This window comes from Phaseolus vulgaris, chromosome 6, assembly GCF_051622355.1.
Source record: "Phaseolus vulgaris cultivar YP4 chromosome 6, ASM5162235v1, whole genome shotgun sequence".
In the NCBI taxonomy this organism is placed as follows: domain Eukaryota; kingdom Viridiplantae; phylum Streptophyta; class Magnoliopsida; order Fabales; family Fabaceae; genus Phaseolus; species Phaseolus vulgaris.
This window is the reverse complement of record NC_143503.1, coordinates 18,749,298-18,893,476: the sequence shown is the minus strand read 5'-3', so window position 1 is coordinate 18,893,476 and position 144,179 is coordinate 18,749,298. Positions and strand designations below refer to the sequence as shown.

The following is a 144,179-nucleotide window of genomic DNA, read 5'->3' as shown; positions in this document are numbered from 1 at the left end:
TGTTTAAGAAAGATTTTAGTAAACTTTTAAGCTTAGAATGAAAAATACTTCAAGAAAACCTTGATTAAGAATTCAGTTTTTCAAAACATAAAGCAAAAGCACAATACTGGAAAAACAATCGGTTGTTTTACCGAAACAATCGGTTGTTTATACCAGTTATTAATTGACAAAACTGAATTTAAAGAGATAGGGATAGAGAAATTGTACACAGTTGTTTATACTGGTTTACTCCAAATCCAGAGCTACATCCAGTCTTCTCAGAACCCTGAGGATACTCCACTAAGCAATCACCACTTGATCACTTACACCACAACCAAGAGAATGACCTTGAACACCTCAAGAAACACACTCTCCTTGGCCAACACTAAGATTGTTGATCTTGAACACCTCAAGAACACACAACCAATCTCAGCAAACACAGAAACGAATTGTTCAACAGAGTACAAGGATTACACTTGTTACAGAACATAATCTGAAATCAATACAAGCAGAATCCTATTCCAGCACTTTGATCAATCACAAAACACTTACCAATCTCAACACTTTGAAAAACTCTCTTAGAAAAACTTTGTCAAAGATTCTTTTTTCTTAAATCTGTTTTTCTGAATATATTCAAAGATGTAGTTTGTTATCAAATCTTAACAAACTCTTAAATTGCATTAAAAGATTGGTCAAAGCATTTAATGACTGGAGCGTAAGCAGTTAAAACATTTAAAGCTCAGTCAAAGAAAACAGTTTTTCTGTTATGGTCCCAAAACAAACAATCAGTTGTTTCCTCGAATCAATCAGTTGTTTTGGTACTTAACAGTTCAATCATTCAAAACAGTTTTCAATCTTTTTCTCAAAACACCTAAGTATAAACAATCGGTTGTTTCGACAAAACAATCGGTTGTTTTTATCTCAGTTTGAAAACATTTTACTTTCACAAAGATTGAGAATGCTAATGCTTTAGATTTAATCACAGGGTGGATTACAACATATAAACTACCCCAGAACAAAGCTTAAACCAGCACAACAACATCAAGCATAGTAGAGGCTTCAACATCCTTCAAAGGATTTGGATTCTTCAAAACATGAACACCACTTGGTTCATCAATCTCCCCCTATTTGATGAAGACAAATCCCTGGTGCTTGTGTTTGATCTGATTAAATCTGAAGCAGTTCTTGCAGAAAAAGCATTTATACAATCCAAAGCTTCTTACAGCAACAAGTCAGTTTATTACTTCTTTTGAAGCATGAAACATAATAAACAATCGGTTGTTTACACGAAACAATCGGTTGTTTCTATCAGCAGCAGCAGAAAACACTTTTATATAAGAGATTTTAACATTTTATGCAGTATCAGACAAAGATATACAAGAACCAATAAATTCTCCCCCTATTTGTCTTCACAAATAGACTTTAGCATGTACCAAAAACAGATTTAAGAGAGATTATTAAGATCAAGAATACCTAACTCATTTCTTAAGAAGAAAAACCTCTCTTTTGGTAAAGGCTTTGTGAAAATGTCAGCTAACTGCAGTTTTGTCTCCACAAACTTCACTTCACAGTTCCCATTTTGTACATGATCCCTGATGAAATGATGTCTTATCTCAATATGTTTGGTCCTTGAGTGCTGAATCTGATTTTTGGTGAGATTGATAGCACTTGTGTTATCACACATCAAGGGAACCTTGCTGATTTGTAAACCAAAATCTGCAAGTTGTTGCTTGAGCCATAGAATCTGTGCACAACAGCTATCAACAACTATATATTCAGCCTCAGCAGTAGAGAGAGCAACACATGCTTGCTTCTTGCTATGCCATGAGATTAGACTTGATCCAAGAAGATGACAAGTGCCACTTGTGCTCTTTCTATCTAGCTTACAACATGCAAAGTTAGAATCTGAATAACAAATTAAATGTATTGGAGAGTGAGAAGGATACCATAATCCTACAGATGATGCTCCTTTGAGATATTTCAGAATTCTTTTAGCAGCTTTGAAGTGTGACTCTTTAGGATTTACTTGATATCTTGCACATAGACACACCGCAAACATGATGTCCGACCTACTAGCTGTTAGATATAGCAAAGATCCAATCAAACCTCTGTATTTTATTTGATCTACATTCTTTCCAGCAGCATCAACATCCATGTAACAGCTTGATGGCATTGGAGTGCTTGCTTCTTTGCAATTTTCCATTTCAAATTTCTTGAGAATCTCCTTGCAATACTTTGATTGACTTAAGAAGATCCCATCCTTCGTTTGCTTAACCTGCAATCCAAGAAAGAAAGATAGTTCTCCCATCATAGACATTTCAAACTCACCTTTCATTGCAGCCACAAATTCTTCACACAATCTATCTTGTGTAGCACCAAAGATGATATCATCAACATAGATTTGCACAAGAATTATTTCTGCATTTGACTTCTTGATGAAGAGAGTCTTATCTACCATTCCTCTTTCATAACCATGAGATAGCAGAAAGTTGCTAAGTCTTTCATACCATTGCCTTGGAGCTTGTTTCAGTCCATACAAAGCTTTCTTCAACTTGAAGACATGGTTGGGATACTTGTGATCTTCAAAGCCCGGTGGTTGATCTACATAGACTTCCTCATTGATGTAGCCATTCAAGAATTCCTGACATCCATTTGGAAGAGTTTAAAACCACTCATACATGCAAAGGCCAGCAACAGCCTCACAACATCCAATCTAGCAACAGGAGCAAAGGTTTCACCATAGTCTATGCCCTCTTCTTGATTGTAGCCTTTGGCAACTAGCCTTGCTTTGTTCCTTGTGATCACACCATCCTCATCTAGCTTGTTCCTGAAAACCCATTTCGAACCAATAATATTCATTTCATTAGTTTTAGGAACAAGAAATCATACCTCATTCCTTTCAAACTGATTTAGCTCTTCATGCATAGCTTCAACCCACTTTTCATCCTTGAGAGCTTCCTCAATTGACTTTGGTTCAATTTGAGAGACAAAAGCTGTGTGCCTGTAGAAGTTTGAGATGGAGCTACGTGTGGAGACACCTTCCTTTATCTGCCCTATGATGTTATCCACTGACAGATCTCTAGGAATCCTCCACTCTTTGGGCAGCTCACTCTGTTGCAGAATTTCAATCGGTTGTTTCTGCGAATCAACTGGTTGTTTTTCTGCACAGATTTCCAGCTTCTCCAAACTGATGCTCTGTTCATCTTCCTCAGCACTGGTCTTTGGGATCTGACTGATTCTGCGATCTACCTCATCAAAGACAACGTGAACAGATTCTTCTACAGTCATCAACCTCTTGTTGTAGACTCTATATGCATGACTTGTAAGTGAATAACCAATGAATATACCAAGGTCCGCTTTCTCATCAAACTTTCCCAAGCTTTCCTTTCCATTGTTGAGAACGAAACAGCTGCAGCCAAAGACTTTGAGGTGACTGATGTTGGGCTTCCTTCCATTGAAAAGTTCATATGGAGTTTTCTTCAAAATGGGCCTTATAAGCACCTTATTCATCACATAACAAGAGGTGCTCACTGCATCTGCCCAAAAATACTTAGGAAGTGATGATTCACTAAGCATAGTTGTTGCAAGCTCTTCAAGAGACCTATTCTTCCTCTCTACAACTCCATTTTGCTGTGGTGTTCTTGGAGCTGAGAAATTATGCAGAATTCCCAACTTCTCACAGAATTTGCCAAACTTCTCATTCTGAAATTCTCCTCCATGATCACTCCTTATAGAACCTATGTTGCTGCTCTTTGTGTTTTGTAGTCTTCTTGCTAGCTTTTTGAATGCAGCAAAGACATCACTCTTTGATTCCAAGAACAAAGTCCAAGTGTACCTATAGAAATCATCAACAATAACAAGAGCATAATAATTTCCACCAAGACTCATAGTTCTAGAGGGTCCAAAGAGATCCATGTGAAGAAGTTCAAGGGGTCTCAAAGAAGAGACAACATTTTTTATTTTAAAAGAACTTTTCACTTGTTTCCCTATTTGGCATGCTTCACAAATGTGATCCCTCTCAAACTTGAGTTTTGGCAGCCCAATCACAAGATCCTTTGATATTAGCTTGTTCAAATGATTCATGTGAATATGAGCAATTCTTCTATGCCAAAGCCAAGATTCATCTTGCTTGGATAGAAGACATCCAATTGAGCATGGTGAAGAGATATCTAGAAGATACACATAATTAACTCTCTTACCTACCAACATTACCTCTTTGGTGTTGGGTAGACAAATTTCACATGTGTTTGACTTGAACATCACTTGATATCCCTTGTCACAAAGTTGACTAATGCTCAGCAGATTATGCTTTAGGCCTGAGCACATCATGGATTACCAAGATGTTCTCATCTCCTATGGATCCTCTCCCAAGAATTCTTCCTTTGTTGTTGTCTCCACAGGTGACATGACCCTCTTTCTTAAAGGATATTCTCAGGAACTTTGATTTGTCCCCTGTCATATGTGATGGGAACCAAGTAGAGGATGCTCAAGCCCATGAAGCCCAAGCCCAACAAGGGGCCCAAGCTCAACAAGGGGTCCAAGCCCAACAAGGGGCCCAAGCCCAACGAATCACTAGGAGCATGGCAAGAGCTTTGGGACAAGAGTATAATAAGATGACTCTTCTTATTTCTTTTATAGAATAGGGGTGCGGATGTAATAAATAGGTGTAAGTAGTAAGGGAGGCTAGAGGGGAGTGTAGATAGGAGTCAGGAGGTGCCAAACTAGGAAGGAAAGTCACACTTCCTTCATGCACTAGTTGGCGCCGAATTTGAGTCTCATTTGAGGCACATTTGGCTTTGCATTTCAGCACCTTATAGGCTATAAATAAAGGTGCTGCCCTTGTACAAATCAGATTTGGAATTTAAAGTAGAGAGACTATACTCAAATTTAGAGAGAAATTGTGAGTCTTGAGTCTTCTTCTTCCTTTGCCTTATCTTGTGAGCAATGGTGAGCTTCAAGTGGCGGCACTCCTTCACTTATCTTAGAACAAGGCTCCAAGTGGCATGAATTGCTTCTCCAAGTCTCAAAATCCAGCAAGCTCCTTTCTATAAGTGTTCTTCTTTCATATCTTCAATTTTCATTCGGTAGTTTCTTAGTTTCTAGTGTTTCCTTTCATGTGTACTGATTACAATTTGTGTTTCTAGCTTTGTTTCCATTTTTCTGTTCGGTGCAGTAGCTTTCCTTTTCATTTCTGTTCGGTTGTTTAATTCTGTTCTTCATTCTTTGTTGTTGATTCCATTTGACAATATATGAACTTCCATATGAGCTTTGGTTTGGTGCAAAGTCTTGGTGAGTTATTGAATTAGAACATTGATCCAATTCTAAGTAAAGTGCCATTTCATGACCAACTCAAGTTGCTCCTAAGAATGTCAAAGAATCATGTATTCTTGTTGTTGCATTCACATCAATATGCTTGGAGCATCCACTGTCCAAGTACCACAATTGCTTGCTCTCCTCAAAGATTTCCTACAAAAGAGATTTTCAAGTACAAAGATTTGGTCCCCTTATGAATGTGAGTCCATCTGGTTTATACTTATCAAATAAGGCTTTATTTCCCTTAGGAATCCACTTCATAAGCCCCTTAAGAACATCATGTTTTCTGATTTTACAGAACCTCACAGAATGACCTCTTTTCATGCAATAGAAGCATGTAACAATCGGTTGTTTCGATGGTCCAATCGATTGTTTTTCTGGCATTTTCGAAAATGATTTTGAAAATCTATCTTGTTTGTTTTGTGGATTAAAACCCAATCCAGATTTTCCAAAAACGCAATTTTGAGATGCTAGCACACTCTCAAAGTTGGATTGCCCTTTAGAAAGCTTATCCATTGTTTTAACAAGATAGTGGACCTTCTTTTCAAGATTTTCCCAATTTTCACAAACTAGAGTATCACACTTGCAAGAGGAGTTTTTGTAAATGATTTCAAGATTTTCAAAATCCATTTTTGAATGTTCTAAATCCTCTTCCAGTGTCTTTACTCTGTTTTCTAGCCAGCTGTTCTTTTCTTTTAACCGATTGTTCAAGAGAGCCAATCGGTTGGCTTCTTCATGCGTTTCTTGAAAGGCTTGAAGCAATTGACCATAATTTTCAGAGTTTGAAGAGTTTGATGAACTTACACTACTTGAGTCATCCTCCTTTCTGGCCATGAAGCAAAGATTGAGGCTTTTCTTATTTTGCCTTCTCTTCCTTCTTGCTTGACTTTTTGTCATTTCTTCCTTTGGTTCATGAGCAGCCTTGAGTGTCTCCCACATTTCCTTAGCAGTTTTGCACTTTGATATCCTGAAAAAGTCATTAGTATCTAGTGCAGAAGCTATAATGTTTTGAGCAGACGGATCAAGCTGGGTCATCTTACATTCATCATTTGTCCATTTGGACAAAGGTTTTGCAATGAAAGAATTATCCTTTTTGAACTTTGGAATGTAAGGACCATTCTCAATTGAATCCCAAATTCTTTTATCAATAGATTCAATACAGATTTTCATTCTTGCTTCCCAAAACTTATAATTCAATCCACAGAATAAAGGTGGTTTGTAGATTGAAGCACCTTCCTCAAAAGATAGTTTTCCAGCCATAGAAAAGATTTTTGATCAACTTGAATAACTTTCAAGAACCAAGCTCTTAATGCCAATTGTTAGAATATATGGCCTTAAACGAGAGGGGGGTGAATTGTTTAAGAAAGATTTTAGTAAACTTTTAAGCTTAGAATGAAAAATACTTCAAGAAAACCTTGATTAAGAAGTCAGTTTTTCAAAACATAAAGCAAAAGCACAATACTGGAAAAACAATCGGTTGTTTTACCGAAACAATCAGTTGTTTATACCAGTTATTAATTGACAAAACTGAATTTAAAGAGATAGGGATAGAGAAATTGTACACAGTTGTTTATACTGGTTCACTCCAAATCCAGAGCTACATCCAATCTTCTCAGAACCCTGAGGATACTCCACTAAGCAATCACCACTTGATCACTTACACCACAACCACGAGAATGACCTTGAACACCTCAAGAAACACACTCTCCTTGGCCAACGCTAAGATTGCTGATCTTGAACACCTCAAGAACACACAACCAATCTCAGCAAACAAAGAAACGAATTGTTCAACAGAGTACAAGGATTACACTTGTTACAGAAGATAATCTGAAATCAATACAAGCAGAATCCTATTCCAACACTTTGATTAACCACAAACTCTTAGCAATCTCAGCACTTTGAAAAACTCTTTTGAAAAACTTTGTCAAAGATTCTTAATTGTCAAATCTGTTTTTCTGAATTTATTCAAAGATGTAGTTTTTTATCAAATCTTAACAAACTCTTAAATTGCATTAAAAGATTGGTCAAAGCATTTAATGACTGGAGCGTAAGCAGTTAAAACATTTAAAGCTCAGTCAACAAGAAAACAGTTTTTCTGTTATGGTCCCAAAACAAACAATCGGTTGTTTCCTCGAATCAATCGGTTGTTTTGGTACTTAACAGTTCAATCATTCAAAATAGTTTTCAATCTTTTTCTCAAAACACCTAAGTATAAACAATCGGTTGTTTCGACAAAACAATCGATTGTTTTTATCTTAGTTTGAAAACATTTTACTTTCACAAAGATTGAGAATGCTAATGCTTTAGATTTAATCACAAGGTGGATTACAACATATAAACTACCCCAAAACAAAGCTTAAACCAGCACAACAACATCAAGCATAGCAGAGGCTTCAACATCCTTCAAAGGATTTGGATTCTTCAAAACATGAACACCACTTGGTTCATCAGTACTCTCACTCAATTAGATGTAAATAATGCTTTTTTGCATGGAGGCTGAAGAAGTCTACATGAAACCTTACTTTTGGCCTTGCCTTTCCTAACTCTAATAGTGTTTGCAAACTTCAAAGGTCCCTTTATGGACTTCGTCAAGCTAGAAGACAATGGTATGCAAACCTATCATTCTTTCTAATTTCCAATAAATATATTATTTCTACTACTAATCATTTTTAATTTTTAAAACATATTGATTCTAATATAACTACTCTTCTTTTATATGTGGATGATATTGTGTTGAATGGTTATGACCAAGATGAGATTCTTCATATCACTAACATGTTGGACCAACACTTCAAGATAAAGAACTTAGGAGACCTTACTTACTTTTTGGGCCTTGAGGTAGCCCGTAACAACTCTGACATACACCTTAGTCAAAGAAAATACACCATTGATATTCTTTATGAAACGAGCATGCATGATTGTGCTCCTATGCCCACTCTTATGGCACACTCATCTTGGCTCTCCACTACTGAAGGAATTCCTTTTAATGATGAAGAAGCCTATGCTTATCACAGACTTATAGGGTGCTTGATCTATCTCACCAACACAAGACCTCACATTGCTTTCATTGTTCACAATCTTAGCTAATTCTTCTTTACACCCACAAACAACCACCAACAAGTTGCTCTTCACATTTTGAGATATCTTAAAGGTAAACCCATATCTGGTATTTTTTTATATAGTAATAGTCCAATTCATTTAAAAACTTATAGTGACTCCGATTGGGCTACATGTCCTGATTCAAGGAAATCTATAACTGATTTTTCTAATTTTGGGAGAATCTCTCTCATCTCATGGAAATCCAAAAAGCAACAAACCATCTCCAAAAGCTCCTCTGAGTAAGAATATAGAGCTTTTGCTACCACTACCTGTGAACTTCAGTGGTTAACCTTTCTCCTTCAAGATCAGCGCATTCATTTCATGACACATGCAACCTTATACTGTGACAATCAATATTCCATACAGATTGCCTCCAACCAAGTTTTTCACGAAAGAACTAAGCACATCGAAATTGATTGTCATATTGTCAGAGAAAAGCTTAATATCGGTCTTCTCAAATTACTTCTGATTTCCTCTGCTATGCAAATTGCTGACATCTTCACCAAACCACTCAATCCTTCAATTTTCAAAGAACTCAAATCCAAGCTGGGAATGAAGACTATATATTCCCATCTTGAGGGACAATGTTAATGTTACTTATTTTTTGCATTGGGTTTTCTTTCCTTTTGTACCACCTTTTTACTTTTGCTTTGGGCATGATCTTGTGAGGCTCATTTCCTTGTATCGCTTTTTACTATGCTTTCGTTTGTTTTTGAAACTTAACTTTTTTGTAATTCTTTTCGATGCAAATAAGACTTTTTCCCTTTCTCTCTCTCGTTTGTGCTTTTCTGAAGGTTTTCTCTTGTAGCTTCATCTTCTTCTTTTTATTGAAGGAATTGCCTACACTTTATCATATTGCTGTATCAATTTCGTTTCTCTTTTTGGAAGCAACAATTGTATTATGTTGTGCAAGTTTTACAAAATAAAACAAGAAATTTTTAGATAACATCAAGGAACTAAGAACTAGCAAACAAGCAAGTTCATAAGAGTAAAAAGACATCCAAAATTAAAGAAAAATAGAAGAAAGAGCATACGAAGGTGTGTGTTTTTGAGAAGTGTAGAAACGTCTATCTATAGGAGGATGAACATGCTTAAACTTCATGGTAAGCGAAACCACATCTCATAGTGTCAAGGTTGTTGTGGAGAAGAAAGATAAAACCGATTTGCAGTCCAAGATTTGCGGAGAAGATCCAAAGTTTGATGGGGATCCAACTTCAAGTGAGTTTGTGAGTTGTGGAGGAGATCCAACTAAAAAAGGAGCATGTCCACATCAGAAGAGTCCTCCTGCAAGTTAGGCATTTGGATATGGAGTTGGTTGTTAGAATGTGTTCGTGTCTAAGGAGCAAGGTTATCAAACTCTGGGTTAACTCGTAAATCCTAATGAGTTTAAGGATCTACTGAAGGGTCACAAGTTGACTTGGGAGTGAACTCGTTTTTGGGTAAACTCGAAACAAACTTGGTTAAACTCAATGCAAACTTGCGAGTTCGAGGCCAAGTCACCGAGTTGTGAAAAAAAGCTCAAAATGGTGTGTTTCACTAAGATTAGGTTAGAATTTAGGGTTTCTTTACCTGGTTCCATACTTCACGTTCACGGTCCAATCTTCCTCACTGCTGTTGTCGTGCTGCTCGCCGCGCATCCTCGTCACATCGCGCCACCTCGTAGTGCCGCACCGCAGGTATGTGTTGCTGTTGTGGGTTTCATGGGGCTTAGGTTGTAAGGTTGGGAAATTAGGACAAATTGGGTTTAGGGTTAGGGATTTTAAAATTGGGTTGGGGCTTTTTAGCCGATTGGGTTTAGGATTATTTTAGGTTGGGTTTATGAATTTTTGGACAGACTAGGGATTTTTGGGCATATTAGGATTTTTGGCAGATTAAGGATTTTTGGACAGATTGAGATTTTTTTTAGATTGGGGATTTTTGGACAGATTGTTTTTTTTTTAAGATTTGGCAGATTGATTGATTTTTGTCATATTGTAAGATGTCTGGAAGTGGTTCAAATTCAACATTTCCACTACCACCTAAAAGTAAGAATTCCATGGGAAATAGAACATATATTGGATAGAAGCATGAAACTGATGCTTCAAGGAGTGAAAAAAAATGAAATGTAATTACTGCTCAAAGACATTTAATAGAGACATTTTCAGATTCAAACATCATTTTGTCGGAACTAGATATGACTTTGAACCTTGTGTATTAGTACCAGAAGAAATTAAAGTTTTAATGTTGAAAGTTGTCTCAGAAGCTAAAGATGCCTCACTAAAGAAAAGAAAGTTAAATAGCCTTGGACAATTTGATGGTGAGGAAGAGAGTGAAAGTAACACTAGCAAGATGTTTAAAAGTAAATCTACATCTATCGATGGTGTTCAAGCTACTCTGAATCAATTATACAAGAGAGGTGATAAAGAAAAAGTTGATACTCAAATTGCTGAATTTTTCTACGCAAGTGCCATCCTGTTCAATGTTATTAGAAATTCAGCTTTTGCAAAAATGTGTGACACGATTGATAGATATGGTGTTAGCTATAAACCCCCATCATATCATGATATCAGAGAGAAGCTTCTAAAACAAGCAATGGACAAAACTGATATATAACTTCAAGAGTATAAGGATCAATGGAAAAGAATAGGTTGTACCATTATGTTTGATGGATGGATAGACAAGAAAAGACGTTCAAATTATAATTTTTTGGTGAACAGTCCTAAAGGAATTGTGTTTCTCTATTCATTAGATACCTCAGACATCTCAAAAACTGCAAAAAAATGTATTTAAAATGTTGGATGATGCGGTAGAATTTGTAGGTGAGGAAAACATAGTGCGGATAGTTACTGATAATGCTGTAAATTTCAATGCAGTTGGAGGACTGTTGATGCAAAAAGGGGAGCATTTATATTGGATTCCATGTGTTTCCCATTGTATTCATTTAATCATTGAAGATTTTGAAAAGCAATTAAAGGTCCATGAAACTACTATCAAGAAGGAAAGAAGGATCACTACCTACATTTATGGTAGAACAATGCTAATTAGCATTTTGAAAAAGTTTACAAAGAGAAAAGACTTGATAAGGCCTGTAATGACTAGATTTACCGCAACTTACTGGACTCTACCTTGTTTGTATGAAATGAAAACATCATTGATGACCATGTTTAACTCTAAAGAATGGAAACAAGCAAGTTTGGAACTTCACAAGAAAGGAGAAAAGTTCAAAATGTGGTATTAGAGAGTCGATTTTGGAAGAATGTAACTATATGCTTAAAAGTTGTTGCCCCTCTTATGGCGGTCCTTCGATTGGTAGATTTGGATGCAAAACTTGCAATGGGATTTATACATGAGGAGATGGATTGTTCCAAAGAAAAGATTAAAAGCAACTTTAATAATATCAAGAAAAGGTAACATTGTTGAACAAGGTGCTTTGATGTCTCCAAATCCATATGGAATGCATGAAGATCCTTGTTGTTGGTTGTGTGTGTGTCTAGATGTATTTGAATTTGTTAATCCACTCTATGTAATGATCCAAGGTTGTTTGATTTCAATCCTTTTTAAAAATATGTGTTTTCTAAAGAAAGTGAAAATTCAACCTGTTGAAATGTCGATTCAACCGGTTGTTTTACACTTAGTGTATTTGAAAAAGCTTGACTTTGTTTGACTTTGCTGTCAAACTAATTCAATTGGTTGATTTGTGTTTTCAATCGATTGATTTTCTGAAAACCTTAACAAAACTTTGTTAAATGGCTTTAATTTGTTTTAAATGATTAAAAATGATTTTGGTTATGGAATTAAATTCCTTTACCAACAATTTGGAATTTAAATAAAGTGTTTTATGCTCTGGTTGTTAATCATCAAAGAGAAATTATTCAAATCAGTTTTCCAAGAATTCAAAGTGCTTTGGATCATTCTTAAGAGTGAAATAGGATTGTGTTGTATTCACTGTGCTTTAATCTTTGATTGTATCCAGGTGTACTCTATTCGTTTCTCTCTTGACTACTATAATTGGTGTTGTGCAGTTTCAAAGATTGTTCTGAAAACTGTGTTGTATTTTCCAGAAGGTGGTGTGTATTCTTGAAGGGTTCAAGATCACCACTTTGGTGTGTTATGTGTAATCAAAGTTTTGATTACTTAGTGAATTCTTAGTGGTTGCTGAAGACTGGATGTAGCTCTTGGTAAAGATTCAACCAGTATAAACATTCTGTGTTAATATCTCTATCCTTACACTATTTAAATTTTCTTTTGCTTTGGTTTTCAACACTGCTGATATAAACAACCGATTGTTTCGCAAAAACAACCGGTTGATTTTCTGCAATCAAGTTAAAAACAATTTTCTAATTGGCTAAACTGATTTCTAATTGATTGGTTCTTCATTGTCTTTCAATCTACCTTTAATATTTGCGAAAATATTTCATAAACAATTCACCCCCTCCCTTGTTTAAGGCCTATAATTCTAACAAATATTTCTAACTTTCTTCCATTTTAAAGTTAAATACTTATTTATTTGTGTAATTATTTCCAATATAACATAATTGCTACATAGTTATGAATCTGTTTCAAAAATCATTGATCAGAGGTGGAATAATCATCTTCATAGACCTTTGCATGCAGATGCCTATTACCTAATCCCCCAATTACACTATGAACCAAACTTTAAAAATGATGATGTTGAGGTGAAGGAGGAGTTGTACATATGCATGAGAAGATTGGTTAATGACGTTGTATAAAGGACAAAAATTAATTTTCAACTTACTGATTTTCACTATGGTAGAGGAACATTTTATATGGAAGATGCAAAGGCGTGTAGGAAAGTTATTTTCCCTGGAGAATGGTGGGAGATGTTTGTGGATAGAACTCTAAAACTAAAGAGGTTTGTTGTTTGAGTTTTGATTTTAAATTGTAGTTCTTTAGGATGTGAGCGTAATTGGAACTCATTTGAAATGACAATTCAAGTTCTTGAATTTATTTAAGGTTTTTCTTGATTTGATTTATATATTGATTTTTTTTTCATATTTAATTATAAGTTCATACAAAAAGAAGAAATTGTTTGCACTAGAAAAAAATGAATGACTTGGTTTATGTAATGTATAACTCGAAGTTGAGAAATAAACAAATTTGAAAATTTGTTGCTCTTCCATTTGATGACATTGAGTTTGATAATGAATGAATAACTGAAGAAGGAGATAATCTTGTGGAGGTTGAGTAAACTCAAGTTGAAGATGATGGTGTGAATGTTGACTTAGTTGAAGGAACAAATTTAAATGATTCAATTCTAGATGCAACTGATTTTGATAATATAGTTTTTGATGATGATGTTAGTGGCGATGAAGATGGTGATGAAGATAATGATGGAGATGATCATGAAGATCTTGGAGATGATTTCTTTAGAGGATTAGATGAATGAGACTTTTAAACTTGATAACATTTGTGTTGTTTTAGTTATTTTGTTGGTGTATGAGTTTGTTTATTTCAATATTACGGAATTGGTATCATGAATTATTATTTTTATATGAAATAGACTCTTACGATTCTACGAGTTGGGTTTACGAGTCGAGTTTACATCCCTCCCACAACGAGTCTGAGCAGACTCTAGAGTTTGATAATCTTGCCAAAGAGTGTTCCAGTAAGATCGACATTTGAATTTGGAATTAATCATTAGATGTGTGAGAAGTGCTCCAACAAGATTAACATCTATGTATGAAATTGGCCAAAAAAATATGCAAAGTTTTTCTCGGTGTTTTGAACTATGTTTAACACTCTTTATTGATTTTACAACATTTATTTTTTAAGGATATAAGGCAGATGCTAATTTTATGTATATTTAATTTATTTAAATTTTACTATGAATGATAAATCTATAAAATATAATAAAAATATTATTATAACATTATATTATATTGTTAAGATTTTGTTTATATGAAAATCAATCTTACATAAAAACGAGCCAACAAAGTGAGTCCCACTTCAATGTTTTTTCAGGTCAAATGTGAGACGGAGTAAAACTGGTCGGGTTAGCCCATTTCTACCGCTAGATAAAACTCCACCGAGAAAACTGGCCTCTACGTAGCACCAAACTACACAAAGCAACTCCCATTCCTTCTTCTCAATTTTTTAGAACTGCGATTCTTCAGTGCCCCCATTGCCGTTTCAACCAACCTGCTTTGAAGTCAGCTTAAGGGTTTGCATTGAAGGTTGCAACGTTCAAAAGCATACATTTGTGGAACATTGAAATCTGAGTAAGTAAATGGTGCCTCGTGTTCTCATTACAACACTATTTGCGTCCTTCACACACTACAGAAGCACCCAATTCCCACTGGGTTCCCTGCTGCAATACAAACACAATGCTTTTCTTTTTATGTTCAACACGTTCACTTCTAGTGGGAACAGCCTCAAAGGTGACACCTTTACCGTGTCTTACCTCGTTAACTCATGTGGGTTGTCACTTGAATTGGCCAGGGAACTCGCCAAGAGGGTGAATCTGAAAACCCCAGATGGTCCAAATGCTGTTCTTGATACTCTCAAGGACTATGGATTCTCCAAAACTCAGGTTGCAAAACTCGTCGAGAAAAATCCCAGGTTGCTTGCTGCAAAGCTAGAGACGACCCTCTTGCCCAAACTCAAGTTCTTTCACTCTATTGGGGCTTCCAACACTGTCATCCATAAGATCGCGCTTGAAAACCCCTTAATCTTGCTCAGGAGTCTGGAAAACTGCATTGTGCCACGGTACCAGATTATAAGGCGTATAGTTCGTGATGATGGGGAAGTTGTTAGAGTTTTGAGAAATGCCCCACTTGGTTTCACATATTGTGACCTATGGAATGACTTGGTTCCCAACATCGAAATTCTGAGGCAGTCTGGTGTGCCTCAGGGTTCCATCTCTCTGCTGATGGTCAACTTCCCCTCTGCAGCAATGGGGAAGCATTCCAGATTTGTGGAAGTTTTCGAGAGAATTAAGAAAATTGGGTTTGATCATAAGAAAACAAATTTTGTCATGGCTATCCAAGTGCTTTTAACGATGCGCGAAGGAGCATGGGAATCGAAATTTAAGATTTATGAGAGGTGGGGCTGGAACTGGGAAATGGCTCTTCAAGCGTTTGTGAAGTTTCCCAATTTTATGAAGTTATCAGAGGAAACAGTTACGAAAAAAATGACTTTCCTAGTGAAGGATATGGGTTTGCCATCATTAGATATTGCTGCATATCCTCCTATTCTAGCCTACAACTTGGAGAACAGGATTATCCCTAGACTCACAGTAATTAAAATCTTGGAATCAAAAGGTTTACTTAAGAGTAGTTTGAGTTTTGGTTCCTATATGGGCATGACCGAGGAAATATTTTTGAAGAAATTTGTCATTGGTTTCCAGGAAGATTTGCCTTTATTGCCAGATGTCTACAAAGGATTGATTCATCATGATGATGTATTGTAGTCTTTGAAGGTTTTATGCTGGCTATTTTTCTAACTTTTAACTTCTGTATTTCAATGCTAAAGGGCACTTGAAAGCTTTTGCTTTTTATGTCGATATTGTGAGTTTTGTTTTACTTAAATATAGTTTTGGTCAGATTTACTTACTCTTTGATATTCAATTGAATTATCTTGATTGTGCATCTATTTTTCAATTTCAGGCATATATCAAATTACATTTAGTTGTTGTGCTACTTTTACAATTCTTTAATGAATGAATTCTGTTTAGTTGAGTTACAAACCCAAGCTTATGACTCCCTTCAACTTGAAATTTGTCACTATATCTTGTTAGTGCATAGTGCATACCGTTGTATGAAGTCATGTATACATATAGTTTTGAACTTTTCTCAACTTCTGTTTATCTTTGCTAGTCAGGCTTATTAGTTATTACAAATTACAAATTACAAATGATGTTTGTAGTCAAAGTATTGTTTCTTTAATGATAAGAACAATGTGCTCATGGGTTCAGTAGCATCGAATATTGCTAGGAAAGATCAGGTTTCGTGCTTTCTCTCGTTGAACATTTGCCTTAAAGCCAAAAGTTATAGCAGATTTAAGGGTACAACATTGTTTCCTTAGTACTGTGTTTGGATAAAGAACTTTAAGAGAGTAACTCATTTTTATAGAAAATTTGAAATGTTTTGTCACAAAATATGTTGTTTGGGTCAGAAATTGAAATTTGGGTCCTAAAAAATAAGAATTTAAAAGTTTTCATATTCTTTCCTCAACTCGATTTTGGTCCTGATGTTGTCGACTTGACTAAGACTAAGGTATTATTGGCTAGGTCAAGGTCTCACTATCATAATCTCAGCAAATGTTTTTGTAAACATTGGTGAAAGTTTCTTTCAGACTTGACTAAGATCGAATTTATTTCTCAGACTAATGACATATGCAAGGGGAATACTACTTGAGATTTTGAGCTCAATTTGGCTAATTTCATGTTTTGATGTCATGATTTATGATTTCTATACAATATGTTGATTATGGCATGTTTTATGATTTATATATGAAGAAATGTTGGTTACGTAATGTTATAACTAGTTGAGTATGATAGGCATGATGTTGTTGTGGGACTAGGGTACTCATGAAGACCATTTTGCTTCATTATTTTAAATTATGAAGACCATTTTGCCTCATTATTTGCCTCATGAAGACCATTTCAGATTAAACAAGTCATAAAGAAAAACTAAGAGTATCATAGTCAAAAACTTCTATATTTACAATTATGTTTACCATTCTTAATTGAGCATGTTACAGAATCACCGATCTTGGAGTGAAGAGGTATTTTTGGGAATGAAAATGCATTACCCAAAGAAGGAATCTTTCTCTCAGAAAAACACAAAATGACTTGTTGAAAGAAGTTCACATTGGAGAATTGTAATCTTGTTTAAACTCCTTTTACAGTAAATGAAAAGTTGTCCGAGAATGATGGTAATGGGAAAACTGATGTAACTCTATGAAAGTTGGTTGGCTGTTTTTTTTTACTTGACTGCAACTATACCAAAGTTAGTCTAATCATCAAGTTTGGCACACTTTGGTATTGATAAAAGAGAGTTGAGACATATATAAAGTACTATAAATTTGAGTATTTGGTACTGTAGTGATTAGAATGGTTCTATTAATTTTAAAGAACACCACCGGGTATTCTTTTAACTTGACAGTGGAGTGTGACATGGATACAAGACCAAGATTTAGTAACTGATCTTTCGTACTTTGAAATTTTGAATTCGTTTCCGACCATACAGACGGTACTAGTTGAACCGAGAAGAACATGTCACTTCAATATCACTAGCATACCAAAAAGTTAGTTCGACTTTGAGGACAAAACGTAGTTTCGTGTTATGTATTTCATCATCTGAACTTTGAATCATTTGTTTGAATAAAGCATGCCCCTTAATGCTTGTTCGAGATAACTTAAAACATACATTTGAGTGAATGAGGGAATAAAGGTCGCAAAATAAACTTGAATGAATAAAAGTTGATCTAGCATATCAATTAACTGGATCAAATGATTGAAACACTTTCTTCCGTTCAGGTTATTTTACAAGGAGTTCATACAAATTACGCAAGTTTTAGAAGAACAACAATACTCAGTATGAAAGCTTACTATAATCTGTTTAATGACACCCTTCATTTCAACAAAATTCGATTGTTCAACAATGAAACCTCCCTCAAACTGCTCATAATTGGCCTTTATCTAGTATCTACCTAAAGTAACGAAAGTTAGATACAATTTTTTAAGTACTACCAATCATTTGCGTATTGAAAATTAGTATAAATTATGAGTGAAACTTTAATTATGGTAGAAGATCATATTGCTAAAAACGCCCAAGACACTAAATGTAAGTTTGGTGGAAATCAAAATATTAAAAAAACAAAGTGTTCTAACAGGCCAATAATATAAGCATACATATGCTGGTGTGTCATTTAGTGTAGTTAATCCATTTCCTGGTTGATCAATAATAATCTGGGTAGGTTGCAAATTGAATCACAGGACTTAGTTTCCTCTATATGTACAACAGTTTAAAATGTGATAAGAACAGAGATAGTAAAGATATGTACTCAATTCATGGCTACTTCAAAAGAAAGAGATATAATCACTTCACATAATGCTTCTTCGAGTTTATACATAATGATTAACTTAAAGCAAAATGGCAACTACAGCGAAGCCAAATATCAGTTTTCATCATCTCAACTCTCAGGCAGACAAAAATGGCTGCAAATTAGCAGTATGGAAGAGAGATTGGCTCAGATGACATCTGTACATGTACAACACGAACTAGTACACTCACCCTGACTTCATCCTCCTAGAATTTTTGTATATCATATATCTTTGAATACCCCATCTTGAATAAGAAAATGCTTCATTGTCCAGATGAGCTATCTCCAACTTGATTCTGCTCTCAGATTTGATTATCTTCTTGGATTTGCGGCAAAAAAAATCTCAAGACAAGCTTTGAACATATATGGTATTTGATTGGTTACAGAAATCGAAACAAGGCCGATTGTAGAAGCTGGTTAAGTCAAGTTTGGTTGTCAATCCTACCCTTGAGTTGTTTCTGGTGCATGACCTTCAGAACCCTTCATATTTTCAGCATCAGATGGTCCAGAAATATCCTTCAGGGACTCAATTTCCATGCTGGCAGTGCGGCTCTTTCTATTTCTTCGATCCTGGAAGTGATATATAATAGATGTTTAGCTTAAATTAACAAATCCAATAGAAGTGACTGGTGAAGAGTTCATGTAATATCCAGGAAATCATAAATTCAAACATGCACATACAAAAACTAGAGAGGATACATGACATTCAACATTTAGTAAACAGTAACCAATCATGAGGGTTTGCATACGTAAAGATGAATTCTGAGAATGAATTTGGGAACATGTTATTCATTATTAGTCATTCAAAAATATTAAGTTCAACAATAATTCCACACAAAGAGACACACTAGAATGACAAAAAGGCTATTGGAAAGTCGTGTATTCCCATTGACGTGCCAATCATTCTAGTTGATGTGTAATTCATTATTAGTCAATCAAGAGTTTCAAGTTCAACAGTAAATCTACACAACCAGAAGCTTAGCACACTACTATAACTAAAAGGCTATAGAGAAAGCATGAACTTCCAATGATGTCTGAGTCATTTTAATAGATGTGTCAGGTAGCAAAGAGCAATACAAACATCCTAAAGTTCCAAATTGTGATAAAAGATTCAGACAGTAGCAAAAGTTAAATATGAGGATAGGACAATGAAGGGAACCTCTCGGAATGGATATTCATCAGCTTCAAGCATTCTCACAACCTGACTCATTTTAGGCCTCTTTTCTGCTTCAGGATCAACACACCTAAGTGCAACCAGAAGAGAACGCTTTAAAGCCCGTGTTGATGGTTTCACTTCAAGCCTTGAATCCACAACTTCATCAGCCCTTCTAGTCCCCACCATCATCTTGAGCCATTCAACAAGATTCACCTGTAATGAGGATAATAAAAAATATTATCTGCTATACAAAAAGCAAAACAAAGATCACTTCTCATGCAAAACAAAGTTAGAAGAAGTAAATTAGGCACCGCTTAAGTAATTCATACCTCATTAGCAGGACGTGAGTAGTCCACAGGATCCCTTCCAGTAACTACTTCTAGCAGGAGAACACCAAAACTGTAAATGTCACTCCTCTCATTTAACAAACCTGTATTCGCATATTCTGGTGCCACGTAACTGAAATTGGAAACAGGAGTAAGTTTCCATCCATGCAATCATTCAAAAATATCTGTAAAGTAGATAACAAAACATTTACATACCCAAACGTTCCCATTACTCTAGTAGTAATGTGACTTTCTCCTGAGTCCAGAAGTTTGGCCAAACCAAAGTCAGAAACCTTTGCATTGAACTCAGTATCAATCAATATGTTGCTAGACTTGATATCCCGGTGAACAACTTTCGGTTCTATAGCTTCGTGTAAATAAGCCAGCCTGCCACCAGTAATAGGAAATAGGGAGCTTAATCAGTGGAACTGGGCATAATGTTGAAACTGCCATAACAGTAACTTAGGTATCCAATGGAGCAAGCACCAACATAAAACTATGGAAAACATTATAATCTCGGCAACAGGTCCCTTGTGCCCTAAGTTTAGGGATTTAACAATGGACCAGTGCAGCAGATTAGCAGAGAACATATAGTTGTGCTGTCCCCAGAATCCTAATCGGGCAAATAAATTGCAAAAGACTTGACTATATATCCTATAAAGTAGCAATATCAACATTCGCTGAGTGTTTAAATGACAATGATGACATTCTTTTGATGATACACAATAAAAACTGAGTGTTTAAATTTGATACACTAACAGTGTAACAAGTTTAACATGGTCAACCATTTAGAAATCATCCTAAATATGAATTTTAAAATAGTTATTACAAAATAATTTCACTGCAATTTCACACAAGTCAACAGAAATAATTCATATCGTCCTCTGTTTGAAGTTTTCAAATAGAACTTACGCTTTGGCTGTGCCCGTTATAACTTTCATCCGAGCTTCCCAGGTAAGTGTCCCTTGTTGGCTCATAGCCCCATGTAGCCATTGTTCCAAATTACCATTGTTCACATATTCATACACCAATAACCTGCAAATCAGATGGAAACCACACTCATTAAAAAAGACAAAGAACTACAAGGCAAAGAAAAGAGCTTCAATTCAAATTTTCAATAAAAAAGTAAGACTAAGGCCATCACAAAATGAAAGTTAGTAATGTGATCGAGTATAGAAGGGAATATGTGCATTAGTGATATTGATACATTAAGACCACCAAGTTTACCTGTGAACACCTTCTATGCAATAACCAAGTAAGCGCACAAGATTTTTATGTCTAACATGGCCAATAGCCTCCACTTCCACACTGAACTCTTTCTCTGCTTGTCCCCTGTGAATTCAACACATTATGCAATTATGGAGCAAGTTCAAAGATCATTGTTTAATCAAGAAATAGTGGCAACAAGATGATAGTCGTAGGATAAACCATCAAGTGTTCTTACAAGTTGTTAAGAATTTTCTTAACCGCCACCTCAGATCCATTGATCAATCTTCCCCTGTAAACAACCCCATATCCACCCTCACCAATCACATTCTCTGGAGAGAAGCGATTGGTTGCAAGTTCCAGATCTCTAAGCGTAAACCAGTGACCCCACCCAAGATGAGAAATTTCTGGCAAGCCAACTAGAGGAGAAGCAGTTACTACTCCTCCAAATGCCAATGCAGACTGCTTTTTAACAGTCCCGGAGCTTCCTTCTTCCCCTGACATTGAACTAAATCCTCTCTCATGATGATAAACTGAGCTGCACTGACTGATATTATCAGCATCGCCAGATTTGCTCTTGCGCAAATGAACTAACAACTTGTCAGAATTGTTCTCACTTGCTTTGTCATGAACAGGAATAGCTACACTTTCTGCTTGATCATAAGAAGTCTGCACCCCAACCTTGTCAACTCTGATGTCTTTTGAGACATGCGGTATTTGTGACAAAGAGAACTTGTCCAGAGATCTCCTAGACTTTCTCCGGAACATCACCCATACAGATAATGCACAAAGAATCAGAACTATAAAAGCACCAACACCAATCCCAATCAAAACCCATAATTTCAATCCCAAAAACGAAGTCTTCTTCGATAATTCCACATGCAAAGAATTGTTTTCTGACATAGTTGGATCCCACAAGTCGTCAATCAAATATGTCCACCAAACTTTTCAGAGTAGAATCAAGACATTCCCACCTGAATGCAAGAACATGGTTAAGTATTCCCTTCACACAAACTTTCAACACACATCCGAACCTTCTAATTTACAGCAAAGTTTCAAGTTCATGCAATGAATCCACATAAACAAACAACCAAAATCAGCAACTCATCTAATCAATAATTCCAGCTTTATCAAAATCCAACATAATCTGGCAGCAGCATTTAAACCAATTTGCGGGAATTCAGGTATTCTGAACCAAAAATTATTGCAACACTTAAAACAAACCAGAAACCCATTTGCGATCACATCACTCCAATCAGAAAAGCGACATTAAACTCACAATTTAAAAGGAAAGTAAGAACCCCTCAAGTATCTCAAGCAATTCTAATCACAATAAAATTCCAACAAGACTAGAAAGTAAACTTGTGAAGAATCACTTATAATCCAGGCAAACAAAAGGCAAACCCAAATGCCAATTCCCCAAAACAAAACAAAAACCAAAAAAGTGGCTCTAAAAGACACAAAGCACTCACCTTTGTGTTGATCTATATCATCCTCCTTGACCCTCTATCTCCAGCACCCACAGGAGCAACAAAGGGCCTTCTCTCTGAACCCCAACAGACCCAATGAGCATAGATAGGTGCGGGAATGGCAGAACAATACCAGAAAAAAAGAGCAACAAGCCCTACAATACAAAACCCAGATGGTGCAAAAAGATGCAGTTTCTGATATGCAGTTAGCTATAGTGGATTGTGACCTCAAGTGGGTCACAACTAAACTCAAGGCAAGACCAAGATAACAAGAAATAAATAAACAAAAATTGATTGGAATGCCAGACAAAAGTACTATTTTTATGAAGAAAAAAAATGAAAGGAGAGAGAGAAAGGGTGAAAATGGCTAGATTTTGAAGTAGGAAAAAGCAATGGTGGGGAAAACGGTTGGTGGGTACTGTGCTTAAGGATGGGCGGGACCTAACTAGCTGGAAAGGAAACCTGGTTTGTAATGGAGGAAACCAGAGAGACAGAGAGAGAAACAGTAAAGGTAAAGCAAAAATGCAATAAACAGGTGAAGCATTTATAGCTGGAACCAAAAAGTGTATTCAATAAGCTAACAAAAAGTAGAGTGAAGAAGAAAGAAAAAGAGGAGAGAGAAATAAGAAGTGGGTTGATGAGAGAGAGAGTCAACCTCAATCCAACAGGGTTGAACTCCAAACCAAATCTAGCTTCTTCTGAGGTATACTTACCAAACTGTCCTATTTGTATCAACAGATTTTTTTTTTTATTTTTTTTTAATAAAATGCTTACATTCCAAACCTTAAAAGCCTTTTAATTTTTTGGTGATAGAAACTTTAGACTTTCATTTTCAGATTTCTCATTTTTTATAACACCCCTTCAATACTTTTTATTTTCCATCACACACACACACACATATATATATATATATATATATATATATTTACTTTTTTTAACATATACTATTTTTTTAACACATGTGGAAGAATAAATGAATTCTTTCATAGCATATTGGTGTCTAAAGTAAGATTTAAAGACTACTTTTATACTCTTATATTTTATCTTATTATCTAAAGAAATGAATAAACTTATAGCTTACACTTTATTTATTTGATGAATCTCCTGGGGTTATTTTGAATGATACTGATAAATGTTTACTTCGAAATATGAGAGATTGAGAAGACTAGAAGAATAAATAATATTCAGTTAAAAACTATAAAGAATAAATGATCTAATAAAGAAATATGAATGGTAGAAACTGAATAAATGATAAATATTTTAGTACCTTAAAAGCATTGCATGATGCCATATCTGTTCCTGCAGAATAATGGTGATGCAATTGACTGTGGAATTTGGATTTTGGACACATAATGGTGAAGGGATCACAGAAAATTTTGACATGTTTTGAAGTGTAGCTGGCATTAGCATTTGTATTCTGAACTTTTGTTTTGGTTCTTGCAGATCGCAAATTCTAGTAGTGGGAACATTTTTTAGATTGTTCCCTTCTAATCAATGTCATGCCTCTGCAACTTTGCAGGCTTGGCCATTACCTAGGTTGATGATGATTCATTTGCACATGCAATTATAATTTTTTAAAAATTATGTTTTTGTTTTCAAATTTTAGAATATATTCTTATTTTTTAAATTTAATTTATTAAGAAACCAAGAATAGTTTATAAAACAATTATTTTAAATTTAAATTAGTAAATAGTTTTTTTTTTAATTTAGAAGAGTAGAGTTAGATTCATCCCAAATTCTATAAGCTAAAACTATATAGTTAAAAAAAAACAAACATTTGACTCATTAAGGATGTATAAAACAAATTTGAATAAGTGTACTTGTAATAATGAAATGATAAATCAATGGGAATAGAAAAATAAAGTTTATTTAAAGAAAAAGACAAGGTGAATTGAGGTCATTGATAGTGTATATAATTAAGTTGGTACCCACAGATTTAATTGTTCTGATGGAAATTTTATTGTTAAAACTTGTGGTTTAGTTTCAATTATTGGAATTTAGTAGTGCTATGTAATAATAATATATTAGTTGAAGTATAATTTGTTACCAATTAAAAAATTATCACTAAAAATTATTAAAACCAAGGACAGAATATGCTTTTCATTAATTAAGATAATGTATCAGTCATTTATGTCATATAAATATTTGAAAATATCATGACCCTTAATTGTAATTGAGTCCATCTATGTACTTTTATTAATTAGTTAATAAATGGAAATTAAGGTATGCATTATCTTGGGTATGTTTGTTTATCAAACTATGATCCAAAATCCAGCTTTAAAAGAAAATTTTCAATACATATTTGTAAGTTTAATAAAAAAGATATTCTAACAATTTACAATTTTAATTAACTTAAAGCAAATATTCCATACTATTTTTTATTTTAAAATTCTATTATAATAAGTAATATTTACTTTTTAACATAGATAGCATTTATTAATATCTTTTGTCCCTTGTACATCAACCGCACGTCAAAGAAACAAAAATATGAGTTTTTATTGAAAAATATTAATTACTTTTTTAATGTGATTTAAAGTACAATGTATATTTAAAACATTTTTTTAACTTTTGCATTAAATATACAGGATATAAAATAAATATTTGTCTCTTTCACATATAGAATTTATGATTATTACAGTTAAAGTTAATTATATTCATATTTTAATTGTTATTCTGACTTTTTTTTATATCAATGTTGATATTATTTTAATTCGCTTTTTTTTTCTCAGCCTAAAATTTGAAAGAGAAAAATGTTTATATAATTAATTTATATGATTTCATACACAAAAGAATATATCTACACAAACACCTCCGCAAAGATTAATTTATTTTACTTAACTTATTATGTTGACAAGATTAAATTAAGCATTCTCATTAAGTAATAAAATTATAAAATCGCATATAACTTAAAAAACTACTTAATACTTTATGAATGATTTTATTTAGAATTAAATATATTTTTTTCATATAAATGTAAAATTAATTTTTGTTTTTAGTCAAATTATAGATATTCTAATTACGTAAAATAAATAAAAAACTATTAAAATAAATTTTTTTATTAATTTTATGTAAAAATATATTTTTAGGTATAAAATTTAACAATAACTTATTTTAATATTTGTTTATTACAATTATTTAAAAGATTTAAATTTTGTGTAAAATATGTGTATGAAAAATATATTTAACTCTTTATTTAATATAGTATATTTTTAAAATATAATTAAATGATAATTAAAAAATAATGTGTAGGTGAGTACTTAATTTATCTATGCATTTTCTAAATAATTATATATATAATAATTGAATTTAGTAAATTTCGTAAATTAATAAAATGTACCGTTTGAATTATTATTAAAAAAAATAGAAAGGGATTAGGGTGCTATTTTTTTATTATAAAACAGTACACAGTGGCAGAATGTTTGACTGTGAAGTCAGAGTTTTAAATTCCAATGGTTGAGAGGGGCAATTTTGTAAATATGGTTTGACTAAACCTAATCTTTTTCATACTCAAATAATTGCAATTTTTGATTAAACAATTGAACCTTTTCTGAGTATAATCATGGCTTTGGAGGCAGAAAAAGCCACCAATAGAGGAAGAAACACAAACTTTCATTTTAAGCATAACTTTTTATTAAAGTATGACCAAGACAAAACCATTGCAACTTTTCTTTTTCTTTCCAAAATTAATTAGCAACTCTTTTTAGATTAATATCTTAATAATCTTTATGCTCACATCACACTAATCAAAACTTTTTTAAACCCTAATTTTGTCCCCAAACGACCCAAACTATTGAATTGTGTTTAGTTTTTTCTATGCATGTTTAGGCAAGTTTATCTTATCAAAATGTATAAGAATAAAAATAAAAATAGAGGTGTTACAAATTAAAATTAGTTGGCCAATGTTCTAATTATACTACTTAAAAACTTTAAGAAGTGTTTATTATTAAAAAAATTATTTCTCCATGTTCCATGAAAAAAATTGTCCTTTGATTTCTTAATTATAGTCTTATAGTTAACATTTTCCAAATCAGTTCATATATAAAATTATTTTTTATAAATATTAAAATTACTTAATTTTTTTTAAAAAAAAATTAATCTATGTATAAACTAATTTTAGTTTACAAATTATTATTTACATTTTTTAAAAGTACTTAAAAAAAGTTATCTAATATTGTTGTGAGAGCAAGAAATGTGATATCTTATTTATACAAAAAAATTATGAAATTAATAGTAAATATTGTAAGTAAGATTGGCATCTTATCTAAAATTAAAAGACTAGATAAAACTCATTGTAGAGAATTTTTTTTGAATAACATTTACTTAAAAATATACTCATGACAAATTAAATTGATAGTTTTATGAAATTGAATAATTGGTTCTGAAATTTAATGGATATTTTATGTTGTCACTTTAAGGTGATAAGAGCCTTTTACCTCGTTACCATTTCACAAAGTCTAAATAAAAGTAAAACACTTAAATCAGTATAATGTGAAAGGTTAGGTGTAACTATTTTCCCTATTATAAAACAAAAATGGTGAAATTTGGTGAGTGGCATTGATTTTCTTTTAGATTTTTAATTAGGGTTTTGAAAAGAGGTCAAGTCTTATCAGTCAACTTGTTGAACTTGCTAACAAGTTAGTCTAAGCTTCAAAATTTTAATCCTAATTAAATTATGGTTTAATGCAACTCATTCAAAACTTTCTTGGCCACACTATTTTACAAAAGGATGATTTATTTTATTATTTTAACATAAATGTACTTATTAAATCAGGTTGAATGTTAAGTTTGGGTTAAAAAATATTACTTAAAGATTTAGATATCAATTTTTTTATGATTTTTTTAATATTTATTTATCCCTTTAATCTATATCTTTCCTTTTTTTAATCATTTTTAATAATACTTAAAATACATTACTAATAGTTGAAAAAATACCATTATATTACCGTATAAATTAATTATTATACTATTAAAATATAAGTTATACGTTATAAATATTTATTTATTTTAAAATTTAATTATAATATATCTTATATATTTAAAATATTCATTTATACAAACTTTAATAAACTACACTAGTTGAATATAAATAACTATAACACATATATCCACTACTATATAATTAATATACAGATCATTGAAAGTTTAGGTGACCCCTCACCAAACTACAGGGAAAATAAAATATCATTATAGAGCTTCTAACTATTAGCTACAATTTCATTTTGTATAAATTTCGATTATAACTATTTACACACATACACTAAGGTGATTTATATTTTCTAAATCATTATACAATATAATATTATATTATATTATTATTATTATTATTATTATTATTATTATATATATATATATATATTATAAACCATAAATAAATGTATCAATCACATTATCGAAAAAACTTGGTAACTCATTTTACAATAAGTATGCCGAATCAGAAGTAATAATTTGTTTCTAAAGACGGATATCAACTCAAGGAATAATTATTTAAAATCCTAATAGTAACATTCACTAAGTATAAGAATATGTATAATAATTTGATTTTAGTTAATATTGACAATGCATGAAAATTAAATAAAAACAAAGTAAAGAGTTGTTGATTCAATTGAGAAAATTTGGATTGGGGTTTATCCTTCTAATTCTTTTGTATTTTGAACAACATAGTAATATTTTATCCTTTGATTGATATTAATGTCCATATAAAAGTCATTTATATCGATTTCTCGCATATAAAATTATTAAGAGAGTATCCTGAATATCGATTTCTCACATATTTATAAAAACTCCTTAGCATTACGATTAGATGTTGATATCAATTAACATTTTAAATCTATTCACAACATTTAAATATGTTAAGCATTATTATTTGGGTCAAAAACTTAGAAGTACTTTACAGTCAAATATAAGGATATTGATCATGGTAAACAAACATTACAAATAAAATGACAATACCAATCATCAATCAAGAACAAAATATATTTAAATATCACTTCAATACATAAGAGTTTGAACAAATTACTCCCAATCCCAAAGGGTAGAGTTAGCCACTCATGTTGGCCATTACAAGCATGGAAAGCTAAGAAAAGAAGATTCAAGATGTTTTTTCTTAACGATTGCCTCCTCAATGGTTTCTAACACCTTTTATTCTCCCAATTGAATCTTTAGGGTTGTGCCTAACGTCTCATATTTAACCTAGCTGAGTTTGGGCTAAGTGACTTTTCACTTGGGCGTGATGGGGCTCACTTGAGCGAGTTGGACGAAAACAGACCCAATGTCACTGGAGTGATCTCACCTAGGTGAGATTGAACTCGTCTGGGTAAGATCCTCTAGGAGCTTCTGGCTTGAGCGAGCTTGGGTGACTGCTGGAGCGTTCTAGCTTTCCCTTTTTATCTTTGTCTAATCTCATTTTGCCCTTTCATCTCATTCTTCCTTAGAATCCTGAAATTAACACAAATTTGGGAATAAATCGTTCTCATTCAAATTATAATCACAAATATGTAAAAGGGTTTAAATTCATAAATTAGAGATTATATTATAATTATTTTATCAATTAACATCCATAAGTGACTGTATTTTAATATGAAATATTACTAAAATATGACACTTATCAATATCACCCTTATTCCTTGGATGTAGGAAATACTCACCGTCTTCATATGCAAAAGATATTCGTTAAAGGTGCTAGACAAAGTCCATATTAGATGATATGTTAGAAAAAGAGCTAAATATACTTTCTACACCAAACTTCTTACATAAAAAGAATTTCAACTCCGACCCACCTATCTATTGTGTATGGTGTGTACTTTTACCATTAATTGGTGCAAAAGGTTAAGCTACATAAGGAGATGAGTATTTTCAATGAACAAGGACATTGTTAAAGAAGGAACACATTCAAAGATGCATGAAATGTAATCAAGCTAAGATGTAGAAAGGATACACATAGAAGTTGAAACTACTCAACTACTATAAATAACCTCTCAACGATTATGTTCTTCCAGTGCCTATATAAAACCCTTAATAAAAAAAGACCAGAGAACATATTGTGTCAAATTGTTGATAAAATGAAAAGCACCCCCTTAAAGCTGTCAAGAAGCAGAAGAGAGAGATCCCCACACTTAGAGCAAAGAATTTGCAATATTCTTGGATCCAAAATAACTTCATGGAGAATATTGTGAGTGTTAATCCAACTACCAAGGAGGGTAAACTTATTCATTATATACGTTGAAAGGTGTAACCCCTTCTTAGAGAGCAAATAAAATGATCTAACTGGGAGTGAGGGCTTAAAACCTTGCACTCGTCGAAAGACACTATCTTCTCTAGTAGTCAGACCCAATAATTTGTTTATCATTAAAAAAAATCACCCATTTTACCTTATCCAGGAATGGTTGTTTAAAAAACAATACTTCTCAAGTCAAGAGTAGCTTGGTAAAATACTCAAGAAAGTAGCTAGGAGTGACTAGCTGTCCAAAGTATACTCGGTTAAGCCAATAATGACTTGGTAAATAATACTTAGCCAAGTCATGAGTGACTAGGGAAATAATACTCGTTAAGCCATGATTGACTTGTGTCAATAATACTCAAATGGGTTAACTAAGAATGACTACGATCCTAAAGAATAATCATTTAAGTCAAGAGTGACTTGTGTCAAGAATATTTAAGGGGTTAGTTAAGAGTAACTACGAGTCCAAATAATACTTAATTAAGCAAATAGTGACTTTTGTCAAGAATACTCAAAGAAATAGTCAAGAGTGATCACAAGCCCAAATAATACTCGAAATGTATTTCAAGACATTAATCTGTTTAATGAGACTCAATCTGTTGATTGAGAACTGAATATAGTCTGTTGCGATAGACGAACCAATATAAAATATCCTATGTATTTTCTCTTCTCCTTAATCTAATTAACATTGCTTGTTATTATTGCTTATAATAACTTAAGAAGGAGAACAATATTGAAAATAAGTCTTTGAAATGAGTGAAGACATTAAGTAATGAAGTTGCATCTATTATGCTCCATCAGATGCAATGAGTTTTAAAAGTCCTTATGAAAACAATTGTTAAGACTATGCACTTACTAAATTTGTCAAGTGTGTAAATATACATATGTCTTAGTTCATTAGACACAATAATATCTTTTGGCTAACCATTTAAGAAAATCAAAACTATCATATGAGAATTCATAGATAGACAATAATTGTGAAAAGATTTCAAATTAGTTTTGAAAATATAATTCAACACCCACTTATTATGTTTTTTTGTTTTCACAATCTTCTTATTCAATTATTTAAAAGAAAATTTTCAGACTATTAATAGAAAAGGAGTATTTAAAAACACTAATTCACTTTTTCTCTTTCTCTTAGTAGTGTACAACCCGTTTTTGTTTACATAGTGACATCTATCATACAAACAAATTTCACAAAAATAACTTATAACGTGTTAATTACAACTTTAACTGGAACACCCATTTCTTATTATCATGATTTCCAGAGTCACTCACAATTTCCACAATAATTTCTCAACAATCATTAACAATTATATAAAAGCTATATTCATCCACGTATAATATACCAACATTACCATAGATTGAGTACTCCTAGTATTATTTATCCAAATAAAAAAAAATACCGGTTTAATTTGATCTCACATTGCTACATTCTTAAGATTGTATTATGCTAAAATAAAAACACATTAATTATCCTTAATTTTAAAGAAAGAATTCAAAGACAATATAATTTAGAGGAATAAAGTATTTAACAAAAAAAAGAGTAAACATGAATGACTTATTTATAGAATTTTTATTCTTTACTTTTATTAAAATGATAGATCTTTAGACTTAATGATAAAAAAAAACTTTAATGCATGCTCAAACTAAAGTACAAGAAGTCTATATTTTAAACCACATCAAAGTCATTTACTTTAGTGCATGATCTCGACTCAATCTATTTGATTAATTACAAATATTTCTAAAGTATTCATATACATTTTTGGAAATAAAAAAATAAATGATGTTTTTTACTAAAAGTGTTAATTTTATCACACTAGATTATCTAATGAAAAAGACACATATTTTTTATTCTAACAAAAACTCTTATTCTAATTCAGTAAGAAGATGACCTTTTTCGTGAAAATGATTTTGTGCAAACATAATAACATATTTTTTTTATAATAATATTTTTCGAAAAAAAGGAAATCAACAAAAAACAAAATATTTTTCAAATTTTAAATTTAATATTTTTAATCAGATACTACCCTAAGGTACGTCAAGTATAAATATTATTTTACTATCTAAAACGTATCTTTGAAGATCAACAAATGAAGATCCAATATATACTTATTTTCTCAAACTTACATTTTTTGTTAAAGGAAAGAAACATATCTAGTGAAAAAAGAAAAAAAATGATACAAAATGTTTATTTGAAAAGAAATAAAAAATATTATTTTATTTATTAATATTCTAATGTAATGAACAATTGATCTGCAATTAATTATAGACGTCTATAATCACTTATAATCTATAATAAAACTTTAGATAATTATGATTCAAACATATTACGTATAATTAATTTTCTTAGAAAAAGTCTTCCAATAAAATCACCAAATGTTCTTCCAATTTTTTTTTCTTCCTTCTCCTCCTCTTCCAAAGGAACAGTAAGATCTAGTAACAAGAAATTTATTTTAATCCATAAATATCTAATATTAAAATTCAAAAAAAAAAAGAAAATGTGCTCTAGAAAGTTCTAGAAACCAACAAAGCCCTTCCATAACAAGCAATTTGTCAATATTGTCAAATATATATGATTCAACAATTGTTAACGTCATATCCAATACCTTAATCACTTGATTCACAATTTAGTTGCTTTATGAAAAAAAACAATAATTTTTTTATCTTTAAATATTTTTCTAAATTTAACTACACACTCTAATTGGTTTGTGATTATGTTTGTTCTTGCAATTTTTTTAATGTGAGGTATTCATTTTGTGTTTAGATCTTTGTTCTGTGGGTTATTGGTTTTTCTCATTTCACCTTTGTTTTTTAAATATTAAAAATTTTCTTTTGATATTTTTGTACCTCCAAAAAATGTGTAAGTTAAACCGTAAAAAAGATTGTACCTTCGTATAACTAATGAAACTGATTTTAAATTAAGAATTGTTTTTTTGCTTAATTGCCATATCAATATTATCATTTAACATAGAGATTATATAAAAATGAACACATATACAGTATAACTTGCTCTTGACTAAAAAACAAGAAGGTTTATATTAAAAAAATACTCTTTTTTATGTTAATTAAAATTCTTTCAAGATAACCCTAATACTTACATGTTGCTTATTTGTTTCTAATGCTAATGTTCTTTGTCAATACTTTATTAAATAAAAATTAAATTTAGATAAAAATAATAATTCGTTATTATATTGACTAAAATAAATATTATTTTATAAAATAAAAAATTATTAATATTTAAAATATTTTTTATTATTAATAAAATTTATAAAATAATCTCTAAATTAATATATAATATTAATTATTAAGATTTTAATTACTAATTACTTTAGCTTCTAAATTATAGTTAGTAATTAATTAATGTTAAATATAATTTAAAAATTATATCATAATTTTTAATAATAATATAAATTACTTTAAATATTAATTTTTTTTAATTTGTAAAATAATATCTAATTTAGTAAATATAATATTTTTTTAAAAAATTAGTTATTATTTAAAAAAAATTTAGTGTAATATTTTTTAAGTACCTTTTACCATCATTTGTGTTACTAACTATGCAAACAAAATTTTATACCACAAACACATGCACATATACTTAAAAGTTCAAACCTAACCAACAATACCAAAGTTCTGAAAATTAATTCGAAACATCTTTAGAAACTTATATAAGAGTGCAGTTCACATGCATCATGTGCAGATCACGTGAGTGTGCACCTTTTCCCCCACTTGGCTTCTCATTCATTAATTTATGGGCAATACACAAACATTTTGCAACTTTTGATTCCTTACCAATACATAAGACCATCCATAACATCTTTTCCAGTTACTTTTATTGGCAATTAAAAATGTTTTGTGCATTAGATAGTGTATTAATGTCTCCTTGCTTCCCACAATGTCTGAAATGACTGTGAAAACAATGCATAAAAAATAAAGTTAGAATTATATAAAATGATGTAAAATAGGTATGAAACTACTCATATTCCCTTTTGAGTTCTCAATGAAATTCCACATGCTATGCCACCTTGAAGTTGCAAAAATCTATTACTACACTTACATCAATATCACCATTGCATCATTTTCATTGTCTATCTCTAATATGGATAACTTCTTCACAACATGCACATGGACCTCACATTCTTTCATATCTATTAACTATGTAGTATCTATTCTTTGTCTTTCGTGTCTCTTCTTTTTTCTATATATCTATTTTATTAAGTAAGAAGAGTAAACCCTAACTATGCTATCAAACATCAAGTATTTGGCCTTTATATTGCTATTTTTAAATATAAAAATAGCATGTATAAATTTTAAAATATAAAAGGTTAAATGGATAAAGAGTTGATTTTGACAAAACTTATGAATTTTTTTTACTCATAGAATATTATGGTGGTAATTTCTTAGTAGCTTTTAAGTTTAATGTGAATCAAAATAATGATTGGAAAACACACGAAAAGGTAAAATTTATCCCTTGATTTTTTTTTTTTTTGCAAAAAAATAGTAATTTCTTTTATATAAAATTAGAAGGAACACATTAAAAAATAAAAAATGGTGACAACAGTTTTTACTCTATATATTTTTCTTGAAAATGAGAATTTAAATTTCTTATTTAGAGGTAAATGTTTAATACATATATTTTTGTTCCCCCTTTTAATGTTTTTTTAAGTAATTTCTAAATATTTTAATTTAGAAAGAAAACTAAAGTAAAACAAAAGTTAGTGATAAAATATTCAATATTTTATAACATTATAAAAGATTTTTAACCCTAGTATTGTTCATGTAAATTATTCACATGTAGTAAGATTATGATTCAGATGTAACAGCTCAACAACAATTGTCCATATCCCTCAGCTCTCTTTGGGAGAATAACTAGTCTGTATTTTATTTCTTGTGAATGTAGAGAGAAATATTTTAAGTGTTTTATAATATTAAATTAAGAAACTATTTTTTGCATTTTCAGATATTAAATATATTTATTTTTTATTATAAATTTAATTAGTAAAACAATTGGTAAAAGACAACACATAATTCAAGATAGAATATCACAGTGCTACAACTTTATTTGCTGATAAAGAAAAAAGTGCTACAACTTGAAAATTTCTGCAACTGTGCATTTGGTTGGCTTTTCTATACTATATTTTCTATTAACTTTTGTTTTGCTTGGGTAAGGTATTAGACTAGGGTAGATTTTCTTGAGAAAAAGATATTTCAATATTGTAGAAAAAGTACTGAGACATTTCTGGTTATTCATTATTTACTTGAAATTACACTTATCAAACCAATATAATTATTTGAGTTTATATCTTTCTCTCCATATAATATATCCTATTACAATCTTAATTATTTTTACAAAACTATTTTTCTTAAGTCATATATATATATATACACACATATATATATTCATTAAACTTTTCCATTCAAGTTCTTTCTGAATATTTCACTATCATTTAACTTTTCATATTTCTTAAAAATTTCATGCATTTTACAATTACATTATTAATAAAATAATGTTTATTTTAAAAGCATTTGTGAAAAAACAACGTGATTTTCTAATTACATGCTAGTATTTAGTTAGACATTTAACAGACTGTAAAATATTTAAAAAATGAAAAAACATGATAATATAAATAATATTTTGCGACATTCTTCATTTCAACCAACACTGTTGTTGTAAACCTTTATTATTTATTGCAGTTGGCACCTAGCGTGCATTAGGTTACTTGGAATCCAACTCAAGGGTGGTATATAAGATTAATACAGTATGTCTCCTTTATTCATATTATGGCATAAAATTAATGAACTTTATTTTATGTACATAGAGAGAGGTATTATGCTTAAAAAGGAAATTCATTTTCAAAATATTCATACAATATATTATAATTATATTACAACTCCAAAATTATGTTATTATCAATATATCGTGCTTATTAGGTCATTTGATATTCATGAGTAATTTAAACATTTTACCAAAATTTTATACAAATAGTCTTCTTGATATTCATTCAAGTGTTTGCGATAAATTATACACTACTAATAAGAGATATGAAAATCATAAAAAATCTTGTCAAAGGTTAAACTTTATTGTACCACCAAGTTTAATACTACAAAGTTTATTTACTCACTGATGTAGTAACGAGCACTTTCACACTAGGAAGGGACACAATTGATTTTAATCAATTTTAGTGCTAGAAGAACTAACTAATGCCTTGTTATTATTCATACAAACCTTATTAATGGGATCTTCAATCACAAATGTTGGATTACTATCAGTTATTTGTTTTCAATTGGCTTAAGTCTTATTCTCTTTGATGTTTCTAAAATGATGTTCCTCCTCAGAAGTTTCATTAAAGGATATGCTAAATTTTGTTCTAAATTAACATAATTAATGAAAATTGTTTCACCATTTAGCAATTGCTTTAACAATCTGTCTCAACATTTTTTGTGTTTATTTTTTTCATTATTATTTTTCATTGTAAGTTTTTGTTTTTAGTTGTATTGTTGATTGACTATCATAATGCACTGACCTTAACGAGATTGATTTCATTTTCAATGGAATTTTTTCATGAAATTTCTCTACCACTTAATAATTTCAAAAACAACAAACTTTGATTTCATTATTGATCTTACAATAATGGTTTCTTTAGCTAATCTCCATGTAACTGCACCACCCTCAAGTGTAAACACATAATCACTTATGGATTTCATCTCATCTAAATCAGTGATTCAATTACATTATTCTACCCTTCAATATAATATGAAATCTACTATATGTATATTTAATGATATTATCCATAATACCTCTTAAATATTCATGAGTCTTGCAAGTGCATTATAATGATCTTGATTGAGATATTAAGTGTACCTACTCAGTCTACCTATTGCATAAACAATGTATGATATAGAAAAAACTCATTAAGTACAATAAGCTCCCGATGGTTTAGGCATACCAAGGTTGAAAAATTAGTTCTCCTATATTTTTCTTTAATTTATAGTTAGCATAGTAAGGAGTACTCATTAGCTTAAAAGTCATAAACCTCCTAAGAAATTTATCAATATATCATTGAGATAGTAATGTAGTATCTCCTTTTCTTCTGACTCCAACTCCTATCTATGACTCATTTCAAACTTAAATCTCATTAATATCATTTTGAAACTATATAATATTAACATGTCATAAACATACACGACCAATGTTTTCAAATCTAGCGTATAAGCATTTATCAACATCATTAGTCCAAAAGTAATTTACTAGTAAAATAATCAAGTTTTTCATACCATTATAGGTATTTGTTTTAACCCACTTAAGGATTTCAAAAGTTTGCATACTTTATTCTTTGAACTAGGAATCACACACCCTTTAAGTTGAGTTATATAAATCTCTTATTCTAGTTCACCATTCAAAATGATCATCTTTACATTCAATAATGAATAACTTATTAATAGACCCTAGAACTAACAAAAATCAACTAGAGGAATTAGGATAAAGGTATTAAAGTAATCTATGTTGTTTTTGTGTGTAAAACCTTTTAGTTACTAACCTCACCATATATTTTCTATGAATTCATTAGGATAACGATTTTATCTTAAAGATCCATTTATAACCAATGAGTTTGACTTTTTTAGGAAAATGTACTAAATTCTATGTATTATTTTTTTAATATAATCAATTTCAATTTTAATGGCCTTATCAGGTTTTACATCAAGAGCACTAATGTCTTCTAAAATGCTTATTAGATCATTTCAACAAGATAAGTGTGAACATCCCCAAAATATCTTTTTTTGTCTTTTACTTTTCCTTAATTCCTCAAACATGGTGTCAATCCTATACGATTAACCATTAAATGGAATATATTCTCAAATACTCATATTACATTAAATTACATCACTTTTAAGAATAAGAAACTTATAAGCAACATTATGTTTTTCATATCCTAAAAATATGTTATTATAAGTTTTAAAATCTATTTTTTTTTCGTAGGATCAGTTAATATTATTTTATCTAAACACCTCCACACTCTTATAATGTGTTTGAATAAATTTTTTAAGACTGTAATTCATTTTTATAGAAAAATTGAAATGTTTTACGACAAAATATGTAGCTTGGGTGAGAAATTCTTTATATTATCAAATGCCAAAAGCAAGGAAATCACAAGAAGGGAGAGTTCCATTGTAATTTAGTTATGTTTTTAAAAAAAACCGCAAATATCGTCCGATTGATAGTACTTAGGCGATGATTTAGTTTATCAAACAATCATATCATAATTCTTTCATTTAATGTATCATGTCAAACACAACTAGTTAACTCCACTCATTTGTTGATCATATTTTCTCATTAACTTTAACAAATGATCAAAATAAAATTCTCGTGTTTGATAAATCACAACAAATAAAAGTTTGACTGGAGATGATTTGTTGAAAAGATAAACTTGATAATGTAACACCTTAGAAAATAACATCTAACTATTACAATACAAGTTCTACTGGTTTCTATACAAACTTGGAGTATTTCAAAATATTCATATTACAAGATTATGACTTATAAAAATACAAACATTTACAATATAAGGTTCAAAAAAATCCTAAAACCTTCAAGGACCTCCGACACCTGTACTTGTTGTACATAGTATAGTCTATTGAAGATAGATGACGACTCTACTAAACTTCGATAAAGAAGTGTTTGATGAAGAAAATCTGCTTGAAGGTTTATGAAGAGTGTAGTTCATAAGTCTTGTTAGGTTAAAATTGTTTTAAATAGCCTTTTGCTCTTTGATTCTACCTTGTATCTCATTGCCATAGTAATCAACCCAAGCACAAGGGTCTCCTAAAAAGTGTTTTCAAAAATCTGTTTACAGTTTTTCAAAAACTGGTTTTCTGCACATATTTTAATATGTTATTTGATAAAACAATGGATTCTTTTGGTACTGGATCAAAATTGCTTGACCTTTTTCGAAATTCAGTTTTGACTCCAAATTTTGTTTTTTTTTTCACATTTCAGTTTTCAACTGATCTAAAAGTGGTTATGTTACAACCATGTGTATTTTCAAAAAACAATTTGTTCTTTTGAACTTCAATCTGTTATTTTTATAACAATTCTTAACTGTTTTTTAAAAATCTGTTTTGATATGAAACCTATAAAAGGAAGGGTTGATCTTAGGTCAAAACACACCTTGCAATCACGATTTGCATACATTTTTCAAGTGCTTTCAGTGATAGTTTGAATATTGCTTTAGTTTTTTAAAGTTTTTCTTGAAAACTTCAAGTGCTCTTGTGCTAGTGACTTTTGGTTAAAGATTCAAGGTTCTGTCAAAGTGCTGCAGTTGTTAGGGTCCTGTTTTTGAACTCTTGTATCTGCAATCCAAGTGTTTTCTTTCCTATAATTTCTCTTTGTAAAGGTGTTTGTAATTGTACTTCTTGACAGGGTTTCTAGAAGTTAGTGTGTTGCTGAAATAGAGTTTTTCTAAAAGTTGTTTTTGTAAAGATTGCTTTGAATTAGTGGAATCCACCTTGGTATAAGGTGAGACTAGATGTAGCTCTTGTTGAGTGAACCAATATAAAATTGTGTGTGCCTTTCTCTCTTCTTGATTACTACAATTAAATATGAAATCTTATAATCTACAATAAAATGAATCTGTTGTTTTAAAATTGAATCTGTTGTTTTAACTGTAGCTGGGCTAAATCATATACTGCTCTTTAAGATTATGATAAAATCTTTATCTTGCTTAAAAATTCACTAAATCTGTAATCTTTGACTGAGTAATACAAGTGTTAAAATTCAATTAAACAATCTTGTTCAAGATCCTTATTCTTTTAAAACTGCTTTCAAAAGGTTTGAAATTTGCTTTCCTGAATTAAGGTCTACTCTAAATATCTCTGTTGCTGTTCATTTAAATCTGCAAGTGTGTAGAATTGTTAAGTCAAAATTAAATCTGTTGTTTCTAAAACAAATATGTTGTATTTCTGGAACTACTACTTGGACTCAAAATAAATTTGATCTTTTCTGATCAATCTGATCATTTATGTCAGGATTTCTTAAAATAGTTCTTCTTTGCGAAAATTTTATTAGTCCAATTCACCGTCCTCTTGAACTTAGACACTAATAAACCCAATGCAGTTCACATCATAACAAGAAAAGTAAGGGTAAGCTAGTAAAAATAAAATTTATAATATACATAATTAAATCAAAAGATAAAACCAAATTACATGATTCAATTTCTCAATTATTCAATCTTATTCAAATCCCAACATAAAAATCACATAAATCTCACGTGGATCTACATATTCAGGATATTCAACAAACATAATAACAATTGACGCCTTCCAGAAGAACCATATTAAATAAGTCCTACTAGAGACTAACACCTGATCCAAAGATTATCAGCGAATCCAATAGAAAGGATCAGGGTAAGTTCAATACAACCCAACCCGTGCATCTCATATGTCACGATGTGCATGAACTCCCTCATCAAATTCTCACCACTTGATATCTTAGTTTATGTGACTTAGATCATCAATGAAGCTCAAATATCTTTGTTAACACATAGACATCAATACTTAATACACAAACAAACATCAATCCATACATTATCCCAAATGTATGAATTCAATTGCATACCATTTTCATCATACAATATCATTCAAAACACGATCCACAATTTAACATAAAAAACAACACTTAAATACTAAACCATCAAAATCTAATATTTCTACAATTTTATAAACAAACAACACAATATATAAACAAACAACATCACTGCAAGATAAATTGAATATTCGGACCACGTCCCCTCCACATCCAGATCTTATAGCCTAGGGTGCTATTAAAAATTAAACTTAGCTTCCCTTACCTGAAATTCCTTATTCGGATGAAAATTCTACCTCAAACAGGGGAACCACTCCAAAATTTAGGAACCTAGAGTAAGTTATCCAAACATTACCAAATTTTAGTATGAACTTAATCAAGTTGATAGAAACATTTTTCTCAACTGGCCCCACTAAGATTGATGACTAAATCATAGAGAAAAACAGAGAATAAAGGATCTTTACAGTAAAAAAGAACTTACTCTATTTGAAAATCTGATCGGGTAGAAATGTATCCTGATTTATCAGCTACAACATGGCGTGATCAAATTTTAAAATAAATGTATGGAATGAGAAATGAAGAGAGTGTTGAACCAAGTGGTGTTCATGCTTTGAAGAATCCAAAACCCTTTGAAGGATGTTGAAGGCTAGACTGTGCTTGCTGTTGTTGAGCTGTCTTAGATAGATTCTGGGGTAGATTGAATATGTAATCCACTCTTGATTGAATCCAAAGCATAGACATTCTCAATCTTTTTAAAAGAAAAGTGTTTTTCAAACTAAGTGAAAAACAACTTGTTGTTTTGTCGAAAAAACTGATTATTTTATATTTAGATGTTTTTAGAAAAGGTTGAAAACTGTTTTTCAAATGGTTGAGCTGTCAAAACCAAAACAACCGATTGATTCGAGGAAACAACCGATTGTTTGTTTTGGTACCATAACATAAAAATGGTTTTTGCTTTGACTGAGCATTAAATGTTTTTCTAACTAATTACGCTCCATTTTTTAATGTTTTGACCAATCCTTAAATGCAATGAAGAGTTTGTTAAGATTTGATAACAAACAACTTTGAATATATACAAAAAAACAGATTTGAGTTTTTCACTGATTTTGCTTAAGAGAAAAAAGTTGAGATTGCTTAGAGATTGAGATTGATCAAAGAGTGTGAGCTAGGATTTTCTGCTTGTATTGATTTCAGATTTGTTTCTGCTACAAGTGTAATCCTTATATTTGTTGAAAGAACTTTGTGTGTTTGCTGAGAAGTGTTGTGTGTTCTTGAGGGGATCAAGATCAACATTCTTAGTGTTGGTGTGTTGACCAAGAGAAGTGTGTTTCTTGAGGGGATCAAAGTCACTTTCTTGGTTGTGTTGTAAGTGATCTAGGTTTGATAACTTAGTGGTTTTCCTCAGTGGTTTATGAGAAGACTGGATGTAGCTCTGGGTTTAGAGTGAACCAGTATAAATCTCTGTGTGCATTTTTCTCTATCCCTTAATTCTTTAAATTCAGTTTTTATATTTGTAAACTGGTATAAACAACCGATTGTTTTTCTGGTGCTGTGCTTTTAGCTTTGTGTTTTGAAAAACTGATTTCTTAATCAAGATATTCTCGAGGTAATTTCATTCAAGGCTTAAAAGTTTTCGAAATCCCTCTTTAAACCATTCACCCCCCTCTAGTTTAAAGTCATACTTTCTAACAGAGAGAAGGAAAGAGTTGGAGAGATGGAGAGAGAAGAAAGAAAAAATGAACCGTGGATTGGGAGGGTTGTCTGTTTTTTCTTTTATATTCACGTTGTTATAGATAACGTGTGGTTTCATAAATATTTTCAAGAATTTTCGTCTGCTAAGATACAAAAGAAATATCCTTAACATATCATAACATGTTTGGTTAGAGGAACATATTTAAAATCTTATTTTAAATGCAATTTTTTTGTCAAAGAGATAACATTTGATTTGCAACTCAACTGAATCACTTAATTAACATATTTTATTGTTTATTCTAACAACTGATCAAATAATAGTTTTTCTCACTACAAGTGGAATTTAAATACTTGTTTTTAAAAGCACTTTGCTACAAACCTATTTAATATGCAATTTGTAAATAACTTTTCTTATTAGGTTAGTACAGATCATAATAACATAATTTAAAGGAGATGAGATAGGGAAGAAAAAAAAAATACTAGCATTAGTTGATTTATATTGTAGCTTTAAATGGGAATTATTTGCAATAAATAACTTTTGCAAGGATTTTTCATAATATTGAGTCGGGATTAATCCTTGTCTTAAACAATTTAAATTCTCTCATACAATTTAAATATAATGTTAAGTCTATGAAAGCTATAAACTCTTGTGAAACGAACTTCCTATTTTCAGAGCTATCTGCACTTGCAATTTTTGTTGGAGGGTTTATATTCGTAAAATCTGTCCTTCTATTTCTACTTCCTCTTGATAACTGTCATTTTAGTTATGATTTTCTCTCTCTTTTATATCTTGTAGTTCTAACTTTATTAGTTTAATTTCTTCCTTTAGATATTTTATTTCTTTGTGCAAGTCGTTAATAGTTATTTTCCTTTTTTTTTTATCTCTGCTTGTTTAGGAACTTTTGCAAAGTCATATTCAGTAAAATTATGGGTCAAAGTAATAGGGCTTTTATGAGGTGTTTTAGTAAGAATTAAATCCTTTATTTTATTTAACCATTTAAACTTTTTCTTCTTCATTCGTGATATTTTCTATCATTTCTAGAGTCAATTTTGTTTTTGCCCTTATCATATTTATTTTATATATTCAATTACAATTCTCTCCTCTGTCAGAATATTAATCATGATATACCATTTCCACTTTTAAATACTTACTAGAAAATCATTATATAAAATTTAATTTTAAAAATAAAAAATATTTAATAATTATTTTGACTAAATTAGATATTATTTTATAAACTAAAAAATTATTAATATTTGAAATAATTTTTATTTTTAATAAAATTTATAAACTAATTTCTAAACTAGTATCTAATTAAGTACTCTACTTACCTGGATGGGGTCAATGGGTGATCATTGAGACCTCTAGCCTAAAACAGTGACCTGCATTGTACTTAGAAGGAGTGTTGGAATGTTGTTCAAAAGTCTGTATAAGTGACAGAGCCTACATCATAATTTATGGTAAAGGATAATGCGTTCGCACGATTCTTGCAAAAAAGAAAATAAAAATTAAGTATTTTATCAATTTTGTAATATAAAGTAATTGATAATTAAACCATTAGTAACTAATTATACACTAATTTAAAAATAATTTATAAAATTTATTAATAATAGAAACAATAATTTTTTAATTTTTAAAATAATATTTAATTTAATTAATATAGTAATAAATTAATTTTAGTCTTAAAATTAATTTATATTCAATAATTTTTTTGTAGTATTAGTATTTTCTCACTTATCATTTTTTTTTCAACTTCATAGTCGGAAGGTTCTAAGAGTAAATTAGTTATTTGTCCTCTTCATTCTTCACTCATATTTAACTTATTAATTTTTCTTTTATCTTACAAGTTTCGTCATTTAATGGTTGAAGAAGGATTTTTCTTTTGGTACCCATACTGAATACAGAAGTCTCTTTGGTCAGTACGTAGTGGAACATAATGCTAATGGAATTAAAAAACACCCCCTTTCAAAATATTATGAATAATATTTTAATTCCTTACTCGGAATTTGCAGTAGTATACTACTTAGATGATGTTCTAATATTTTCAGAATCTATAGAAAAACACGTAAAGCATTTAAAATCTTTTAAAAATTTAATTAAAAGGAATGGGAATGTAGTATAAGCCAAAAAGATGCAATTAGTCCAAACCAATATTAGATTCTTAGGACATGAAATTTATTAGGGGAAAATAACTCCAATATCAATAAGTGTTGAATTTGCCAAGATATTCCCGAATGAAATAAAAAATAAAAAATCACTTGCAAAGATTCCTAGCTCACTACAAGAAAATCATCAAATATAAACCAATTTTTAAAGATCAAAATAATTAGTTGCAATAATAACTAAATTGGAGACCATTTTAGAAACTAAAATTTTTTTTGGTTTCTAAATTAGTTTCTATTATTGTTAAATTGGTATCTAATTAGCTATCAAGGTTTTAAATACCAATTATTTAGATTTTAAATTTGGTAGCAAAAACTTTAGTTGCTAATTAGATACCAATTTCGAAACAATTTAACAATAATAGAAACTAATTTAGAAACCAAAAAATGGTCTCTAATTTAGTCACTGCAGTAACTAATTATTTTTTGTCTCTAAAATTAGTTTCTATTTCATGATTTTTTTGGCTGTTTGATTTATGTGTCTGATTACATTCCTAATATTAGGATTATTGCAAAAATGCTCTTCAATAGATTAAGGAAAAATCCAAAAGCTTGGGAAAATTTTAAAAATTAGTAAAAAACCTTTCCAATCTAGGAATCCATGGAGGAATTCTTGCCGAATTTGCAATTAAAGAACAATGTGACTCAATTATGGTTTTTGAACTAGAATTGGAAGAAAAGGAGTCTTATGAGGTAATTTTGCATCTTCTTTGTTCCACCTTTTGAAAAATTAATATTATTCAAGAAAATGAGGAACAATTAAATAAGATAACAAAAGGAAAAACAATATTTTGAGAACTACTTCATATCCCATATCACCACATGTGTTAAAATTGAAGAAAATCAACAAATATCTATAATAGTATAAATCCTAATAGTAGTTATAATTCATAATTTTATTGGAGTTCCTGATAGTTTTGATGAACAGAGCTCAATATTATTACATAATGTAAAATGTGCCACTTTAGGGGACTTCAGATGGTATACTTATAATTTCATAACAGTGATATTAACTAGAGAAGATTTTAGAGACGTTTGTTAACATATTTAGTTTTTCTGTTTTAAGTTATTGGACTTTGTTTGTTTGGTCCAACTTTCCTTTTCTGTTTCAGCTAGGTCTTAGTCTTTTTCTTATATATACACCATGTATTTTACTCTCTAATACACAAGTAAATAAGAATTTATTTTGTATTTTCTTTTCTCTATTTTTCTCTCTTTTATGCTTAAGTCATTGTCTCTTTTTCATTTGCAATTAGAGTTCATCAGAACCTCCCTTTCTCCATTGCGATTTCGTGTGATTACGTGCGCTCCATTTGATGCACCACATCAGACAAAGAATATTCATCTTCATTAACTGTAATATGGTATCAGAGCTCTTCGAATGAAGACCTCTGTTGCGTTTCTCTCTGATCTTTATTTCCCCCTTTGTTGTTCTTGGTTATCTTTTCTGTTCTCTTTCAAAATCTTGATTGGGTTTAAAAATCTCTTAGGCAATGTTTAATGAAAACCTTAGTCTTCATAGTCTTAATAGTAGTCACACTATTACATGCAATTTCTGTGGTAAATATGGTCATATTGAGGCTGTTTGTTTTCGCAAAGTGGGTTTTCCTTCTCGTAATGTTAAAACCTCAAAGTTTTCTTTTATTAGAAAAGTTTGCACTTTTTGTAATCGTCTTGGCCACACTGTCGACACCTGTTATAAAAAGCATGGGTTCCCTCCTGGCTACAAATTCACCAATTGGACATCCCAAGCAAATAATATGATTACCACTGACACTTTTTCTGAGCTTTTTCCTAAAGAACAGGATGTAAAGGGGATTCAACTTACATCACAGTAATGCCAATTCCTTACCAACATTTTGCGTCAGCAAAACCTTGAGGATCCTGCCCCTCACACTCAAATTAATCAAGTCGGCACCTTCTCTACGGATGAAATCCCCATACTGAGCATTCTTCAACAGGTAAGTTTCTCTCTTCACTATCTTCTATAAAAGAATCTTGGATTATTGATTCTGGTGCCACAGATCATGTTTGTCACAATTTGAACATTTTTACTACTTATACTAAAATTAAACCTGTCTTAATTAGTCTTCCAAATGGCCAAACTGTTTATACCACATATTCTGGTTTAGTACGTTTTTCTGATAAGTTTTATTTGTCTGATGTGTTATATGTGCCTCATTTTCAATTAAACTTAATATCTATTTCTAAACTGACACACCAACTTAAATGCACTTTAACTTTCACTTCAACCCACTGCATTATACAGGACAATCTCACCCAAGAGAGGATTGGTACAGTTAAAGCCACCGTTGGCTTGTACCTTGTCACTACCTTGCCTGCTTCTAGCCGTTCTAAACCACATTGTTTTTCTCCTTTTATTAATTGTAATATCACGGACAAAACACTGTGGCATTATAAACTAGGACACCCTTCACTTGAAAGATTACATGTCTTAAGCAAACAATACTCTTTTATTACTGTTGATACTCATCATGTATGTGACACTTGCAGTCATGCAAAACAGAGAAAACTTTCTTTCATTTTAAGTAATATTGTTACCTCTACTATTTTTTATCTTGTACACTTTGATATTTGGGGACCATGTTCCATAATTTCTATGCAAGGTTTTCGTTATTTCTTGATTATTGTTGATGATTACACGCGTTATACTTGGGTTATTCTGCTGCATAACAAATCTGAAGTGCGTCAGCACATCATTAACTTCACTGTTTTCGTTCAAAATCATTTCAAAACTAATATCAAAACGATTCGTACTGACAATGGTGTTGAGTTTGCTATGTCAAATTTTTATGCTTCAAAGGGAATTATACATAAAAAATCTTGTGTTGAAACACCACAACAAAATGGCATTGTAGAACGTAAACATCAACTCATACTAAATGTAACCCGGACTTTACTTTTTCAAGCAAATCTTCCTCCTATTTTTTGGGAATTTGCTGTAAATCATATTGTTTTCTTAATAAATGCTATTCCAACTCCATTACTTAATAACATCACTCCTCATGAAAAGTTGTTTGGAAAACCATGACATTTCCTTTCTAAAAGTGTTTGGTTGTCTCTGTTATGCTAGTACCATTACTGCACATAGGGAAAATTAGATGATAGATCTATCAAAAGTATTTTTCTTGGCTTCCCGCAAAATACAAAAGGTTATATTATCTTAAATTTAAAGTTTCATAGCATAGAGATATCAAGACATGTTGATGAGAATCAAAAAGATGTTGTTAATAGGAAGAATGGACAAGGGCCAAATCATTTCAAGTTCTTCTTATTAGTCTTTTCAAAAGATGAGGCCCAAGCCCAAAGCCCAAGCCCAAGAAGGCCCAAGCCCAAGAAGCCCAAATCCAATCCATGAGGGGCAAGGCCAAGCATTAAATAAAAAAGCATAATTTGAATTACTCTTGTATAGTTGTAGGAGGTGTGGATATTAAATAAAGGAGTGTGAATATGTAAAATAAAGTCACATTGTCCATGTGACTTAGGAGAGTAGGTGTAGGTGTAGGTTTTAGGAGGTGTCATAGTAGAAAAAGGTCACACCTCCCATGTGACTTGTTTTTGGTGGGAATTTTAAATGAGTTTCATTTTAATTTTCCCACCTATTTTTCAGCACCCTCACACTATAAATAGAGGTGTGGGCTCTTGTAAAATTCAGAATTGGAAATTTGATATAGAGAAACTCTACTCATTTGGAAAGAGATTTGTGTGAGATTTGAATCTCCTTGCTTGGTCTCATCTTGTGAGCTTTTAGAGAGCTTCAAGTGGCGACTTCCTTCACTTATCTTGGAACAATACCTCCAAGTGGCGTGATGCAGTTCCAATTCCCCATTCCAGTCGAGCTTCATTCCATAAGTTTTCATTCCTTTCATCTCCAATTTCAATTTCAATTGGTAGTTTAGTTTTCCTTTAGTGTTCTTCATCTTTCCACCGATTGATTTTGTGTTCTTGTGCTGTTCTTCAATTTTCTGTTCGATTCCGTGTGTTATTGTTTCATTTGTGTTTAGTAATCTTGTTCCATGGATGTTTACAAGGAGATAACACTTTTATTGAGTTTGGATCATCATTTTGGAAGGCTATGTCTCCATTGATGACTCCTTAAGCTTCCTTGATTCCATTTATGTTTTCAGCTTGTGTTTTGTTGATGTAATTTCGTTTTCATAGTTTAAGCACTCTTTGATCCTTGAATTGTTGTTTTCATTCTCATATAATGTTGTGTTCAAGAATTTAAAAGTGTTTATGTTCAATCCAACTCATATCACATGTAATCTTTCATGAAAACCACTTTCCATATAAATTGGACAGTGACTTGCCTAAGGACCCTAACACTTTATCTCTCCCTATTTCTAATGCATATAATTCTGCTTTTGATTTTTTTTTAATACTACACCTCCTGTTAAGCCATGTGCCTCTACTCCCGCACCCAATACCGTCCCTCCACCAACCTCATTATCCTTGATCTTCCAACAAATAGTGCCTCTGCTCCTGCATCTAACTTGCACCTCCACCAGAATTATCACCGCTTGCATCTCCAGGAAGCACATCACCCCAATTTCCAAGAAGATCAGCTCGTCCTCACCGACAACCTGCCTATCTTGTGGATTTCCACACTGCAACCAACACTGTAAGTAGTAGATATCCTATTCCTAATTACTTGTCTTACAATTCCTTCTCTTCCAATTTTAGAAATGTTATTTCCTCTATCAATTCTCATCCTGAACCTCAGACATATAACGAAGCCTCCAAACATGCTTCTTGGCAATCTGCCATGAGCTTCAAGCTCTTTCTGCTAACAATACTTGGCAACTTACCCCTCTCCCTCCAAGAAAGAAAACTATTGGTTGTAAATGGGTATATAAAATCAAATACCATTGTGATGGCACTATTGAGCGCCACAAAGCTAGAGTTGTTGCCAAAGGGTTCACCCAACTTGAAGGACTTGATTTCTTAGACACTTTTGCACTTGCTGCTAAACTCAGTATCCTCCGCCTTCTCCTTACTATTGCCACTACCAAAAATTGGATTTTAAAACAACTTGATGTCAATAATGCATTTCTTCATGGTGATCTCCATGAAGAGGTATACATGACCCCCCCAACTGGCCTCTCTCTTCCTTCTCCCCAGCATGTTTGCAAGCTTCAACGATCTTTGTATGACCTTCCTCAAGCTGGTCGCCAATGGTACGCCAAACTCTCTACTTTTCTTTTATCAAATAATTGCTTTATTTCTGTTGCTGATCACTCTCTTTTTCTTAAATATAATAACGATAAACTCACTGTTATTCTTGTTTATGTTGTTGATTTGGTCTTAACTGGCGATGACACGGAGGAAATCAATACAATTACTGCATCCCTTCACCATCACTTCAAGATAAAAAATTTAGGTCATCTCACTTACTTTTTGGGACTGGAAATTGCTCGCAACAGTTCTGGTCTTCATTTAAGTCAACGCAAGTATACTCTTGATCTTCTTCACGAAACTGGCATGCTTGACTTTGCACCTGTGGCCATTCCTATGACAAATACCTCCCTTCTCTCTCTCCCGATCAAGGCTCCCCTGTTGATGCTGATGAACTTCCCAATACAGAAGACTCCTTGGACATCTAATCTACTTCACCAACACGCGACCTGACATCGCCTTTGCAGTCCACAATTTAAGCCAATTTGTATATGCACCCATAACTCATCATCAACAAGCTGTCTCACGTCTTTTGCGTTACCTCAAGGGCACCCCTGGTGGAGGACTATATTTTTCTCATACTAGCTCACTTCACCTTTGTGTTTTTAGTGATTCTGACTGGGCAACATGTCCTACCACATGCAAATCTGTCACTGGATATTCCATCTACTTAGGAGACTCCCTAATATCATGGAAATCAAAGAAGCAACCAACATCTCCCGCAGCTCCTCTGAAGCCAGGTATAGAGCCCTTGCCACCACCACATGTGAGCTACAATGGTTGTCTTACCTCCTTCAGGATTTACATCTTCCTCTCTCCCAGCCTGCAACCCTGTACTGTGACAACAAATCTACCCTTCAAATAGCGTCCAATCAAGTCTTTCATGAATGCACCAAACACATCGAAATTGATTGTCACGTAGTTCGTGAAAAACTTAACTATGGTCTCATCTAACTGCTGCCCATTACTTCTGCCATGCAAGTTGCTGACATATTCACCAAGCCCCTTGCTTCTGCATAATTCTCCACTCTTAAATCCAAGCTAGGTCTGACAAATATCTACTCCCCAACTTGAGGGGGGGTGTTAACATATTTAGTTTTTCTGTTTTAAGTTATTGGACTTTGTTTGTTTGACCCAACTTTCCTTTTCTGTTTCAGCTAGGTCTTAGTCTTTTTCTTATATATACACCATGTATTTTACTCTCTAATACACAAGTAAATAAGAATTTCTTTTGTATTTTCTTTTCTCTATTTTTCTCTCTTTTATGCTTAAGTCATTGTCTCTTTTTCATTTGTAATTAGGGTTCATCAAAACCTCCCTTTCTCCATTGCGATTTCGTGTGATTACGTGCGCTCCATTTGATGCACCACATCAGACAAGGAATATTCATCTTCATTAACTGTAATAATGTTTTTTGGAAAAAAAAAGGATGTATTGCAGGAATACCATTGGTCTTTGCAGAAAAGGTTGGAAAAAATCTACAACTTGAATGCTTTGATACCCCTTTAAACGATATCACATGGGAGAATTAACTCCATTGTAAAAAAAAAATACAGAAAATAGATCTTTGTAATAATTTTAAAATAGAAAATATAATTAAGAAGAGCCAGAATTTAGGCATCTTAGAATTATGAGAGTTTTGTACTCAATATGGATACGGAAAGAAAAATCTCCCTTCAACCATTAAATTATGAAACTTGAATAGGACCATCTAATTAAGAAAAGAACTTGAAATTATCAAAATAACAAAAATACTAAAAAAGAATGCAACTATTAAGAATAATACTACTAACTCCAGAGATAAGTCGAAGATAATATGCTTTAAATGAGGAAGAGTGGGATATATGAAAAGACACCATAAGGTAAAAGGAAAAAATAATGAGTCTTTAGTAATTCTTGGCTAATTGAGTATTCTTTCCTATTCTAACCACTCTTACCTATGTTAAGACGCTAGCTAGTCTATCAGTCTCGTGATACGAAAGCCTAAATGTTTTGATGATAGCCAACACTAAAATATGTGTTATGTTATATAATAAATTTCACTCAAGTGAAATATTAGAAGATCTTAATAATAGAAGATGAACAAAGATTCATTAAACGATCTTAAAATGAAAAGATCCATTATACAGTGTAGTGAAGACACATAAGATGATTAAATCCTTGTCTCAACATTGAAAAAATCTCTAAGTGCTTATTTGATATAAAAAGGACATTTAAAATGAGGAATGTTGTCCAAAAAGATAGTTCAAGTGAGAAGAGACACACCAGACAATCTCATAGGACTTGATTAAATATTCTTGCTAGAAGGTCTCGTCACATGATTCTATTGCTCATGGATACACCAGAAGATCTCTTCATACAATTTCAAAAAGAATAACTAATTGGACGAGCTCAAAGCACATGAAAGCTCAATCATACATTGCCTCATAATCACACCAGACGGTCTCTGAAACATGCACACCATAGACGATCATCACGTCTTTTACACATCTGACAGTCTGTTATATCAAGGAGTGTTTATACTTAACTTTTACATTCTTTGAATTTCTTATAACACTACTCATATGTTTTTGAATCAATCTTGACATTCTTAAATCATATAAAACAATTTTCAAATAAGATTAATGATTAACTGGTTTTGGAAAGTTAGTATTTGAGAACGTAACACAAAACATACTGGAAATCTCAAATATTATGTACTTCAATATTTGTGAATAAAAAAGCACCTTTCAAATTGATTATAAATATTTTTTAATACATATGTGCATTTATTATTAAGATTAAAATTGTATTGGAAAGTTTTTGAATGAATAATGATTTTATTAGAAAGCTTTCGAAAAATATAGCACACATATTCTCTATAAAATTTTGTTTGAAATATATTTTATGAAAAGATATCTAGGTTAAAATGTTATTACACTTCCACAATCAAATTTTATATTAACTTGGAAAGTATTTGAAAATGGATTTATAGTGAAAATTTGAGAAAATAAAGTCTTTGATCATTCATAGAATATAAAATATATTGTTTCAGTGATACCCATGATTTATTGTGTTGATTATAATGTTTATTGATACTGATATTGTTTCAAGAAATTATCAGAGGATCATAAAGACATGTATAAAGCCGATAGTCAATGTTTCCTTATCCATCTAACGGGAAAACGATGAAGTCAGAGAGTGGGATTCACACAAATAAAGATCAAAGAGTTATCAAGCCGCTGAGAATGAAGATATACAAAGAGAAAGAAGATTCAAAGTATAAATAAGTGATACGACGCAATGAAGGCTCATATATGAACATTTCATATTGAGTGTCTTATACGAAGAAGACAATGAACAATGCAGAAAAGGAAATATTTGTGCACAAAGATAATCCAAGCTTCAACGTTCGACTTTATATATAAAAATAAAGTATTTGAAGAGCATGTAATTGTTCAAAGACGCAAAGAAAGCACCAAAACTAAAGTTTCCATTTCGAGCGTCTAACACATTGAAGATGAAGATCAACATGACATATTTGGTCAAGATATTGAAGTTAAGAGGATTAAAGCTACAATGTTCACATTTGAGAAATATAAAGGAAGAATAAAAATGCCTCACACATCTAAGACATGCAAAGATCAATTAGAGCAAAAGTTTCTATATTGAGTGTCTAATGACTATAATGAAGAACTCAAAGCTTCAACTGTCACATTCTGAAGCCTATATAAAGACCTTGAAGATAAAGAACACAATAATAAATGTAAATAGAACAAAAAAGAAATGCCATCATCAAGTGAATATTCAATTGTGTGTTAGAATAATGTTAAAATAAGTGGCTTAAACAAGAGGGGAGTGAATTATTTTTGAAAGATTTTTTGCAAAGATTGAAGGTAGAGTGAAATTTATGAAAAATCAACCAATTGATTTTCTGTTCAACTCAATAAAATTTTTATTTTAAGGTTATTTCCAGAAAATCAACCTGTTGTTTTCACGAAACAACCGATTGTTTATATCAGCAAAATTTAAAACAGTGTTAAAACAAATTATGAGTGTAGGGATAGAGAGAATCACACAAGATGTTTATACTGGTTCACTCTTAACCAAGAACTACATCCAATCCTCAATTAACCATTGAGAATTCACTATGTAATCAACCCTAGATTACAAAACACACACCAAGAGTGATGATCTTGAACCTCTCAAGAACACACACTACTCTTTGGCAACACATAGTTTCCAGAAAACACCTTTCTAAAAGTGCCTTACACTCCAATACAGAAATACAATGTTTCAAATACACTTGAGATGATCCAAAGCTTTTGAAATCTTGAAAATTGTTTTTGATAATTTCTCTTTCTTAGTTAATACAAAGAAGTGTTAAACAACCTTTATATAACCTCAATCAAGTGGTCAAAGCAGTTGGAATCATTTAAAACAGTTTAAAATACATAAGAGAATTCTGTTATGAAAACAACTAGTTGTTTTCCAAAACAATCGATGGAAATAAACTTTCTGTTATAGTTTTCATAAAAAAAATCAGTTGATTTATTAAAACAATCAATTGATTATGTTTGACAGCAAAGACAAAACAAAGCGAAGCTTTTCCAAATAACAACAGGTTGATTCGACATTTCAACAAATTGAATTTTCACACCCTTTTAGAAAATCCATCTTTTCAAAAAAGGTAAAGATTCAAATGAACTTGGATAATCTTAAGGAGTGAATTAACAAGTTAAAAACTACTAGACAACACACACGCACCCAACAACAAGGTCTTCCAATTTTCCTCATGAATTTGGAGACATCAAAGCATTTTGTTCACCAAATAACACTTATACAATTTACATATGCTTTAAAGAGCGACTTGTGAGATTAGATATTGTGCCTAACCTTTGTAAATCCATCACACTGTGAAGTATATCCTTAGAGCTTTCATTGTTATTTATGTAGAGAGTTTTCTCATTGTTAAGAAGTCATGATCTTAGGGGGAGATTAGGATTAGTTGCTTGGAGAGGTAGAGAATATTTAGTGACCTGAAGAGCTGTAAGAATACTTGTGTGTACTTGGAGAGGTAAAGAATACTTGTGTGTACTTTGATAGGTAGATTATACTTCGTGTACCTAGAGAGGTAGAGAATAGTTGGTGACATGAAAAGGTGTAATAATACTTCTGTACCTAGAGAGGTGAAGAATAGTTTGTGAAAAACTTTTGAGCATGTTGCTTTATGGGACTAAACATAGACCTTGTTGTTGGCTGAACCAGTATAAATCACTGTATCCATTTCTTTCTCTCTCTCTTTGTCTTTTATTTGTTAGACATTATGCTTGCTTTGTTTTTTAGGTTCGCATATTGAGTTTAAACTTCATTCAACCCCCTTCTAGAGTTAATTGTATCTTCAGCCTGACCCTGTCAAGGAGTATTTTGTTGAAGAAGAGTTTTGATGACTCCAAATCTCCATGAATTGCTTGAAGGTTGATTGTAACTTAGTTGGGTGTGTTCTGGGATAGTTTGAATTTGTTAATTCACTCTTAGTTTGAATCCAAAAGCAGGTTTAATTCATTTTTTTTAAAGAGTGTTTTATGAAGAAGCAGAAAAACAACCAGTTGTTTTATCGTTTTAATCGATTGTTTCATACTTAATGTTTTTGAAACTGGTTTTGGCAGATTTGAACTTGGTTGACTTTGCTGTCAAACCAATTCAATCGGTTGTTTCGACAAAACAACTGACTGTTTTTTAACTGCCTTAACAAAATTCTGTTAAGTTTGTTAAATATGCTTTAAATGCTTTCAAACTGATTTGGCTTTTACAATAAATGTTTTTAACTTCTAATTGGAGTATAATTGTTCTGTTATACGCTCCTAACAGTTAAGTTTCAAGATTTGTCTTTGAAATCAAGTTTTCTCCAAGATTGCTTAAAGCTTTGGATTTTTCTCTAAGAGTGAAGTAGGACTTGCTGTGTACTTTGATTTGATTTGTACCAAGTGTGATCAACCATATTTCCTCATTCAATTGTATTTTTGTAAGGACTTGTGTTCACAGAGTCAGAGGGTGTTCTGATCTGTGGTGTGATTGTGTGTGCCAAAGAAAGTGTGTGTTCTTGAGGGAATCAATATCACTTCTTTGGTGATTGTGTGTTTGTAATCTGGTTTTTGATTACTTAGTGGATACCCAGAGGTTTCAGGGAACTGGATGTAGCTCTTGGTATAAGAGTGAACCAATATAAAATTTCTTGTGTGATTCTTTCTCCCCCTTAACTCTTAAATATATGTTTTTAGTTGTTTTTATATACTACTGATAAAAACAACCGGTTGAATCGCAGAAACAACTGGTTGAATTTCTGGAATTCAACTAAAATTGTTTTCTATCTTGCATTCTTTGATTCCTTTGGTTGTGATTCTTCTTTGATTCTCTTCATACCTTCAAAACTTTCGAAAAACGTTTGAAAAGAATTCACCCTCCCTCTTGTTTAAGGCCTACAATTCTAACATATTCTTTACTCAAGCCACCCCTAGATGCGATTATTCTTTACCAAGTCACTTTTGACTCAATGAGTATTCTTGGTTCTTTAGTCACTATACAAGAATTGAAGGTTAGTATTAATCATTTTTGTCTGACTATTAGGGAGGATTGCCTTTGACGACATATACAATGTTTAAGCTTTCTCTTTTATTTTAGATATTCTTGCACTTTAGGAAGGGGTTTCGTCTTTTGATGTGAATAATGGATAAGAACTCTCTCTTAGGTGGTTGAATGAACACTTTTAGTGTTCTTCTAATGACCTATTTTGATCCATAAATATAATAGTGTTCCTTCTTTAAGCTCTAGGATCGTTCTTCTGAAGCTTTGAGGATTTCTCTACATTTTAGTAGCATTTTGGCATAGTGTCACCTCCACTCTTGTTTTTCTTCTTCTTGATGGTAGTGCACATCGTATAGGGTAGATAGTTGGGTCAAAGTTGAAAAAATCTTTGTGTCAGGAAGTTGATGAAGAAACAATTTTAACTCGTATCCCAAGAGATCTCGATATTGATTTGTATTTTACTTGAACATATCTCTTTTGTAGACACACATTCCCTACAACATATAAAAGCATAAGGATATTTGAAGTACAAAATTAGCTTAGTCTATGCATTTATCATTTGATATTTTGTACACGTTTTTTTTTATTCTTCGGAAGAGCTTTATAATACAAAAAAAAGACAATACAATGTTGTATCGTCTGTCAGATGAAACACTTACATCTTACATGATCTGTTGTTTTCATAGAACTATTGTGTTTTAAACGAAGTATGACTATGTTTTAGACTTAACTGTTTTTAGCAGTTAATCAAAATCTTAGAGTGTTGGACTTTTTCCTTAACATCAAATTCATTTCTTCATTTCATATTTTCTTCTAAAATCAATTTTGGTTGGAATATCATCTTGATTAAGACCAAGACATCAAGCTTGACTGAGGTCTAAGTGCCGTAATCTCATAATTAGTTTTTGATAAATGTTGACAAATGTTTCTTTCAAACTAAAGTCGAATGTGTTTATTGACTACGATCTCTTTCAAACCAAGACATAAAGCTTGACTGAAGTCAAAATTATTTTTCAATCAATGTTAGGAAGATTACTCTTCAATAAATATTGACTACGATCTCTTTCTATTGATATTAGTAAGAATTATTTTTTATTTACATTGTCAGAATTATTTTGTTGTTGTTGATTACTATTATTTCATGTTTGATATTGGTCAAAATTTTCTTAACCAAAAGACTATTTTTTAATAGATGTGAAATATATTTTTTCTACTGATGTTTGTCATAGTTTTTTTTGACAATATCTACAATAGTTATTTTTTTTATCAATGACACAAATGTTATTCTTTATCAATGTTTATTAGGATTTTCTTTTTCTGACGTTGATTAGAAAAATTGGCCAACTTTAATTATAATTTTTTTTCCAATGTCAGTTAAAAGAATTTTTCTTAATTATCACCAATCAAGAAAAAAAGCTTTGTGAAAGTGAGTTGAAGAAATCTTGACAAAAAAAAGATACCATAAACATAAAAAGGGACCATAAATATCGATATTTTTAATTTTTTTTTATATTTGACAATAACTAAAATACTTCATCTTAATAAAAAATTTACAATTCAATAAATCTCTTATCTAAACAAAATATTTAAGAAGTAAACCAATTTAAAATAAGATAAAATCAAATTTAATATATTTAAATATATTAAAAATGATGAAATTTCCTATTTAAAATGTTATATATTTGATATTAGGTTAGTATAATTTCCGCGGCTCATAAATTAACATGTTCCCTCTTAAATAGATTTCTGAGTTCGTTATTTTATTTATTGATATTAAGTATGCGCTAGTATCACTACATTCTTCTCAACTAATTTGATATTCAAGATAAAAAATAATAATCTCAAACATACTTAAAGATTATTAATAAGAAAAGTAAATTACACTATAATTCTCTACATTACAAAAAAAAATATAATTTTATATAAATTTTGGCAACTATCAATTAATGTCATCACTAAAATCCCTAATGGACATTAGCATCAATTAAATAATCTTCTCTGTGAAAATATCAATCAAACAAACTGCAGTACCCATCAAAATATTTATGATAGTGTCAAACAACAGTCTTTCTCATAATTGTTTTCACTTCCTGCTTACAAAACAGTAGAAGTCTTCAAGGTTCAAGTTGAAGAACTTAGCAGGCACAGTATTCATTTGAATCTTCAACATAATGTTTTTTACAACATCTTCAACACAATGTTAAACAATTCATTTACATTAAAAGTCTGTCCATAGTTGTAGAAAACTAATTCTAAACGTGACTCTAGTCAAGTTTCATCTAATTGGTGGTCCTCTTGTTCTCTCATTTAGCTATATCAACATCTGATAAAAGTGTCAGATGATCATCAATCTCAATCCAGGTTTATGTATATGAAAAAATATCTCTAAAAGAGAAGTTATCTTCTAAATGGATCTCAATCTCTAAGTATTAGTACTTCATTAATGACAAAAAGGATATCTTGAGCTCCCCCATGAAATTAAGTGTCACATACCATCCCACTGAACAAAACCATAAGAACCAAAGAAAAGGAACTCTCATTAAGTTGTGAGTAAATCACAAATAGTATTGAGCTGTGCAGAATTACACTGTCTCTAAACTACTAAAATCATGTTTCCATCCATGACTTTGGTAATGAAGATCCGAATATTTGGTGGAGCAATATTTTCTCCCTTTTGCTTAGCTTGTTTACACCACCATAGCCTCGAAAAACTCCTAATTTCAATGCTTCTCTTCCTTCTTCCACAGCCCTTTTCCTCACAGCTGTCAATAAAGATGAACCATGAGGAGTTTCACTGTTTTCAGTTTTTTCTGTTTCATGTACCAGCTTGTCTTCCCCTACTTTCTCCTTAGGTTGACTATTGGCTCCACTGGCATTAGTGCCTGCACAATCATCATGGTCCCTATTTCCCCACCATTTGTTTGAAGTGGCTGATAAGCGTTCTGACGGAAATCCAGACTTGAATTCATCCATTGTTGTCATTGCTTTGGTCAAGCCAGTATTGACCACATTCTGCGTCCGAGCACTTTCGACATTCTTGTTTCCTTGCTGCTGCGAATTCTGAAGCACTGTAATACCTTGTACTTTGGCCCTCTCATCATTTGTTTGTAGCAAGACACTGCCGTCAAACATCAGATTAGCATAGATCAGTTATAAAGCATAATCAAATAGGTTAGAAAGTCCAGGCCTATTATTAGTCTATACAGCATCTGCGATCTGCCCTCATGCCATTCAAATAAAAAAGTTTCATTTTTTTTTCACAAATAATACCATTCATAGAAATCAAATCGCAACACTTATTTAACAAAGATAAATGTCAAAGAATGCTTCTAATTAAAACAATGCTTCTGATGAATGAGATGTATAAGAACAGATGGTAAAATATACCAAAAACTTAAAAAAATGGTAGGCAAGAAAGGACATAAGATAAGCAAAACAGTCCAAGCTCCTACTTACGCGACATTGACAGCACTCCAAAATTACCATTATCTGAACCAAGAACCAAAAAGAATCCTACAAAATTACTTTAGCTCATTAAGTTGGCAACCGCAAAAAATAACCCAACAGATTCTAAGATTATTCTCCAACCATGAGATGTAGACATTAGATAACACCATAAATTCCACATTAGCAAAAACAAGCTTGGCTTCTTTAATCCACACACAACTTCTTACACAACCTATGAAAAAGTACTCCTCATCCTGTGGACAAATACAACATTTACCAAAAGCACCAAAGAAGTCTACTATTCAAATAGATAGTATTAGTTAGTGTAAGAAAATGGCAATTGGTTCAAAGAAACAAACAAACTGTTGTGTATATGTGTGGGACAAGAGGAATCGAATGACTACGGAAGTGCAACTCTGTAATATAATATTATTATTGAAATATGAGCTTATCACAATGGATGGTGGTTGTTACCCCAGGCAGGAATCACTGAGGCAGGACCAAATTATGGATGCATGTTGCACAACCGGATGGAGCTCTTTGTAGACAAAGGCAAGAGAATGTAGGGTTGAGTATGATAACCATGACAAAAGTGTGTAAATAACAAGTTATTAAGATAGAAATATCCTCAAGATCTCTACGGTGATTAGGAAAAAATATCCTTAAAATTTGAACTCATTTTTATTTATTATTTTAAAGGATTTGATTATTACAAATAGAGATGATGAAAATATAATTGATGTGACTGATATCAATAATAATTTTTTATTTCCTTAATTCAAGTTGGTATCAGAGACTATGATCTTGGGAGCCCCCGCTGCCACATTAACAGTCACCGCCACCATTGATTGCAATTAGTGGTGGACCAAAAAGGTGTGCCGCATTTTGGCAATCACAACGTCCACATTTGCATTGTCAACAAAGTTCCCCCACATTGTCTCATGCCACCAACAGTATCAACGCATGTACCCACGTGCCTTTTGTTGCAAAGCCCACTCGCCGCCACCTCAAACAGGGTCATTGTTGGGACCTCCTAAGCCCATTTCAAGAGGCGGTGACTTCTCATTTGGCTCCAATTTGAGTAAATATGAATTATTTTGGCTATTTTGCCAAAAGGTTTCTCTTTGTTACATCTTTGTTTTGTGTTTTTTTTTTCAATGTCCAGTATGAAAAGTTATAAAGAGGAACTTGATCGTTCGAGAACAATGATTGAATCAATAATTATTATTGACCCTATGTCTCAAGGTGTTTGGATTCTAAATTCAGGAACAATTGATCACATGCCTCCATTTCCTAAGCTCTTCAATTCGTATGTCAAAATGGCAAGAAAACAACTCATTACAGTTGCAAATGGTGATAATATACCCATATGAGAATATAACAATAACAATACAATATTAAGGATGTTTTATATGTCCCAGAACTGACCAATAGTCTTATTTCTACACAAAAGCTTATAAAAGATTTGAAATTGATGACTTAAATTGAAATGAAAGACCTATGAAAACTCAAGTATTTCTTTTGGAATAGAGATTGCTTATTCCAAAAAGGGGATTTTTATCTCCAAAATAAAATATATGCTTGATGTCCTCAAAGAAATAGGTAAACTGGGACGTAGAACTTCAGGAGTTCCTACAACTGGTTCGAACTTTATTAACAAAATAATTTGTTTATCTTGTTACATACATAGTTCTAGTCAAAGTTTGAGCTCTGAATAATGGAAGATTGGATGAATCTTGGTTGTAGGAGGCAGTAGCAGCTTATAAGCAACCTGGCCTATTCTCTCTGGTATTGGAAAAGGGCCAAAATACCGAGGTTTAGTTCTTGGTTTCAAGGTGCCCTTTTTCAGTAGGATTGCAGCTTCACTAACAACATATCTCCAACTTGGAATTCCTTATGAAGTCTCTTTTTCATCCGTATACATTTTTAACTTGTTGAACTCTTTGAAGGTTGCCTTTGAATTTTGCCAAACTAACATCTCTTTGTAGTAAATAGTTACTGCAGTGAGGCTAGATCCTTTAATTAGGGACATACTTCAAAATCTGTGGAGGGTTACGACCATACACCACTTTGAAAGGTGTCATTCCAATACTAGTGTGATAAGAGGTATTGTAGTGCTGCCAAAATTGACAAGTACACACTTTTCTTTGTAAGAGACTATTGTCTTAGGACAACCATGTAATTTCACCACAATGTTCATGAAGGACTCAACCACCAACTTACTGGTATAGTCAGATTTCAGAGTTGTAAAGTGAGCATATTTTGACAACCTATTGATTACCACCATGATTATTGTGAAGCCATGTGGGGGAGGCAGATAAATTATAAAATCCATAACCAAAATCTTCCCATATTTGGTTAGGAATAGGTAGTGGCTGAAGCAACCCAGAAGGTAAGGTAGTAGCAGACTTTGCTTGTTTACACAATTTTTTTTTTAATTATGCATGCCTTGCCAATAAAACAGTGCATTTTCCTGAGCCAGGGTTCTAGTGCAACTAGCATGTCCAAACCAACTCTTATTTCATTTGCCTCTTTTGCCCTCTTATCATTTCCATTCTTTACACAAACACATGATAAAAACAATTGCAGAGCTGGATATGTGGCATACCACGACCATAAATTATTTTTTTCCATAGAGAACTTTTAACAAAATACAATTTTCAAGGAACAAAATCGTACACACACATCATTCGGTGCACACAAGAGGGTTGAAATACAAAAAAAAAATGATTGAACATAATTGTTCGGCAGCATGTATGTTGTATGAACCATGAGAAATGGATGTTAATATACTATATCAAGAACAGGTGCTGATATTGACGACAAAATTTTTGGTGTCAAAGGAATAGTCAAAACCAATGGCAATGAATATACTTTGCTAGACTTGAAAACTTACCTCTTGTTGCCACTAATCAAAACCATTGTCAAAGATCCCAGTAACACAACACTTTTAAACCCCACCTGCATAAAATTAAAATGATACTCATAAAACACTAAGATAAACTAGTCAAAACCACAGCATGGACTAGTTTCCTTTCCAGAAGCTTGTCCAAGGACATAGCAATATATCAAAGTTCCTATGCACGAGAGTACATGACCAAGTATCAACACTAACATCATAATCAGGAGTGAGGAGAGAAAACAATGAACAAATAGTGTGATGTAAATCATCTGTTCAGAAGTGATAAAATAAGACAAGAACACAACCTACAACTTAAGTAGCTTCCCTGCAAAACTTGTCATAGTTGTCATTTTCTTACTTCTTTATCACCTATCCGAGTGTTTCTAAGATAAACTAACCCATGCTTATTTCAATTATCTACCACTCCCAACCATCAAAGAAATATTGTCACCCAAAATTTCATTTGATAACCTTATTTTTCTCACTTAAAGTTTTCAAATTTTACTTTCAGATTCCTAGATTCTCTTCCCAGCTTCTCTACTGCTAATGCAAAACACATTCTTGCTTCAATTCCCATTTCCCCTTTTGTAGTTCAACATGCCAAAATGTTGAAAGATTACATAACAATTACCAATAGTAAGAACAAAAGGAAAACATAAAAGAAAAAAAAATATATAAAATAAAAGTCAGATACCAAAGAGGTAAATTTTGTGGGTTCTTCCTAACAGGTTTGGTGATTAGGGGTTCTTTCTGGCTGTTATAAAAATTACAAATTGAACTACAACAGAAAAGAAAATCAAAACTTGATGAAAGGGTGGCAGGAAGGATGGAAATGGGTAACTAAAACATTGGTCAAAGAAAAAAAAAATCCAGAGAAACACCCAGAAACAAATCTTAAGATTTTGTGTTCCGAGTTTAAAAAAACAGCTTTTTGAAGCGATGGGAGGAAAAAGAGATTGAGGGTTTTGCGAATTATTACCTGAGAGTAGGAACAATTGATCAGAGTTCAGTGCGTCTGTTATGTTATGAGAAGCTGAAAGTACATTAAAGTGACATATGTTGTGTGTCCATTGTATATAGGGCAATGGAGTTTCCCATAATCTTCTCATCATGAAGGTTATTGTTATGAATTTACTTTTCAGGGAAAAAATGGTTTAGATTTTTCTATTATTAACATTATTGAAAAACTAAATTATATTAAGAATAAATTTTGATATAATTAATTCATATATGTATACAATTTAATAAGTTAGTAATTAAATTAAAACTTTTCATAATAAATTCAGTTTATAGTTTTTATTAAAATTTAAATTACTTAATTATTTATTGAAAACTTAATTTATAGTATGATAAATTTTTAAAAGATAATTGATATGACTTATAAAAATATTTATTTAGAAATATATAATTTATTTAAAATTGGATATATATGATCATTGAGTAATATTGAAACATTTACAGATTATATGGTTATAATTTAATATTTATAAAAATATTGAATACAGACTCAAAAAATTTGTTATTATTATATAAAAAAAATAGGCCTTTGGCACCTCTCCAAATAAACACAAAACAAAGGAGAAAGCAAGTTAAATCAAAATGATATTACATGACTGAGTGAAAACAAACTTTAGACTTTCTTTGGATTAGGGTGTGAAAACGAGAGAGTAGATTTGAGATGATTTGAAGAGAAAGTATAAAGAAAATAGGGTGTTTGGATGAATGTAAATATAGTAGAAAGTGTGAGAAAGTTTATAAAAGTTTGTGAGTGATGTAATGAGTGTGATTGAAATTGTATCTGTTTTAATTGATAAAAATGTAATTTTACACATTTGCCCTTACATTTAAAAATTGATAAAAAAAATAATTTGATTGACTATTTGTGAATTATAATTGTTTTTTAATTAAAATTATTTTTTTGGCAATTGAAACATTATTTTCGATACCGTGTTCGAGCTAACTTCGGAAAAATATAAATTATATAAAAAATTTGGATCATATTTATGATTCATAAACTTTATTTAGAACAAAGTTGTAATTGTGAATTATTTATTTTTTAATTATAGTTGTATGTAATTAAAAGATTAATTCTGGTACTGGAACAAATTATTTCTGATAATGTGTTGGAGTTATAATTCAATAAAGGAATTTTTTTTTCTAAAATAAATATTAATGCAGTTTTTAGTTTATTAAAGCAAAATTCATTGATAAATTTTGTGCATAATAATAATAATAATAATAATGTTTCAGAAAATCATATGAATGATACATTGAAATATGTATCATTCAAAACAGTCATGGAAGTCCTTAATTTGTTTAGGGATTCGTGTCATAAATAAGATTACAGATTCAAAAAGAAAAATACATATGCATAATAAAATACAACCAAATTTTTACATAGTTTAGGGATTTGTAGTCATTATCTTGACCAACTTTCTCATTCTTTGTTCGAGAGTCAGGTCAAAGAGTTGTTTTATTGCATTAGGATGACCACACAAGAAGTCGTAACAGTTATCTAACAAATCTTCATCCTGTATGTTCATGTCCACTAACATTTCCCAGATATCAGATTCAGAGTACTGGAAAGTCGATGTACGACAGAGTGTGCGCATGTGTTCACGAAATATGGAGTTTCCTTCTTCTTCTACAACAACACATCATCTGTTATATTGCAGATTTTCTTCCGTAGCATTAGCCACTCGCTATGATGACAAAGCGACAATCTCAGATGAAATGGCTTGTCGCTCAACAATATGACATAACCTATCTGACTTATCACTACCCCTCCCAAGGATATCACTTAATCATTCAAACCTTTTGTTAAGCCTTTCCAGTTGCAGATCAATGATGTCCACCATGGGGGTTTTTCTTTTTGAGCCTCTAGAAGAAGAAGTACCACCTGATGGTTGGGATGGCTGAGGTGACACCAATGGGGGTGTCAGATTAGGGCCAGGGTTGTATGAATCAACATTAGGATCAACTGAGCGAGGAGTTTCAAATTGAATAACATCCAATTCTGGCTCCTCTGGGACGTCCTCCATATTGTGATCATTAAGATCTACATTAAAATGATGAGACTGAGTTCGACTTGATGACTGCAGTGTTGTTCTCCCACTGTGGTCGGTAGCACGATCAAGCCCCCACAAGTCTTCCATCAACTTGTAGTGCCTGATGGGATTAACACGCCACTTTGCAGTCGAGGGCTTTGCCTGTTCATTAATGAAAAGGAATACACTAATATTCATAATTACTGGTTAATGTATGCGATAAGTGAACATCAGGTTGAATATGTTACCTTTATCAACATATCCCACACTTTATCCTCGGCCTCGAAAATTTTCATGCTTGGATTCCAAGCGAAACCACTCAGTTCACTAAATGCGGTTACCCATAGATGCATCATCGATCATGGCATTCAATAGTCGAAAATCCATGTCGGTAGTCCATTTTTTGTGTTCACGGACACCTGCAAATGACTCTGAAGCAATACCCTTCCCGTGATCCATGATAAAACCTAATAAAAAAAGGTTAAACTTTTGCAATAACATAAATAGTTTCATACGTAAATATTAATAAAGGTGGAATGTCAACATTAAACCAAGAAATTGTTCTTACAACAATATAAATATAAGTTCACAAATGTTACATAAAATTAATTATTACAATAACCTGTCCACATTTCATTTGCTATAGTATCCCTAATTTGTGATCCGAGCCTCTAGTCCTCCTCACGAATTTGCGAGTGTGACGCATCTATATCTCCTTGCATCAACTCACGATCAACTTCTTCTAACAAAGAGTCATCATTATCCACCCCACGAAGAAAGTTATGAAGAATACAACATGTTAAAACAATATCGGTCATAATCTCCACAAAGTAATGAGGCTCTGTTCCGCTAGCGATAATTGGAAATCACTTTTGGAGGACACCAAATGTTCTTTCGATAACATTTCTTTGTGAGGAATGACGATGATTAAACAACTCACGGGCATTTTGTGGACCTCTTCGGAAATAATCTTTTAGATGGTATTGAACTCCGCGATATGGAGTTATAACTTGGGCTTTAAGCATAAAACCCGCATCTCCAAGGTAGTATTTGCCTACAACCATCCATTAATAATTATTACTTATAAATCATGTGGCCAAATGAATATTTATTGCACTTGAAAACACACTCAACTAACTTTCCGGAATGACCAATGGATCCTCTCGTACAAACACATCCTTCAATATCCTGGAATCAGAGGCGGTTCCTTCCCACCCGGCAAGAACATATGTGAATTTCATGTCAAAATCACAAGCAACAAATACGTTTTGCATTGACCAGTCTTTTCTTCCACGAAAACGAGGAGCATCAGCTCGGGGAACTTTAACACGGACGTGAGTGTCGTCTATGGCACCCAAACAATCCTAATACACAACAACTTCACATTTATAAATAACTTGCATTGCATACAACATGAATTAAATATTTAACTATTGTTTCTCATATTCATACCTTAAAGTATGGAAAAAATCGATAGTTGTTTAAGATATGAGGTTCAACCTCAGTCCCAGCTGGTTGAATTATGAACTCTCCATGCAACATCAATAATGTCTTCAAAACATTATGAAAGTTAAGAGACACTGTTTCCTCGGACCGATGAAAGAAGAAGAAACACTTCAATTCTTGACGTTATGACCAATGATGTGTAAAAATTTAGCCACTTGTTCTTCAACTGTAGATGGGAATGCATCTTTAACATCCATGTTCCTCTTATTCGTTGACATAAATTAATAAATGCTTCCGGACTCATGCGAATCATGTCACGACATCTTTCAGTATGGACCAAGTACGACATCAATTCTTGTCGACGACGCTCTTTTTGTGGAATTACCTCTGGTATAACATTATTTGTCTCGGTTAACAAACACAACACATTCAATCCATATTCAATCATGCAAAGAATTGTCATTGTTGCTACTTGTGTCCACAAATTGATTTGCTCTTGTATTTGTGAAATTAGTGTGAAATCAACACCAACTACATCGAGATTCATGTCATTCGTGCTAGACATCTTGACATTTTCGAAATACATAGACCAATGGTTATCGTTATCCATGGTCATAAATCCTTGACAATCATATAAGTTTAAATATTAGGTGTAAAGAACCACATTTTAGAGAAATAATAGTACATTTTTTTACTTTTAAAAAAAATAAAATATTATATATAAACTCTGTAAAGTGGTATAGTTATAGTTATATTATAAATTCACAATAATATTTATAAAGTTTTTTTTACTTGATTTTTAGAAAAAAATAAATATTAAAAAATAAATATTATATGTAGACTATCGTAGTATTTTAAAATATTTAAATATTTTGTATAGTTATAATTATTTTATAAATTCAAAATAATGTTTATAAAACTCTTTTACTTGATTTTAGAAAAAATAAAATATTATATGTAGACTATGTATTTTAAAATATTTAAATATTCTGTATACTTATAATTATTTTATAAATTCAGAATAATATTCATAAAATTCTTTTACTTGATTAAAAAAAAATATTATATATAAACTATCTATAAAGTAATATTTTAAAAATATTCTATATACTTGTAAATTATTTTATAAATTCAAAATAATATTTATAAAGTTCTTTTAGTTGATTTTGGAAAAAATTAAATATTATATGTAAACTATCTATAAAGTAGTATTTTAAAATATTTAAATATTTTGTATACTTATAATTATTTTAAACCCTGTTCAAAATAATATTTATAAAGTTTTTTACTTGATTTTAGAAAAATTAAATATTTAAATATTTTGTATACGTATAATTATTTTATAAATTTAAAACAATATTTATAAAGATTTTTTTTTATTTTTAAAAAAATATTATACATAAATTCTATGTATTTTCAAATACAAGAAAAAAATTTAAATATTAATAAGTTTTTTTTAACTAGCAGAAAATCCATTTAAAATTTCATTAATGCTCATTAATATGCTCATTAATGTGTTTAAGCAAAGAACTTAGAAAATCAAAGGACAACAGGATAAATCTATTAACATAAATTAAAAAAATAAGTAAACATTACAAATTCCTTTTCCTCCATATTTCATTCTCCAAATTACAAATCTATCTATGAAATTTACCTGCAGAAAAGTAGAGAACAACAATGCAAAAACCACCAACGACCACCGCAAACCACAACCGTCCACCGAGCACCACTAGTGGAACCACCACCCACCACCACCAGCGAAACTGTCCATCGTCCAATGACCACAAACAACGTCACTTACGGAACACCACCACGAACGGAACCCCATCCACACCTTGCACCTCCGACAACCGCGCACCTCCAACGTTTGCGAACTTCCAACGATCGCACACCTCCTACCATCGTGCACCTCCGACGACTGCGCACCTCCAACCACTTCTAAGGTACTCCATCAACTCAAAACAAATAACTCACATCCACTCCTCTTCCATATTTATCATCCCTCTCATATTTATTCGTCACCCACCACACTTGAAGTAACCCATCGAACATTGTACGAATATGTGTTTATGTTGTGTTTATGCAAATGAAATCTCATACGTGAGAATCTCATGTAGAGGGAATATTGCAACTGCATGACACGAGCTGTTATGGCACATAGGGTAGTAGGTGATGGGTAATATGGTAAAACCAAATACTTTCTTACCAAATCTTCTCAACCTATCAGAGAACCCTTTTTTACTTTCTTCGCTTTTCCTCTCCCTCTAATACCCATAAACACCCAAATACAAACGTGATGTTTCCTTCCTTTTCAATCCGAGTGAACAGTAATCACTCGGATACAAACAAAGGCTTAATGAGAGCTCAAAAGTGTAATTAGTTCTCACATGCAGTAGAGAGATGAAGATGTCTAAAGAAAGTTAAAGATAAAAAAGTAAATGATTAAGATATTTAGTTTTAAATTTTAATAATTTAAGACCATGATTTTTAAAAAATTAAATTTATTGAATGTATCCCTGTGACTACTACCCTACCTCAAACAGTTCATAAATCAACCACTAGACATTTTTTTATTAATTGCATAACCAATCCTCACTTTTTGCTTTCTGGTTTTTAACAACTGTCACAATTTATGCATCCTGAAAATATTTAAAACAAAGTTTGTTAGGTTCATTAATTAGCCTTAAAATTTGTCTTTTACTAGTAAAAGTTTGTTATCTTTTTGCAATGATTCTTTAGGTCCAAGTAGTGAATGAAACACACAAGTGGCACAGGTAAAGAGAAAAGGTTGCCATGCACCATATCAATCCAGACTTGCATCCAACACACTGTCATGAAATGTCTGTTTTATTCTTAATGATTTAAAAATTTTGCCTTCTGAAAGTCAAATCAAAGTTCTGGATATACAAATTCGGAACTAATATATCACTTATGGATTTCACCATCCGAAAGCTTACATGGACAACATAAATGACCTTTTAGATGTCAAGATCCGTAAGAAAACATAAATGAGTTACGGATCTCAATTCTCAGCATCATTTATAGCACACCATTCTGGGTATGAAAATCCAGAACTCATAACTCACTTTCAGATATGACCATCCGGAAGCTTAAATGAAATACGAAAATGACCTTCTGGATTTCGAAATCCAGAGTTTATAAAAATCACTTATGGATTTATGCATCCGTAAGCAAAAATGAAATCAAGGGCAATGTTACGTTTTAAATTTTGCATTGGATGCATGTCCTAAATGATATGGTGCAGGAAGAAATTGCCAAGAGAAAATATAGCTAGCTTTATTTAAGATACACCATTCCTATCCCTTTCAAAATCCCAACTGAATGTAAACTAACTTTAAACTTAATACTTAATATATATATATATTCATAATTGAATTATATTTTAATGAATAATGATGAGTATATTTCTACCAACTCTTACATTATCTAGCATACATTTCTTTCTTAGATGTAACTGAAAGTAAAATCCACTATTTTACATGAGTTTTAATGATGAAATTGAACCACAAATAGAACAATTGTTTAAGTTTGAATTTTAAATATATTTTGTTCTCATCTTAATCTTAAATCATTTGAAGAGATTCTGAATCTTATTAGTGTTAACTTCGATAAAGAATTATATTATTTTGATGTATGGAAAGTCTCACTAAAGAAGGATTAGATGATCTCACTCCCTAGAGCGTCTAATGTTGAAAAAACTACTCTGAAAAGAAAGATTTGAATTCGTTCATCTTATCTTATGTGAAGATGTTGAAGATTTTCTAGTGAAAGCTTATGTCACTTTGAAGATGAAAAGACTTGGTTATGGAAGCACAAGACATGCCATTATATTATCTCAAACTTTTTAAATTTCTGTTAAACTTATTAAAAATAGAGCAAATCTCCTTTATGCTTCGTTTGCATCCGAGTTTATAAAAAAGCGACTAAAATTTTTGTTTGCATTTGTTCAATTTTAAGAAGTGAAAAGCGATCATTCGTGAGAAGAATAAAAACAATTCTTTGTGTGAAGCGATGAAAAGCAAAGAAATTTACATAATATTATTAAAAGTTCAAAATTACCCTTAATTGTTTTTTATACATATAAACTAACACTTTATATATATATATATATATATATATATATTACAATAATAATAAAATAAAAATAAATATAATTACATATTTAATAATTATTAAAATAATTTAATTAAATATTAATATTAATAGTAATAAAAAAATAATTTTAATTTTGATTTGATTTTATGAAAATAATTTTTATATGTATTTATAATTAAAAAATTAAAAAATAAAAACAAATACTTTTTTACTCAAATTTTTTTAATTGACTCAAATCTACACAAAATATTTCTTATTTTATTATTCAAATATTTTTAAAGATAAGGATAAATTTGTAAACTTACATTTTACATATTTTAAAAAAGTAAAAAAAACTCCTTACAACCATCACATCATTCACAAACTTTAATAAACTTTCTTCACAAATCTACTCCAGTATACTTTAATCCAAACAATCTCACTTTCTTTACACTTTCCTCTCAAATCACTTCAAATTCACTTTCTCAAATCCTCTCTTCAATCCAAACACAACCTTAGAGATATTCTTCATTCTCCAAATATGTCTTGTAGCAACACTAAGTTTAATTATAATCAATGCATAAATCTAATTGAGTTTGAAAACAAAATATTTGGAAGAAAGCGAAAACAAGATCTGGAACTGATTGAGAAAGAATATATCTACTTGGTAATTCAAAACAAACGAAACATTTGATAATTGTAAGACAACATCTTGAGACAAATTCTGAGATCGATTTTGCACAAAGAAAGTAGAATATAAAATTGAGTTATAAGGAAGAACAAGGCATTGTGTTTCAACACATCTCAGTGTGCTTTTTATCGCATTTTTATCAAGTTTCATAGTCGAATAGTGCTCTTAAACTTAGATTAATTTTTCTTTTGCTTTCATCTTTCTTGTGAAAGACTAAACCTTTTGGATTGATTCCTTTGTGATTTCTCATTAAAATTTGAGGTTATATTCAAGAGTGTTTTGCTCTTCAATTTTGTGTAAAAATTTGTTTCAATCCTCAAGTCTTTTTGAATTCAAGTTTCTATCAAAAAATTGTTTATGATTCTGTTCTTTTCTTTAATTAGAATTCTTAGTTCACTTAGTTCTAATAAATCTCTTGTTTGCTTAGTTCAAGAGGTAGAAGAAAAACATCTCACAAGTAGATGCTTGAAGACGAATGAGATACTAAATACTTCAATAGACGTTTGTGTTGCAAATAAGATCCTATTGAATTTGATTGATGCAATACTTGTTTTAAAAATAAGATTCTGTTGAATTTGATTGACACTTGTTTGTTTAACATCTGACGAGAGTTAAATGACAATAATTTTGGGATAACCAATAAAAAATTTATGGTGAAATAAACTTGGAAATCAACTAGTTTTCTCCATTGTTTTCTATCGTCTACTTCACTTTTTTGAACAACAAATTAAAACTCCCCTTTTACTTTACTATTATTACTAAGTTTCATTTCTTACAGATATGTTTTGAATTCTGTTTTTTGGAATCACAATTGAATTTGTTAAGAGATAACTTTAGGTCATATGATATCATCTCTACGACGTTAGATGGTCTACGTTGAAATCTGTTAAGTTTGATTGCAGAACGACAACTATCAGTAATAATGATGTTGACCTTTGAACTCCCTTTATATTGTATGTAACAAATAAATAAAGCTATCTTCTGTTAGCTCATACATATACATTGCTAATACAATTGTGCAATTTCAAAATGTCAAAGTCCTGCTTTTGTCCTTTGTCATTCCTATTCTGTCAGTAAAATATAGTATGAAAAGGAAAAGGGAATCCTATGAACTCCCAAAAATTCGAGTATTTGGAAGACCAATTTCTCTCCAATTGAAAAAACTTCAAATTCCTGCCAATATTTGGAAACACAGGAAACCAGTGAGCAAAGTAAACAAGTATCACTTTCTTTCATGCATGGTACAAAAATAAGTTTGATGTATGCAAGATTACCTCAGCAATTCAGTAATATGTCAATCAGATTTATAAGTGTCCTTCTTTCCAGCAAGAATCATTGAAATTTGAAGCCCTCTACTAAATGCTTGATTAAATAGCAACCGGGTTTGAAACTCTGACACAAATGGGAACCATGACAAAATGGCTGTTGGCAAGAATATTATTAATCCCATTACATATTCATAAGCTCTGGATAGCTCTTTCACTGAGTCCCATAGTTTAGCTCCTTTCAAGCATACCTTGCATGCTTGTGCAATCTTGAATGCGAAAAAGAAGGGAACATCAATTTTTTTTGGATGAATCAAACTCTTCCTTAGAAAATTGTCTAGGATGGTTTTCAAGTAAAATATATTGCAATATATCTTCAATCTGCCTAAGACATGTCAGATTATGGTTTTATTTGGATAATTTTTTCCACAAGTGCTTTATGGGAAAAGAAAATATGAAGGTAAAATGAATTTAGCTTCTCTCACAAGCTAAAATCAACTTATGTATTCTGGATTTTGGAAAGTTAAACAAGAGAGTTTCCATAAAATTAAGTTCAAATGGGGTCAATTTGACATAAAAGACAAAAAGTTGTTCTTAATTAATGCTTCTATAACGTGCAGAAGTTTTAACTTACCAGAATAATGGCCCATCCAGAGGGCATGAAGGCAATAATGGCAGCAAACAAATCTGATATGGTGAGTCCACACACCACAAATAATACAGTCATGACTGACAAAAAGCCAAGAAAGAGAAGGGCCTTCAGAATACGAAACATGAGCTGAAAGTCGGTGCCAAATCTTCGTCTTCCCATGGATACCATCTGAGATATACAGACAGCAGAAAACAAATGAATTAGTACTGCAGAAAAGTGAACGAATATAACTGTACACTGACTAAAATGATCTAAAAACATCCTTTATGTTTTATGTCTAAAATTTAAACTAGAAACAAAAAATCACTTGATTAGTAGTCTTATACAAAATCACTCTTGATCCCCAGCTAGAATTTGTAGATACCTTCAATACGATAAGTATTATTATTAGAACTGCCCAAGAAAGTCCAAATACCTACAATGAAAAACCAAAGGTAGTAAGATGGTGCCAACAAAACTTGTAACCATTAATAGGATTAGAGAATACACAAAAAGTGTTACTCTACCAGCAACTCCTTGTTATGATGAGTAATATCCATGTGGTAGACAATACCATATTGGTACATGAAGAAGCGAAATGCAAGAATAATCTCAAGTATTTTTCCCCTGATATTTGAGTGTTTCATATGTTCATTTTCTTCATCCCACCAAGATTCCCAGCTTTTGTCAGCTGAAATACCAATACCGCCACGATTTCCCATCCAGCGCTTCCAATCTGACCAATCATCCACAGTTTTTTGCCAATCAAAGCCAGAAGGATTAAACAAGAAAGGAGCAAACAACCAGGAAGTGGCCAAAAACCACATTGAGATTGTGATGAACAAATAAAGATGTGAGCTGCGATATGACTCCCCATAGACTTCATAAACAATCAATAGTATAAGTATCTCAAGGCCCTTCACAAAATGACTTCGTGAGTACATCCTGTAGTTTTCAGCAAACTTTGCATGGAAGACAACAAACCCACGACCAGTTGGTCTATATTTAGAGCCCCCATGTAAGAGTGTCCTTCCATAATAATGAGCTTTTGTTCCAAGCTGGAAAGTAAAGAACACAGAGGCTAGCTGCAGCTGCATGATGATAAAATCACCCAAGGCAGTGCGAAATCCCTTCTCCAAGCCAATTTCCATAACCATGGGCAGCACAAGCAGTAAGCCCAATTGAACAACAGACTGAGTTGCCAAAGCCTCTTCAAGGGCTTTGCTCTGATGTATGTTTGGACTTTGAAGAATTTCTTTCTCAACACCACTCAAAACCATATATAAACGTCCATATAAGAACACATACACAGTCAACACAGTTATCTGAAAAATTCATAACGTCCAAATACAGGCATTAGCATAAGTCCATTTTAAACATCAAAAGGAGAGACATGTGCTTTTGTATTTAGTTGTCTGGTAATATCTGTAATTGTATTGTAAATTCTAGTTTTCCAATATTTCACTATACAGTCAGTAAAACACGCCAACTCAAAATTAAGTTGTTGTCATAGATTTCTTTAAAAATTTAGGAATGTTCCCATATCAAATATCAGATTAAGATATGTGATTTTGATAGAAGATACACTTTTTGCTATCTTCCACTTTCAAAAGGTCAACACAATCTCAAATGAGCCTGAATTAAACTAAAGAGAAAACCCTCAGTTTTTCCTTCAAATCAATCTTTGAAAGATTTAAATTGTCACCATAGTAGTCCTCTATATATTGTGTCACCAAATTATTTCAACAAGGATCTAAAATGTCACTATATAGGTCCATGTGAAAGACTAAACAAATTTTTGAAAGACTAAACATTAGAGCAAGGCTACTCTAATATTTAGTCACCAATTATTTTAGGACTATATATTGCCAATTTAAGGTTTCTCTAAACTAAAGGAACCACACACATTAAATACTTATTAAGCATTGTCTACACTCCTTGTTTTATGTAGTACACGTGTCTAGGCACAGTGCGTAAATTAAGCCTAAAGAAATCACTCATTTCATGAAAAATTGTAGATAGATTTCTATCCATATATCTTAAACTAGCCAGATAAGATCCCCAAAATGAGATTTGATTAATTACCATGCTACTGAAGTAGAAACCAACTGTTGTGAAGTAAAATGACAACATTCTGTAGAAGTCAAATCGGCGTCCAAGTCGATAAACATCCCGGCTAAGTGATTGTTCTCCATTTCCATTTGCAACCTTGGCCTCGAATAGTGATATCTGATTCATGCCCACATCACGCCCCTTACCTACTTGTATGTATTCATGATGTGTGATAAATCCTTGACGTAGAGTTGAATTGAACCCTGAGAATGTCAAGCATAATTAGTCAAAAATCCCCACAAACATAAATGACAATATGGGTTTGAATGGAAAGCACAATTAGTAGAAAATTTAGATCCATAGGATGGAATTTACTATTAGTACCTGCAAATATATCTTCACTTAAGTTTATAACTTTTGATGCTTTGCTTAAGCCACCTCTTGTTATGTGGAACATTCGGTCAAATATATCAGGATGACCATAATGAAACCGGACCCTGCAAATTCAGAAATGTGGATTACTTAACTGGAGTAAAAAAAAGGTACTTCATAGAGAATAAAGCAAGACTGTCCCTATTCTTGTATTAAATTCAGTTGCAGCACAGAGTAGTGACCTGTCTGTGCTCTGTTCATGTTTCAAGCCTAAAGGGATTTTAGGTGGGAAAGTAGATAAATAATAAATCGAACCCTTTCTTGTACATTAACTAAACGGAGGAAACAAAATAGAGAATAAGGTAAAAGGTACAAAAAGTGTGAAAACAATATGAAAATCCCAGGGGATTATTATACATACAGTCAGTATCACAGGACAAAAAAATTGAGACTAACCTTAATGGATTTGCCAAAATTCTTTGGCCAATGGTGACAAAACTTGTCTCCTGGTTTGACATAAACCAAGCAAGTGAAGACACACTGCAGAATAAGAAACACATAAGCATATATAACTTGTGCCAATTCAAGTTTGAAGATATAGAAGTATATATTTTCTTGATCATGAAAAAGATAATTCAAACAAAACTTAATGCATACCTTCCAGTAAATATATGTTCCCTTATACCCAATATGGTGGGTTTCCGTCTCCCAGTACGTCTTTTTCGGAATTCTTCCAATACATTTCGCATTTTGAAAGCTTCTTCATAGTAGTTATCCTTAACAGAAGAAACAATGAATTAGGAGCATTGAATACAGAAAGTGCCACTTAATTTGTATTAAATTGAAGTCCACGGAAAAGTTACCTGATTCATGTCTATGGTCTGCAAGGCTTCTCCACGAGTAAATATAATGGCATGATTTTGGTTTTCAGGTTTCCCTTCCCCAATTTCTGTTGGAGGACCAGGTAGCTTGATGCGATAAATTTCCTAGTAATGCAATACAGAATAATTTGAACTAAATGTAAGGCTATTCATAACGGCAAACCAACTTAACATGAATTGAGCAAGATGTGCACGATTCAAACTATTTCATCATATAGTTAGGCACAACAGTAACACACAATAGAAAACCTCCTCAGTTTATACTTTATACCATGCAAATAATAGCACATAACATCCTTTTAGTTGAATTTCTGTCTACTTTCAATCTTTTATTTTCAACAATTCAAGAATTCCATTCTCCATACATTTGAATAAAACTTTTAAAATATGTGGTTTTATGTATAGAGGATAGAAGAGAAATAAAGAAGAATGAAAGAACTGATACTAAATTAGACGCATTACAAAGTACTGATGTGCTGCTATGTTCATAAAAACTAGAGGCTAACCTTTACTTACACTAATTATGACCTTAAGTAATTAGGAAAACGAATCATGATAAGATAGGAAAATATAGGAATCAATCCTAAGAGATAATGAGAATTCGGTAAAATTAATCTTAGAGGATAATCTTAAGATATAATAAGATATTTTCATACAATTCTAAAATCAAGATTCCAAAGCTTGGAAGAGATAAACCCAGGAGATTTACGACAGCTTTTCCCATTGCCAGCAATGAGCAAACGCATTCTACCCATTGCCTCCAACCATTTCAGGATCCTCTAATCTACCAATCAAACTAAAAAATCACACCAGCACGTGGTTTGTCACATGTTAGATGCATTAATTGTCTTTCCACTATTGGATTGAGCGCTAATCATTAGGCCAAAAAGTATTAGTCAGGGTGCAACTTTTTCTACTTAAGAGCGTAACAGCCTAAGCATTACAATTCGAGTGTAACAGCCTAAGCATTACAATTCGAGTGTAACTTGGTTCGCTTAGCCTACACTATGAAACAATTGATGCCACTTGCAACAATATTTCCCTCATCAATTTCCTCAATTAATGCTACTTACAACAATCTCCTCTCAGCATTTGTCAATTTGGAATCGAACTCATGACTATGACTTGGATATCAATTGTTGGATTGAGTAATCGGTAAGCGTTTTGTAAGCGCTCAATCCAACATCCACAAGTTAATGCTAGATTATTCAATCAATAAACTTCCATAGATGGCAACCACACCATATGCAAAAGTGAAAAAAATGAGACCCAAGATAATTTTGACTCTTCACTTATGCAAAGAAAAATTAAACAGTCATCAGATTTCACACTATTCTTTCCTTTATAGTGAGTGATAGGTATGTTTTAAAAGAACAATGTACAAAACAAAACTTTAATTTAGTAATAGTCTATGCACTGACAATAGAAATTAAATTCCATTAAATATGGAAAAAACACAGCTCGCAATAAATCATGAAACAAGGATGTTTTGTCCATACCTCATCATACTTGTCCCCTCCCTTCACAAGAACAGAGTAATAAACTTTCTGAGATTTTCCATCCTTTGTCTCTTCTGTTTCATCTATGTAAGCAACACGAAGGGCTGTATTCCTGCATGGAATGTTCCATTTTTCCATTCAAACCCATTGTTGTTTTACAAATACAAGAACTAATAAAGTTCAGCAACTGCTTGTATTGACTCACGTTAACATCAGATTGAGAATGTTATTATAGCAGCTTCTGTCTCTAGGATTTTTGGACTTCTTCTGAGAACCATACACTTGACAAGAAACAACATAGGTGAACTTTAAATCAGCCATAGCTTGTGCTTCTTCGAGAAGCTTCTTATTTGTGTCATAAGAATACATTGTCCGGTAGCCTTCAGAGAGAGCTGCATGAGAAAAGACGTGTATTTCATCTATAAATGAAAGGCTTATGCGTATCTCAGAATTTTAACTTGAACACAGTATGCAAATAGAGAAATAACCATTGTCTCCCGCAGATTCTATGAAGCACTGAAGGATCAAAGCATGCCAATAGTACATCATTCCTCTCACTAACAAAAACAAAGTTGAAAAACAACATTTAAATTGGAATGAATATTAAAATCTAGCAATGAAAATACTGTTCATTACAACCAAGACCTGTTCGATAGAGTGTCTGCCCTCTGTAAGATGCCCACTGGCGCATTAACTCCTCCTTTTCTTCTTCAGAATCTTCACTTTTTAGTCGTTCATGGAAATTGGCCCATTCATCTACAGTACATTAGTTTCAGTCAGTAAATGAGTTCACATATACAAGAGAAACAGAAATAAAAGTAAGCATATAAAAATACTCACCGGGATATATCTTGGTTAGGTAGAATAAAATTGATATCCCATCTTCATTTTCCTTATTGAGTTCTTCATCAGAATATAGAACATCTTCTTTGAAATAGGGTGTCAGAACACTGAAGCAATATTTATATAAGTTACATATCACAGTAGTATGAAGGAAAATTGTTAGGATATTAACACTAATCTAAAAGTTTAGCATTATTCGAATATGCTGTGAAGTGTATTTAGGTTTTATGTTAGAATGATCAATTACAGATATGAGTTAATTTGTCACCTTAGTACACTGTAATTAATGGTAAAACAACCAATAAATAACAGAGAATGTGGTTAGGTTTAAGCACAAACTTCTCCCAATAATTCTCTCAGCAAAAGTAAACAATCATCCATATTTGGGGAAGTCAACATGTAGATACTACGATGCAACCACAATAAATGAGGTGTCAACATGTAGTGCTAACCTAGTTAGGATTATAACCTGTACAGTGATGCAATAGCTTTTTTTATCTTGATTTGAAAAGAAACAATAAAGAGAAATGGTAATGAAAATGGACATCTAATTAGTATCTAAATCATTCTTCTCTTTCGAGCCAGTCAGAAAATTGGTTTAGTAGACATTGTGCACACAACAATTCATCCATCGTTTCAACACAAAATAGAGTATACCAAAGTGTTTATTATAGAAACTGAATCAGAAACGTAAGATAGAAACTCCCAAAAGGAAAAAAAAAAACTTCTCTGTATAACACTTGCAATGTACAGACAATTTACACATACAACACTGGCACTTCGAGGGTCGAAAACCTCCTACTATCAACACAATCTTTTTCTGCCTACCCTGCCCCCAGAACCTGCAAACACATATATACGCAGCTTCCTAACATAACAACCACAAAAACACTAACAAACTCTTCAGCTACTTGAATTAAATCAAATAGCTATATTTCTCTCTCCCTTATTCTCCTTTCATGGACCTTAATAGGAGGTTCTGTCCTAACAGTTTGTCCATGCTTTAAGCTCAAAGCACTCTTGTTTGAGGCGGTGGGTCATGTAAAACCATTCATGAGTTTGTCCTTAAATTTAATCAATACTCAGTTCTATTTTTTCTCTTTCCTTTCAATATATAATTAGCCTATCACAATGACTGACCTGAAGGACAACATGTCCCGAACTTTGGGAGCCTTTGGCATGTTCATAAATAAGGAATTTGCAAAGAATGTAATACGACGGCGGGCTTCTATATTTTGGGGAACATTTATGGCTGATTCCTTGACTGTTAAAAGCAAATGAAGCCTAATAACCTACAGAGAGAAAACAGAAACTTGTAAGCAACAACACATTCAAAAGGAAAAATGTAATAAGTTCACTAAATTATAATTGTCAAGACTACCTTCTCCATCACTGCTCTATTGTGTGTAAAAGAAGTGTCAACGTTGACAAACCTCTGGCCTCTCTCTAAATGATATTGCTGAGGTGTTTGCAAAAACCTGGAGAAGGAATAACCAAATCAATACTTACTATAGCGTTTAAGAAAAAAAAATCTTAAACCAAAGTTCCAGACACTGTTTCAAACATACAAATGGCCATCAACCATGACATCCTGTATGATAATTTCTACAATATCTTGCAGGACATTGACTATTTGGGATTCAAGTTTGCCGTCTTCAGATCGCTGCCAATGGGTAAAAATAATATTTATAAATCCGGAATAAGTCTTACAAGAAGGAACTGAAGTATACTGAGAAAAAAAGGTAGCATGATTGGGAAAACCTACCAGTAGAGTTAAGAATTTCTCTAATTTCTCACTGAGTGAAGGTAAGCCAGTCATATTGAATTCCTTGACAAATGTTTCCTCACGTATACACTGTTCTACTTTATCACATATACTGCTCACAACCCTGTCCCGTAGATGGAAGAAACCCAATACTCATGAGGATTCCATTAAGAAGAAAATTAAATGGGAGGAACAGAGGCTATACAAGTATTTCTCTCTTACAGCTTATCTTCTTCTTCTAGCAGAAGGTGCAATATGATCTCCCTGAGAGTCTCATAGCATTCAACAACTGCTGAATACATATACCCATCACTCTTTATCTTTCTGAACAAATCATCATCAGTCTCCTTCTTATAATCTTTTGCCATGTCAACAGCAATAGGAATCTATCACATTGAAAAAAATTAGGAAAGAAGCAAAAGACACGTTCATTCATTCATAATAAACTTCTGGCCATGGGAACCACTCATATGACACACCTTACTAGCAAGCAAGAATGGAGGCCACTGAATTACAGAAACGTAACTTGCAGTGTATGGGACAAGAAGCAAATCTCTATCCCTGGACAATTAGAGTTAAAAATATAATCAGAAGCTTGAAATTCGGGACCAGGCATGCAATGCAAAATGTATCAGGCCAGTAGTTCGGACCTGTTACTGATGAGGTCTTCCTCTCTCATAGAATTTATAAACTCATTCCAAACTTGAGAGAAGTATGCAATATTATTCCGTTCATAGGTCTCATCCTGGCACCGGAAATTCATTCACAAGACATCAGATACTTATTCAGCTTTTATGTAGTTATATAGTTTCATAGTACATAAATACTAAATTTTAAAACATGAACTGCAGTACCGATTCCTCCTGCTTAGTCTTTCTGTCTCTTCCTGTCCAAAAGCGCTGACTGAAAGCTACTGGAACAGACTGAAATCTGGACCGGAGCATTCCAAGCGTCCTTATCTAAGAGATGCAAAATATTAGGAGAAAATTACCAAGAAAAAAAAAAACTATGTTGCATGGGTATGGGTACAAGCACTAGCTAAAATAAGATACAATACATACCAAAATTTAAAACTTAGGATACAAGTACACTAAATATTAAAATATAATAATTATAAATTGTGTATATTTTATTGATTTATCTTGACTTCTTTATTTTTCTTAAATATATAATACGATATTTATATTGGTTTTCCATCACCATCCACTTATTGTTTGTCTTTAATATCTTGAAAAAATTATAAAAAGTATATCTGCAATCAAATTTATATAGAATCATTATAATCAAGTTAAGATAATGATCCTTTTGTTATCCAAAGAAAAAATGCAAGTCGTTTGAAGACAAGGCATTCATGCTTTGGTACAGAAGCAGCAGCATAACATATATCAGTATCTGACATGTCCACATCACCAAATTTAAAGGTATATGTATACCAAGCAAAATGTTCAATTAAAGAAAAAGAAATCATGAACAAATGTATTTTATAAGACAGCTCAGTATCAAATAACGCAATTATTTTCTTGTGGGATTAAATAAGAACTCAACTAAGAAGGGGGGATTACAAAGGTCAAATATAAAATGTTGCAATAAACATGCCACTAACCTCTCCCAAATGGCTGAAGGCTCCAATAATGCCACCAAACAGAGTGGCATAAATAGCATACCATATTTGTGTATCCATAAAATAAACCTATAAAAACATATAAAAATGGAATGAATTAATGTACAAATGTTAAGGAAGATTAATGGAATTAAATGAAGTTCGATATTCCAAAATTCCTTTCCTACTATACTTACCAGGATAATTGGAGCCCATATTGCAATGACGATACATATATTGTGAGTTTCTGTAGTGGTTACAGAATGTGAGTTGAAGCTAGTTATGCTAACAGAATAAGTAGCAAAGATAGGTAGATGTGAAAAGGACATAAAATGTTTACCATTTTCTGGAAAGAACTCATGCCACTGGTAGTTATTGATGGACATCCCCATGATTAATTTTGTGGGTCCAATAAGGGGCAATATCTGTGAAAAGATAAATTTAGTACGAAAGAGAAACAAATTTAATGAATTACAATTTAAAATATTTGATGAGTTTTGTACAATCATGACATGTACATAAAGAGGAAAAAAGAAAATACATGAAACATGATTGCAAGAATTTGGTAGTTCATTTACTGGGAATTGAGTTCATTATCTTTTTAAATTTTGCACAAATTTATAATTGAAGAGAAAATGAGAAAAAGGAGAGGCATGAGATGTTGTATCATTAATGTAATGAGAAAGTTTCCCGATTAACATAATTACATGGTTTGGAAATTATTTAAGCCAAACTCAATCTTAAAAAACTGGCTTGTAAGATGAAGATTACCTCCATTATATAGTGTATTTTGCCACTATCTCTAGTTGACCTGAGTTTTTCCCAATACACCCTCACACATCTTGCACTATAGGATTTGGTATGTATATAACATGGTGAGTGGCCTTTTTAATGGATCTATGATAGTTTCTGAAACCATCTTGAAAGCATTGCTTGTAGTTGTGTGTTTTGTACACACAAGAGTCATATTTCCTTATTTAATATAATCAAATCATATTTTTAGTATCCCCCCTCAAGCTGGACAATATGTATGATGAGTTAAGCTTGTTACAAATGTTATCAACATGAGACCCCTTGAGAGACATAGTGAATTTGTCAGTCAATTGGTTGTTGGAGCTAGCAAAGTCAATAATGACAAGGTTTCACGCATAAATCTGGTGCAGGAGTAGCATAGTGGTTTCTAGAGAAGTATATTTTTCAATTACAAGGTCGTGTTAGAGGTCAAATAACACAACGAATTTTGGAGAGCAAAGAATGCTCAATGAGTGCGACGATTGCTCAAGTAAAAAATACCTGGAGAACATAGCGACTATCGAGCCGCTATCGGACCACCCACGAATATCTAGACTCACACACAAGATGTACATGTCTCGACGTGATAGGGGTGTTGAAGATCCCACATCAACTGAAGGGAATGTCAATTTACAGTATATAAGTTGAAACAATCCTCACCTTACAAGCCGGTTTTGTAATGATGAGTTAGGCTGAAACTCACTTCTTAATACATAACATGCAGTTTATATGGTTTATTTAAATGTTGTTGAAATGTAATGTTCTTTTTCTTATTATTATTTTTTCTTCTATATGTATTCCTCTCAGTTAAAAAAACTTAGTGTTAGGTGTGCATCAAGGAGCACGATCCAACCCTGGTGGTCGTGTGACCAATTAATCAGCCATGCACCCTTGATTGTTGATCTACATGCAATCCTTTTGTGGCACATGTCCTCCACACGCTACCTTCACGTCATCGATATCTCTCGGTGACACCTCTGTCTGACTCGTCAAAATCTTTTGTCTTTATTTTTTACTTCCTTTCCCTGTTTTGATGTGCCTATATGCTAGGGCACATGCACTCTCGTGGTTTTTATGGTTTTTCTTCCCTGCCTCAAGTTTGGTCATTGTTCTTTCTATCTAAATTGGCTTCACTAGGTTATGGTCCTTTCTTCTTGGCTACTCCGACCATTACAAGTGCAAGGCTTAATTGGAAGAATTATTCGTCTTGGTATGACCACTAAGAAACAAAACTCATGTCTATTCCTGAGACAAACAAACCCTAGTGGCAAAAGATTAATTTCCAACTATGTGTTGTTTTATGGCAGTCAGTTGAGCCTGGTGTTTTAGAGATGCTCAAGTCCTTCAAAACATGTTTATCCTTTTGGAAGAATGCACAAGAATTTTTTTCTAACGAAATTCAACGTCTCTTTGATGCAACTCAAAGAGTAACTTCTCTTAAATAGACCAACCATGATATTGTCTCACATTTGACAAAGGCTAGCACTGTAGTAGAAGAAGTTAAAAGATTGCTAGGGGAAAACTTATAAGAGAAACTCAACAAGAAACTTGATAGATATTATATGGCTTTTTATTTTGAGAAGCTTATATTTAGATTGTGATCATGTTCGTGATCCAATTCTAGTTGGTGATCAAATCCGTGCTATTAAGAAGTGGACTTAAAGCCTAACTCAACCTCATAAAACCGGCTTCTAAGGTGAGAATAAGTTAGGCTTAAAGTCCACTTCTTAATATAGTATCATACTTATTTAGAGTCAATCCTAGTGAGAGTTTGTTGGGCTTATCAGGCCACCCACTATCAGGTCGCTATCGGACCACCCATTATATAGTCCCACGCTCGAGTTGACACTCTCGGTGTGAGGGGGTATGTTGGAGATCCCACATCAACTAGAGATTAGGACATTTCATAGTTTATAAGTGGGTGCAAACCTTACCTTATAAATCGGTTTTATGAAGTTTAGTTAGGCTTAAAGTCCACTTCTTAATACTCTTCAATGCCAAGTGTGTCAATGACATACATTTCTCAATCTGTGGAGGTTCATAGTCCATGGATTCTTGATTCAGGTGCCTCAAACCATATCTCTGGTAACATTTCTTCATTATCCTCCCTTTTTTACCAAAATATCCTATCTTGTTACATTTGCCAATGGATCCAAAGTGGCATCTCAAGGAGTTCGCCAAGTTTCTTTTTCTCCTTCTCTAAATTTATATTTTGTCTTGTTCATTCTTCATTGTCCTTACAATTTAATTTCTTAGAGTCAATTGACTCGTTCTTCAAACTGTTTTGTGACCTTTACTGCTAATTTCTTTGTTATACAAAAAACATGGTACGAGTCATCTTATTGGAGAAGGACATGTGTCATATGTCTTTATTATCTAAAACCAAGTCCCTTAGTGTCTTGTTTTGAAACTCCAACCCCTAAACTTTTGGATGATCGTTTGGGTCGCCCAAGTTCTACCACCTTTTCTTACATACCAGTCGGGCATAAATCACTCCTTCATCCTTACCTAAAGATACCTATTTGTGACTCATCCTCCACCACCAGATTCTCATACTATGGATCCTTTATCCTCATCACATTCTCCTAACTCTGACCATGCTTGGCCTATTACTCTTAGAAAACGTATTCAATCTACTCGTAATCCATATCATGTTTATAACTTTTTAAGTTATCATCATTTCTCCCCTTCATATTCCTTAGTTGTTTTCTTCTTGTCCACCATTATTTTTCCTAACAATGTTCATGAGGCACTTGGTCACCTTGGATGGCGACAAACCATGATTGATGAAATGCATACACTTGAATAGATTGATACTTGGGAGCTTGTACCTTTTCCTCTTGGTAAGAAGCCTGTGGGTTGTAGACGAGTTTATGTTGTTAGGGTAGGTTCTACGGGTAAAGTAGATCATTTCAAAGTTCGTCTAGTAGCTAACGGATACACTCAAATTTATGATCTCGACTATTGTGATACTTTTTCTCTTGTGGCTAAGATCAACACTATTTATGCTTTTCTTGCTATAGTTGTCATTCACCACTGACCTCTTGAATAGCTTGACATTAAGAATGCATTTCTTCAAGGTGATCTAGAGAAGGAGATTTAAATGAAGCAACCTCTTCGATTTGTTTTTCAAGGAGAGTTTGCTTTAGTTTGTAAATTACATCCGTCTTTATATGGCTTAAAGCAATCACCTCGAGTCTGGTTCGGTAAATTTAGTCATATTGTGCAGACTTTTCGATTGACACGAAGCGAGGCATGTCATTTCGTGTTTTATTGTCATACTTCTTCTGGGAAATGTGTTTATTCTATATTGGTGATATTGTTATTACTAAAGATGATATCACTAGAATTGCACAATTAAAAAAGCATTTATTTAGCCACTTTTGGACCAGATCTGGGCTATCTAAAATTTTTTCTTGGTATTGAAGTAGCACAATCAAAAGAATGTGTCATCATTTCAGAAAGAAAATATGTTCTTGATATTTTGAAGGAGACCGGCATGAAAAATTGCAAGTCCATTGATAGTCATATGGATTCAAATGAAAAGTTACTAAGAGACCAAGGTGACTTTTCTCAAACCAAGAGAGATATAGAAGGTTGGTTGGAAAACTCATTTATCTTACTATAACAAGACTTGACTTTTCTTATCTAGTGGGAGTTATAAGTCAATTTATGCAAAACCCCCACATTGATCACTAGAATGTTGTGATTAGCATTCTCAAATATGTATAAGGGAACCCAAGATAAGAATTGTTGTATGAGAACAAGGGAAGTACTCATGTCTAGGGGTATAAAGACGTAGATTAGGCTGGTTGTCCCATTGATAGGAGATCAACCATAGGATACCGTGTATTCCTTGGAGGGAACCTTGTATCTTGGAAAATTAAGAAACAAAGTGTTGTTGCTTGATCAAATGCAGAAGTTGAATATCGATCTATGGCCCTAGCTACATGTGAACTTGTGTCAATTAAACAATTCCTTCAAGAGTTGAAATTAGTAGATGAAGTTGTATTGTGACAACCAAACAACTCTTCATATTACCTCCAATCCGGTACTTCAGGAGAGAACCAAACATATAGAGATTGATTGTCATTTTATTAGGGAGAGACTGTTGTCCAAGGATCTTATTACTGAGTTTGTCAACTCTAACGAACAACTTGCAACCATTCTAGCTAAATCTCTAAGAGGACCTAGGATTCAATTTATATGGTCCAAGCTTGGTGCATATGATCTATATATTCCAACTTGATGGGGAGTGTTGAAATGTAATGTTATTTTTATTTTTTTTTCTTGTGTTCCCAACTTTAGGGTTAGTGTTTTAGGCAAATGCCTTGCCTTTTCTTTGTATATGATATATATACATAAATAAAAGTCCAACAGTGTAGGTTGAATACACTATCTTTCAGTCCTCTTGTTAGTTCAAGTGATGTGATACATAAGACAATGCACTAACAACCCTTTTTATAGTAATCTATTACTCATAATATTTGTCCTCTAAAATATTTTGTAGATATTCTAACACTCAAAATAACATGGAGGCTTAAATATGTTTTTTTGTTCTTGAAGTATAGTTGTACTTTTTTATATCTTTACAAAAACAATTCTTAACATCGGGTGCCTGTAACTGTTTTTTATTTTGGTCCTTGTTATTTTATTTTAGTCCTTTTAAATATCTATTTTTATGATTTAGTTCTTGTTATATGTAGATTATTTGCTTTTAGTCCCTCAAATATTTTCAAGAGACTAATTCAAAACTAACAAGATATTATAAGGACTAAAATTAAAAAAATAGATATTTAATACGGACCAAAATAAAATAACAAGTACCAAAACTTCAAAAAAAAATTTACAGGGACTAAAAGTCATACAAGGTTTAGGAATCAAAACCAAAATTTACCTTATTTCAGTGCAATTTGAAAGGATATTTTGACAGAGAAAGCAAGTTAGTCATTGAAGATTTTAATCACTCTTGGAATTCAAGGCATGTTTTTTTATCACTTACATGTGTTTTATTGTCAACAAGCCATGCAAATTAGAAGAAATTTAAATAAAAAATCAATTTCATAAATAATACCTCTACATAGTAGCTGAATGCTAACTTGCTAATCAGCAGCATGATCCAGAAGAGGGTGTACCTACCATAATAAAATATATTTAAAGTCATAAAATATGAAAAGATACTTAATAATACAAGCAGCAAATATTATGATTTAATTAAATACCCAATCATTAGTCTGATCAAATTTGAAGGGAAAAAAAACTATTGTCTCTATATGGGCCAAAATACTCTTGTAAAACATATGACGAAAACCCTAAAAGGAAGTTGATAGATATATTAATCAGTATGTCTTTAACTAGGAAAGTACGTGCATGTTTGAATATTTTTGGGGTAAAAAAATATTTGTTCTTAGCTTCTTGAAAAAGCTTTAAGGAAGAGAAAAATATTATTTTCTATTGCATAATTAAGAGATAATTATTCCGTAATTAAGTGTCGATTTCATTCTCTATTTATTAGGACAGAGACAGATTTGATATCTTTTAGTGATTTGATTTGATTTGTATAACTCTAATTACCTATTATTTCTTTCCTTAATTAGGTAAACGATCTATAAATTGAGACTGTAATCACATTTGTAAACACATCTCAGAAATACATTTCATCTATTTCTTTCAACTTGGTATCAGAGCTTTTAATCTGGGAGACTCTTGCTTCTGTAATCTTTTCTTTTTCTTCGGAGCAACTTTCATTGCTGCAATGCAATTATTTTTCTGGACAACCTTCATTGCTGCAACTTTTTTGTTTTTTCTCCGTTGACCACCACTTTGTGTCGCTGACTACCACTACCACCGTCGGCCGCCAACCATCGCAGTTGACCACCGCTGTCAGAAAAATTTTCCAGCAATTTTTTTCCAAACAGGACCACCACCAGTCTTTTTCTAATCTGCAAAGCCGAACCAGTTTTGTCTTATTGTTGTCAACTCTTACCGATGTCGGCTTAAAATACAACCCCTCTTAGCTCCAATGATCTGCAAGTGTTGCAAAGCAACTATCGTCTTAATGGAAGCAACTACCTACAAAGGGAAAGAAGAAATTAAATCACCTAAAAGGGAACCCTCCATCCAATTCCGATCCTAAGTATGAAGACTGGGACGATGAAGACTCTCTTATCATGACTTGGTTATGGAATTCTATGACACCAGAGATTAGCCAAAATTGTATGTTCTTCTCCACTGCTAAGGAGATTTGGGAAAATCTTTGTTGGAGATACTCTATGAAAAAGGATATTGTAGCATGTTACGAGATAGAAAACAAGATCTTCAACACCAGCCAAGGGAGCCTTTCAATAACAAACTACTATGGTATGTTGAATAGTTTATGGATCGAATTAGAACAATATCAAAATTTGAAAATGAAGTGCACAAATGACTCACACTAGCACAATTCCTTGAAAGGGTGTGAATATTTAAATTTCTTTTTGGATTGAACTTTGAATTTTATCCAATTCGGCTTTAGATTTTGGGTAAGGAAAAACTCCCTTCTCTCTCAAAAGTTTTTCACATTGTACGAGGGAAAGAAACTCGGAGGTCAGTAATGTTGGATGGGGGCCACTTTGTTGATAGTTTAGCTCTGGCTGTTGGAAACTCTGTTGATCATTCAGCTCTGGCTACTAGCAAGGGCCCTATAAGAGGTCCATTCTCTTCATTGGGAAAGCCTCCCACAAAGGCTAATCGTGATGATCGTTGGTGCAACTATTGTAAGAAGACGGGTCGTACTAAGGAAAGGTGCTTCAAACTTCATGGAAAGGAGAAGGTCTTGGAACGCACCAGAGGATTCAAAGATACCATACAAAGGCATGCTAATCAAGCATCATCTGACTTTGAAAGTGTGGCGAGCCTACCTTTCCCTCAAATAGCAGAGAAGGTCCCAACTTTTAACAAAGAAGAGTTGCAACATTTACGAGCTCTCATGAACTCTCTTAGTAAGACTAGCTCTTGTTCTTTAATCATGAGTGGTAAGAGTTCTAGGTTCTTATCCTTTAATGCTTCTAGTACTGAGAATATCTGGATTATAGACTTTGGTGCTATTAATCATATGACATCGCATTACAATGCCCCATTACTTATTTTTCATTCTACAATGCCTTATCTTGTAACCAACATATTACTGTTGCTAATGGTTCCAATACCCCATTACTAGTTGTGGTAACATCCACCTTCAACCTTCCTTTCCTTTGAAAAATGTTCTTCACGTTCCCAAACTATTTAATAACCTCTTGTCTACTCATAAAATTACCCAATATTTAAATTGTACAGTGATATGTTTTCATTCCCATTGTGTTTTCCAGGATCTTGCCATAGGGAGGACGATAGGAATTGCTAAAGAGCAAGGCAGGTTATATACAGCAGGAATAAAATAAAAAGTGTGCTAGACTGCAGGCACACACTTCTAATATTCAGCAAGGTACTGAATCTTGGTCATCCTCTCAGATATGACTTCAACACAGACGTCTTGGTCATTCTCCTTTTAGTACCCTAAAGTCCTTATTTCATACTTTATTACAAAATTATCAGTTGAGTCTTTTCATTGTGATGTTTGTCAGTTTGTTAAACACCATAGAACAACTTTTCTTCCGAATAATAATAGAAGTTCTAAACCTTTTGATCATATTCTTTCAGATGTATGAGGATCTTCACCTATTTGTAATATCTCGGGTGAAAAATGGTTTGTTTCATTTATTGATTATTGAACTTGGGTCACCTAGATATTCCTCATGAATGATAAGTCTGAAGTTTTTCACTTGTTTGTAAATTTTACCGAATGGTTCAAACACAATTTGAAAGTCCAATTAAGAGATTGCGTTCTGATAATGGAAGAGGAATATGTGAACCAACACCTTTCCAAGTTCCTTAAGGAAAATGGAGTTGTTCATGAATTAACTTGTGTGGACACTCCTCAACGAAATGAGGTTTGCTGAAAGGAAAAATCGTCATCTCCTTGAGGTTACTAGAGTTTTACTTTTCCAAACTTATGTTCCTAGATCTTATTAGGGGAAAACAATCATGACTACCACTTATTAGATCAATAGATTACCCTCTCGGGTTCTAGAGGGTGTTAGCCCTGTTCAGCTTATGACCATATTCTATCATTTTTATTCCCATTATGACTAGTCTTCATAGTCGTGTCTTTGGTTGTCCTGTTTTTGTCCATGTTCATAGTCCTTATCGGGGTAAGTAAGAACCTCAGGACATCAAATGTGTCTTCATTGGTTATGCCTCCAACAAAAAAGAGGAACAAATGTTATCACCCTTAAAGTCGTAAAATTTATGTTTCCAAGGATGTCACCTTTCATGAAACAGAGTCCTTCTTTCCTAGTTCTCAACTTCATGGGGGAGAGTATTCAAGAAGCTGAGATCCTTGAGTGGTCAACTTTTCCTTTGTTGGAGGATTTCATTCTTAGCAAAATGATAAAGACCCTACACCAACATCATTACCAGAGAAGAATAATGAGGACAAATATTTTGGGAAACAATATCAGCGAAGGCAACAGGAACCCGTCCTGGTTGAATAGAAACTTCAATTGTCCAAACCGAATGTAAGAACTTATACCCGTGAGACTCTTGAGTACACCTTAAATCCTGTTTTTGAACCTAACCTAGATGATTTACCAATTGCCTAGAGAAGAGAAAAAAGATGTGTCAAATATCCCATATCCCAATTTGTGTCTACAGAAAAACTTTCTATGCAACACCAGAGTTTTCTTTCAGCTATTAATTTTATCAGAATCTCTATATCAGTACAAGAAGTCATAAAAGATAAGAACTGGATTCGAGCCATGAATGAAGAAATGAGTGCATTAGAAAGGACCAAATGATAAGAAGGTAGTGGGTTGTAGGTGGATATACAGTAAGTATTAGTCAGATGGCACACTGGATCGGTATAAGGCAAGGTTGTTTGAAAAAGGGTATACTCAAACCTATGAGATCGATTATGAGGAGACTTTTGATCCAGTGACAAAAATGAATACAGTCAAGATTATTCTCTCCCTGGAAGCGCACTTTGTTTGGGAGATGCATAAATTTGATGTTAAAAATGACTTCTTGCATGGAAGCTCGGAGGAAGAAGTATACATGGAGATTCCACCTGGTTATGGTGCTATTAATGAAGGGAATAAGGTGTGCAGACTTAAAAAAGCCCTATATGGTCTTAAACAATCACCTCGTGCTTGGTTTGGAAGGTTTACTCAAGCTATGGTATCTTTAGGTTACCGGCAAAGCCAAGTTGACCATACTCTGTTTATAAAACATTCTCAGAATGGTAAACTTACAGTACTTTTGGTCTATATAGATGATATGATTATTACAGGTCATGATGAGATTGAAAAACAAACTTTGAGGTTGAGAGTGACTGCTCAATTGACGAAGGATCTTGGGAAACTGAAGTACTTCCTTAGGATAGAGGTTGCTTACTCTAGACAAGGCATCTTTATTTCTCAAAGGAAATACATCCTTTATCTCCTCAAAGAAACTAAGTTGGGTTGTAAAACCACTGAAGTTCCAATAGAGCAAAATCATAAGATTAGGAATGATGAGGAAAATTCAAAGGTGGAGAAGACACAATATCAAAGACTTGTTGTGGGAAAACTCATTTATCTATCACACACTAGGCCAGACATAACTTATGCAGTTAGTGTGGTTAGCCAGTTCATGCATGATCCAAGAGAAAGGAACTTGCAAGCAGTAAATATAATTATTCCGTACTTAAAAGCCACTCCAGGGAAAGAATTGCTATTCAAAAAAGGAAAAAAATTATTCATGAAAATATATACTGATGTTGACTATGCAGGATCAATTGCTGATAAGAGATCTACCACAGGCTATTGCATGTTTCTGGGTGGAAATCTGGTGACATGGAGGAGCAAGAAACAAAATGTAGTTGCAAGATCAAGTGCAGAAGAAGAATTTAGAGCCATGGCTCAAGGGGTTTGTGAACTATTATGGATGAAGATCATACTCGATGATCTCAAAATAAAACATGAAGTTGCTATGGGTTTGGCGTGTGATAATATGTTCGTCATCAATATTGCACACAATCCATTTCAACATGACCGAACAAAGCACGTAGAGATAGATCGACATTTCATTAAGGAGAAGTCGGATAATAGTCTTATAGCCACCAAGTACATCCCTTCAAGACTCCAATTGACAGATATGTTTACTAAGAGACTTCCCACAATTCAAAGATCTTACTTGGAAGCTGGGAATGATAGATATACATTCACCAACTTGAGCGGGAGTGTTGCATAATTAGGAGATAATTATTCCGTAATTAAGTGCAAATTTCATTCTCTATTTATTAGGATAAATTTGATATCTTTTAGTGATTTGACTTGATTTGTATAGCTTTAATTATTTCTTGCTTTCATTACCTATTATTTCTTTCCTTAATTACCTTGAAATCCTCCCCCCTCCATCCCACAAAAATAACTGGATTCAAAAAGGAAAATGATAAGAAATTCTCACTCACTTTAGCAGTGAGAACATGTTCTCATGCATGCCTCTTCCTACATACAATTTTGGCTGCAGCATAGTCAAAGTTAGACAAAGCACACCAAAACCATATTTCAATTAGAAAATATAAAGAAATGAAAATATAAATACATGAAGCATCTGTTAGGTATTTCCACAAAAAAATAAACAAATAAATGAATATGTTGCTGACCTGAGCCCACCACATCAAAATGGTAAGGATTCGCATATTTGAGCGCTCCAATTTTCTCCGCAGAGGAGGAATGAAAAAGAGTATTGTACCCACTATGTTTGGACACATATATAATACAACAACATAGGTATAGAGGGACTGAGGCCCCCAATCCCCAGCCCAACTAGTGACAAATTTGATAAGCCCTGATGGATTCACTAGTGAACTGGAATAACAGATTGGCAAAACAACAACCCAAACCGCTGCTACCACAAATTTCAAAAAATATCGAAGCAACTGAGTAAATTTCATGTTCTTCAATGCATTCCATGTCAGAATAATATCAAGAGTCACTGCAGATAAAAGATATGAGATAAAACTTAATAAATGATACCAGCAATTCCAATTAAAACAACATTAAGAATATAGTCATTCAACATTAATAAAGTCATAACACAAGAATAAAGTACCTTGAAGAAAATTGAGAAAAGCGTATGTAATGAATATAGTCATAACATTTCTGAAGACATCTTCATCAAAAAACACCCCAACAGGTCCCAAGGAACTCCATCCTATGATAATCATTGCCTGAAACAAATACTTCCATATTTGAAATAAATTTTGCATGGTGAAGTTTAAAAACGTAACCATATCTCTGGAAATTTAGTTAAAGTCAACATAAAGAACATTCTACAAGTCCAAGTACTACAATTACCTGTAAAGCCAATATAAAGAATATCCACATTCGATCAAAACTCCTATACAGATGCAAAAATGTACGAACTTCAACAAAATTTGTTTTGGGCTTCCTCTTACCAACTCCAGTGTTGGCTTGGCTACGGCGCTGTCATTAAAATTTGTACATTAATTAAGGTGTCTTTCAAAAAGAAATGCAAGTTCATCTAACCAGGTGAGTATAAAGTTGCTTATAATCAATGCAGCAATTTTATTAGTGTGGAAGTAAAATAGAAGTAGGCTGCAATTAATGTCTATTGAACACACTAGGGCAAGGAAAAAGAAGTAGAACAAGTACAAAAATCAATACACAAATTGTTGCATAATCAGGAGAATTATGTTGTAATTAAGTGCAGATTTCATTCTATATTTATTAGGACAGATTTGTTAGAGATTTTATTTTATTTGATTTGTACAGCTTTAAACACCCATTATTTCTGGCTTTCATTACCTATTATTTGTTTACTTAATTAGGTTGTAAAACAGTCTATAAATAGAGACTGTAATCACATTTATCAAATACACCAGAAATACATTTCATCTATTTCTTGCAACTTGGTATCAGAGCGATTTAAAAGTCTATCCTAGCGAGTGTTCGTTGGGCCTAACGTGTCACCCGCTATCGGACCGTTATCGGACCACCCATAATATGTTGTCCCACGCACGAGCTGTCACTCTCGGCGTGAGGGGGGTGTGTTGGAGACCCCACATCGACTAGAGATAAGAATATTTCATTGTATATAAGTGGGTGCAAACCTCACCCCATGAGTCGGTTTTATGGGGTTGAGTTAGGCTTAAAGTCCACTTCGTAATATGGTATCAGAGCTCCTGATCTGGGAGAATCTGCTTCTGCAATATTTTTTATAGTAGCCTTAATTGCTGCAACTTTTTTTTCCTTATCTTTTCTCCATTGACGACCTTCCACCGCCGCCGATCGCCGGAAAAATTTTTCAGTGACTTTTTTTTTATGAACAGGACCAAATTTTAGTTGGTTTTGAGGTCTCATGGACTCCCTTAGTAAGACATCTAGCTATTGTTCCTTCATTATGAGTGGTAAGAGTTCTAGTCTCTTATCCTTTAATGCTTTTAGTACTGAAAATATCTGGATTATAGACTCTGGTGCTACTGATCATATGACACCTCATTCCTCTTCTTTTTCATCCTACACTGCTTCATCTGGTAACCAATATATTATTGTTGCTAATGGTTCCAATACCCCCATTACTGGTCGTGGTAATATTTACCTTCAACCTTCATTTCCTTTAAAAAATGTGCTTCATGTTCCCAAACTATCCAATAACCTCTTGTCTATTCAAAAGGTTACCCAAGATTTAAATTGTGCAGTAGTATTTTTTCCTTCCCATTGTGTTTTTCAGGATCTTGCCACTGGGAAGACTATTGGAATTGCTAAATAGTAGGGCAGGTTATATTATTTACAGCATGAAGAAAATAAAAAGTGTGCTAGACTATAGGCACACATTTCTTATCTTCAACAAGGCCGTGAATCTTGGTCATCCTCTCAGATATGGCTTCAACACAAACGTCTTGGTCATCCTCCCTTTAATACCCTAAAGTCCTTATTTCCTGTTTTATGTACAAAAGTGTCTGCTGAGTCTTTTCATTGTGATGTTTGTCAGTTTGCTAAACACCATCGGACAACTTTTCTTCCCAATGGTAATAAAAGTTCTAAACCTTTTGATCTTATTCATTCAGATGTATGGGGACCTTCACCTATTCCTAATATCTCGGGTGCAAAATGGTTTGTTTCATTTATTGATGATTGTACTCGCGTTACCTGGATATTCCTCATGAAAGATAAGTCTGAAGATTTTCACCTGTTTGTAAAGTTTTACAAAATGATTGAAATACAATTTGAAAGTCCAATTAAGAGATTGCGTTCCGACAATGGAAGAGAATATTTGAACCAAAACCTTTCCAAGTTCCTTCAGGAAAATGGAGTTGTTCATGAATTAACTTGTGTGGACACTCCTAAACAAAATGAGGTTGCTGAAAGGAAAAATTGTCATCTTTTTGAGGTTACTAGAGCTTTACTTTTCCAAACGTCTGTTCCTAGATCTTACTGGGGGAAGCAGTCCTGACTGCCACTTATTTGATTAATAGATTACCCTTTCGGGTTTTAGAGGGTGTTACTCCTATTCAGCTTATGACCACATTTTATCCTTCTATTCCCGTGTTGACTAGTCTTCAGAATCGTTTCTTTAGTTGTCCTGCTTTTGTCCATGTTCATAGTCCTTATCGGGGTAAGTTAGATCCTCGCACCATCAAATGTGTCTTCATCGGTTATGCCCCCAACAAAAAGGGGTACAAATATTATCACCCTCAAAGTCGTAAAGTCTATATTTCCAAGGATGTCACCTTTCATGAAACAAAGTCTTTCTTTTCTAGTTCTCAGCTTCAGGGGAGAGTATTCAAGAAGCTGAAAATCTTGAATTGCCACCTTTTCCTTTGTTGTAGAATTTCATTCTTAGGGAGGATGACAAAGACCCTGCACCAACATCATTACCAAAGAAGAATAATGAGGACAAATATTTTAGAAAGCAATATCACCAAAGGCAACAAGAACCCGTCCTGGTCGAACATCAACTTCAATTGTCTGAACCGGAGGTAAGAACTCATACCTGTGAGACTCTTGAGGACACCTTAAATACTGCTTTTGAACGTAACCTAAATGATTTACCTATTGCCTTGAGAAAAGAAAAAATATCTTGTGCCAAGTATCCTATATCCCAATTTGTGTCTACAAAAAAACTTTCTATGCAGCACCGGAGTTTTTTTTCAGCTATTGATTCTATCAGAATTCCTACATCAATACAAGAAGCCTTAAAAAGATGAGAATTGGATTCAAGTCATGAATGAAGAAATGAGCGCATTAGAAAGGAATGAGACTTGGGAGATTGTAGAGAGACCAAAAGATAAGAAAGCAGTGGGTTGTAGGTGGATGGATATACACAGTTAAGTAAAAGTCTGATGGCACACTGGATCGGTATAAAGCAAGGTTGGTTGCAAAAGGGTATACTCAAACCTATGGGATCGATTATGAGGAGACTTTTGCTCCAGTGGCAAAAATGAATACAGTGAGGATTATTCTCTCCTTGACAGCACACTTTGGTTGGGCGATGCATCAATTTGATGTTAAAAATGCCTTCTTGCATGGAAGCTTGGAGGAAGAAGTATACATGGAGATTTCACCTGGTTATGGTGCTATTAATGAAGGAAATAAGGTGTGCATACTTAAGAAGGCCCTATATGGTCTTAAACAATCACCTCGTGCTTGGTTTGGAAGGTTCACTCAAGCTATGGTATCTTGAGGGTACTGACAAAGCCAAGGTGATCATACTCTGTTTATAAAACATTCTCAGAATGGTAAACTCACTCTACTTTTGGTCTATGTAGATGATATGATTATTACAGGTGATGATGAGATTGAAAAACAAAATTTGAGGGAGAGACTGGCTGCTCAATTTGAGATGAAGGATCTTGGGAAGCTGAAGTACTTCCTTGGGATAGAGGTTGCTTACTCGAGACAGGGCATCTTTATTTCTCAAAAGAAATACATCCTTGATCTTCTGAAAGAGACTAGTAAGTTGGGTTGTAAGACCACTGGAGTGCCAATAGAGCAAAATCATAAGATTGGGAATGATGAGGAAAACCCAAAAGTGGAGAAAACACAATATCAAAGACTTGTGGGAAAACTCATTTATCTATCACGCACTAGGCCAGACATAGCCTATGCAGTTAGTGTGGTTAGCCAATTTATGCATGATCCAAGAGAAAGACACTTGCAGGCAGTAGATAGAATTATTCAGTACTTAAAAGCCTCCCCAGGAAAAGGATTGCTATTCAAAAAAGGGGAAACTTATCCATGAAAGTATATACTGATGTTGACTATGCAGGATCGATTGTTGATAGGAGATCCACCACAGGCTACTGCATGTTCTTGGGTGGAAATCTGGTGACATGGAGGAGCAAGAAGCAAAATGTAGTTGCAAGATCAAGTGCAGAGACAGAATTTAGAGTCATGGCTCAAGGGGTGTGTGAACTATTATGGATGAAGATCATACTTGATGACCTAAAAATAAAATATGAAGCTCCTATGGGCTTGGCATCTGATAATAAGTCCGCTATCAGTATTGCACACAATTCGGTTCAACATGATCAAACAAAGCACGTAAAGATAGACCGACACTTTATTAAGGAGAAGTTGGATGATGGTCTTATAGCCACTGAGTACATCCCTTCAAGACTCCAATTAGCAGATATGTTTACTAAGGGACTTCCCACAAAACAATTCGAAGATCTTACTTGCAAGTTGGGAATGATAGATAAACATTCACCAACTTGAGGGAGAGTGTTGCATAATCAGGAGAATTATGCTGTAATTAAGTGCAGATTCCATTTTATATTTATTAGGACAGATTTGTTAGTGATTTTATTTTATTTGATTTGTACAGCTTTAAACACCCATTATTTATGGCTTTCATTGCCTATTATTTTTTTACTTAATTAGGTTGTAAAACAGTCTATAAATAGAGACTGTAATCACATTTATCAAATACATCAGAAATACATTCATCTATTTCTTGCAACTCAAATAAATAGCTATACATGAAATTCAGCCTGAGCAATATGTTATATACATACATGACATATCCAATTTAAGAAAGGCCTCCACCTAACTACTTAGCTATTAGGAGAGATGGACCTTCAAATATCTAAAGAAATATAATACTTACCAAAAGTGTATCCTAATCCAAATATTTGAAGCCGGAATCATTCATGAGGGTGCCATGAGAATTAGCACTTCATATTCGTAGTTATAGGATTATTCTTGCTATAGCCCTTTGTTTCAATGTAACTTCCAAAACATAATGGCATCTTTTGAACTATTTAACCAATCCTAGCTTGTGGAAAAAGGCCTGGTTGATGTGGCTGTTCTTATATCTTAGGGATTAAAATGTCTTAATAAATAAAATCGTTCTTAAATAAAGGGGTAAAATAAGATATTATTAGGCACATTGGCATAGAGTATAAAATATGGCACTTAACATGAGATGAGAAATTATTCAAACAAATAGAATATAAAGTAAACGATATACTGAAATAAATTTTCTTTTATTCTAACTACATCCCATACATATTTGAGAATTTGACAATTGGAAAATAGCACATATATACAGAAAGTAAAGGAGAGAGAAAGAGAACATAAACAGACCCGATGTCTTGTTTGTGTCTCGTCTGAATGCCTAAAGAAATCTGCTTTGGGATCCCATGGCCATTTTAGATCTTCAAAACATTTTTTAGACCTGGAAAAGGACCAGTTTGAGCTTTGTGTTATCCAAATGCATATAAAAATATCACTGTTCAAGAGTTTTAAATATTTGATAAGTAAAAGTCTAGTGAAATGTTTACCAAAAGTATTCATTAAGATCATCATAGTTTCTCCAATTGGAGTGACTTGCCTTGCCTTTGTTGTTTCTCTTTGCTTCCTTTTTCAACAAATACAGAAATAAGTTTCAGGCAACATATGAAAACACAACAAAACAAGTTCCAGACAACATTTGAAAACGTACTGCACATCATACTGACCTTCATTAAAACTTGATAAATAGGACTTATAACTTCCCTCAGAAAATATTCATCATCACGTCCTTCTACTAGCTCAGTGCTTCCAGTTACACGAGAGGGATTCTTATCTAATATTCTATAGACTTCATGGCACATCTTTTCAAGGAAATAAAAGAGAGAATTATTAACATGGCGTCAAACCATCTAGCCCATGTTTGCTATGTTGCTTGGTTAAAAAATGAAATTGAAAGTAAAATTTTGTGAAACTATAGGGTCAGGATCAGTGGTATAAGGTAAAAGAGTTCCTACTACTAGAATTAGAAAGAATGATGCGGGAACTAGGTCTGTCATTAGGTGAAACTTCAGGCATGTTCAGAACAGGTCTGATATTGATATGGCTTTTGCTTTGTAAGTTGTTTGAATGTTGAACATTAATAATAGATATTCTATTATCTATTTATGATTGAGCACTAGGATATAATTTATGCGGTAGAAGGTAAACACTCTTACAATTTTATGACTTGTTTTTACTTCCCCTCCACAAGTACACCTTTGTGTTTGAAAATGTTACATAGCTTCCCAAATCAAGTATAAAGAATTCCGGCATATGCAGTGTTTTGAAAATTAACTGGGAAAAATCTCCATTCCACAAACTTTCTTTGGGGTTTTCACATGAAGGTATTTTTTCAAACAAATTTGATTAGAACTTCATGAGAGAAATGATACCCTGAAGAAATCCTTTTCCTTTCAAAAGACATTCAGCTAGAAAATTAATTTATGAATAAGAAAGTGAATCTTGTGCTGAGTATACAAAAGGTTTTGCCTATTAGAATGACTTTTGGTAAATAATTAGAATGATATTGATTCTTTAATCTAAAAATAGAATCTACGATGTTCTTTTTATTCATGAAATTAATTTCAATGCTGTCATTCTGTCTAAGAAGAATAATTCAAGACATTAAACATATTGATATGTATGGTTACAGATGGAAGCTATAACACTTATGTTATTGATGGAGATGAGAAAGATGGTAAAATTATAATTTAAAAGATGTAACAAAAAACATTTTTCTAACCTAATGAAGCACAAGCTTGTTATGAATAATTAGAGCATGAGATTAAGATGGTGGACTCACAGTGCAGGCACAGCAGAATAGAGAACTTACATGATGGAAAATATAGCAAATGCATTCAGGCATAAAGCGGATATTCGAAGCTTCTCCCCATATTAGAAGATAAAGTGCAATATATATCAGCTCTATCTGTTCCAAGTCATAATCTTCTAGAAACCTAGTGTTAAAAAATTAACCCCAAAATGAATCAATGAGCTCTTGTTAGTAAATAAACACAGTATCAAATGCAATTTAGAGTATGCTTGGATAACGGTTTGGAGAGAAAGGGAAAGGAGGGTTCATTTAAAGTTTTAAATTGATAGCTATAAAACATTTATATAAAACAAATAATACCTAAAAAAATTTCTTTTCATTTAAAGAAAATGTTAATTTAAATTGAAAACTTAACCTTTCTTTCCCTTTCCAACTCCTCATTCCAAATATACTCTTAGGGTACAAATCTTTGGGTTTTATTATCCCAAAAATAAAACATTCAATTACCTAAGATTGGATTCACAACGCACATAATGACACCATGACTCATAATTTTTGAAAATTGTTCGCATCAACTTTTCTATAGTTTCTACATGAAGCTGCAGCAAGCTTTGTGTTAGCTTTTACTATGATAACTGGAAGTGTAATTACACTCTGAAATTTAGCATCACCCTGTCCATTAAATATGAAAAAAGATAGAAAAACAATAGTTCACCTGGGAAGATGATTCAACCCTGTCCCGTATATTCAAGTTAGCAAGTAATAATATAAGGTGCTCCCTTTGATTTGCCACATTTCCTTTCTTCATATCCCAAAAGAGAAGGAAACAGTATATCAGATCATTCACTAGAAATGTGCATGACAAATATACCTACCTGTATTTGTCATTGGCTGATTGCAATAAAAATTGAAAAGTATAACTTTCGTACAAAGGATAGATTCAAAATGAAATAAGAAAGGGTCAGCTAAATTGAGCTCTTCAATCCCTTTATAAATTTATTAATAAAAGCTCATCAAAGAAGCCTAGCTTTCAAATAAATGACTAATACTTGTTCATTTGCCATGATTGTGGTGAAAAAACCTAATGTCATAAAAGGTTCAAGGAGAATATCTCCATTGAAAAAACACTGACATTATGCTTCAGCCAAAAACAGACAAACCTGCAAATGATTATGCTCTAAGCATGCTCAGACATATTTTTATTACCAGAGAACAGCGAAAAATCTATTCTGAGAACCCTTCTCAAATTCGAACCTAAGTTGAAACTATGGTTCATGCCTATGAAACATCGCTTTTTCTAGTCATTAATCATTATGGTGTTGCTTCCAGATTAGCCATACGTTAACACAAATTCAACTGAGTGCATATTTGGTAACACTTTTTGGGGAGAAACAAACTATATTTCAAAAGCTCTCTTGATAAATTGGTAAAAAACAGAAATCATTAGTTCTCTTAAATATGCTTAGCAGAACATATAAAATAAACCCACAATCCACCCTTTTGAAACTAACCCTCATGCGGTCAAAAAATGGAATTCCTTTAACAAATAGGAAAAACTAAAAATAATTCCATGTCTCCAATAAATACAACTTCTAAAACCCAATCATCACTCTCAAAATCTCTTCATCCACCACCACCAACTTAAACCAAGAACTAATAATGAATGTAGCACCTTATTCACCTACATTTGTAACAAGGACAATTTCCAATCAAAGTGAAATTAGGAAATAAAAAGGCGAGGGACACAGAGAAAATCCATTACCTGAAACCCAAACACTGAGGCAATCCAATCAAGTATATCATTCACTTTTTTAAGCCTATCGGTAGGTGTTGTATAATCATCATTAGATGCATCAGGTCTTGCACGAATTATGGGCATTGGAAGATTGTCCACTTTAGATAAAGCAAGAATTGCTGCTTTGATCTTTAATTTTCAAGGAAAGAAAGAAAGCAGATTAAAACTTTAAATTTTCAGCGAAATTATATCATTAACAGAAGCAAAAGAAACACTATATCCCAGACACACAAACCTCCGGAAGTTCCATGATTGCTGGCCTAACACCAACAGCATATAATGGAAGGATGTTATAGTGTTCATATTGTCCTCTCTTATGCTCAACATCCTCAGCATACCTTTTTGTCTGTCAATAAAACAACATCCTTAGTCCAGGTCCTGAGCTATGCTTCGAGAATTCTAAAATTTTAAACATGGTAGCCTAGTAAAGCAAAACAAACCTTCTCCTCAATATTTGGTGGAGCTACCATAGTCTTCAGCACTTCATACAATACGGTGGCAATCTGAACATTCTTGGCCATCTCCTCACTACAAGAGCAACATCAGAACAATAAAACATCATATTACAATTCACAAAACTTGAAAGAACAAGATTTAGATCAAGCCTCACGGTCTTTGGCTAAATTCTCCATCCCGGATTTTCTTCTCATAGAAATGTTGGTAGTAGGTTTGCAGCTCCCTGGCATCACTTCTTTGAACAAGTTTTTCTGTAAGCTCCCCTTCCTGCAACCAAGAAATTTAACAAATGTGTAATACATAAACTACTTGATTTTTATTTCCATGTATCAAGTAAGAAAAGACTGCTCTTCTTATTTGTAAATGATCGATCAGTATAATCATTGTATAATGTTTTTCCTGATAAAAAGAACTTTATTAAAATGAAAAAGAGAAAACCCTATCAGGCTGAGAGTAATATATAAAATATAAATCAATGGGACACCCATCATTACCAGCATATAGACACCAGAGGAAACAAAACAGAACCTTCAATAACTATAAGAAATGTAAGAAAATAAAAATAGCCAGTGTACCTTTTCGAGTTTGTGCAATAGGTAAGTCTTGAACTGACGAACACCACGCCCACTTGATGTTGGATCCATTGTGTGGGCCTTCTCAAATGCATGGAAGCGACCTAATTTAACAAGCAAACTTCAGTACCATATACTCTTCTCTGAATAGAAGATAAAAACACCTTTTAGATACTGAAGGAACACTTCCATTCTATATATTATTGATTCATTTCTCTTTTAGGTGTTGACTTTGAATTTGTGTTCACCATCAAAGTAACAATTCTGAAAGCAGAATCTGGCTTTAATGTGACACTTTGCAATAACTAAAAATGGTTTTTTGTATATATTTTTACTAAAATTTATTTTGTTATACCCTTCCTCTTCTTAGTTCTGTTTGGATTATGTTAAACAGACCAAACATTTAGGTTCGTCAAAATTTCCCCTAGAAAAAAGGATTTTAGAGAGTAGTTGAAGTGGATCTCCCTCATGAAGGCTAGACAGAAATCGCTTAGTTTCTGCCCGAAGACTTTGAAATCTATCTATGAGTAACCACATGTTGTTCTTTTGAGAATGAACTGAAACAATTTAAAATAAGTGACAACTGCAGTCACCATTCATTTTTCATAAACAAAAGCCTTTTATCATATAAGTCCAGAACATAGTTTGAAGTAAACATATATGAAATTGTTTTACAGAGTATTTATCAATTTAAGAAACAAAAAGGAAAAGAAAGGATGTCAGTTTAGCAGAAAATCTATCTGCACATTTTTACAGGAAATATTTCTCTAACTAAATGCTATCACAAATCACAAATGATGATAGTATCATAAACAATATAAAGACAACTTTAATTTTTGTCTTCGTTAAGTAGTGCATGTCAAGAGAGACAACATGCAGAAGAGTTACCAGAGGCTTTGGTGTTCACAAAATTGCTCTAGTGGCTATGCATGCTTGGTTTATTTAATTTTGAGAAAATAATCATTTTTTTCAATAACTCTTGGAAAGCTTTAAAAACAAGTAATTTTTTCTTGTAAATAAGTTGAGCTAAAGAAGCAATCATTCCAAATAATATAGCCAAATTGTAAAAGGGAGAAATATTAGTATGTGTTAACTAGGTCTGCAGTCATAAGGACAACATTGGTGGTGAAATGCAATGCTAAAGATATAAGCATCCGCTGTAAGGGTTTCAATCAATCAATTAATGAAAATGAACACTATTTTAACTTGATAACTATTGCTGAATTTAAATTCAATACTGTTGTACCTCAATTTCATGAATATTTGAAGTGCCAACAGCTTACTTTCTTTTGTCCACTAAATGATTTTCATTGAGTGATTATTAGGCCATTTTAATTGTTCATTTCCTTTTCCCTAAGAGGATTCATTTCCCCGTCTCCTGTGACTTCATAAAATCCCATCACCAGTTACTACTACATTCTTATGGGGTCAGTCAGGAACAATGAATTCAGGCTACACATCCTTTCATTATGAAAACATGTGGACTCTCTACCACTTTGCCTAACATTTATGATATATAGAGTTGAGAGAGGAATTGAGAAGTAGAGGGACAGGAAAGTTTTAAATTTTGGAAAACATTTCAAGGGACTCTTACTTTTTTATATTCAGTGCAGTGGTAATATCTCAGTTACCAGCCACTTCTATACTTGGAAGGGTGTTTACTTCCCTTATACATGATCATATTATTTTCATTTAGGCTTGTTTATCAAGCTCTTCTTTTAACATAACACTATTTCAAAGTCCAATCCAAAGCTCATACCAAATTTTGTATTTCATTTGGATAGCAGTACTCAACAAGATAAGCACTAAAGCTCTGTTGGAAAGCCAGTGATGTGGTTTAACATGGACGCAATCTGCCACTTATTTTCTTGTTTCCTTATGATGATCATTTAATGTGTGAGATGAGTGCTGGATGTGGCCTCTCAGTGTGAGCTGGTAAATTTTCTATTCTCTTTTTTTCTCTCCCCTCAAAAAGAGTTTAACTACACATGTAAACCCTTTATTTATAATCACTCAAACCATAATATAGGGAAACCTAATAATGACTAATAATGGAGAATATCCCTAATTATAAGCCGTACATATTTCCGTAATTACTAAGATCAAATCATATATTTTTTACACAACTTTTTTAACACCCCCTCCAATAAACGGTATAATCATGCAATAACATGAGATACAAATCTTATATTAAGTATTTTATTTGTTAATTTTGGCAATTTGCAACTCTTAATTAGAATACCCCAGCCTTAACTTTTGCACTGTTCTCTTCCATAATAAAAATTATTCTTTCATTCTAAGAAATGAAGAAAAGAAAAAGACATATTGCCCAAAACATCCAAAGGAAATCCACACAGCCTTATATACTTCTACTTCCATACACAAAATCCAACCATCCTGGTGAACATTCCCCGTCATTATACACCTACTAACAACACAACACCTCACTATTTGCACACATCAAGCAAAAATTAAAAAATAAATCATCAAAACAACCCAATGAAAAAATACTCACAAAGATAGGCAACTCTGGGATTCTCCTCCTCAATCTCAAGGGCTGCTCTGAGAATAGGCACAAGCACAGCAAGTGAAGAAGGCACAATCTCACTGTCCACCACACCCTCTTCATTTCCCAAGTCCACATTTCTCGTAGGAGCCCTCATGATCTTCTTTGATGGCTGCCTACCAATCTCAAAAGGAGTCTTTGTCCCACTGGTGCTGGCCATGGTCCTGCCACCAACACCACTACAGCAAATGCAACAAGGTTCAAGATGTCTTCCACAATTTCCTTCTTTTTTTTCTCCTTCACCACCCAGAAAGCACCACAGGTATTTGGGTTTGAGTGAAGAGTGAGGGAAGGTAAAGTTGCCATCTTTTGTACTGGGGTACAAGAAGGAACCAAAAAGATTGATACTTTGATTGAGAGAGAGGTTTTGGGATTGCTCTGGGAGCAAGGGAAAAGGAGGGAAACAATAAATAAATAATTATCAAAATAAAGAAAAAGAAGGGAACAGAGGGTGATGCAGCTGCTACTCCTTTTTTGCTGAGTGCTTTTTCTTTTGGTGATAAATAAAAAAAGGAACAAACCAGAAAGGAAAGCTCACACTTCACACATCAGATTGCAATTTCATTATTTTTTGTTTGGTTTGTTCTTTTGTGAGAAAAGTGAGAGTCTTTGAAACTGTGATTTGACGAATTGTTAATCCTTACATGCCAAGGAAGCTAAGCTAAGAAGGACCTTGGAGTTTGTAGTTGCTATCAATCATTGTGTTTGTTACGGAAAACATCTAACAAAAAGAAAAGTGGTTTGAGAGAGGAAAGTCTACAGTGTCACTCTGTGTATGTGCTCTCTGTTCCTCACCAATCCTAGAATTATCACAGCATCTTTGTTTGTACTAAGTTTCCCCAAGATTTATATGCTTTGATTGGATTGTCTTATTTTTGTACTTTTAAAATGAAAAAAAAAAAAGATTAATAATAACTTTGGTTCAATATTTAATCTCCTAATTAATCTTATAAATTTGAAAAAATAAATCAAATTAAAATAATATAATATTAGTCTTTTGGTTTTATTGTTTAGAGATTAAAATAATTTTGAAAATATGTTTAAAATTTTCAAATTTAATGTTAGAAACTAATATATTTTCTTAAGTTTGAAAAAATGAAATGAAACTTCTAATGTAAAATAAAAAAAAAATAATGAGATCTGTTATTAATAAAATAAAACTCAGAACTTTTAATTAAAGTTTTGAGTTGAGTCACTAAGAGGCATAATGCAAAAAATATAAGGCCTAAGCAAATAGATCAGTAGATCCTTCCCGCAGAAAATGCATAAAATAGTAGATGCCCTGTGTAACTTATGCATTGTTATATATAAGTAGACGCTTAGGTTAATATAAGAATAAATATTGTATTTAATTTATTACATCCTTCTTTGCTTAAATTCCTTAAACAAATTCTAAATCTGGAAAATCATAAGATTTCATTTTGGGTAGTGATATTCTTAATATGTTCAAGAAGTCTTTCCAAAATCCAATTTAGATATAGCTTATAAAAAAATAATATATTTTAAGTTCTAAATTAAAATAAGAAAATACATATTGAGACTGTTTATATATTCTTCTAATGATATTGTTCAATGGAGTGTCTAATAAAAAAAATGAAAGGAACGTCACATCTTATATGTACTATACTAAAACTAATTTTCATACATCCAATACATCAAACATATTATTTTATGCTTCAAATAAAATACTAAATTGAATGATACTTAAAAAATCTTCAAAATATATTTATTTATTTTTGTTTGTGTATGTACGTTTCTACTTCTATATTCATTATATAAACTAGCAGAAACACAGGCGTTATTGCGTCTGTGTATCCACATTTTTCTTTTTTATTCAACTTTTATGATCATAGAAATTTAATATACATACAAAAATAACTTTACATACATACAAAAATAATTTTAGATGAGTCGTAATTGAAAAACAAAACATGTAAAAGAAAAATGATAAATTGATTAAACAACCTCTTTTCTTCTTCTTCGGTTTGAGTCTCTCTTCTTCTTCAAGTTTTTTCTCTTCTTCCATTGGTAGCTTTGGGATCAAAGAGTGTGATGATGTTCACGTTAAGGTTAGGATTGACTTAATGGTAGATACAAAAGAATAATGGTTTTACCAAAGAATATAGTTGCTTGAAATGGAGTGAAGAGGGTGATTGGAAATGGAGGTTATTTTATCTAATATGTGAGATTTGGTGTAGAAACGTGTAAGAGTATGCTCTCTCTTCCTATTGTTGCCTTAAAATAAAGAATTAAGGAAAGAGTGGGGAGTCAGCATATAAAAACTGTACATTAATATAAATTTAAAAATAATTTTATTTTTTAAGTAATTTATATGAAATGACAAAATACTCCATTGTACTAATAAAATGAGATATATTAAATAAGGATAGAATAGGAAAAAAAACTGCGTACACCAAAAATGGGTTATAATGGGAAATCCCCTTTATATATAGATATTGATGTAAGTATTAATTTTTCTTAGTTGGATTGAAGTGCGCTTAAACTTTCCTTAGCATTTCCATAAAGGCAAATTCTCCCTACACGATATCATTTTGAACCTACCTAAAAAAATAATTTTACAAAATTTACCTTAATGAATTTAAAATAGAAGTTGGGGTTGACAGCTTTTTGTGCCAGGTTTCGTGTGTGAGGAGAGTGTGTAGTGATAGTGACTGTGGGCGACGATGGGTCTACGGTGGCGAGGTTTGTAGGCGGTGGTTCTTTGGAGGTTCACTTGTTGGAGAAGAAATGTGAGTTTGATGCTCTTTTCCTTATGAATTTCTTGTGCTAGAATAGTTGCAAATAGTGTTGTCCGGTTTGGTAATGTATTGGCCGAACGTGCTCGGGTCCTCAACCCAAGCACTTAAGTGTAGTAGCTCAGTTAGACAGACCCATGTGAGAAATACCTAGCTCAGCCTGGGGCGAATATGGACCCAATGGCATGTTATGAGGTTGACCCAGATAATTGGCAGTCCGTATTAAAAAGATAATTAAAAGCAAAACCACATGGTGAATAACTGAAGTAGTTAAGCATGTGTATATATATACTCGATGTAAATAAAAGTTGTTAGGAATAATGTTGCATTGTACCGAAAAATAAAGTTACACATTAACAGAATATACTTGTTGTTGAGATTATATTCTTGTTGTTGAAATTGTTGAAGGAATGTCTATAAAAGGGTTTTAAACCCTGAGTAAAGGTAAGCTTTTTTTTAGAACACTACATTGATACAAATTTCATAGTTTGAATGCTCTCACTGACTTGATCGTCGGAGTGTGATCAACAGGTGGAACCCCCTACAAAGCGTTTTCATCTCGGTTCAATACCCAAGCAAAACCGCTTAAACCCCGAGCCCACTTCCAAGTCCAACCAAGGTCAACAGGTGAGAACATTTGGCACCCACCGTGGGGCCTGATAAAATTTGACCTCACCCGCTTTACAAATGAGTAATTTTACGTGATAAGAAGTACTAGACAAGGAACACAAGGATTCGATGGAGGCGAAGCCCTAGCCTTGCAACAGATTATGGAGACCATGAGAGCTCCAAGAGGCAAATGAGGAATATCGACGTGAGCAGGTGTGAATTCGAGAAGAAGTTATGGCTGAACAGGAACGGCTACGAGCTGAAGCTCAAGCTGACCATGAGCGCCTTTGTGAGGAAATGTGGTTGAACCAGGCACGCCTTATGGCAGAGATTGAAGCCTCCCGAAGAACTAAGGAAGAACATGCGTAGGCCAACGAGGAGCTAGGCAGAACCAACGGGGAACTGCGGATGAGCATGCACCATCATGGTCGACGTCCTACCCGAGAGCGGTCCTTAGATTTTTCTTCAAGAGATGACCCCAAGCCATTCTCTTAGCAAATCATGGAAGAGCCTATGTTGTCCCATTATATGAAACCTAAGATCATTTTTTTCTCTGGTGTAAAAGACCCTGAGAGTCATCTAAAGGCGTTCAAGGCTCAAATGATCATCTCTGGGGGGCCGGATGCAATCCGATGTAAGATGTTCATGGGTACATTCACAAGAACAACTCTGCAATGGTTTAGTGGAATCTTGAATAGTCACATCACCTCTTTCCCTCAGTTCTCTAGAATGTTTAAGGAGCATTTCTCGGCTAATAAGGTCAACCCCCACAATTGTATGATCTTTTCAATGTCAAACAGAGGGAAGGGGAGTCACCTAAATAATACTTGAATAGATTATGTGCAGTCTCAGTAAGACTTCAACTCAGGATGAAGAGATGGTGGTTGCTGCTTTCGTACAAGTGATGACAACAAGCTTGTTCAGTGATTTATTAATCAGAAATCTGGCGGAGACGTTATCTGATGTGGGTGAACGAGTTGCAGCCCATATCGAGGCTGAAGAGGTCGTGCTCAGGAAAAATGCCAGCTCACGGTCGAAACAACCAATGCACAAGGAAAACACCCGAGATCATTCTTCCAGGAGCAATGAAGCATCCACCGAGAAGGGAACAAATCTGAGGTATGTCCTGTATGTTGCCAAGAAGAACGAGCCTAAGACAAAAGCCAGGGAGGAGACAACGATTAGGCCCAGATTCCGAGTACCTTGCAAATAACTCATAGGCATGGCAGGGTAGCGAATAGATTAAAGTTCCCACAAAAGACCGATCAATTATTGGGATCGCGAAGAGATACCTGGTGCGACTTTCACAGGGCCTATGGGCACGACATTGAAGGATGGATCGCCCTAAGTTATCAACTAGCTAATTTAGTAAAAAAGGGTTTCTTGGAGGAATATATCAAGGTCGGCCAGGAGGAATCAAAAGGGGAAGCTATATCCCTGACACAAACACATGAAACTCCGATGCATGGGGACTTAAACACCATTGCAGGAGGATTCTTTGGAGGTGGAAACACAGACTCTAAACGCAAACGATATGCCCGAACAGTGATGTCCCTAAATATGAGGAAGTTTGATCATCCCACATAGCCCTTCCTTTGTTTAACAAGTGCCGACCTGGAAGATGTGTTTCCCTATGAGGATGATCCAGTAGTAATATATGTTATCACGGTAGGACGAAAGGTGCACAAAGTCCTGATTGATCAGGGAGGCTCGATCGACGTGATGTTTTGGAGAACATTTACAAATTTGCAAATATCCCTTAACTAGTTAAGGCCTTATGATGGTTGCTTGGTCAGTTTCACAATCGACCAGGTACAAGTACGAGGATATGTCAAGTTAAGGACAACCTTCTCTGATGAAGGTGCAGTCAGAATGATTATTGTTAAGTACATTGTCGTTAATGCATCTTTCGCATACAACCTGCTTTTGGGGCAACCTTCCTTGAATAGGTTGGGTGCAGTGGCCTCAACCACTCACATGAAGATGAAGTTTCCCTCGTCTGAAGGAAGGATAATCACGATAAAAAGCTAACTAGAGGATGGCACGAAAGTGTTACGAGAGTAGTTTGAAAAATTGCAGGGGTACCTACACGGTTACTGTCCAACCAGGAGAGCCAAGATGGATAGCTAAGGCTGACATCAGTGACGAGAGGCGACCTAGACCCGCTGAAGAAGTTCGAGAGAGAGCTAAAAGGAAGAAAATTCAAGCTCGGGGCCTCACTTTGTAAAGAACTAGAGGATAAGATAGTCGATGTCATCTCAGAAAATATTAGCGATTTTGCGTGATCGTCCGCGGATATGCCTGGAATAGATCCAGATTTTTTAGTCATCAACTAATGATGGATGAAAAGGTTAAACCTGTGGTTCAAAGACGAAGAAAATTCAATGAAGAAAAGTGTCCCGCCATCCGAGAGGAAACTCAGAAACTCCTGGTTGTTGGCCACAAAAGGGAAATCCAATACCCTGAGTGGTTGGCAAATGTCGTAATGGTAAAAAAGGAAAATGGGAAGTGGAGGATATGTGTGATTTCATCGATTTAAATAAGGCTTCTCCCAAGGATTTTTACCCTTTGCCGAGCATAGACTCCTTGGTAGACAATGTCTCGTTTGTTGAGTTTTCTAGATGCATTTTAAGGGTACAATCAGATTTGTATGCACCCGAAGGACGAGAGTAAGACGACTTTTATGGATAAGGTTGCCAATTATTACTATAAGGTCATGCCTTTTGGCCTGAAAAACGTCAGGGCGACCTATCAAAGACTCATGGACCAGATCCTTTCACCAATGCTCGGACGCAACATCCAAGCATATGTATATGACATGGTTGTCATGTCGAAAAGGGAAGACCAACATGCTACCGACCTAGAGGAACTATTCGCCACTATAGAAGGGTGCAATCAAAAGCTTAATCCTGAGAAATGCGTGTTCATAGTAGAAGTAGGGAAATTTCTTGGTTTCCTGCTAACCAAAAGAGGTATAGAGGCGAACCTCGATAAATGTGCAACAATTATAGAAATGAGAAGTCCGACTAATGTGAAGGAACTGCAACAACTAATTGGACGCATGGCCGCCCTGTCTTGTTTCTTATCAGCCAGTGGAAAGAAAGAGTATTCTTATTTCCAATGTCTTAAGAAAAACAACCATTTTGCATGAACTGATGAATGCAAAAAAGTTTTCGCCAGTTAAAGGAATAATTGGCTAGTCCCTCTGTTCTCGGTAAACTGACTCTGGGAATAGATCGGGCTATCAACTCGATCATTTTGCAAGAGCAGGAGAAGATCTAGAAGTCAGTCTATTTCGTAAGCAAGGTGCTACAAGGACCAGAGATTCAATATCAAGCCATCAAAAAAGTTGCTCTAGTTGTGGTGTTCAACGCTCGACGACTTCGTCATTACTTTCAAAGCTTCACTATGATTGTAATGACCGACCTACCCATCTGTAAGGTTCTGCAAAAGCCTGACATTGTAGGTCGGATGGTTCGTTGGGCGGTTGAGTTGTCTGAGTTCGATACAGTATGAACCGCGAGGACCAATTAAAGGCCAGGTATACGTAGACTTCATGGTAGAGCTTTGATCCAAGGAATCCCAGCCTGATCCATTCTAGAAGGACCAAACGGGCTTCTAATCGAACAAGCCCTTAAGTTTGTATTCAAGGCGAGCAACAACTAAGTTGAGTATGAGGCCTTGATAGCAGGAATGTTGCTGGCAAAGGAATTGGGAGCTCAACGCTTGTTGGTGAGAAATAACTCACTGCTCATAATCGGGCAAGTCACAGGCGAGTATCGAGCCAAAGACCCGCAATTGGCCTCGTACCTCAAGTATGTGAAGATCTTAAGAGCGACTTTTTCTGCACGATCTTGTTCATGTCCCTAGAGAACAAAAATCTCGAGTAGACCTATTGTCTAAGTTGGCTAGCTCGGGGAAAGGAGGCCGACAAAGGTCAGTAATCCAGAAGACCTTGAAATCGCCCAGGACAACCGTAGAAGGGTTGTCTGATGTTGACCACTTGGAGGTCTTATAGATCAGCCATAAAAAGGGAGAAAGCATCGATTGATGATCCAAGAAACCTTGAAAGTTCCAATAATAACCATTCATGAGCTACCCGAAGATGAACCTTTTGAGGTCTTACAGATAAACACCATAGATACTTGGTTAAAACCTTATAAGCGGTATCTTGCCAATTGATTACTTCCCTTCGAGCTCGTAGAGGCCAAGATTGTCAAGAGGAACGCGGGCCGGTATACCCTGATAGACGGGAACCTATTTTTTTACGGTTATACTCACCCACTCTTCATCTGTGTAAGTAGAGACCAATGCACTCGGATAATGTTCTAGCTTCACGAGGGCGTTTGTGGCAGCCACATTGGTGGATGAGCTCTCTCATTGAAAATCATTCGAGCAGGGGTACTATTGGCCGACAATGAAGGAAGATTGCGGAAAATACATCTAGTGATGTGAACAATGTCAGAAGCACGCTGATGGGTACCATGCAATAGCTGAGGAGTTGTGAATGATTTACAACCCATGGCCTTTCCACACGTGGGGATAGACATTTTGGGCCCTTACCCTTTGGCCATACGCCATATGAAATATCTTATCGTCGCCATAGAATATTTTACTAAGTGGATCGAAGCTGAGCCGGTTGCATAAATAACTGCTCACAAAGTCCAACATTTCGTATGGAAGAACATTGTGTGCCGCTTTGGGATTCCGAGGCACTTAGTATCCGACAATGGAACTCAATTTGCCAGTCAACAGTTGGAAAAGTTGTGCACGGAGCTCGGGATAAAGCAAATCCTCGCTTCATTAGAACACCCACAAACGAATGGGCAGCTCGAGTCGGCCAACACGGTCCTATTGAGAGGACTAAAGAGGAGACTAGAAAAGGCGGAAGGAAATTGGTCAGAAGATATTCCAAGAATTTTGTGGTCGTATCACCCCACCCCACAATCAACAATGAAGTAAACACCATTCTGTTTAGTATGTGGATCAGATGCCATGATACTAGTGGAAGTGCAAGAAAATTCTCCTAGATTCCAAAGTTTCGTCGTTGAAGAATCCAACAAGGGAAGAAGAATGAATTTAGATTTGCTGGAAGAGGCACGTGATCACACCCGTATAAACTCGGAATCCTTAAAGAGAAGGGTGGAACTAAGGCACAAGACCAAGATGAAACCTCGACAGTTCAAGGTTGCCGACTTGGTGATAAGGAAGGCCCGCCCTTATCAGATTGAGAACAAGTTGTCTCCGGAATGGACTGGCCCATTCTGCGTAGTCGAGGTAATAGGAAACGACGCGTATAAGTTGGAAACCCTGGAAGAGTCATCCCACGACACGGAATGTGGCAAATCTTAAGTTTTATTTCAGTTAAGATGCTTAGGTTTTCATATCTATCCTTTGAACACTATGTTTCTGTTTGAGGTGACACTTTTTTTCCCTCAAAGGGTTTTTTTAATGAGGTCACCAATAGTAAATTTGTTATTCAGAGAGATGTGTGAAATAAGTTAACTTGAACTAATTTAAATAGGTGAGGTTTGAGATGGCACATGGTAAGACGACCTAACTCGGACCCAAGTATAGGCGCCCTGTGCAGTAAATTAATTTGAACAGATGAATTATCCGATTTTACACATGGTAAGACGACCTAACTCGGGGTAAGCACGGTTACTCAAGTATAGGCGCCATGTGAGATGAATTGATTCGAATCGGTGACGTCGTCTAAAATGGCACATGGTAAAACGACCTAACTCGGTGTAAGCACGGTTACTCGAGTATAGGCGCCCTGTGAGATGAATTGATTTAAATAGGTGAGGTATGCGATGGTGCATGGTAAGACAACCTAAATTGGTGTAAGCATGGTCACCTAAATATAGGCACCCTGTGCAGTGAATTAGTTTGAACAAATGAATTATCTGATTTTGCACATGGTAAGACGATCTGACTCGAGCCGAATGAAGTCACCCGAGTCTGGACACCTTGTGAGATGAATTAGTTTAAACAAGTGTGGTTATCCAAACAACACAAGGTAAGACGACCTAGCTTAGAATAAACGTAGTTGTCTGAACAGGCGCCCTGTGAGGAAACGAGTTTTGTAAAAAATGTCCAAGAAAACGATGGACAGTTTGAGCTTACGAGAACAACTTGGTCAACCCGAAAGATGTTGGTTTTGAAAGCTTATCCTTTTTCGTTAAGAATTGATATCGTTTATGCTTTTCGTCATATCGGGTTAGTTAATCATGTTATGTTTAGGGTGTAAAAGGTAAGTTAGCTCAATTGGCAAAGCATTTGTACATACATTCATAGTGCTATAGGTAAGCGCGTTGATTCCAAAATAAATATCATCTTAGGATTATCTAAAGTTCTGAAGTGCTTTATAAATGTTAAAAAGGGTCCAAACATAAATAAGTTCAGCAGTTAAAAGCAAAATAGTTAATACAATCCATAAAAGTTCAAATTAAGTACCCCCCACCAGCTTTCCCTCAACCACGGTCTTGTCCAGGTCTAGTTCTGAGAAGTCTATGGCAGGGTGGACGACAGTTGCCTGCTCCAAAGCAGCTTCGAACCCAACGAGGTAGGATTGTGCAACATTTTCTTTGAAGGAGTTGGTGGCCTTGAAAAAATCTTTTTCTTTGTGAGTTAATTCTCTCTTCAAGACTTCAATCTCCTTTGAAAGTTTTCTCTTCTTGTCGGCCAAGACCAATCCCTCTTGGGTCTTGTCGGTCAAAGCCACACCCAAACAGTTAACCTCGGCTCGAAGGCGTTCCACCTCTTGATGAAGTTCCATGTTCTCCTTAACTCTTTGATCCTCGGCTCTTTTGGTCTTTTACCTTGTTATTGACTAGGCAGGTCAGAGCAAAGGCTTGGTCGAGGAATTTCTCGACATCATGGCGGAGGTGGTCTTCGTCATGAGCCATTAGTCTAGCCTTATCCTCGCCTGGAAAAAAGAACTCACCATGAGTTGGGATGTCAAAATCGGGGTCCCATAAGCTTTTCTTCTGCGAGCTTTCGGCTTCACACTCTTGGATGGTGATGACCTCCTGATTGGGGGCTCGACCATCCAAGTGAGTATGTTCGATAGGAGGGGTTTCCAATCTTTTCCTTTTAAAGACGAGGTTCGAGGTGGTTTGCTCGTCTTGGTCAGATTGGACTTGAGCAACACCAGCTAAAGCTTTTCTATTTTGCGGCAAAAAATCCTTGTGCAAGCTCGTAGCTGCCCTCATATTCCTGGTGAGCGCTGTCAGCTCAAACTTGCTAATATTGGAAAGCATGTTATATGCAAAAACAAACAAATACTTAGAGGTCATGGATTAAGTTTTCCCTTTAAGGGTGAGAAAGGAGATGTACCAATATAGACTTTGAGAGCACTGATGAGATATTCTTTAGTCAACAGTGTTGGAGTATCAAAGACGACTTTAAGATTCCCCAAAAATTCACAAATTCCTTATTCTCTTGGGGAAAGGTTCTCCAAGCGTCGGGCACTCTAGAATCGCGGATTGGGTGACCAGAATAGAGGAAAGTCATCCAGTAGAGATGGATCTTCTGCCGAGGCTCAGACTTTGATAAATCGGCCTTTGAAAATTTTGTAGGATGACAGGAAAAGATTAAGCAAACCTCTCTCAGGAGCACCGTTTAGAGAAACTCACAGTTGGCGACCTGGGTGTTTGGCTTCGAAAAAATATAGGAAAACCTCCACAGTCGACAAGAACACAAAATTATAAAACCTCGGATGAATGCCCAACTATTCAGATGTAGTTGGGCAGATGCTACATTCAACTCGACTAATAACTCTTTTTCGAAAATGGACAAGGAAAGACGAAGTAAGAACTTTTTAAAGAACGTAACGTAGAAGAAACAAAATGGACTATCAGAATCCGATGACTCATCGCAACATACAAACTATGACCTTTACTGAGTTTTGGTCTTTCTTACCGAATATTAACACATACTTGTTCTAGATGAAGGAAGTGATTCATAACATAAACAATATGTTTCCGACGAGCATATCAGGAAGTGATACCATAACATCAAATAAGTGTTTTGGATGAGCATATTCAGTAGTCATTCCATAACATAAGGTATGTGTTCTGCATGAAGGCATCCGAAAGCAATGTATTTACAAAACATTTTTTATTCAATCCACATTTCTTTATTGAGAACTCATAAAAAGTTTAACTTGTATGCTTTTTGTATATTTTCGTCCATAACATATTTCTGGACACGATATCTCGAATTCTATTGTTTGCCATATCATCTTCCCCACCTATTTGAGCACACCTACTTATCTCAAATACCACACCCAAACTTATAAACACGAAGACGACCTCCATCACAAATGAATGTCGCCTCTGTTAGAATACATGGCCTTAAACGAGAGGGGGGTGAATTGTTTAAGAGGGATTTTCGCAAACTTTGAAGGTATAATGAATATCAATGCTGAATTACAGAGAAAAGAATCAAGGAAACAAATACCCAAAACTATTTTAAGATGATATCAGAAAAATAATCGGTTGTTTTGGCGAAACAATCGGTTGTTTTTATCAGCAGTTAATAAAAACAACTTAAAACAAATATAAGAGAGATCAGGGAAAGAGAGAATCACACAAACAGATTTATACTGGTTCACTCTTACACCAAGAGCTACATCCAATCCCCAGAAACCACTGGTAATCCACTATGCAATCAAAACCAGATTACACACATCACACACCAAAGTAGTGACCTTGAACCCCTCAAGAAACACACTACCTTTGGCAAACTACACCAAGAATGTTGATCTTGAACACCTCAAGAACACACAACATTCCTTGACAACACAACTACAGAAATACAGTAATCAAGGAAGAAGGGAATAAAATACACCTGGGTATTACAAAGCTTAAAGTTCAGAATTACAACCCAATCCTATTCCACACACTTAAGAATGATCCAAAGCTCTTTCAAATCTTGGAAAAACTGTTTTGATAAACTCTTTTTATTACTCCAAGATTAGGAGCGTAAAACCACCTTTATATAGACCCATCAAGTGGTCAAAAACATTTAATAAAGGAGCCAAGTTAGTTAGGATCATTTAAAACATATTAAAACCGCTTAACAGAATCCAATTAAGGTTTTCAGGAAAACAATCGGTTGTTTTGTCGAAACAATCGATTGTTTTGGTTTGACAGTAAAGTCAACCAAGTTTTTCAAAACCTTTTAAAAAACTGCTAAGGTAAAACAACCTGTTGTTTTGAAAAACAACCTGTTGAAATTTTGACAGCTTTTTAGAAAACACATATTTTCAAAAGGTTAAAGATTCAAATGAACTTGGATCAACTTAAGGAGTGAATTAACAAGTTTCAAACAACTAGACAACACATACACACCCAACAACAAGGTCTTCAAGCTTTCCTCTTGAATTTGGAGACATCAAAGCATCTTGTTCAACAACCTCCACTATTACTGAAACCACCAACACATACAAACCTCAATGTTAAAGCTTCTTCATGTCATCATGTCAAATAAAACGATGAAGGGCAATTGTTACATTTTTAAATTTTGTAGAATGCATTTTCAAAATAATATGGTGAAGGGAGTATCAGCCTTCCATAAATCCAATCAAATCCACAAATAAATAATTGAAGACTAAAAAATTATTAATATCTAAATTAATTTTTATTATTAAAAAATAATTTCTAAATTAATATCTAATTAATTATTAAAGTTTTAACTACTAATTATTAATTATTAATTATATTGACGTAAACATCTATATTATTAATATTTTATTAGTACATTATAATATTATATATTAAATACAAAGTATCAACATTTTATACTATAAAAGTATAATAAAATAAATAATTAAAATGAAATATTAAAATATTAAGTAAAATAAAATTAGCTAATTTAAACTTTATACTTTGTAAAATAATTTATTTTGACAATAATATTTGTCAAAAAAACATTTTACATTATATAACGACTATTTGAAAAAAAATATAATTAATTTACGTATTCAACATGATTAATAATAAAATATTTATGACATAATCCATTAGGTTAAATACGTTATAAATTATGTTTAGAAATATATTATTTTTATTATCATTTCCATAAGATAACTTTTAAAACAACTATATTATTAATATTTTATTGATATATTATAATACTGTATATTAAATATAAGAGTACCAACGTTTATAATATAAAAGTATATTACAATTTATAAATTGAAATAAAAATATTAGAATAAAAAATAAAATAAAATAAAATAATGTTAACTTCTTATTTTATAATAATTTCTTGTGCATATTGTTATTTAAAATATAATTTATTTATTTTTTAATATTTTATAACAATTTAATTTTAATTTTAATTTTAATTTTAATTTTAATTTAAACTTTATATTAAATCTAATTTATACTATTAAAATTATTTTTATATCAGATTATTTTAGAAAAATATATTTTATAAATTACTTTTAAGCATTTATTAATATTTATTCTATTACACCGATCACATTTATTATAAACTTATTACAAGCTTTTGAGCTCTTTTTTTTTTTTTTTTTATTTCTTCATCCAATTAGCCTCTTAAAGTTTTTCTAAAATAAAATTCAAGTCTTACAATAGTTTTTTTTCATACTTATTTCTTGCAAGTAATTCATTTTTATTTTTAATCTCTATATATATTATTTTTATTTTTAGTTTAGGTAAATATTTTACATTTTCTAAGTATAGTTCATATAAATATATGATGTTTTATTTTAATATATTATGATATTATTAATTGATATGATATGATACTTTAGATGAAATTTAGATTACTTGATCATTTTGGTTTTAAAAGATAAAATTAAAGGTAAATATTAAAAGAATAAAAGATATGAAAATTAAAATAAAATAAAAATAAAATCAAAATCAAGACCAAAAATACTATTGTGGAAATGAAAGAGTTAATAATACTTTATAGCAAATCATACAAAAAATAAAATTTATATAGAAATGCATGCATGTAAAGTTAAAAGCTGCCGTTTTCATTCTCAATATTTGTATCTTTCATTTGAAATATGTTTTTTCATTCTTGCATATTTTTGTTAATTCGATCTTATAAAATTTAATGATATTAATATGTAAAATTTATATTTGTTAATCATATTGTTTATTTCTGATTTCAAATTAGTTACTGGGTTTCTCTTAAAGGTTCATATGCTTCTCATATTCAGCAGAATTTCTTCAGTTACACTAAACCTTGCTAAATTCCCATTGGTTTAATGAAAAGAGAGAAACAAGGTTTCATGATTACTCATCGGCTGCAACTGCACATGTACCCTAAAGAGAAATTTCTATACAAGTCCTAACATCAAAAAGCATTGTGACAAAATAAGCCATATATAACTTTTGCCAGATTCTATGCTTCACAGTAGCACACAATTACATCACATTTCTCAATTTGTGCTCTGTAAAGGTAATCTGATTAATACTATTTGAAAAAGAAGTTTAACACTTCACATCATCCCAGATTTTGATAGTTCATTCAAAGTATTGGCAATCTTGTCCTCAGTTGTTTCACTAATGCATGCCACAAGAGGACTCTCATTTGGTACAACGTCCTCTCTTAGGTAGCTTCCTGGACCTCTAAGTATTGCTTCTGAGCCATTAGACACAACACCCTTCATGATTATGGTCTTGTGAGTTCCAGAAATCAACTCCTCATAATCTGTCACCAGTTTCTCCAAGAAAGACAAACATGTTTGCAACATTCAGTCCCCAATGGACAAAGAGATACCTAAGAAAATAGCAAACACTCAACTGCGGAATATTAAGCATCTTGTTTTATCAATTGTATAAAAAATAGCAATCTGAGTAAATCAAGCACACCAACACTTCACTAGCCAAGTTTCTCACTTGAAAGATGGGAAACTTGAGGAATAGGATAAACATTAAATTAAGCACTAACATGAATGCATTACATGCTGTCCAAATTGACTTCTCACACAAAATCTGCTTGAATGTTGTATGATGTAGTTTTTCTGTAAGCATTTCATTATAGGGTAAATAGTTTGTTCAATATAACAAATATTTACATATTTCATTTGTTAGTACAATAAAAAGAAAAGCAGTCTTAAACAAAAACTTTAATTTTTGTTAGTTTTGTTTGTCCTCAGTTATTAGTTGAGGTAATTGAGCATGTGTTAACATTAATATGGTAATTGAGCATGTCTTAATGTTAATATGCAATTTCAGAGTTTTCTCACAGTACCTCACTCCAAAGTATTAAAATAGATTTCTACAAACTCTCTCAGCATATATGCTAGTATCAGACCCTTCAATCTGAAAGTGTTGAGTGATGAGTATTACAGAATTGATTTTCCTGCTTATTATGAATTATTACCTGAGTGCCTGTGCCCTTGATGCAAGGAGTGGAATAACCTGCACACTAGATGAACCCCTGCAGTACATAGGATGACAACGTAGTCCTCGCATCCGAAGCTTCTGTCTCAAGTCATCAACCCTCTTTCCCTGAGAAAGACAATACAAAGATCATTTCAATCAATAAAAGATAAAGAGTCAGCGTCAATAGAGAGCCTAAGGGACACGTCCTGCACATCCTTAAGTGAGTCATTGAAAGACTCTTCAGCATTTATATCATTCCCAGGAGTGTTAGTTTGCCATTGTGGATGCCTCATCCTGCAGGCAGCCACCCTTGTCAGATAAGTTCGGCAGTGTTCTGGCCACGAGAAAAGGTGTATGTTCTTCCAACCATTTTTCCTGCACTCATGCCACAGGTTTTTATCTGACAATAACTTGATCAATGCATCAGTAATTTCTTGCTGATCATGAGGGTCCACAAGTAAACCATTGTTCAGGGCCTAACACATCAAAATGAGACATAATAAGTGGCTGCACTGCAAGGTTTGGAGCGTGTAATTTGAATGTGAATTTTATGTTTTCCAATTTATCTGAGAAACTAGTTCACCACATTGAAAAATGTAGGATGATGGTTCATGCATGGACCATGTAACTAAGATAAAATTCATTTTACCCTCTGAATGTCCACTGGTCCCCCATTTTTAGTGGCCACCATTGGAAGCCCATGTGCTGCTGCCTGCATGAGTTTGAGCATGTTTAGAGATAAAAAGGATCACTGTAATATAAAAAGACCAAAGTAGCTAGTTAGTTAAATCCTACCTTAATTAAAGTAAGACCAAAAGGTTCCACTAAAGCAGGATTGATGAAAACACCCAGATAGAAAATATAAATCATTAGCTGTTCATAATTGTTAAAATTCAAGTTATTGTTTATAAATAGTAAAAATCTACTAAACTTCATTATACTCCCAGAAGACATCTCATCTATGTCATCCCTATTTCCCATTATGAGAATTTGTTTTGTAAACACATTAGTCTTCTGAGTTCTTAGCAATAGTTCCTCTGAGAGGACAGATGAATTAAGTCAACTTACAAGGTTAGCAAGTTCTCTTAAGGGACGGCTTTCTCCAAAGGCTTTTAACAGAGTGGTTAAGTTCTTCTTAGGATCTGGCCTTGATAAGGCCAAGATCACTGGCTTGTGAGGATTCCTAAAGAAACGCATCAGCTGCACTAAACTGTAAGTAGAAAGCCAATAACAGTAAATGAGTAATATTATGAAGACAGATCCGGATTATCAGTTACTCACTTCTGCCCAAATTGATGGCACTGCTTTTGGTGAAGATCCTTCGACACTAGCAGTAAGCTGAAAAATCTCTCCATCAGCTTCAGGGCCATCTTCTTGGTTCATGACATTGCTGAAGTCCATTCCAGGAGGGATAACCTGCAGAAAGTTTGAACCATTAGTAAATAGCAATTCACCAAGTTATTAGAAAGAGTAGTCTACTTAGGTGATGCAATCAGCTTACAAAAATACAACAAAGCCGACATATCCATCCGGTGAAGAGATTTCTTCAAAATTTCTGAGTAAGATTAATTATGACACAATTTTATGCAAATTTAGTAATGGTTCATTAGCATATGCATTAATATAAAGAAAAACTAATTTAATTTCTTCTTCTTAGTTTTATTTTCTAGAAGTTCTTATGAAGAAGTTTGTCCAAACAACACCTAAGGTTATATTAGTTAGCAAATTACCGCCATCCTGGGCATGTATCGACCATGACAGTTGACGCCACGCCTAGCACGAGCTCGCAATACTTTCTCAAGCTTGACATCAAATCCATCATAAAGTCCCCTCTGCTCATCAATTTCTTGTTTTGTACTAGTGATGACAAGTTCTGCTGCTTCCAGAGAAAGCTCTTCTGCCTCAATCCTCCTCATCATCTTATATGCTGAATTGATACCCTCTTTCGATTGGCGTAATGCTTAAGAAGTTGTTCAAGCTTGTGATTTAGGTGTGTAAGAATGTGAAGTACTTGTCCACCAGTATCAGAATCTCGACCAAGCTCCATGTTTTCTCCTCGAACGATTCCATGCAAGCTGCGGAATAAAAGAACAAGGTTATAGCAATCATCATTACATTTACACCTGTTTCTAGAGTTTATTTCCTGAAACATTTCTCAACAATAGTGTTTAGAAAAATGAGACTATCTTGAAAACAAATGCTTAAAATTCATAGAAAGCAAGTGCTTTCCTTCTAAATTCTTGATAGTAAATGCTTGGAAATGGAATTCCAATCCTCCCCCTACCCCTTTTGTATTTATCAATGAGATTGATCCTCAGACAGTCCCCACCAACATTTTCCATTATGCAGAACCAGGACAAAACTTTTAAGTGCAGAAAAAGGGTAATTATGATTGTTTTATGATAGCCGGTGAGACTTCAGAAATGACCCATTGGCTTAATTCTTATCATCGGAATAAAGCAGTAGAAAGCATCTGAATCAAAGCTAAACAATTTTCCTGATGACTGATAATGGAATAAATATGAATCTGTCTTCCACTAGATCAATCAATGAGTAAGTATTCATTGACGCACTGACACAACCTGAGAAATTGTCTATTTGTTAGCACAAATGTCAATTCAAAACAACTATCGGACCTTAAGAGGACAACATAGAGTCTCTTTTCCTTTTTGTCATCCGACCATACTTCCAAGTTGGAAATCTGACTTAGGAAATTTTTCTTTGGGGTCTCACTTTGCACCATCTCTCCAATACCATCTTTACCTTTTTCTCCTTCTGACAAGTCTTTAGACATGTCCTCTGTTGCTTCTCTGCGACCTTGTTCTCTCTCAATCTTCGGTTTGCCACCCTCATGGCTTCCTCCCATTCCAACTACATGATAGTTCCCCCAACTTTGTTAGGTGAAGGACAAGCATAGTGAATTGAACACTTAAAGCAAACAGTTCTCACTATCTAGTTAGAAAACTCCCTTCACTATCTTGAACTGGAAAACAAAACACAATAATCCTTGCTAATAGCACAACTTAGATAAATAAATTGGATTGAATTTCCAAACCAATAGGGAATGTCACTTTAATGCAGTGTACACATACTATTAAAGAAAAAGAAAGAATAGGATAAATTATTTGTGTATATTGAATACATAGGGTTATGTTTATATAGGAAAAAAAATATATGGACTAAGCCCATTACATAAATATGAAATATCTAACAATATCTATAATATCTCATAATATCTAATTATATCTAACACCCCCTCAAGTTGGTCCATATAGATCATATGTACCCAACTTGTTACAAATGTAATCAATCCTAGGTTCTCGTAAGGGTTTAGTAAAAATATTTGCTAATTGATTATTTGAATTAACAAACTCAATCTTGATATCTCCCGATATAATCTTTTCTCGAATGAAATGACAATCAATTTCAATATGTTTGGTCCTTTCATGAAAACCTGGATTTGAGTTAATATGAAGAGTAGCCTGATTATCACATATAAGTGTCATTTGAGTGACCTCTCCAAATTGCAATTCTTTAAGTAACTATTGAAGCCAAATAAACTTACAAGTAGTCGAGGCCATAGCTCTATATTCTACTTCTGCACTAGATCTCGCCACAACACTTTGTTTCTTGCTCTTCAAGAGATCAAATTATCACCAACAATAACCGGAAGTTGATCTTCTATTAGATGGAGATCCTACCCTATCAACATCTGAATAACAAACGACTTTAGTATGGTTATTATGACCATATAACAAACCTTTTTCAGGAGAGCCTTTAATGTACTTCAGTATACGAATGACTGCATTCCAATGATCTTCACACGGAGAATTAAGAAATTGACTCACCACACTGAATGCAAAGGAAATATCAGGACGAATAACAGTGAGATAGTTCAATTTTCCAACGAATCTTTTGTATTTCTCAGGATCTGAAAGAGACTCCCCCTGATTGGGTAGAAGTTTGACATTGGGATCCATGAGAGTATCAACAAATTTCGAATTCATCAACCCAATTTCCTCCAAAATATCTAATGCATATTTTTTTTTGAGAGATAACAATTACAGTATTAGATTGTGCTACCTAAATCCCCGAGAAATATTTGAGTTTGCCAAGATCTTTAGTCTAAAAGTGTTGACAAAGGTGTTGTTTTACTTGTGAGATGCCATGGTGATCACTGCCTGTAAGAACAATGTCATCAACATATACTACAAGATAGATACACCGAGCACTCGAGTGACAATAAAAAACTGAATGATCTGCTTCACTGTGAGTCATACCAAACTGTTGAACAACATTGCTAAATTTTCCAAACCAAGCCCTAGGAGACTGCTTAAGGCCATATAAGTATTTGCGAAGACGACATACCAATCCAGAAGACTTCCCCCTGAGCAACAAAACCAGGAGGTTTCTCCATATAAATTTCTTCCTGTAAATCCCCATTAAGAAATGCATTTTTGACATCCAGTTGATAAAGAGACCATTTTTGAAGAACAACCGTAGCTATGAATAAGCGAACATAAGCCATATTTGTCACTGGAGAAAAGGTATCACCATAGTCTAAACCAAAAATTTGGGTATAACCCTTAGCCATAAGACGAGCTTTGAGACGATCAATAGTACCATCAGGACCAACTTTGATAGAAAAAATCCACCTGCAACCAACAACAAATTTCCTAGATGCTAAAGGAACAAGTTCCCAAGTTCCATTATTCTGAAGCACATTCATTTCATCAAGCATGGCCTGACGCCAACCAGGATGAGCTAAGACATCACCTACAGATTTTGGAATGGATACAAAAGAAATAGACGAAAGACAGGTATAAAAGGTTTGAGATAGTCTATGGTAACTCAAAGCAGTATAATGTGGAGAAGGATTACGGGTAGAACGTACCTTTACAGATAGCAATAGGAAGATCAGGTTCAACTGTTAGAGGTTCAACTATCGGAGCCAGAGGGGGATGAGGAGTTGGCACTAGAAGAGAGTCGTCTAATGGACAATGAGACGTTTGACGATGACTATACACCTAAAGAGTTGGTGGCGGTGGTGAATCTTTAGGTGCAATAGGCACAACAAGAGGAATATTAACTTGATTAGATGAAGACATAGAAGGAGAAGGACAAGACTTAAAGTAAAGGGAAGATTCACTGAAGGTGACATCTGCTGAAATAAAATAACGGTTTAGAGAACGTGAGAAACATTAATATCCTTTTTGTGATTTAGTGAACCCTAAAAAGACACATTTGTGTGATTTAGGAGATAATCTATCTAGACCAGGACTAAAATTATGAACAAAGCATGTTGACCCTAAAATTTTGGGATGTAAAAAGTGGAGAGGGTCATGTGGAAACAAAATAGAATGAGAAATTTTGTCATCTAACACTGAAGATGGCATGCGATTAATGAGATAACATGCACTAAGAATGAGAAAGAATGAGAAAGATACTCACGTTCATTATCACAACGCAAAATTCGAATGGAAATTCCAAATTGATTTTTAATTTCATTGTAAAATATTGGAAATATAGAAAACAACTCAGAACGGTTTCTCATAAAAAACACCCAAGTACATCTTGAATAATCATCAATAAAGGTAACACAATGTTGAAATCCTAAATTAGACTTAATATGACTTGGTCCCCAAATGTCAGAGTGAACTAAGGTAAAAGGAGATGAAACACGTTGTGGGACACTACTAGGAAAATAATTACGAATGTGCTTCCTTAATTGACACGACTCACACGATAAAGTATATATATTAGACAAACTGGGAACAAGTTGTTACATCTTGGAAAGACTAGGATGACCCAACCGAGCATGAATGAGAGATGGAGAATCCATAATCGCGTCAACATGTGCAAAGATTTGTAGTTGATAAAGTCTATGAGACTCACATTCGGTGCCAATCATCCGTCCCAAACTTCGGTCTTGTAAAGAAACAAAATCTTTGGTAAAAAAATAAAACAATCAAGGGAACGAGTGAGATGGCTAATGGATAATAAGTTAAATGGAGACCCAGGGACATAAAGAACACTATCAATAGATAAAGAAGGAAAAAGATTAATAGTACCAATACCATGTGATGGTACCCTATATCCATTGGCCATGGTAACTGAAGGTAAATATACCGTAGTAGATAGGGAAGAGAAAAAAGATTGATTACTAGTAATGTATATGTGGCACCTGAATCTAGAACCCAAGGGCCAATGGAAGTAGAGTGAGTGAGACCAACAAAATATGTACCTGAATGTGCAACAGAAGCAGTTGAACTAGGGTTCTGACGATCCTCATACCATTTAAGAAATTCTTTGAAAATAGCAGGCTGGCCTGAGGTATCAAATGAAAGGTTGCACAGGAGCAGTTTGGGCAGCCGCAACAGATTTAGGAGGACAACCATGTAACATAACATCTGTAAATTTTGTGATCAAGTTTGCCACAATGGTCACACTTGTGATGCTTTTTGCCCGGTTTGTGAGGGAGAGTATGATCATTGGCAGCGGAAGAAGCCATAGTGGCAGCAAAAGCGGAAGAGGGAACAGAAGAAGCCATAGAGGATAAGAACAAATTTAGTCACCGATCAATTGGCGGCAACAACATGGATGAAGGCTTCGACAGCGGTTCCGGCGAAATTCTGGCAACGGCGGCTCCAGCGGGGCAGCGATGGCTTCGACGAGGCGGTGGGGCGGTGGCTAGAAAATTTCAGTGAATAGTAGGTTCACCAATTAAAATTGAACCCTAACCCTATGCTCTATATACCATATTCAAGAAAAAGAAAAAATAGGATAAATTCTTTGTGTATATTGAACACATAGGGTTATGTTTATATAGGAAAAGAAACATATGGACTAAGCCCATTAAATATGAAATATCTAACAATATCTATAATATCTTATATTATATAATTACATTTAACACATACATATGATTAAAATCTTTACTAAAATTACTTGAAATTTTTTGTAATGATTGGGATTTACAAGTTATACTAGCATCATTACAAAAAATCATCCAAATCACAAAGCAATCAAAAAAATCCTTTAAATAGATCAAAATATTAGTCAAGAAAAACACAAAAATATTATGCTCAATTATCTCTTTTGAGTAACTTATCCGACTCTGTGTTAAACTACTCATCTACAGTTGTAGATGGTCCTGCTTTATCTGCTGGATTTGCCCTTCGAAAAAATAATACATGTCCCAGGCCATGCAACATAAGCTCCAAATTGATCTGGAGGCATATAGGGGTTGGATTTCCCTTCAGAACGTAATTTTGAAACGCTCAACTCGCTCAGGCGAGCTGTATCTCGCCCAGGCGAGTTGCATGACATGTGTATAAGTGAAATCTCCTAAGCAAGATTTGTCTTGCTTGAGCGAGATTGCTGCAGAGAGCATCCCCTTCTTTAAATACTTAACTCACCTAGGCGAGCTATAACTTTCCCAGGTGAGTCTCCCTTTAAAAATAAAAGGAAAATAAAGAAATCAACACTAAATGAATCAAAGTTTAACTGGGTTGCCTCCCAAAAAGCACTTGTTTAATGTCGTATAGTGATGCGAATCAAATAAAGAAGGCTTTTAATAATGAAGGACAAGATCATTCGCCCTCACATTTAAAGTTCTTCTTATTATTCTTTGCAAAAGATGAGGCCCAAAGCCAAAGCCCAAGCCCAAGAAGGCCAAAGCCCAAAAAGCCCATGTTCATCTCATGAAGGGCAAGGCCAAGTATTAAATAATAAAGAATATTGTTGAAGGTGCTTAGAGGGAAACATTAAAAACCTCTATTGTTAAAGCATCTTTTAGTCTTTAGTTAGGAGTTTTGGGGGGGTGTGTTAGTAGATAGGTGTAGGAGTAAATAAGGAGGTGCCAAAGTGAGAGAAGGGATCACACCTTCCTCATGCATTGTTTTAGGCGCCAATTCTAGAAGCTTTTAGGAGGGAGTTTTTTTGAATTTGTGTAGCTTACATTTCAGCACCTTAGGCTATAAACTAAGGTGCAACCCTTGTATTTTTCAGAATTGAAATGAGAGTAAAGAAACTATACTCAATTTTTGAGTGAGCATTGGAGAGCTTTTGAGCCTTCTTCTCTAGTCTTATCTTGAAGGATCCATGGTGTCCTCAAGTGGCGGCAGCACACTCATCTAGGAGCAACCATCCTTCTAGTGGCGTGATCACTCACCTTCTCTTCCATCTCCGTAAGCTTTTCTCTTCTCCTTTCTTCCTACTCTTTCAATTGTTCATGTTTAGCTTGTGTTCTTGAGTTTTGGTTTGGTTATTTTTCATTTTCCAGCAGCTATTCTTATTCTTTTCTGTTTTGGTTCGGTGCATTTTAATTTCCAGCACTTCTAATTCAGTTTGCTTATCTTTTGTTCCATTTTGTTCGGTTCAATTTGACTATAATTGGAACTTCCATATGAGTTTGGAATTGGTGCTAGTTTTTGGAAAGTTCTTGACTTAGAACAATGATCCAATTCTAAGAAAAAGTGCCTAACTATTGTCCAACTCAAGTTGATTCCTAAGAAGGTCAAGAACCTTTCTCTATGTGGCTATTGGAATCACATCATGTGGTATCATGAGTCTTAGGTTCATTCTTGTTTAATTGTTGAGTTGTGTGCACTTTATTTCAAGAGCTCTTTTAATTTCTTGCAATTTAAGTTTCTGTTTTAGGCTTAATTGAGTTTTCTTGCTGTTTTTCTTTTGTTACACCAAGTGTTTGTGAAAAGGTTTATGGCACTCATTGTTCATATGAGTATGGCTGCTCTTTTGGAATGGCATTCACCTTCCTAGAGCTGACCTTAAGCTTCCTTTCACTTGTTGATACATCTTGTGATATGTCTTTTAATTTTGTAATCATGTCAAGTTTTGTCTTAGTCATGTTATTCCATAATTGTCATTACTTCTTGTAGTACTTTTATTGCTTTGATTGTTTCTTGCTTTGGTTTACTTTCTGTTTTGAGTTTATTGCTTGATCCTTTGTGCATTTTCATTTTTAGATTTGAGTTCATGCTTGTATTCTAGTTCTATACAAGTTCCTTTACACAATTTCCATTATGTCTTTGCTAGTTCATCATACTGTTTTTCATTCCTAAATAGGTTCCTCTGTTTTCTTACAAACGTGCTACTGTTTTCAATTTACTGCAATTAACTGGCTCACTGGAAAATTGTGAAAATTTGGATTTACATTCTTCAAAGTGTTACAAAAGCATAGCAAAAAGAAGTACAAAAAAATTCCAAGTACACAAAAAATGATAAATAAAATACGAAAAGTGTACATTACTGCCGAAAAAAAGACGGTAATTGGGCAGCAATTTTGAAAATTTTATTTCTCTCAATTGGCTCACTGTTTTTAGTTCGTTCCAGTTCCATTATTGAGTTGAGACATTGAAGTTTGTGTGGTTAATTTTTCACATTCCAGTTCGCTTTCAATCGTTCCAGTTAAATCTGTAAACATAGCACAGTTTGCATACAACATTGTTTTCTTGTAATTGTGTTTTTGTTTTTTAAATCTACTCTAGTACTTTTCTCTAGGACTCTTTTGGTGTGCCTTCTTTTCTCATTGAGTTCTTTATTTTCTTGCTTGTCTTTCATTCTTTAATCTTTGAGTTTGTCTTACATATAGTATTCCTTTTGCCATTACCTTTCTTTGCTTATACCTTTTCTTGTTTGTCTTTATTGTTTCATTGGTTTTGTGGTGGTTGTCTTTGAGATTGGTGTGCTTGCTTTGACATCTTTCATTTGAGGATTCCAAGACCTCAAGATCAGATTGGTGCAAGGACATTATTTCTTTGAGAGTGACCTCTTTTTCTGCCTCAATTCACTTCGGCATTTTGCTTAAAACACTCACTGTTTTTGCTAATTTTGTTTCTTAACTTGTTTGCTGTTTTTGTGTGTTTGCTGTTTTTAATTACAAATGGCTGGATTTTCAAGTGATGCATCATACAAGCAGAATTCTCCTTCCAAAGCTTCAATCCTTGGTGAATTACATGAAGCACAAAGAACTATTAGACGCTTGGAAGAGAAAATGCAAAAGATGGAGGTCCAACAAGCTAGACCATCTCCTTCTATCCATGATGGGCATCATTCACATAGACCTTCAACAAGAGGTTCTTCCAATGACATAGGCCGTGAAGAGGACCATAGGAGAAGGAGAACTCCACCCCAATTCCTTGGACATAGACATCACAACCAAGGGGAGAGACCTCACTATGGCAATGGCTACTACCAAGATGCAAAGGCTAGGCTACCTTCGGTCAAGCTTCCTTGTTTCAATGGCTCAAGTGATCCTAATGTATATTTAGATTGGGAGGCTAAGTGTGAACAAATATTTGAGATCCATGAGATCCAAGATGAGCATAAGCTTAAGCTAGCCACCTTAGAGTTTAGTGATTATGCCATGAAATGGTGGCATGGAATTGTAAAGGACATTATCTATCACAAGGGTCCTCCCGTGGACTCTTGGAACTCTTTAAAGGATCAAATGCGCGCTAGGTTTGTACCCCCACATTTTAGGAAAGACCTCATGTTGAGACTCTAACGGTTTCAACAAGGCACGCTAAATGTGGATGAATATTATAAGGAGTTAGAAACGCTTGTGCTTAAAATTGAATTAGAAGAAAGTGAGAAAGCTATGATTGCTAGGTTTGTGAGTGGTCTTAGGAAGGATATTCAAGACATTGTTGAGTTACAAGAGTATTCATCATTGGGCTCTTTAGTTCATCTTGCAATGAAGGTGGAAGCCCAACTTGCAAAGAAAAATATTTTTAAAAATATTCCCAAAGATGATTACTACAACAATTCTTGGAAGAACAAAAAGTCTTTTTCAAAATTTCCTTCCAAAGATTCTTCTTTCAAACCCAAGGATCCTACGCCATCTACTTCTAGGCCTAAATCCCCAATTAAATCGTCTAGTCAAAAGTGTTTTAAATGTTTGGGATATGGTCAAATTGCTGCTAATTGCCCTTCTAAACGAAGTATGTACATGCATGAAGGCATTGTAGTTAGTGAGCATGATTCCAATTCACCTAGGCATTCTTCACCTTCTAGACCATCAAGTGAAAGTCCTTGTGAAGGTGACTTATTGATGATAAGATGTATGTTGGGCACAATTCCAAAATCTTTGAATGATACTCAAAGAGAAAATATTTTTCACACCCGATGTCTTATCAACAACAAGTTATGTTGTTTAATGTCGTATAACTTGATGCCTGTTTTTTTAAGGTTCATTTAAAAGAATCACGGCGGTGAGTTCTTCTTTCTCATTACCCAAATATGGCTTCACCCTTTGACCATTTACTACCCAACTTCTATGTGATATTGGATCTTTTAACTCTATTGCTCCATAAGGCTTAACTTCCTTAACAATATAAGGACCTGACCACTTAGATTTTAACTTTCTAGTAAAAAGTCTCAATTTTAAATTAAATAACAAATTGGCCGACTTAACTTCCTTAACAATATAAGGATCTGACCACTTAGATTTTAGCTTTCCAGTAAAAAGTCTCAATTTGGAATTAAATAACAAATTGGCTAATATGAAAATTTCTTTCCAAAATCTTGTCATTATATTTTTTGTGCATTCCTTATAAAGTTGTGAGGAACTATATACATTTAATCTCATCTTGCAAGTTCTTGAATTTGGAGTTTTCTTTTCTCCCTAGCAACTTTAACATCTAAATTTAACATCTTCAATGCACATGTCTTGTGTTCCAATTCCACTAGAAGATGATATGCTTTTCGCTAGATAAACTGAAATGGAGAAAAAGCAGTAAGGGTTTTATATGCAGTCCTATAAGCCCACAAAGCTTCATCAAGCTTGATTGACTAATCTTTTCCAGAAGAAGCCACTGTTTTCTCTAAAATTTTCTTTATTTCTCTATTAGAAACTTTTGCTTGCCCATTTGTCTGTGGATGATAGGTTGAAGCTACTTTATGACTAACCCTATAATGTTCTAAAACTTTCTTCAGTTGGGTATTACAAAAATGAGAGCCACCATCACTGATCAATACTCTTTTAGTACCAAACCTGCAAAAAATATTCCTTTTAAGGAATTTAATGATTGTCTCAGCATTTGCTTGATGGTATTGCTTCTACCCATCTAGATACATACTCAACTACGAAGTATATATACTCATTTGTCTGTGGATGATAGGTTAAAGCTACTTTATGACTAACCCTATAATGTTCTAAAACTTTCTTCAGTTGGGTATTACAAAAATGAGAGCCACCATCACTGATCAATACTCTTTTAGTACCAGACCTGCAAAAAATATTCCTTTTAAGGAATTTAATGACTGTCTCAGCATTTGCTTGTTGGTATTGCTTCTACCCATCTAGATACATACTCAACTGCCAAGTATATATACTCATTTGAAAAAGAAGATGACAATGGTCCTATGAAATCAATTCCCCAACAATCAAAAACTTCAATTTCTTGAATGTTTTGTAACGACATCTCATATCTATTATAATTAATGACCTTAACAAGAGGGAGGGGGTGAATTGTTTATAGAAAGTTTTTTGCAAATACTGGTTAAGAATGAAGATTAATGATGATTTACAGATCAAAGAATCAAATCAGTCAAGAAAACAAAATTATTAAAACTGTTATCAGAAAAACAACCGGTTGAAAATACGATTTAACCGATTGTTTATGGCAGCAAAGATGAAATCACAAGTCAAACAGATTTTAAATGAGTGAGAGAGAGAGAAGATCACAAAAACAATTATACTGGTTCACTCCTTACCAGAGTTACATCTAGTCCCCAGAAAACCACTGGGTATTCCACTAGGTAACCAACAACAAATTACAACACACCACAACCACAAAAAGGTGATCTTGACCACTCAAGAACACACACCCTCTTTGATTTCTAACACACACAGTCAGAACAACCCTCTTTATTTACAAATACAAAGATTACAAGTATTCAAACTGAAAAACAATTACAAAAGTATATGGAACAGATTACACCTAATTACAGGAAATCATAGTTGCTCCTAATCCACTTTTTAACCAAAGGATAGCTCAAGGCAATCTTTCTTTCTTGAATCTAAACTTTCACAAAAATGTATTCTGGATCATTTTTCTCTCACATGAAATAGGAACTCATCAAACTAGTCATTTTAATCAGTTAAACATGAGGCAAAACAGTTTGTAAATAACTGAAAACAGATATAACAAATTTATGAAAAGTTATTAAGAAATTCAAACAACAACCGGTTGAAATGTCGATTTAACCGGTTAAATTAGTTTGGTTAAGCCAACCAAAACCAAAACAATTCAAAAACCCTTCACACAGGATGAGGAAAAACAACTGATTAAAACTAGAAATCAACAGGTTGTTTTTCAGTTAGCTTTGAAAAACTTTTTTTTTTAAAACCAGATTGATTCAATTGTGAATTTGATTAAGAATGGATCTAGCAAATTCTAAACAACCTAGAACTAAACTCTAAACACAACATTAAAGTCTTCAAGCAACCTTCATGGATTTGGAGGCATCAAAGCTTCATTTTCAACATTCTTCCCCTATTTGATGAAGACAAATCCCTGGGTTGCTTTGGAAAGTTATCTTTAGAATTTGGCACAACCTGCAATCACAAAAAGATGCAAGTACAATAGGTAATCTATTCCAAATATATCAAGTATCACAGAACCAGTTTCCACTAGGTGATTTCCAAAGAGGAAGATCAACCAAATCAGTGTGAAAACCAGTTACACACACATACATGCAGCAGCAGAAAAAAAAACCCGTTAAAAAACAGAATTAACCGGTTAAAATATTTAGAGTGCAACAGTTTATCATCTAACTAAGTAGCTATCAAACATAATAAATGTAGGAATTAGATTATTACAACCTCAAAGCCACTTCTCCCCCTACTTGTCTTCACAAATAGAGTGCAAGAAGGGATAAAAACAACATAAAGAGAAGAAGAAATTGTTATGAAAGTTGTAAATGTGCTTCAATTATCCTTGCCATACTGCAACTCAAAAAGTTAGTTTCGCACAACCTCGATTTGTTCATCCAAGGTCTAAAACCTTGTATCCATACTCTGGAACCTTGTGCCACACAACTCATAAAGGCTCCTTTGACTATCAGCAAAATTATCCATTCTATTAATCATGAGTCTTTCAAAAAAATTTTTGATCAACAAAGAATGAAATTAAATTAAGAGGGATACAAAAGGGGTATCCCAACCCTTTTACATAAACCAAATCTCATTAAGAATCTCCAAGAAAAAAGAGATGAACAAACACCCCAGAATCAATAGATAGATAATGTTTGCTGCATAAGCTAGACATCCTATTCCAGCTAGCATCGTGCTCGTATTGGAATTCTATAAGCACTGCAAACTGCAGCTACAAAATCATAAAATCACCTTGCCTCTATTGGTCTTATTTTAAGACACATCAAAACAGAATCCTCCATCATGTCCTTAACATTCCTTTTGACTCCCTGGCATACAAGCACATATGTCCTTTCCATCTTGCACCAGCTACAGGCCGTGACAAACCCACCAACACCTCCAACCAACTATAAATCCAGTATAGGCCGTAGTCTTAAAACTCTTGGCATCTGGGAGTCCTAATTATAACTTCTAATGCAAAGCATTGGATTAAGAATCCAGTCTACGAAAGAATAAGTAAAGGAATGCACCTTGTGCTTCATCCAAAGCCAGGATTTGAGTTGAGCCTTCTGAAACACCTCCTCCGCATCTACTAGCCCTTATCAGGTTCCTTTGGTCCCAGATACACCTAATAACAGATGCCCAAACACCTTTCCATACCAGGTTTTGCTTCTTGCTAGCATTGCTCAGATAAAAACTCATAAAGTGCAGATTTAAATCATTCTGTTGAACAAAAGAGATACCTATCCATTTGAAGCACAAGGACCATACCCAATGTGCATATTTACACTCCAAAAAGATATGTTAACAAGACTCCTCCTTAAGCTGACACATTGCACATAACGTAGATTCCATCATCACCCTTCTCCTACTCAAACTCACCCTTGTTGGGATTCTATCCAGCAGCACTCTCCAAGCTGTCACGATCACATTTGGGAATGCCTTAATCTTCCAAAGGAAATTAAACACATCAGATTGGGTTCCACGAGACTGCTTGGTAAGGCACTCATAAGCAGAATTCACAGCAAAAAGGTCTGGTTCTTCCTTCCCCCACACCTGCACATCCACATCATTCCTTCTCAATAGTGCCCCCGATAGCAGTGTAAAGAGGTTTGCTTCCAATGATGATTCCCAATCAGACACGCCTCCATGTCAGCCTCCATCTCCAATCCGAATTAATCCACACGCCAACTTCACCCACTGTTTGCCCGTGGTTTAAGGATAGAGAGAACAGTCTAGGAAACAAGGATTTGAGATCAGAGCTCCCAACCCACACCTCCTCCCAAAACTTAACTTTGTCTCCACACCCTAGTTTCCAGCTTAGTTCTTCTTGAAACCATCCTGATCTTGCAAGGGATTCGAACGTCGAAGGATTCGCCACGTCAAACTCTATCTTCCGCAAGAACACTCCAGGAACTTCACAAGAACTCCAAGCAAATCTGCGAAACACACCAAACGGCGCCTCTAGCGGCCGATTTGCACTCCGACGCTCAAGTCAGTCTTACAAAACCACCAAAGAACTAAGAATCTCAGCGAGACTCGTGTGCACTCTGTGATTCTCTCTCTCTCTCTCTGTGTAAACTAGTAACTTGCAAGAATGAATCTTACCTCCTTTCTGCATGAGCGTGGAATGCCTTTATATACACTGTTGCGCACCTAAGTTACCCATGCATGGAGTAACTTAGCGTGTTTCTCCCGCTAGATGGCTCGTGCAACCTTAGTGTGAATACCAAGTGTGGCTTGGCTAAGCACACGTACTAGGCATCACCTATCGTGTGAACGATCACCTCTGCTTTGCACCATGCACGTTATGGGTTAAGAGAACACCAATCACCGACTGGCTTACTAGCTCTCTTAGGCCACCCTCGTGCATGATACTACAAAGCACATAACTTCTTCTTTCTCTGATACTCTACCACACAAGGCTCGTATGTAACGCTCTCGCTGGGAAACGTCCTTCGTTTCCAGCTTAACTGCGTGCAACACGAAAACCCGATGACCATCGCTCACCCCAGACAACCGATCGGTGCACCATCTAGACGCTGATCTAGGCGCTGATCGCGCATCCTCTCTGACCACCACCCCCTGATCACCACCCTGGGTGACTTACTCAACGACACGTCTGCTTCCCTGGCCCACGTGTTCTCCTAAGAACGGTCCACGTGGCTATCTGTTGCTGATGTCACCGACTACCGATGACCGACCGGATCACATCCTTTTCCTCCTCCCTCCTTGCACACTTTATAAAGATCTTTCCACCACCAAGATTGGAGTTTGACTAGTGAATGGACACTACCAGGCTCCAACCCATACTTTGAGTCCAATAACTCCTTCCACCTTCCCTCCTCTTGAGAGATACAACGCCATCTCCATTTAGCTAGGAGAGCATGGTTTAACTTTCGTATTTCTCTTAAACCCAATCCTCCCTCCTCTTTAGGTTTGCACACATCTTCCCAACTAACCCAGCAAATTGGCTTGCTTTTTTTCCCCAACCCCACAAGAATCTCCTTTGGATAGAGGTAATCCTCTTACAGACTGAGTCAGGGGCTTTGAAAAGGAAGAGATAATATAGAGGTATAGCAGATATGACAGAGTTGATAAGACAAATTCTCCCTGCCATGGATAAAAATCTCCCTTTCCACACACTGAGCTTTGCTTTTAACTTGTTAACGACCGAATCCCAGAACTGCTTCTTCCTAGGGTTACCTCCCACTTCAAGGCCCAGATATTTAAACGGTACTCCCATTTGTTTGCAGTTCAACGTCTTTGTATAACATGCTACATCACTACTTTGAACATTGATGCCTGCAAGCTTTGACTTATGGAAGTTGATCTTCAACCCTGAGACTAATTCAAACCCCCTTAGGATGGCCTTCAAGGTTACCACGTTGTTGAAGGAGTTTTCACAAAGAAAAATAGTGTCATCCGCAAACTGGAGGATGCACACCTCAATCTCTTTCCTTCCAAACTTGAGGCCCGTCAGTAAATTGGTTTTGCTAGCACTTCTAACTATCCCAGCAAGGCCTTCAGCTACAACTAGGAAAAGGAAGGGTGTAAGTGGGTCTCCTTGCCTTAACCCTCTAGTCGGCTTGAATTCCTCCGTAGGGCTCCCATTGACTAATACAGCCACAGTGGCGGATTCCAGACATCCTTTAATCCATGCGATCCAGAGGTTGTGAAACCCCATCCTGGATAGCATATCATATAAAAACGCCCATCTAACCGAGTCATATGCTTTTTCGAAGTCCACTTTTAGGCACAACCCTCTTCTCCCACTTCTCCTTAAATCCTCAACAACTTCATTGGCCATAAGAACACTGTCTAAGATCCCTCTTCCTTTCACAAATGCTGATTGGCATTCATCTATCAAAGAGGGCAACACCTTCTTCATTCTACTAGCTAAAACCTTCGAAATAATCTTGTACATAGCTCCAACTAATGAGATGGGTCTATATTGCTCGAGCTTGGATGGGTCCCTAACTTTAGGAACCAAAGCTATGAAAGAGGCGTTACAGCCCTTCGGGATACATCCCGTCTCATGAAACAGGGACAGCGCTGCCACAAAATCTTCTTTTAGCAACTCCCAATTCTTTTTTATGAAGTTGAAGTTATAACCATCTGGGCCCGGACTTTTTGTACCTTCACACTGCCACACTGCATCCCTAATCTCTTTCTCAGAGAAAGATGCTAGGAGACCCTCGTTATCAGTCGGAGATAGCGACTTGAATTCAACTTCATCCAGTCTTACCCCTAAATCTTTCGTTGCTTTGAATCTAGCTTCGAAAAGCTTTTTTGCTTCTGAACGGACAGTGCTTGGTTCCTCACACCAATGGTCCCCCACCTGGACGCCCTTCACTTCGTTTCTGAGCCTTCTCCACCTCAAGGAGGAATGAAAGAACCTAGTACAGGAATCACCATTCTTGAACCAGTTAGCTCTCGCCTTCTGGCAACTAAGAGATTCAATTTTCTTATCATTCTCTTTCAGGCGACTAACCAACTCCAATCTTTTCAATCTATCGTTTTCCACTAAACCCCCCGAGCAATCTTGACAATCTAGAGCCTCTAGATCCTGAAATATCCTTCTCTTGGTAGTGTCAAGGTTTCCAAAAACATCCTTGTTCCAGGACTTCAGATCTGATTTGAGGAGTTTCAACTTTTCTTTAATCTTCGCAAAGCCATACCCTTGCACCGAGTAGAACCGCCATTTATCTTGCACCATCCTGCTGAAACCTCTCTCCAGGAACCAAGCATCAATGGTTCTGAAGGGTTTGGGACCCCAGTCTTTCTCTACAGACTTAACCACCATAGCACAATGGTCTGACACTTCCCTTCTTAAAACATATTGCTTACTCATGGGCCAAAGCTGCAACCACTCTTCATTTACAAACACTCTATCAATTCTACTCTTTGCTGTTCCATCAGGTTTAAACCACGTAAACTTCTTACCTACTAGAGGTAACTCTAGTAGAAAGATGGAGTCAATGAAACTATTAAAGCCAATTAACTCACTTGTCTGCTCTCCCCTACCTCTAATGCCTTTCCTTTCACTTCTGCTTCTTACCGCGTTGAAATCCCCACAAAAGCACCAAGCTGGTTCATGGCGAGCCATCTTTACTTTAGTAAGGTCCTCCCATAAATTCTTTTTACCATTCAGTGTGCATGGAGAGTAGACGTTTACCACCACACACCTAGAGGATGATTTTATGTAAAGGCCAAAGATGATAATAAAGCCTGTTCCCATCAAATGATTTTCGTATTCAAAGGCTTCTTTATTCCACATAGACAACAAGCTTCCACTTCCTTCGTCTCCTTTGTTATGCATCCACCCCACCTTATTATCACCCCATAGAGAAAAACATCTTGCATCTGAGAGTTCTTTAGACTTAGTTTGTTGCACACAGACAAAATCTGCTTCCTCCCTTCCTATAATATGTCTCATATACCGTGCCTTTGTGCCTCCCCCCAAACCTCTAATGTTTAAGTTTACTATAATCATAAAGACCCATCCTTCTTACCCTCCACAACAAATCCCATAAACTCCAAGTCTCTTGTTTCCATACACGAATATTCCTTGACAACCTCCTGTTGATCCTCACGACACCTGATCCCTAGCCGATTACTGATCTCCCAGAGTTTTGACGGTTCCACCACCGGGTCAATTACAAACAACCGTTGTTACAGTTGTCAATATCCCCATCAGAAAAAGACGCAGAGGACATACCTTGCTTGAACAGAATAGAGCTACCAGCTTGCGAGATTTTTGCATGTAGTCTTGCGGAGCGCTTAGGATGAGAGTTTGGTGCTCCCAATTCCATCAAACCTTTCAATTTGGGTCGACGTTGATAGGTTTTTGAGAATTTTCCCGCTGACGCTTCACCCTCTATTGGGCTTGGTGAGGGAGCTCCTCCTTCGCACATCATCATTGGCCCTACTACGTCTTCCACGTCTTCACTGGGTTTCCCGCAGTTTTTTAGCACCGTATGTGTCAAGCTCTTCTTCACCATCCCACTCACCATTCCAGTGTTACCAAAGTTGCTTCTCTTCTTCATTCCGTTTCGCTCCTCCTGTAAGGACTTCACACTCAACCCTCCTTGCGAACCACCATTACCATCCGAAAAGTTACCTTTGTCACTCTTCGATCCGTAATCCGACAGCTTTGTCCCTGACCCGGATCCACCAGGTCTCGCTTCCGATTGCCCCTCCACTTCGTGGGCCTCAAATTTCTTACTTAGGCCCAAAACCACGTCATTTACTCTGAAAGTATTCATGTTTTCTATGTCCACCACAACCCTTGTCAGGTCAGCATGGGTACAGGGTATGTAAGAGGTAAAACCGCAGGTTTGATCAAAGGAGTTGACAAGCCCAGGTTCCTCATAAGCTTTCTGCTTCTGCATTTCCTCATTCATGACAGATTTATCACCTTTTCGCTGACACGCCCTGTTACAAGAAGAAGTTTCCTCCTTTAGAACCTTTGACTTATTCTTTTCTTGACCAACCCTTTTCCCTTTTCCGACCTCATTTCCGTTTAACCAGAAATCCTCCCCAGCCCTGTGAATGTGCTCTTCCTTACCACTTTCCACAGAAAAGATAGATTCTTCAACATAGGTATCTGATGAGGAGATACTATCAGAAGACTCATAGAGGTGATTGCAACCCTTGCAATGGTCTACTGTGGAGAGTGGAAGCTCCTCTATAATAGAAATACTAAGCAGCTGATTGTTAATCTTCATCTTCTTTGCCACCCTTATATAACGTTCAATCCCTAAACGAACTTTCAGACGAGCAAACTGTAAATTTTCCCACAACAGTGTGGCATTATCAATAGAGATAAGAGTGGCTGCATCACCGACCACTCGTGCAAAGCAATCTTTATTCCATAGGGAGATCGGTAACCCATAGCACCTTACCCACACTTCTTTGTGGCCCGCTACCCTTGACACAGTCCAAGGTTCGATACTTTCAAAGAGACTATCAAACCACTCTCTATTCACCTTGATTAGCTCCTCCATGTTTTCTCCTTCTCTAGCTGTTAGGAGTGCTAGGTTATCCCCCAAGGATCTCACTTTAACCATATTCAACCCTCCTTTTACAAATTCTTCTTCCAGCTGTTCGAAACCCAAACCCGCAATGCAATGGCCAACTACACTACTCTTCATCCAAGGCATGGTTAGGGTCTGTGTTTAAAGCCTACTTCCTTCTAGTCCCTTCGTTCAAGGCCTCTAACAGCGTCTGTAAACAAATTTTTCTCCCTGTTATCCACCCAGACCTCCTTCCCTTTCTTACGTATGTTTTCACTTGTAACCGCTGTCTTCGTCTGCTCAAACTTGGGCCTTTCCATGTTCAGGTGGCGAACATCCATTCTCTCCACCCTGGGTCGTACTTCTTGGTGCCGACGATATTTCGGAACGTTCACATTGAGTTTTCTATTCCCTACATATATTTGATCAAGCTCCCTCTCTAGTTTCCCCACATTCCTTACATCAAAGAACCTCACGAATCCGAATCTTCTACCCCACCTATTTAGTCTGTGCGAGATGAAAACTTCTTTCACCCTTGCCCATCTTTGGAATATTCTTAGCATATTCATCTCTCCAAATCCGTTGGGGAAGTTGGAGAAGAAAAATGTTGTAAAGTCATTTGACATCCCAGGGGACTTACGGCCAGGGCCATAGCCTCCGCGTCTCACCGTGACCTTTGCTCTGCTTCCCTCCATTCTTTAGGTTTCGCGACTCGTTTTTGTTTTGAATTCACTTTGCGTCTTTTGTGGAGTGCGCGGAGGTGGTGCGTCTTCTCCGAACGTGATGTGATTCCACTAGGTAGATATGAATGATTCTTGACATTCTTAGGAATCAACTTGAGTTGGATATGAGATAGACACTTTTTTATAGAATTGGATCAAAGTTCTATGTTCAAGAACTCACCAAGACTAGTACCAAAACCCAAACTCACATGGAAGATCCATGTATTGTCAAATTGAAT

At 33.9% G+C, this 144,179-nt stretch overlaps 4 protein-coding genes, 1 non-coding gene and 2 pseudogenes across 6 annotated transcripts; 3 read left to right on the top strand and 4 right to left on the bottom strand.

Annotated features, from left to right (window-relative positions):
* Window positions 1-14,345: 14,345 nt before the first annotated feature.
* On the top strand, window positions 14,346-15,941 carry LOC137831126 (uncharacterized). The gene has a single exon (XM_068638670.2). It carries the CDS (start codon window positions 14,618-14,620, stop codon window positions 15,797-15,799), a length of 1,182 nt encoding a protein of 393 aa, XP_068494771.2. The 5' UTR covers window positions 14,346-14,617; the 3' UTR covers window positions 15,800-15,941.
* A 2,467-nt stretch (window positions 15,942-18,408) lies between these two features.
* Window positions 18,409-23,412, bottom strand: LOC137831125 (putative receptor-like protein kinase At2g42960). Its single transcript, XM_068638669.2, has 8 exons — window positions 22,596-23,412; window positions 21,362-22,097; window positions 21,145-21,249; window positions 20,830-20,952; window positions 20,134-20,304; window positions 19,921-20,050; window positions 19,595-19,804; window positions 18,409-19,005 (listed from the first exon to the last, which is right to left on the bottom strand). The coding sequence occupies exons 2-8, from the start codon at window positions 22,024-22,026 to the stop codon at window positions 18,877-18,879; spliced, it is 1,533 nt and encodes a 510-aa protein (XP_068494770.2). The 5' UTR covers window positions 22,027-22,097; window positions 22,596-23,412; the 3' UTR covers window positions 18,409-18,876.
* A 19,991-nt stretch (window positions 23,413-43,403) lies between these two features.
* LOC150027248 (U1 spliceosomal RNA) lies at window positions 43,404-43,571 on the top strand. Its single transcript, XR_016522700.1, has one exon. It is a non-coding gene; the product is annotated as a U1 spliceosomal RNA (small nuclear RNA).
* A 14,846-nt stretch (window positions 43,572-58,417) lies between these two features.
* LOC137831124 (uncharacterized) lies at window positions 58,418-63,461 on the bottom strand. Its single transcript, XM_068638668.2, has 3 exons — window positions 63,331-63,461; window positions 62,346-62,410; window positions 58,418-59,120 (listed from the first exon to the last, which is right to left on the bottom strand). The coding sequence occupies exons 2-3, from the start codon at window positions 62,369-62,371 to the stop codon at window positions 58,610-58,612; spliced, it is 537 nt and encodes a 178-aa protein (XP_068494769.2). The 5' UTR covers window positions 62,372-62,410; window positions 63,331-63,461; the 3' UTR covers window positions 58,418-58,609.
* Window positions 63,462-72,558: 9,097 nt separating this feature from the next.
* LOC137831122 (callose synthase 7) lies at window positions 72,559-107,667 on the bottom strand. The gene is made up of 43 exons (XM_068638664.2): window positions 106,795-107,667; window positions 104,283-104,383; window positions 103,862-103,974; window positions 103,692-103,779; window positions 103,487-103,597; window positions 103,219-103,380; window positions 102,172-102,258; window positions 101,964-102,055; window positions 101,517-101,640; window positions 100,372-100,506; window positions 100,195-100,271; window positions 99,998-100,088; window positions 94,745-94,873; window positions 94,500-94,617; window positions 94,051-94,382; window positions 93,856-93,908; window positions 88,405-88,465; window positions 82,879-82,963; window positions 82,736-82,785; window positions 82,542-82,628; window positions 81,793-81,897; window positions 81,589-81,683; window positions 81,418-81,499; window positions 81,161-81,324; window positions 80,939-81,062; window positions 80,742-80,836; window positions 80,555-80,651; window positions 80,314-80,465; window positions 79,171-79,280; window positions 78,976-79,086; window positions 78,819-78,887; window positions 78,536-78,722; window positions 78,331-78,442; window positions 76,814-76,936; window positions 76,608-76,726; window positions 76,407-76,490; window positions 75,963-76,075; window positions 75,612-75,841; window positions 74,054-74,851; window positions 73,912-73,962; window positions 73,530-73,715; window positions 72,905-73,164; window positions 72,559-72,803 (listed from the first exon to the last, which is right to left on the bottom strand). The coding sequence occupies exons 1-42, from the start codon at window positions 107,003-107,005 to the stop codon at window positions 72,925-72,927; spliced, it is 5,754 nt and encodes a 1,917-aa protein (XP_068494765.1). The 5' UTR covers window positions 107,006-107,667; the 3' UTR covers window positions 72,559-72,803; window positions 72,905-72,924.
* Window positions 86,780-87,648, top strand: LOC150027247 (secreted RxLR effector protein 161-like; annotated as a pseudogene).
* Window positions 107,668-121,563: 13,896 nt separating the features above from the next.
* On the bottom strand, window positions 121,564-129,131 carry LOC150027246 (putative sucrose-phosphate synthase 3; annotated as a pseudogene). The gene is made up of 9 exons (XR_016521749.1): window positions 129,017-129,131; window positions 128,826-128,909; window positions 125,218-125,452; window positions 124,312-124,656; window positions 123,863-123,997; window positions 123,650-123,781; window positions 123,231-123,293; window positions 122,580-123,057; window positions 121,564-121,973 (listed from the first exon to the last, which is right to left on the bottom strand). The product of XR_016521749.1 is annotated as a putative sucrose-phosphate synthase 3 (transcript).
* Window positions 129,132-144,179: the final 15,048 nt, after the last annotated feature.

Coding starts and splice junctions, on each gene's coding strand:
- LOC137831126 (XM_068638670.2), top strand. CDS start 14,618: ATGGTGCCTCGTGTTCTCATTACAACACTATTTGCGTCCTTCACACAC.
- LOC137831125 (XM_068638669.2), bottom strand. CDS start 22,026: ATGTCAGAAAACAATTCTTTGCATGTGGAATTATCGAAGAAGACTTCG. Junction 20,305..20,829: donor ATAACGGGCACAGCCAAAGC/GTAAGTTCTATT, acceptor TACTGGTGGCAG/GCTGGCTTATTTACACGAAG. Junction 19,805..19,920: donor ACTCACGTCCTGCTAATGAG/GTATGAATTACT, acceptor TCCTCATTACAG/GTGAATCTTGTTGAATGGCT.
- LOC137831124 (XM_068638668.2), bottom strand. CDS start 62,371: ATGGTTTTGATTAGTGGCAACAAGAG. Junction 59,121..62,345: donor TTGATTAGTGGCAACAAGAG/GTAAGTTTTCAA, acceptor GTTTGACGGCAG/TGTCTTGCTACAAACAAATG.
- LOC137831122 (XM_068638664.2), bottom strand. CDS start 107,005: ATGGCCAGCACCAGTGGGACAAAGACTCCTTTTGAGATTGGTAGGCAG. Junction 82,629..82,735: donor TATGGGCTCCAATTATCCTG/GTAAGTATAGTA, acceptor ATGTTTTTATAG/GTTTATTTTATGGATACACA. Junction 79,281..80,313: donor CGGGACATGTTGTCCTTCAG/GTCAGTCATTGT, acceptor ATATTGCTTCAG/TGTTCTGACACCCTATTTCA.